A 144,179-nucleotide genomic window follows, 5' to 3' on the forward strand; every position below is an offset into this window, starting at 1 on the left:
CTGCCTCAGTTTCATAATTTCAATGTGTTCAGTTTTGGGACTAAGAATTTGCAGAAATTTTGCATGAGGCAAGAATTTTTCTTAGAACTTACTGAATTAGGTCATTATTTCCTTAGTTTATTACTGAAAAATATTATCATATTTAAAATAAATTTTGATATTTAATTATGGCATCTACAATCTCTTAGCTTAGTGGTCCCTACTTGTTCATTTTGAGTGTTATTTTTTAAATTAATTAATTTATTTTTGGCTGGGTTGGGTCTTCGTTGCTTCGTGCAGGCTTTCTCTAGTTGTGGTGAGCAGGGGTTACTCTTCATTGTAGTGTGCAGGCCTCTCATTGCAGTGGCTTCTCTTGTTGTGGAGCACGGGCTCTAGGCATGCAGGCTTCAGTAGTTGTGGCACGTGGGCTAGTAGTTGTGGCTCACAGGCTCTAGAGTGCAGACTCAGTAGTTGTGGTGCACGGGCTTAGTTCCTCCACAGTATGTGGGATCTTCCTGGACCAGGGCTTGAACCCGTGTCCCCTGCATTGGCAGGTGGATTCTTAACCACTGTGCCACCAGGGAAGTCCTTGAGTGCTATTTTAAAACAATAAAAAGAAGAAGCATTTGGTGAATTTACTATGCCTGAGCTGTGAGTTGATTTATTCCATCTCAGGGTTACCGGCACCATGTCTCTTGACTTAATTGAAAAAAAAAAAAAAAAACTCAGTGAAAAATGAAGGAGTCTTTAAATGTTGCTGAACATATAGGCATACTATATAAGGTATATCTGACAGTTATTGAGCTTCTATTACAACAAAAATAAAATTAATGGTGGAAGTGCTACTCAAAATGAAAACTAGTGCTGTGATCCAGTAAAAATAATTTTACAGTTCTTGTGACTATTATTTGAAACATTTTCAGTAGTCTTTTCTACAGAACAATGAATAGCAATAGTGTGATCATCAGTTGATATCACTATAGCTGAGTTATTTGCTCTTGAGTGATATATCTCTTTGAGTTTCTGATGTAAGATTTCTGACACACTGATTTACAGGTTTTGAGGATGTAGTTTTTTTTTCTTCTTCTTCTTTTTCCAGCATAGGAATTTCTGCACAAATGTCACACATAATTCCAACCTATACCCCTTTACTTTTTTAGGATTAAAAAAAATCTTTAAAAATTCAGGTCAGCAGCATTTAGACTAACATTTTAACTAACTAGTACTGAAGACTGAGCCAGACAAAGACCAAACGGACCTCTGAAGGGGAATATTGGTGTATCCCATTACCAAGCAAGGCTGAAAAAATGTAAAATAAAGCCAACAGGAAAAATGAAGAATAAACTGAAATAGGACATTGCTAAGGCAGTTTTCTGTCTATCACACCTATCTTGGAGTGGAATCCAGATAAATATCCTTTCTGTGGAAGGGCCCTCCACTAGAATTACCTCTTAGAACCTACCAGATATTGGATTTCCCCACTGATAAATTAAAATTATATTAAATATAATCTTTCTCCTCTTCCTTTGCCTGTATCTGGAGAACTAGACCAGAAACCCCCACCTATTTCTGCCAAAATTAATTTCAACATTTATATCACATAACACTGTGTTAGACCTCTGGAAAGTTAATTCATCTGAAAGGATGAATTATCTTTCCATAAGTAAAGCTAGCCTGCTTTTGAAATTCTGCTAGTGCAGAAATAAAAGAAAATTTTAGAGTATTTATAAACATAAAATTTATTTTTGAAAGATCAAAGGGATAGTTATACTTATGCAATTGCAACAATGAATTATAAAGAGAGCATAAGTTGAAATAAGAAAAACTATATGAGATGCAAAAAATTATAAAATTTAATAAAAATAATTGTGGTAATAAAAATAATGGATTAGTTACAGAAGACAAATCTGGGAGGAAGAGCAAACACCAGAAGGAAATTTTCCCAAATCAGAGTATTTCTAAGGAAAGGAATAAAGAAAAATTAAAGCGAGGGTAAAGGGGGACAGATTCAGGTAATTTGACTCATGTATAACAGTACTATGGGAGGCGAGAATGGAGCAGACAGAGCAGAAACCACAGAAAGATATATACATGAGAACTTTCACCAAATAAAGATGTATATTAACTGGCAGATTGAAAATAGCTTTGAAATCCTAGGAAAAATTATGTTAGATAAATAATACTTAGATATATCTTGGTGAAATTTTATTTTATGTATTAGTTTCTTATGGCTACTGTAATACAGTAAAACAAACTTAATGGTTTAAACAGTGGTAATTTATTCTTTCACAGTTCTGGAGATTAGAAATTTTAAATGGGTTTCATTGTGTCAAAACCAAGGTGTCAGCAGGGCCACCTTCCCTCCATAGGCTCCAGGGAAGAATTTGTTCTTTGTCCCTTCTACTTTTGGTGGTCACTGGCATTCCTTGGCTTGTGGCTGCATAACTTTAAACTCTGACTCTGTGGTTACATTGCCTTCTCTGCTGTGTGTCAAATCTCCCTCTGCCTCTCTCTTATAAGGATACATGTTATTGCATTTACTGCTCACCTAGATAATCCAATATTATCTACTTCTCTCAAGATCTTCAACTTAATCACTTCTACAAAATTATTTTATGCAATATAAGGCAACTGTTACAAGTTCCAAGGATTAGAAAATGGCTGTCTTTGGGGCTTTCATTATTTAGTCTGTGAGATATAAGTATGTTTGCATGTATGTGGTAATTCTAGCAAGCACCCAAACAAAAGATATAGATTATATGCATAAAAACAAAACTCTAGTTGCTCGTAGACTTTCATTCTGTAGAGAATTCTATGGAGTTGAGAAAAATATTTTTAAATGGTGATATTATAAATTCAATTAAATAATCATTTACTTGTGAGGACACCAAAAGATTTTCTCAACTATAAAAAAGCTTGGTTTACTTCTCCTGAGGAAAAAAATTTGTTGAATTACAGATGAATGGGAGATGAATCAAGGTTAGAAACTTAAGGATAGGGAAGTCATTTTATAAAGGTCTGGCAATAAGCACAGACCTTTATAAAATTGACAGACTTAAACGTCAAATTATGTCTCAGGGCTGGAGTGCTGGCTTGGCTCAGTCCAGATTAACACACACTCTCTAGGTAATCTTCAGTCCTATGGCTTTATATACTATCTTTATGCTGGAAACAACTTAATTCATATCTCTAATTTAGACACCTCCCCACTACTCTACTCTCATTTAACAAAGTGTTTTCTTGGTTTCTTTCTTAGAGACCACATAGGCATCTGAAACCTAGCATGCCCTGAACCAAACTCTTGTTTCTCTGTTTAGATCTGTTTCTCTATTTAGACCTACAGCTTTCCCTGTCTCAGAATATGATAAATCCATTTAACCAGTTAGTTAAGCATAAAATCTTGTAAAAATAATTGTTTACTCCTCTCTATCTTTTGGCAAGTCTTGTTGGCTATGGCTTAGAAATATAATAAATATAATACCTCTTACTTCTCGACAGGTACTAACTAAGCTCCGGCCATTCTTTTCTCTTAACTGGTATAATTAAACAGCTTTCTTTGTGCCAATTCTTGCCTTTGTATAGTCTAGCCTCCAAGGAACTAGAGTACTCCTGCTAAAATAAAGGATGATCATGATTATGTTACTCATCTGCTCAAAGACCTGCAATGGCTTCCTATCTGCCCTTCTCCTCACTTCCCACCCCATTTCCTACCACTTTCCTCTATTTCCTTCAGCAGTTTAGACTTCTTGCCTGTTCCCTAAACACAGTAAGTGAGACGATCTCCCAAGGGCCTTCTCATTTGTTCCCTCTGCCTGAACTTAAGTGGGACAGTGTCCCCAAACATCCCAATACTCAATTTCTTTAGGTAGGATCCAAGCCAGACTCAATTTACTAAAACTGACATGCCTTGGAGGGATAAAGTAATGTGATAAATCAAATACTTTTCATTAAGACATTAGCATAGGATAGTTGGAATTTTTGTTCTTCCAAGGGATAGTGAGTCAAAAAGAGGTTGAAAAGATGATTAAAAGACACCCTAGAAAAAGTTAGAATGTTTTTCAGGCATTGAAAAATATACATGAAAAAGTAGAATTCCATATAGCAGTGCCAATGAATGATCAAGAACCTTAGGTGCTCTGGAATTTGAGGCATTCCTCTGTAGCCTTCAATCTACTCTAAGATAAGAAAATTGCTGCTTCTCTAACTGGCTGTAACATGAGGTGACCTGAGAGGAAGGACATGGTATTCACTCTCTGTCTTTGAAAACTTCAAAAATCTTAAAAGAAGGACTAGTGTTCTGTTAGAATTCTCACTTAATATTTTGCACATGACTTAAAAGAGACAACTCCAAAGGAGATTATTAAAACTTTATCTTTCATGGTTATGTGAAAATGTGAATTCACTTACCAAAGAGAATATTATACACATATTTGGTTTAAAATTGAAATGTCACAGCAGATGTTAGCATTTGAGTTTTTTGCTCACTTATTACCTTGCACAAAGATAGTAACTTCAAAATTAGCATATTACAATGTTGTAATACAACGATAGCACATTTCAACTAAAGAAAACCAGTAGACTATCTTTAAAGGCAGTGGGGGGAGGAAGAGTCCTCTTAGACTAAAAATGTCATTTTGTGCCTGGGACTATAGACTAAAGACTCATTTCCACTTATGTGGTGAAAAATAACAACTAATCCAAGTTTTGTTCCTCCTGTGGAAACTGTCTTTAAGAAAAATAATATAAAATTACCTAGAGTGCCTTCAAAGGGGTCCTTCCAAGTAGGATTCCTGAAGTTTAAGCTATTCTTCATGATAATTTTTTTTCTGAGAAAATGCTATTTTTTTTGTTCCCAAAGGCCTAACAGCATAATGAAATTTGCATTATAGATGTATATGCAATCTTTTATATCACCAGTGACTCCTAGACCACTGTACAAGAATCTGTATCTAATTTTCTTCTTTTCTTTTTTTTTTTTTTTTGCATTCATGAAAAAGAAAAGGAAAGAGGAGAGGAAAGAAGAGAAAAAAAGAAAAAAAAAACACCCTACACGTAAAATGGGGGAATCCATTTGTTTACAGCCATTCTATCAGGGAAAGAGTATGCCCATGGAAATTTAAATTTGATGTGGAAGGGAAGAAAAAAAAAATACTATGGAACATTAAGAAATGTTAAAAATGAAAAATTCTAAAAACTTGAGATTAACATGAGAATGAAAATTACCATCTGCTTAAAGTGTAAAAGATATTAGAAAAAAATACTAAAAAATAGATAGTCAACACCTCATAAATTCAAGTTTTACTGCCCTCTTCACTAGGGAATCACTCTTTCAAAGGGATATCTGCTGCAAGAAAACATTTGTATTTTCCTGATATGATATTGATAGTAGAATATTAATATAAATGTGAATGTGCCCTAGGCACTTTAAGAAGTGTTGAATTTTGGTTTAGGCTGTGAAAGTAAATATTGCACTGAACAAAGTTCAACAGTCAAGAAGGACTTTATATAAGACTACTGCAATAGGGGAGAGAGAGTGAACTCAACTCCCCTGAAATAAAAGATGTGAATGTTTCTAAGTGTTGAGATGAGCTAGTGAAAAAGTACTGGAGGACTTTGGGGGAAGGTTGACCAGTGAGCTGTGTCGAGCTTGTAGAGTTATCCTACAGTTTGAAATGTTTTCTCCTGGGATTAAGCCATCTGTGGCTGGTAACTGGCTCCCAAAGTAGTTAGGCTCCTACCTTCCCATTGAGACGGAGAGATGGAGACACTATCTCTTATAATATTTAATTTCAAAGTAATATTTAATTTCAAAGTAATAGATCCTTGAGAAAGACATTTCCTGGGTAGTAAAACTGGCAAGAGGTCAAGAGGCTGGGAGATTTATATACATTTCAAAGGGACAGAGAAATAATTTATAATTGTAATATTTCTGAAGCAAATTCTCTAAGAACTGGAGGTCAGAGGCCCACAGCTGGGAAGAAATCTGTCTAAAAGTTAGTCAAGCTGAGGGGAACAGTAAGGCTATCTTGGTCAAGGCAATGGCTTTGAATTTATATTCCAGGTTGTATTAGGTAAACTAGTAACCCTCCCTTTGGTTAAAATTGAGAGTGGCTAACCTAGATAGATGATAAATAGACAGACAGATGATGATAGATAGATAGATAGATAGATAGATAGATAGATAGATAGATGATAGATCATTCTCTTCATATATTCACTTCAATGATTATAGAATGCTTAACACTGTTACATACACTTTTATAGTTTATTATCCAGAGACTTCTTTGATAAGTTCCCCCCCCTTTTCTCCCTGAACAATTGAAGGAAATCAAAAACAATTGAAACAGAATGGAAGGCCTCACTTCAGAAAAACAAGGTAATACAGTAATTACCTCAAGCAAAAGACTTCTGCAAATTCTTCTGAGGAGAAAAAAAAAAACCTCTTAGTACTCATCTACCTAGTTTAATAATCATTAAGTAATTAATCCCTAACAACATCTTTTTTTGAGCCTGGCAAGAATGATTATTTATCCATATTTTTGAGAGTGCACAAGACAGTCAATACTCTTTACATGAAAAGTGCAATGGAAAACGGGAATTAAAGTTCTGATTCCTTATCTTGAATCTGAATTACTATTATTAACTATTGTCAAGTAAAAAAATTCTGTTTTCTCTCAAACCAAATGATGAACTTCTGTAATAACTGCAGCTACATAAAACACTGTAAAATATTGTATGTATTTTATGTACTCTTTCTAATTTTTCAAACATACCTCTTAAAGCATATATTTATGGTAAAAATGACATCCTGAAAAGATAACTTTCTGGTGTGGAGGTCATAGAAAAAAAGTGCGCATGCCAAATTTATTTTACACGTTCAGTAATATCTGTTACAGTTCTTTGTTCAGAGAAAAACAATTAGGTCCTCAGATATCAATATCAAGTACATTTCTTTCTCATGCCAAACTGCAAGTTTTATAGATATCTGCTTGTGAGTAAAAAATGGTATGAATATTCCCCCACTTGCTGAAATTAGAATCACCTGGGAAACTTAAAAATACTGATGTCTAGGTTCTACTCCCAGAGATTCTAATGTGTAGTCAAGGTTGAAAGTTAAGAATCACTGAGTTAAATACCCAAACACCAATGTGAAATTATCTACTATACAGATCTGCAATTCCCTTTCTCATCACCTCTTCTGCCCTGAAATTCTCAAGTATTTAGGATGGCCCATTTGATGGTTCTCCTCCTCCTCCACCCTTGCCCCCAACTTTTTTCTTCTACTTATTTAATGCTTCTTCCTGGCTCTCTGAGGATTCACAGTGCAATTTTCCTGCTACACAGAGGAACTGAACTTGGCTGTATCTCATCCTTCCATCCATTCACTCAATCAGCAAGCACCTACACAGTGTGATGGCACTTTGCAAGTAGTTCCCAGCTGAGAATCTAGAGATGAATCTCACAATATAAAGGCACTGACAATTAATTGCCTTGGAAATTTGTTTTTTTTCACTTTTCAGAGTAACCATAAAGGATTAAATCAGGCTAAGAAAATGGGCAATGTCTGGAGAAGAAAACAGCCTTTTATTTTTGGTGAGATAAATGAGTTTTTGTGTTGTGTGGGCATGGTTATTTGTGTTAACATTCACTTCTAAAATCACTTGTCACTCCTACTGCTTTATTATCATCTCATCAATTGATAACTCTAATGATGAGATTTCAGACCAGGGATAAGACAGAGTAAAGCAAAATAAACTCATGGATAAAAGCTTCAGAGTAAGTCAAGAGGTGTTCTAGTTAAAATTCAAGAATGAAGCAATTGGTTGTCCAAGGTAGGACAAAGTGGTCCATGGGATCTTTTCATATGACTGGATTTGTCATATGAAGGAAGTTACAGGTATTCTACAAACATTAGTTATGTTTTCCTCATTATTGCTCTCATTAAGAGAACTTTTAAAGGGTCTTTAATGCTGTTGAACAGGCATCATCCAGTTATTTCATATGTAAGAGGGTTCTACATAAAAAGGAGGCTCAAGTGATTCAGAAAACATAATAGATCCTACAAGAATGGTACCTGAAATGAAGATGGTTGTGTAGAATGGAAAGCCAGATAATTTGTCTATCCTTTGTGTGATTTTTTTCTTCATCTCAGGATGAGGGAATAAATATAAAGCGAAATGTCCATTTACAGCAGTACTGAAATGAACTAACTTGGCTTGTATAACAACTCTTTTTAATCAGCTGAATTTTATAAAATGCCATGATCTTTGAGTGACAATATGATGAGGATGGCAGACCTATATTGGATCTAGCTATAGACATACTTATGACCAATGAATAATGAGACTGCATTAACCAACAATCTACAGACCAATAGACTCACTTTATCCTATCCTGAGTGCTAGTTTTCAATGCTTAATTAGCATAATCAACAGTATTGCCCTTTCCTGGGATTTAAAATCCCCTGACTTCTCCCCTTTAGTGAAAGACAATGAATTTATTCATGGGATGTGTTCTCTTGCCATTCAAGTTAGCAAATGCAACTTTGTAATTTTTTAAATTATTAAAACAATATAGTTTGCAGAAAGTGTAATCATTTCTTTTTTGGAATTGAACAATTTCTCTACTAAAATCCTGACATTTCTGGGTCCAGCCAAGGGTTCCCTTATTCCAGATGGTACATGACTTCTGAAATTGTTCATTTAGACTTCTGCTCATCCACATTTTTTAATTTTTGAGTTACCGGAAGAGTAATTTACATGTGGGTATGTTTGAGGAGAGTTGGAGAGTGGGGAGGTTAGGAAAAAAAGAGTTGAAAGAATGAGGAATATAATTTGAGGACTCCAAGCATACATATTTTTAAAAATACAAAATATAAATAATTATATCTTTTACATTTTGTCTCTTGGTAGTAACATTTTGTTTCTATCATAAGGTGTTTCCAAGGGACCAAGTCTGTTATTTTAAGATTTTTTAAAATAAATAAATTATCTTGCCTTTATATAAAAAAAATCAAAGCAACCAATTATTTTCTGTTTGCTTTAATATATCATATTAACATTAAATGCATAAATTAATTAAAGGAAGTAATATTGTAAATTATAGTATCTAATGTTTCAAGACCTTATCCTTTTTTTTTTTTTTTGTGGTATGTGGGCCTCTCACTGTTGTGGCCTCTCCCGTTGCAGAGCACAGGCTCCAGACGCGCAGGCTCAGCGGCCATGGCTCACGGGCCCAGCTGCTCTGCAGCATGTGGGATCTTCCCGGACCGGGGCACGAACCCATGTCCCCTGCATCGGCAGGCGGACTCTCAACCACTGCACCACCAGGGAAGCCCCCTTATCCATTTTTAAAAGATACCTTTTATGAGTAGTAATAAAAATAAAGTTGAGACTGGAAAAAGAACACAGATACTTCTTAGGGAAAAAAAAACATCTTAAAGTTATTCAGGAAAGAGAGAGTTAGAAGCTGCAAATTGTTTTAATATGCATATAATTAATTGTGAAACTTTATAATTAATGTTAAATTTAATTAAACTTGTTCTAGCCATTTGGGTTTTGAAATGCTAGGTACAATACTAAGTGAAAGATGTGAGAAATCGATACTATTCTTCTGGCATTTTTGTTTCAGCTATATAATAGCTTTCTTACCAGGTGTGTAAGAGAGACACAGTTATTTTTGCCTTGATCTACAGGAAGAAGAATGTTCTATAAAGGGTAAATCTATTAATTAGAGACCTGCACAGCTTTCTTTCCTGCTAGTGTAGTCATTAAATTGATTTTTCCAGTCCATCATGTAATTGTTCCACCGATGGAATCCTGCTTTCCATTCTCGTTCTGCTTCATCAATATTTCCTGTAAAACATGGAATGAGCTGTATTAATCTAAATTTTAATCTTTGTTTACGTTCATTGAAAAATAATTTTGATTTCAGATGCCATTTTCTCCAAGTACACTGTACAACGAAGTTGTTTTTTTGTTTTTTTTTTTTTGTGATACGTGAGCCTCTCCCGTTGTGGAGCACAGGCTCTGGACGCGCAGGCTCAGCGGCCGTGGCTCATGGGTCCAGCTGCTCTGCGGCATATGGGATCTTCCCGGACCGGGGCACGAACCCGTGTCCCCAGCATCGGCAGGCAGACTCTCAACCACTGCACTACCAGGGAAGTTTACAGTGATGTTTTATTCATTATTTATTATCAACTTCTCTCACTACCTGAAAAGATTTCAATATATATGTACAAAATATATATAACATAAATGCAAAAAAATCAGTTCATGTACTATGTCAAATTATGTTACATTACATATATTTGCTTTAGTTTCTGAGAATATGTATAAATATTATTCTTCTCTTGACTCTTAGGCATAGCAAAAATCTAATTTAATGCATCTCAATTACATATATAATTATATAGTGGAGTATTATTTCTGAGAAAAATGTCTATATATGAATATTTATTAATGCATAAGGAGAACTTTGTAATTGGCATTCTGTATAGATTCTACACTCATCATATATCAATATATTTTTATTCCAAACAATGCCTGGTCATTGAAAGCAACTTACTGAAACTATTGTACTATATGATAGAAGTTTATTTATTGCTTTGCAAATTAGAAGGATGATTAAGAAAATCTCCAGCAATTTGTAAAGTATATGTATGTGTCAGGGGAAAGGAGTTTTTATACCAGAAATAACATGAGGCAATGAATTGAAAAGGGTTTATGTACTACAAAAACCTTGAAATCTTGATTTATTTGAAAGTGTATTATATTAAAGAATAAAGTTTGTGAACAATAGAAACTCTTAAATTACAAACTCTTAAAACCATATATTTATGTTCCTAATGTAAATTGATATAATAAAGCTAGAAGATAGTTTATTTAAATCTATAGGTATTTTATACATTTGTAGTTCTTTCACTTTTTAAACTTTTAGGATGCTGAGCTATAGTCATTGAATTAAAAACAAAATTTTAAGTGATTTCAACTATTGTGAAAATAAGAACTGACAATTTTTTAATGTATACTTTTCAGTTAGGAATTTTCTAAAATTATAACTTTGTAGGATGTTAATTTGGAGAAGAAAGTTCATGTGATCGCATACTACATTATAAAGTATATGGAAAAGTGCCTTAACTCATGTTATCACAATGGAGCACATTCGGTGATTTGTTTTTAATTTATACAAAAATCAAAATATTTAAAACATTTGTACAGCCATTAAGAGATCCCCTGTAATTTAAGATATATTTAGGTCTCAAATGTTCACAATGCTTGGACATTAGATAAATATTTAAGAATTTATACAAAAATGTCCTATTTTTATGTAAAATGCCTTTTAAAAGTCAATGGCTATAATTTTTTGTGAATAAAATAATTTTCCTAAAGAGTCAAAACCATTAAATGTGGAAGAAAGATGATAAATATCATACCAAATGATCCACTTTTATGTTCTTTTTTTATGATAATTAAATGCTGTTTTAAATGTTATTTACACAAAATAAAGACTCAATTCTGAAAAAACAAAAATTTTAATATAACAAATAAATGACGGGTAATTTAGCATTTAGACCATGAATTTGAATATTTAGAGAAAAGATGTTATATCTGATTTTCATTTCCTCTTCATGGAATGATACCAAATCCATTGATTCATATAAATATAAATTTATTTCCTTATGTGTCATAATCAAATATCTATACAATTTAGTTATTAAAATAGTTTACTTTTTAGTGCACAAATGCTCTGTAAACCTGAGTACATTTTTACTTTAGAAGTACTGGATTGAGACAATAAAGTTCAAAACATTTAATTATTTTCTAACAGTATCCAAAGGAACTGAATATACCATAATAAAAAGACAATAAAAAACCTGAGTCTTTTGTCATAAGTCAAAATCAAAATTAGAAGTTTTTCTCCTCCCCCTCCTTCTTTTCTTTCTCCAAAACTGGAACACTACTTAAGTGGCTATAGATTTGTCATCATTGGTTAGATGTAGATCTATTTGTTTTGCTGTTAACAGGTTGCTGCAGTGTGAAATAAAGAAAAGAATATCAGTATAGTCTTTGGAGTGACATGGGTTGAAATTTCAGCTTGATCAATTATGATATTAGTGACATAAAAAAAATTCTTAACTTTTCAAATTAGTTTTACAAATGTAAATGGAGTTGGTAATCCCTATTTTGCAGTGTTGCCATGAAGGATAAATGAGAGGGTGTTTACATTGTGAAATCAAGCTATATGCATCTACAGGGAGATCTGGAAATGAAATTACTGCCCTTGTTATAAAAATGTATTCCAAACTTTGCTCTTTATTGATTCAGTGCACAACTAGATCAATACCAGCAGTTCATAAACATATTGACACAACTTTTTCAGGACTTTGGTGAACTTTGTTTTGTCCACATTGTGTCTCATTTGGGGGAAAATTAGGCTCTCTTCCCTACAAAAAGAGGGATAATAATGAAACTGTTTTTTGTCTTGTCAATTAAAAAAGGGTGAGCAATATTTCACCAGAGCTGAGTATATTTAGCCAAGTCTGAGGAGTTAGGACAGAACATAAGAGAGGTGAGTCAACCCCAAATAGTTATTGGAGATGAAGTTAGAAGACATTACATTGATATTTAATGGTGCTGAACATTTTGATAAAAAAATAACATATATCCTGTACTTTGAGAGTTCATTAAAAATATCTTCTGTCCTCTTTACTTGTTTATTTTCCTGTTTGTCAACCAATTATTAAAATTGCAAAGGAATTCATAATTATTTATGGAGTAGATCACAAACTTACTAGTTGTCCTTTTATAACTTGGGGTGTATGGTGAGACAGTAGAGTGAACTACGATAAACTCAGGCTGGGCTTTCTGAAGACTTCATGTACTTTTACAGTGAAACAAATAGATCATTTAATTTGATTATCAAGTTACCCAAAGCTTTTGTTTATTTGTTCATTTTGTTTTGCTTTTAACAAAGAATGGAAAATTCAAATATGAAATCAGCAAAACTAGCTTGATTTTTTTTCTTCAAACCACCTTTGCACTATCTCATTTTTGTTTGCCATTCTTGCTAAATGATTAGCAAATAGCAGTATATGAGGGTCCAAAGTGACCAATCCAATCAGCTCTTAAATTTATATGTGGTCTTCTTTTGTTGTAGCAAGCAACAACTAAAGAACACTTTAGTTCGTGATTTATTCAACACTTTGATTCATGATATATTCAAAGGTCAAAGGAGGAACCACTGGATCTGATACTTTTTTTTTACTGGGAAGATGTGAAGGTTAAATATTTTTTCCTTTAAATAAATTTACTTTCTCAATTTTAATGAAAAATATTGACATTTTATTGACATTGAATGCCTCATTTCTCTACTTCCTTTTCTTTTTTCAAATGATTATGAGATATTGTGGAGTTATATTCTTAGTGAAAAATCTGAATTTGATAACAGTTGAAACAAATATTGTATTTTATTTCTTGCAGATATATGCAATAATAGCCTAGGTGTGTGCTGAAATATAGTCTGAAAGTTAAGTGCTAGAATTTGTGTGTTTAAACAAGTCTTAAGGATCATTTTATTTGAGAATGTTTATTGCTCAGATGTAAATAAACAACTGCTCAAATGGTAATTATAAGGTCTATTGGGCTTCTATCATGAGTGAGGTAAACATTTCTTTTAAGAAATCCAGTCTCTAGTTATTTTTTGAAATTTTCCTTTACTTGTAAAGTTATCTTTTTTTTTTTAAAAAGTGATATTTCTATAAAAACTTCAGCCAAGGTCATCTGAATAACTCCAATTTTCAGAACATTGAAAATTAAAATGTTTGAAGTTTTGTGACCTGAAAAATATAAGGTATGGTAAGAACATTTTTTTTTTTTTTTTGCCGTACACGGGCCTCTCATTGTTGTGGCCTCTCCTGTTGCGAAGCACAGGCTCCGGATGCACAGGTTCAGCAGCCATGGCTCATGGGCCCAGCCGCTCCGCGGCATGTGGGATCTTCCTGGACTGGGGCACGAACCTGTGTCCCCTGAATCGGCAGGCAGACTCTCAACCACTGCACCACCAGGGAAGCCCAGAACATATTTTCTTAATCTTTTAGTCCCTTTATATCATTTGTTTATAAAACCTAAAAACATGGCATTTCAAACTGGTTCTGTTTAAATGTAAACATTTTTATTATTAATGAATGCATTGTTGATGTTATAACAATTATATCATGCATTTACTTTAAATTTTATTAAATATATTTCATATAACTCCTTTGGGGGAATTATCTGAAAAAATAGTGCTAAAATATGAAATTATGTTTTCAAGACACACTGGAAGTATCCCGGAGCAAGGTATGGTATTTCCATACAGCTCAGTGTTGCCTACACTAGAAAGTTGTTCAGCCTTGTGTAGGATGGAGCAGAATCTAGCCAAAAATTTAGGAGTTTGTTTATTCAACCTGCTTTATAGTAGTTGAGTATTTAGAGATAGAGATTTTGAAGTACATTTCCAAAAATTGCTGATATTGAAATTTTATTTTACCAACAAATACATCACAGTAAACCATATTTGCTTGAAGAAGAATGACTCAGTTTGGTTTATAATAAATTAGTCATTTAAAATTTGCCCTTACCCCACCTTATTTCCCTTCAAATTATGACCCTTTCATTTAAAAATATTTTAAGTAACGATTGAGAATATGTAGTCTGTGATTTGTTAAATGGTACCTCTTCTGGTCTCTAGGCAGATTAGATGCATTACCTCATTGCTATTCACACCCAGAGGACACAAGGGCAGCACTGTAGTTCTGCCAAGGGATGCAGAATCCCATCTCTGATATATATTGTGCCACAGAGCATTTAATGATACACAGAGAACTGGTCTATCAGTAATGTTTCCCAAACAGATGAGTCCATAATTATAATTTTGGTGAGTAAAATCTGAGAATCAAAAGGCATATTAAACAATCCAATACAACTCTGAGATGTCCATATTTGCCTGAAACTAACCCCTAACTGCTCTAAAGAAGAAACTAAAAACATCTACTGTATTGTGATATCTAGTATGTAGCCTGAAAATTGCAGAATGTTCTGATGAACAGAATGGTAAAGTATAAAGGAAGTAGTTAGCAATGTGTCTAGTGATTGAAAGTCAGTTACTTTTATTGAAAATAGACCTGAGGAGCCACAGCAGTTATAAATAGCTGACATAAAAAAAAAACAGGCATTGAATTGTATATGTATGTCATTTTTCTCACAGAAAATGTGATCATTCATGTTGGTCATTCAAGTTTAGCCAAATATCTTCTTTCCAATGAATTCTGAAATAGTAGGATAATCTGAGCAATTTTCCTAGTATTTCCTTATACAAATCTAAGTAATCACTTCCTGAAGAGTAGTTAACTAAATTACTACTTTTTTATTGTATTATATAATGTATGTAGGTGGTCTTAAATATCTCCAAGCTTAGAATATTTAGAAATATTTGGATTGTGTTTTTAAATACGTAAAATTTAGACATTTTTCCCCCTTAGAAATCAAGGGTTCTACTATTTATCACTATTTTTTTCTTATGAGTTATCTATTCTATACATATTAGTGTATATATGTCAATCCCAGCCTCCCAATTCATCCCACCACCACCACCACCCCTGCCACTTTCCCCCCATACGTTTGTTCTCTACATCTGTATCACTAAATTTGTTTTGCCTCTTTTTGAGTATAAATATATAAAATAAACAATTATACATTGTTTATTTTATACATTTATTTTTTTCATTTATCCATTAGTTAATTCCACAAACATTGGCTGAATAGCGAGAGTGCCCAATTTCAGTTCCACTGCTAGGTTTCATGTTCCTCTAGGGAAACATTCCAGTTTTGCTTTCTTTATTTAACAGCTAAGGTGCTGCTTACATAGTAAGCCCTCAAAACATATCTAAACTCGATGGAAGAAGGTTGTTAAAATAATGTACACATTGGAATCAATTAATTGTAAAGTCACAGATGAACATTATCACTGTGTCATGAATAGTCTACCTTTTCCCCCTTTTACATAATCCATAACGAATTATTTAACCAAATACTAAAACAAAACAAAAAACCACACACACCTGTCATTTCCAAGACTTTGGGAAAAAATAGTGTCCAGAATCGGCATTGTTGAGCACGTAGTTTAGTGTATACTCTTGGTGACTCTGTATTCAAGGTTAAATACTTTTGTTCATTGCTTTTGAAGACAGGCCATCTTGTACTATTGTTTTGGGTCCCATTTGGATTTCTAAAAAATTAAAGATAGGTATTATAGTTCTACTGAAATCAATTTTATATATATATATATATATATATATATAGTTCTCAAAAACCAATAAGAGCTTTTAAAAAGTCAGAAAAATTGTGGATTTGTTTGATGATGTCAAGCATAAATTAACTGGGTTGAATGTTTTCAGCACCTTGAAGCACTATGTTAGTTAAAATTGTAGGAATTAAAATTTAAAGAACTTCTTATTACACACATTTCTGCTTAACATACAGGGAGAAAAATATATTCTATTCTAGAATGCTTATATTTTCTTCACACTTAAACATGTGTTTAAATTTGGGACTGATTACACATTTCCTTAGTATGTAATAACCTCATTACCCTAGGGAACTGCCCTCAGTCTCATTATTAAGTTGATCTTACATTCTTATAGATCTGTTCACTGATTAAAAATCTTTCAATAATTCCCCAGTGAGTTAGTTCAATAAAGGTTAGTGAACATGCTGCCACCCACATTTCCAAACTTACTTTCAGGTATTCTCTTCATGCACCAACCAACATGAGTTAGGGACAGTTCCTTAGTGATTCCCTCCTCTATTTTACCTCCTGTCTTTGCTTAGCTATTACTTGTGCTTGGAATTCCTTCATTTTCTAACATCAGGAGTCTAGAACCTTCAGATTCTCTTTTTGTGCTGGTGTTTCCCATATCTTTGGGATTTTTAAATCAGTAACACTTGGCTCTATTTTTCAGAAATTTATGATTTTTGGTTCTTTTGTACCTTGTAGGACTCAATAATATATTATTGCCTAGGTCACACAAACAGAAACTCAAAGAGTAAACATTCTGGAAGTGACTCTGTCTAGATAGTCACTGGTGATTCTAAAGATTTTTCTTTAATATATTTGTATGCTATTATTATGAGTCAGACCCTGCCTGGGCTCTAGAAATCCAAATAAATATGGAAAACATAGTTTCTCTCAGGGAATTTACAATCAAGGACATCCATGCAAACAAAGAACCAACAATATATGGTAGACTAAATCAAGCATAAACAAAGGGACAAAAAATTGTCAGAAGAGGGAATTACCTAAAGAAATGCGATTTTAGCTGAAGTAAGGAGAAAAAATAAGGAACTGAACTAGAAAGAGAAGTTTGGAGTGCTAGAGAAAGGGAACAGAATTAACATAGTGTAAATAATAAGTGTTCTCTTAGTTCAAATAACAATGAAAAAAACAGTTTTCTTGGATTCTAAGATAGACGAGATCCTTTTAGAATTATAGCTTTAGGATATAAGTGTTATAGCAGTAAGATCTGACAGCCTAGGAAAATGGCTTAGACTAGCTTGTAGGCATTTACAATTCTTGAGGGATTCTTTGCTAGATGGTTTACTGTGTACATAACATTTTAGAAATATTGACCCAGAGGTGGTATCTAGAATAATCAAGAAACATAGAAATTAGTCACAGATACTTGTATCATAAAAGGAAGACTAAAGTGATAGGGATAAGTAATTCATTCCTTTCTTTTAGATTCGTCTAACTTAAGCAAAGTCATATAAGAAAAACTCCAGTTGAACTTTTCTAAAAGTTTAGCACACAGAATTATTCATCATTCAAATACCTTCTGTATATTATTAATGGATAAGAAGTTGGGAGTAGTGATAGCAGATACACATTTTTTTTTTGGCCAAAAGCCTGTGAACCCCTAGAATTTGGAAAGCAAAGCAGGCATTCATCCAGCTTGGTTAACTAGAGGCAGATTTTGCCAACAAGAACTTGTGTTGAATAAGTACCATAAATTCCTAATTTATCACAGATGCACGAATATTCAACCATGATTCAGGGGCTGTAGAGATAAACAGCTTCTTGATGAACTAGTTGATTTTATGTAGGAGTTGGATGATTTAATAAGAATTTTTAATAACCAGAGCTATTCAAGCTAAGCCAATATCATAACAGGATTGAAACCTCTTGCTTTAGGGTTTTATTTGAAAGAGGTCAGGAAGGAAATTTATCCAGATCACAGATGGCACACTTGTCTAGGTGAATTATGTAGTCTTTCTCTTTTCTTTTAAAGCTTTAGAAAAGAACAAGTACAGCTGCTGGAGGCTGGATATTAAACCAGGAGAACTATTGGTCTGATTCAGTACAGTAATTCTTATGTTCCTAAATTGCCCACTTTCCTTCTAATTCCATTCTAATTAACTTATGGCACTATTTTAACTGCACATTTATTTCTGGCTTCTGCAAATGGTGACTTAGACAGAGCTGACTTGTACTTGAGTTCAAGAGTGAAACACTCATGACACTGCCAGTGTTCATTTAACAAACTTTGTTCTATGAAATAACTCATGACATTCCAAATTGTAATTCAGAGATAATAAAATTCCTTTGCCTATGGATGCAGATATAGTTTTCAAAAAGTGATTGAAATAGCTCTTGAAGTGATGAAGCATTTTACTCTATAATTGAAGAAACCTCCAAAGACTCTAAAACTTAAGCAGAGATATAATTCTCTTCCTATTTGTATCAATTAAACACTTTGTGAAATACAGTAGTATAATTCCCACATACAGAATTCTGAAACACTATATAATTTTAATTCCAAAATTATAAGATAAATTTAAACATCTTGACTTTATTATTTTTCAAAAATATTTTCTATTCTGGTTATAAAATAAAGACTTCAAAGTGATAATATTTAACACTTTCCATGAGATAAAGAAACCTCTTCTCTTTTTGTTACCAGGTTCTTTTCCCAATTTGTGGTATACAAAAGTGGTCTAACGGTCATTCATTTCACTTTTCCTCTGATGTAGGATAGAATAAAATTAAGACATGGCTTATTTAACTAAAAAAGCAAAGTACCTTTCAAACTGTATTACAGGAAATTACCTGCTTGGCATTGGTATTTGAGCACAGATTTGATCATTCATTTTATGAAGAAATTCTTTAAAAAGACATTAATTTACTCAGGATGCCTAGTATGAAGAAGTAGAATGCACTCAACTTCATGCCTCAAGTTTTCTTTGAATTACAAATTCCAATATTGCCAACTCAATCCTAATACAGGACTTAAGATTCCCTTTAAGAATTCAGGGACAGTTATTTCTCTCTCTCTCTCTCTCTCTTTTTTCTCATTTGAAGAACTTGTCTTTATTTTTATGGGATTTAAGCAAATATCATAATTGTTAAAGGTGTGCTCCATTTGTTTCTTTAGTTTTTTAAAATTTCCCTGGACCACAGACATCATTTGTTCTTTCTTTCTGGCACAGGCAGCTCACTTTACCTGTCATCTATTCAGTCCCTCTAATGTGGTCAAGTGTAGGCACTGACAATTTTATTTATTTATTTATTTTTGGCTGCATTGGGTCTTCGTTGCTGTGCACGGGCTTTCTCTAGTTATGGTGACTGGGGGTTACTCTTTCTTACAGTGTGTGGGCTTTTCATTGTGGCAGCTTCTCTTGTTGTGGAGCATGGGCTCTAGGCTGGCAGGCTTCAATAGTTGTGGCACATGGGTTCTGTAGTTGTGGCTCGTAGAGCAAAGGCTCATTAGTTTTTGTGCATGGGTTTAGTTGCTCTGCATCAGGTGGGATCTTTCCGGACCAGGGCTTGAACCCATGTCCCCTGCATTGGAAGGTAGATTTTTAACCACTGGGCCACCAGGGAAGCCCAGCACTGACATTTTTAGAAGGTGAAACTTCTAACTATATTTTGTGTTTCCAAACAGTTGCCTTTGGGTCTACCTTCTTCTACTTTGAGATGTGTCCTCCAGAGCTAGGGGTTTCCCTGGGGCTGATTGCCACACTGCAGGTCTAAGACATAGGTGTCCAGTTGGCTTTATGAATGACGAAAGTGGTTTTGATCTCCTCTTTTAGACACCTGTGTCTCTCTCCCAGCTCCAAATCACATGCCGCCTCTGGGAAGCCTGCCCGACTCTCATTTCCCACCCCATGAGGTGACAGCTCCTGTCCTAGGAAGTCCTGGGGAAGCAAACACTGTGTCCTTACATTGGCGTATCCTGGTAATGTAGCCTGACACTTAGGCAGCGCAGGCAAGCTCTGCTGTGACGTCAGATAAGGAATTTCTTTCTGTGTGCCTCGGTTTCCTCATCTGGACCCTGAGACGGGGCCTGACGCTGTGTGTGTTCTGTGGGAGCAGGTGAACCACCTCTTCAGGGTGGGCATTTTCAGCTATTTTGACTATGTATTCACTTGTCCTGTTATTTTGGAGGCTCCTTTAGTCCAGAGCTGTCAGTAAATTCCACTTAATCCTCTTATCTTCCTTGATTTCGTTTAAACAGGCATCCTGGGCCCTCTGGTAAGGAGCCAGGCCATAAGAACTGAAGCATTTGGTTGCTTGGGCTTCTGCAAACAAAAACCTCAACAAAGAGTAGCTTAAAAATCAAGATTTCTTTTTTCCTGACACTAAAAGGACAAAAGGAGAACAATTCCTGGTTTGCTCGGGTCAGTGACTTAGAAGCATTTGTTACCCAGGATCCAGGTCTTCCCCTCTCCCCACTTGCTTGTTCTCAGTGTGTCTGGGGTCCTTGGGTGGCTTCAGGAATTCTGGGTGTCCTTACTGTATTCATTTCTGTATTGTTTCAGTTATCAATCTCTGCAACTAGTTTTTTTGTTTTGTTTTTTTGTTTGTTTTTTTTGTGGTACGCAGGCCTCTCACTGTTGTGGCCTCTGCCGTTGCGGAGCACAGGCTCCGGACATGCAGGCTCAGTGGCCATGGCTCACGGGCCTAGCCACTCTGTGGCATGTGGGATCTTCCCAGACAGGGGCATGAACGCGTGTCCCCTGCATCGGCAGGTGGACTCTCAAAAACTGCGCCACCAGTGAAGCTCTGCAACTAGTTTTTAGGATGTGTGACTACATCTAACTTTAGTAAGATTCTTGATCCCTAGCTTCAGGGCAGGGTGGCCCAGTGATTCACTGAGTTTATGGATCGTGGGTTTTTCCTTGCAGCTCGAGTCACATTTAACCAAAGCAAATCTGTTTGTGTTACTGTCAAATTCCTATTTTGTACTTGTTAGCAGTTGCTTTATGTATTGAGGTGATCCTATGTTGGGTGTATATATATTTATAATTGGTATATCTTCTTCTTGGATCGATTCCTTGATCATTATGTAATGTCCTTCCTTGTCTCTTGTAACATTATTCATTTTAAAGTCAATTTCATCTGATATGAGTATTGCTACCCCAGCTTTCTTTTGATGTCCATTTGCATGGAATACCTTTCTCCAACCCCTCACTTTCAGTCTGTATGTGTCCCTAGGTCTGAAGTGGGTCTCCTGTAGATAGCATATATATGGGTCTTGTTTTTGTATCCATTCACTGAGCCTGTGTCTTTTGGTTGGAGCATTTAATCCACTCACGTTTAAGGTAATTATTGATATGTATGTTCCTATTCCCATTTTCTTAATTGTTATGGGTTTGTTTTTTGTAGGTCCTTTTCTTCTCTTGTGTTTCCTACTTAGAGAAGTTCCTTTAGCATTTGTTGTAAAGCTGGTTTGGTGGTGCTGAATTCTCTTATCTTTTGCTTGTCTGTAAAGCTTTTGATTTATCTGTCGAATCTAAATGAGATTCTTGCTGAGTAGAGTAATCTTGGTTGTAGTTTCTTCCCTATCATTACTTTAAATATATCATTCCACTCTTTTCTGGTTTGTAGAGTTTCTGCTGAGAAATCAGCTGTTAACCTTCTGGGAGTTCCCTTGTATGTTATTTGTCATTTTTCGCTCATTGTTCTCAGTAATTTTTCTTTGTCTTTAACTTTTGTCAATTTGATTACTATGTGTCTTGGTGTGTTTCTCCTGCCTGGGACTCTGCCTTTCCCTGGCTTGGGTGGCTATTTCCTTTCCCATGTTAGGGAAGTTTTCAACTCCAATTTCTTCAAAAATGTTCTCAGGTCCTTTCTCTCTCTCTTCTCCTTCTGGGACCCTTATAGTGCTAATGTTGTTGTGTTTAATGTTGTCCTGAGGTTTCTTAGGCTGTCTTCATTTATTTTCATTATTTTTTCTTTATTCTGTTCCGCAGCAATGAATTCCACCATTTTGTCTTCCAGGTCACTTATCTGTTCTTCTGCCTCAGTTATTCTGCTATTGATTCCTTCTAGTGTGTTTTTCGTTTCAGTTATTGTATTGTTCATCTCTTTTTGTTTGTTCTTTAATTCTTCTAGGCCTTTGTTAATCATTTCTTGCATCTTCTCAATCTTTGCCTCCATTCTTTTTCCAGGGTCCTGGATCATCTTCACTATCATTTTTCTGAATTCTTTTTCTGGAATGTTGCCTATTTCCACTTCGTTTAGTTGTTTTTCTGGGGTTTTATCTTATTCCTTCATCTGGTACAAAGTACTCTGCCTTTTTTATTTTGTCTATCCCTCTGTGAATGTGGTTTTCCTTCCACAGTCTTCAGAATTATAATTCTTCTTGCTTCTGCTGTCTGCCCTCTGGTGGATGTGGCTATCTAAGAGGCTTGTCACACATTGCCACAATTGATACCATGAAGGTAATGTATCTCTGAGGACATCAAAAGTTTCTGTTTGGAACCTTGTCAGTCATAGATTTTGCTCTATGTATCTATTCCTTTCATTCTGAACTATATCTTTTTGCTATATTAAAACTGTTCATTGTAATTATAGCATTTTTCTCAGTTCTGTGAATAATTCTAGTGAATTATCAAATCTGAGGGCATCTGTGGGGACTCTGAACTTGCAAGTGTTGTCAGAAATCTTGGGCCAAACCTGACAGTCTGAAGGATGTGTCTTCACCTTGACTTTGGTTACCTCTGGGTAGTGAAACTCTGCAATATTTGATAGGAAAGAAACTTTTAAGCGAAGAGTTGACAGAGGGCAAGAGTAAGCATGCAATTTTTTTTAAGGGAAGAATATTTTAACAAAAGCAAAAGAAGACCTTCAAGATGGCAGAGGAGCAAGATGTGGAGATCAGCTTCCTCCCCATAAATACATGAAAAACACATTCTTGTGGAACAACTCTTACATAACACCTATTGAACGCTGGTGGAAGACCTCAGACATCCCAAAAGGCAAGAAAATCTCCAAGTAAATGGGTAGATAAAAAGAAAAAAATAAAGAATAGGGATGGGACCTGCACCTCTGGGAAGGAGTTGTGAAGGAGCAAATGTTTCCAGACACTATATAGCCCCTTCATTGGTGGGATGGGGGATGCATGAGGGGAATCTTTGGAGCCATGAAGGGGAGCACAGCAACAAGGGTGCAGACGGCAAAGCAGAGAGATTCCTGCACAAAGGATATGTGCCAACAAGCACTCACCAACCTGAGAGGCTTGTCTGCTCACCCGCTGGGGTGGGTGGGGGCTGGGACCTGAAGTTAGGGCTTTAGAGGTCAGACCCCAGGGAGAGAACTGGGGTTGGTGGTATGAAGACAGTTTGAAGGGGGTTAGTGCACCACAGCTAGCTGGGAGGGAGTACAGGAAAATGTCTGGAGCTGCCAAAGAGATGAGACCTTTATTCCAGGGTGCACGAGGAGAAGGTTCTCCTTCCCCATGTGCTCACAGAAGCAAAGCACCACCTAAGTGAGCTCTAGGTACAGGTGTGAGCTGTGGCTATCAGCTCAGACTACAGAGATGGGCATGAACTGCTAATGATCCTGCTGCTATAACAGCAGAATACTATGTGAAAGTGGAGGTAACTACCCCAACACCCCCCCACACACTGGGAGCCTCTGCAGCACACACTGCCAGGGTCCCATGATACAGGGACAATTTCCCCAGGAGAACACACGGTGTGCCTCAGGCTGTTGCAATGACACACCAGCTGCTGTCGCTGCAGGCTCACCCCACATTCTAATTATGACTACCGTACCCCTGTTCCCCAGCCTGAGTGAGGAAGAGAGCCCTAATCAGCTGCTGCTTTAACCCGCTCCTCTCTGGGTGAAGAACAGACTCCTGAGAGAGGCCAGCACACAGAGGCAGGGCCAAAACCAAAGCTGAACCTCTTTGTGAGCTGTGAAAACAAAGAAGAGAAAGGGAAATTTGTCCATGCAGCCTCAGGAGCAGCAGAAAAGATCCCAACAATCAACTTGATACACTCTGCGTCTGAAGAATACCTCAATTGACAATGAATGGTAACAAAATTGAGGCAGTGGAATTTGGGAGCAACTGTAGATTTGAGGTTTGCTTTTTGTGTCTAATTTCTTTTTGGTTTTATGTTTATCTTAGTTTAGTTTTTAGTGCTTATTATCATTGGTAGAGTTGTTTATTGGTTTGGTTGCTCTCTTCTTTTTGTTTTGTTTGTTTTTTTTCTTTTTCCCATTTTGTTTTAGTGTGTATACATATGCTTCTTTGTGTGATTTTGTCTGTTTAGGTTTGCTTTTACCTTTTTTCCTAGGGTTCAGTCTGTTCACTTTTTTCTTTCTTTCTTCCTTTACTTCTGAACCACATGGGTGGCAGGGTCTTGGTGCTCTGAACAGATGTCGGGCTTGAGCCTTTGAGGTGGGAGGGCCGAGTCCAGGACATTGGACACCAGAAACCTCCCTGCCCCACATAATATCAGTCGGTGAGAGCTCTGCTAGAGATCTTTGTTTCAACACTAAGACCCAGCTCCAGCCAACGGCCAGCAAGCTCCAGTGCTGGATGCCCCATGCCAAACAACTAGCAAGACAGGAACACAAACCCACCCTTTATCAGACAGGCTGCCTAAAGTCATACTAAGTTCACAGACACTCCAAAACTCACAACCAGACACATTCATTCTCACTAGTAGGACAAGATACAGCCCCACCCACCAGAACAAATGCACCAACACTTCCACCAGGAAGTCTATACAAGCCACTGAACCAACTTCACCCACTGGGAGCAGACACCAAAAATAAAAGAAACTAAGAACCTACAAACTGTGTAAAGGAGACCCCAAACACAGTAAGTTAAACAAAATGAGAAGACAGAGAAATATGCAGCAGATAAAGGAGGAAGGTAAAAACCTACCAGCCCAAAAAAAGGAAGAGGAAATAAGCAGTATACCTGAAAAAGAATTCATAATAATGATAGTAAATATATCAAAAATCTCAGAAATAGAATGGAGAAAATACAAGAAACTTTTAACAGAGAGCTAGAAGAACTAAACAGCAAACAACCAATGATGGACTACACAATAAATGAAATTTAAAATACTCTGGAAGGAATCAATAGCAGAAAAACTGAGGCAGAAGTATAGGTAAGTGACCTGGAATATAAAATAGTGGAAATAACTGATACAGAGCAAAATAAAGAAAAATGAATGAAAAGAATTGAGGACAGTCTCAGACACCTCTGGGAGAACATTAAATACACCAATATTCGAATTATTGGGATCTCAGAAGAAGAAGAAGAGAAAAAGAGAGGGTCTGAGAAAATATTTGAAGAGATTATAGTTGAAAACTTCCCTAAAGTGGGAAAGGAAATAGTCAATCAAGTCTAGGAAGTGTAGAGAGTCCCATACAGTAGAAATCCAAGGAGACACATACAGACATATATTAATCAAACTATTAAAAATTAAATTCAAAGAAAAAATATTAAAAGCAGCAAGGGAAAATCAACAAATAACATTCACAGGAAACCCCATAAGGTTAACAGCTGAACTCTGCAGAAAGCATTGGCAAGACATATTTAAAGTGATGAAAGGGAAGAAACTACAACCAAGATTACTCTACCCAGCAAGGATCTCCTTCAGATTCAATGGAGAACTTAAAAGCTTTACAGATGAGAAAAAGTTAAGAGATTTCAGCACCACCAAACCAGCTTTACAACAAATGGTAAAGGAACTTTTTTAGGCAGGAAACACAAAAGAAGGAAAAGATGTACAACAACAAACCCAAAACAATTAAGAAAATGGTAATAGGAAAATATATATCGATAATTACCTTAAATATAAATGGATTAAATGCTCCAACCAAAAGACGTAGACTGGCTGAATGGATACAAAGACAAGACCCATATATATGGTGTCTTCAAGAGACCCGCTTCAGACCTAGGAACACCTAGAGACTGAAAGTGAGGGGATAGAAAAAGGTATTCCATGAAAATGGAAATCAAAAGAAAACTGGAGTAGCAATTCTCATATAAGACAAAATGGACTTAAAAATAAAGACTATTACAAGAGACAAAGAAGGACACTACAAATGATCATTCCAAGAAGAAGATATAACAATTGCAAATATTTAGGTACCCAACATAGGAGCACCTCAAAACATAAGGAAAATGCTAACAGCTATAAGAGGGGAAATCGACAGTAAAACAATAATAGTAGGGAATGTTAACACTCCACTTTCACCAACAGACAGATCATCCAAAATGAAAATAAATAAGGAAACACAAGCTTTAAATGACACATTAGAACAGATAGAATTAATTGAAATTTATAGGACATTCCATCCAAAAACAACAGCGTACATTTTCTTCTCAAGTGCTCATGGAACATTCTCAAGAATAGATCATATTGTGGATCACAAATTAAGCCTTGTTACATTTAAGAAAATTGACATCATATCAAGTATCTTTTCCAACCACAGAGCTATGAGACAAGATGTCAGTTACAGGACAAAAACTGAAAAATACAAACACATGGACGCTAAACAGTACGCTAATAAATAACCAAGAGATCACTGAAAAAAATCAAAAAGAAAATAAAAAAATACCTAGAAACAAATGACAATAAAAACATGATGACTCAAAACCTATGAAATGCAGCAAAACAGCCCTAAGAGAAAAGTATATAGCAATACAATCTTACCTCAAGAAACAAGAAATATCTCAAATAAACAACATAACGTTACATCTAAAGCAATTAGAGAAATAAAAACAAACAAAAAAACCCAAAGTAAGAAGAAGGAAAGAAATCATAAAGATCAGATCAGAAAAAAATGAAAAAGAAATGAAGGAAACAATAGCAATCATCAATAAAACTAAAAGCTGGTTCTTTGAGAAGATAAACAAAATTGATAAACCATTAGGCAGACTCATCAAGGAAAAAAAAGGAGAAGACTCATATCAATAGAATTAGAAATGAAAAAGAAGTAACAACTGACACTGCAGAAATACAAAGGATCATGAGAGACTACTACAAGAAACGATATGCCAATAAAATGGACAATCTGTAAGAAATGGACAAATTCTTAGAAAAGTACAACCTTCCAAGACTGAACCAGGAAGAAACAAAAAATATGAACAGACAAATCACAAGCACTGAAGTTGAAACTGTGATAAAAAATTTTCCAACAGACAAAAGTCCAGGACCAGATGCCTTCACAGGAGAAGTCTATCAAACATTTAGAGAAGAGCTAACACCTATCCTTCTCAAACTCTTCCAAATATAGCAGAGGGAAGAAAACTCCTATACTCATTCTACGAGGCCACCATCACCCTGATACCAAAACCAGACAAAGGTGTTACAAAAAATGAAAACTACAGGCCAGTATCACTGGTGAACATAGATGCAAAAATCCTCAACAAAATACTAGCAAACAGAACCAATAGCACATTTAAAGGATTATATACCATGACCAAGTGAGGTTTATCCCAGGAATGCAAGGATTCTTCAATATATGCAAATCTATCAATGTGATAAACCATATTATCAAATTAAAGAATAAAAACCATATGATAATCTCAATAGATGCAGAAAAAGCTTTTGACAAAATTCACCACCAATTTATGAAAAAAAAAAACTCTCCAGAAAGTGGGCACAGAGGGAACCTACCTCAACTTAATAAAGGCCATATATGACAAACCCACAGCCAACATCATTCTCAATGGTGAAAGAGTGAAACCATTTCCCCTAAGATCAGGGGAAAGACAAGGTTGCCCACTCTCACCACTATTATTCAACATAGTTTTGGAAGTTTTAGCCAAGGCAATCAGAGAAGAAAAATATATAAAAGGAATCCACATTGGAAAAGAATTAAAACTGTCACTGTTTGCAGATGACATGATATTATACATAAGGAATCCTAATGATGACACCAGAAAAATACTAGAGCTAATCACTGAATTTGGTAAAGTAGACGGATATAAAATTAATGCACAAAAATCTTTTACATTCCTGTACACTAACAACAAAAAAATCTGAAAGAGAAATTCAGGAAACACTCCCATTTACCACTGCAACAAAAAGAATAAAATACTTAGGAATAAACCTTCTTAAGGAGACAAAATTCCTGTATTCAGAAAACTATAAGACACTGATGAAAGAAATTAAAGAAGATACAAACAGATGGAGAGATACACTATTTTCTTTCATTGGAAGAATCAACATTGTGAAAATGAATATATGACCCAAAGCAATATACAGATTCAGTGCAAACCCTATCAAACTACCAATGGCATTTTTTACAGAACTAGAACAACAAATTTCACAATTTGTATGGAAACACATAAGACCCTGATTGCCCAAAGAAGTCTTGAGAAAGAAATATGGAGCAGGAGGAATTAGACTCCCTGACTTCAGTCTATACTGCAAAGCTACAGTAGTCAAGACACTATGGTACTGGCACAAAAACAGAACTATAGATCAATGGAAAAGGATAGAAAGCCCAGAGATAAGTCTATGCACCTCCGGTCACCTTATCTTTGATAAAGGACCAAGAGTATACAATGGGGAAAAGACAGCCTCTTCAATAAGTGGTGCTGGGAAAACTGGACAGCCACATGTAAAAAATGAAATTACAACACTTCCTAACACCATTCACAAAAATAAACTCAAAATTGATTAAAGACCTAAATGTAAGGTTAAACACTAGAAGACTCTTAGAGGAAATATTAGCCAGAACACTCTTTGCCATAAATCACAGCAAGACCCTTTTTGACCTACCTCCTAGAGTAATGTTAATAAAAACAAATGTAAACAAATGTGACCTAATGAATCTTAAAAGCTTTTAAAAAGCTACTGTACAGCAAAGGAAACCATAAACAAGATGAAAAGACAATCCTCAGAATGGGAGAAAATATTTGCAAATGAAGCAACTGACAAAGGATTAATATCCAAAATATACAAGCAGCTCATGCAGCTCAATATATATAAAAAAAAAAAAAAACCACAAACAACCGAGTCCATATATGCACGGAAGACCTAAATAGACATTTCTCCAAAGAAGAGATACAGATTGCCAATAAACACATGAAAGGATGCTCAACGTCACTAATCATTAGAGAAATGCAAATCAAAACCACAATGAGGTATCACCTCACACTGGTTAGAATGGCCATCATCAAAAAATCTACAAACAATAAATGCTGGAGAGGGTGTGGGGAAAAGGGAACCCTCTTGCACTGTTGGTGGGAATGTAAATTGATACAGCCACTATGGAGAAAACTATGGAGGTTCCTTATAATACTAAAAATAGAACTACCATATGACCCAGCAATTTCACTAATGGGCAAATACCCTGAGAAAACCATAATTCAAAAAGAGACATGTGGGACTTCCCTGGTGGCACAGTGGTTAAGAATACGCCAGCCAATTCAGGGGCACGGGTTTGAGCCCTGGTCCAAGAAGATCTCACATGCCATGGAACAACTAAGCCCGTGTGCCACAACTACTGAGCCCACGTGCCACAACTACTGAACCTGCATGCCACAACTGCTGTGGCCTGCATGCCTGGAGCCTGTTCTGTGAACAAAGAGAAGCCACCACAATGAGAAGCCTGCACACCACAACAAATAGTAGCCCCTGCTCGCCACAACTAGAGAAAGCCCATGCACAGCAATGAAGAGCCAACACAGCCAAATAAATAAATAAATAAATAAATAAATAAATAAATAAATAAATAAATAAATAAATTTATTTTAAAAAAAGAGAGACATGTACCACAATATTCATTGCATCACTATTTACAATAGCCAGGACATGGAAGCAACCTAAGTGTCCATCAACAGATGAATGGATAAGGAAGATGTGGCACATATATACAATGGAATATTACTCGGCCATAAAAAGTAATGAAACTGAGTTATTTGTAGGCAGGTGGCTGGACTTTGAGTCTGTCATACAGAGTGAGGTAAGTCAGAAAGACAAAAACAAATACTGTATGCTAACACATATATGTATATAGAATCTTAAAAAAGTGGTTCTGGGCCTCCCTGGTGGCGCAAGTGGTTGAGAGTCCGCCTGCCGATGCAGGGGATACGGGTTCGTGCCCCGGTCTGGGAGGATCCCATATGCCGCGGAGCGGCTGGGCCCGTGAGCCATGGCCGCTGAGCCTGCGCGTCCGGAGCCTGCACGTCTGGAGCCTGTGCTCCGCAACGGGGGAGGCCACAACAGTGAGAGGCCCGCATACCGCAAAAAAAAAAAAAAGCGGTTCTTTTGAATCTAGGGTCAGGACAGGAATAAATAAACAGACGTAGAAAATGAACTTGAAGACACATGGATGGGGAAGGGTAAGATGGGATGAATTGAGACAGTAACATGGACATATATGCACTATCAAATGTAAAATAGATAATTGGAAGCAGCTACATAGCACAGGGAGATCAGATCTTTGTTTTGTAACCACCTAGAGGTGTGGAATAGGGAGGGTGGGAGGATATGCAAGAGGGAGGGGATATGGGGTATGTGTATACATATAGCTTGTTCACTTTATTATACAACAGAAACTAACACAACATTGTAAAGCAATTATACTCCAATAAAGATGTTAAAAGAACAAAAAGAAAAAGGAGGAAGCAAAGGCTGGTGAGGCAGGTGTGTGCCTGGAGTTTTCCAAGAATAATAAGTAGGAGAGTGTGGCTCGAATGAAGCCAGCCAAGGAGGGAGTATTGAGAGTTAATATTACTTAGTGACCTGTAGGACCTTATGATTTTTTACATCTACTCTGAATGAGAAAAGAAGCAATTGGAGGGTTTGCACAAAGAAGGATAAGATCTCATTTGTATTTTTTAAAAGATTATTTCTGAGAATTGACTGCAGAGAATCCAAGAGCAGAAGCAAGGCGATTAGTAAGGAGACCACAGGAATAATTTAGGTGAGAGATGATGATTGCTTGATCCAGGGAAGTAGTAGCAGAAAATGTGAGAAGTGCTCAGAGCTTGCAAATATTTAGAAGGTAGAGCTCTCGCAATTAGCCAATGGATTAGATGTGGAGAGAAGGAGAGCAGTCAAAGATGACTCCAAGGATTCCGGTCTGAGGAATTGGAAGGATTAACGGAGTTACCATTATTCAGATAGGAAATGTTGCAAGAAGAGCATATTTGGAGGAAAATATCATGAGTCAGCTCTTCCAATGTCTTTTAGGAGAAACGTCAGCTTTTTTCCTTCCTATGCAGGGAAAACCTCATTTCTTCCCTACTGTGTATATCTTCCCTGTGTGTCTCCTTTCCTATCATGTAGAACACTTCACTTCTGACACTTCTGGTCATCAACTGTGTGAAGGCTTTTCTCACAACAATAAGCAAGTCTTTGACAACAGCTTGGTGTCCTACAATTTAACTAAATTCTGACATTATCTACCTCGACAGAGCATCAGATCTCACAGGAAAGGACTCAGTCCCACAAGACTGCCCCACCCTCTTGACACAATTTAGATGCCAGTAGCAAGTTCAGGTTATCACCTGTGCTTCTGACCAACCAAATATAGACTGGAGGTTCCAAGGACCCCTTTCTCAGGTTTGATTAATTTGCAAGAACAGTTCACAGACTCAGAGAAACGCTTATTTACAATTAACAGTTTTTTAAAGGATATGATAAAGGATACAGATGAACAACCTGAGGAAGACATACATGGAGTGAGCTCTGGGAGGGTCCAGAGCACAGGAGCTTCAGTCCCCATGGAGTTGGGGTGTGTCACCCTTCCAGTGTGGATGTGTTCTTCAGCCGAGAAGCTCTCCAACCCCACATTTCTGAGATTTTATGAAGGCTTCTTCACGTATTTATGATCAATTATTAACTTTCTTTCTAGCCCCTCTCCCCTCTCTGGAGGATGAAGGATAGAGCTGAAAATTCTAAGCTTCTACTCATGGCTTGTTCTTTCTGGTGACCAGTCCGCATCCAGAAACCCATCCAGAGTCACCTCATCAGAACAAAAGATGCTCCTGGTGCTCGTACCACTTAAGAATTTACAAGGGTTTTAGGAGCCTTGTGTTAGGGACAGGGTTAAAGACAAAATAATAGAACCAGAGATTCTCCTAATGTTCTTACCACTTAGGAATTTATAAGGTGTTAGGATCTCTGTGCCAGGAACCAGGCACAGCGACCAACATATATATATATTTCTTATCATTTCACAACAAGTTAAATTTGAGATCCAAAGGGAAATGGTAAGTAAGCAGTTGGAATTTAGTGGTTAGTCTTTATTTTACTGAGGGTAACTCTGCATTTCAAATGGATTCACAAAATCTTTAATGTAGTGTTCCCCCAGGAGCACTAAAAATGTGACTAAGTTTACAAATTTCAATACATAAATGATATTTTAAAGTATATATATTACAATAAATTAATTCATAGGAGATACAGCACCTGCCCTCTCCCAGATCCTTGTCCCATGTTTGTTCTACCATCTCCTCAGACAGGCCTTCCTTCAACTATAGAAATTTTCACATTTAAAAATTACCACTGCATAGAAAATTATATTTCACAGATGGTAATTACTCTAATTTCAGAAAAATTAATACTCTGAGCTAAATAATTTGAAACTCTGCACCAAATAAAATTTTACTATGACTATAAGACACCATGGGGCAGTTTTAACATGTGCCTTACATGTAAACTATTTTTTACCATGATAGTTCAACATTTAAATAAAAATAATTGATAACATAGCATATAGCCTGTGTCTAAAGTGTCCACATTTTAGAAGCGAGATGTGCAGATTTAGTACCCTTAGAAAAAGTCAGAAACCAACTGAGCAAAATTGAGAAAAAGAAAATACAAAGGAGACATTCAGTTAGTGTCACGATTACTAGTGGGAGCAGCTAATGAAACATTTCACAAGTTGCTTCTATTACTTTGACATATTTACATGAAGAACAGGCAAAGCAATATTCATAGAGTGAACAAATTTACTCTTCACATTTAAGCATATAAAGATGAACATGAATTCCTAACAGAATCTGTTTTAGAAAAATATGGAGACACAGGTGAAACAGCAAAGGACAATAAACAGCAAAGGATAAATACAATCTTGTTTCTCCCAAGATCATACTCTCTGCTTTGTCTTGTATACAGGAAACTTCTTAGGATAAATATGGGCATTAAATATATTTTGAATTCCTTCTAGAAGACTGTAATATATTTGTATATTTTTTAATTAAAAATTTATTGGAGTATAGGTGATTTACAATGTTGTGTTAGTTAATATATTTATAAAATTGATCGAGTTCCATTACTAATTATGTTTGTGTTCTAAAATCTGAACAGTCTTTGAAACTAACCCAAAGATAGCTTTTTTAAATTAAATAAGTAAATTATAACATTTATTCTTAATTATATAGACAAATGAGTTTAATACCCACTGAATTCTATTAAAATAACTGAATACTAATTCATAAATTAATTACCAGTAATTCAATGATACTGGTTCCATTTTCATCTATAAGGCTGTATCCTAGGCTGATTAGTTTTATAAAACTTCTTATACTGAATCTCATGGTTTTCTACAAGCTTCCAAGATGAATCTTCAACAACGAATGGAATGATTAAACAATTTTTCTTCACAAATATATACACTTATACACACAAACGTATACATTCCTGTTTATCTGGCTCCTGACTTCTGTATATTATCTATATACATATGTGTGTGTGTATTACACAACTTAAATATTAGGAATACCAAAAACAATTAAGCAAATATCATTTACATAAAAATTTAATCTATATCATAATATCATACTATTGCAATACACTGTAACAGTGCCAAATTATATAAATAACAATGATGTTTTGAGATTTGGAACAAATCACCTTATTTGTTTTTGCATGTTCAGTACCTGTCATAAGCCTGAGCAGAAAGTATATGCTCAGTGAATGCTTGTTGAAATAACTAAGTGAATAGCCTTCAGAACTTTGGATATATTTTGAATTAATTCAGTATCAATTATAAAATATTTTTCACAGTAGTATAAGAAGAGAGTAATTCCCTTTATTCTCATGTGTTAAGGTGAATTAAAATGTCTGGTAAATATTACTATTCTAAGATTAAAAACTTGAAAATGCACATTGATTCTTCAAGTCCTAAAGCAATAATATATTTGACTTCAGAGTCCTACATGAGCTGATGGAGGGTCACAATGTGCATGAGTTTCTCTTAAACGTGTTCACAAATTGAATCTCAACTCTTTTCCAAGTCTTCTGTCCTCCATCTAGATGCTCTGTATATTTTTAGGAAGGTTTTTATGACTGTACTATTTTCCCCCTGGATGTAATAAGGGCAAAAAAAAATAGTTATTAAAACAATATGGAGTGTATAATAATGTAGTTGTGCATAGAAAAATTTTTATAGGTGGATTGTTTGTAATTTAGATTATATTTAATGCAAACGTCTAAATCTAGGTCACTTTTGTTATTTGTTTCCTCCCATCTCCTGACATTTCCATTGCAAACTGTGGAAATGAGAGAAGTAATTATTGAAGAACAATTCCTTAGCTTCGTGAGCTTAAGTTTCCTCCTTACTTCAACAGGTTTGTTTTTCTAGGCAGGAATCTGGGTACCCAGGGGGGCAGGATTGTACTAGTACACTGTAGAAGTTTGAAATAATTCAGAAATTCTCTAGCAATGATTTCTTCTATCTAAATATACTGTATAAGTAGGATCCATGGTCAATTGGTTATTAAATTTTTATTATATCATCATTCCTAACTAGTGGACTGGGATACATTTTCAACTTCACAGAGAAATAGGAATACAGACTTTTATGAGAGAAAGAAGAGAAAAGAGAAGGCAAGGGAAGGGAGAGAATTGAAGAGAAGACTCCCAAAGAAATACATAAATTGTATAATCCTGTTACCAAATTTGTTCAAAAGGCAAAACACATCAAGGATCCAACTTTCTGGGGGGAAGGAAAAAAAGGGAGGAAGATTTATTTTCACTCAGCACAAATAAAAAGGAACAAATTACATTTTGGTTATATAAATACCATTAGGAAGATGAGATATATTTAGCTGCACATCATCCTCTAACTTTAAAAATAATTAACAACTGTAGTAACTGGAGGCATGTGGAATATGGAATGAGGTTTCAGTGCTAGTAATAAGCAAAGGCCAATTATGATATAGTGCAGATAGATATGTGCTGTGAAAATGGATGCCTGGGAAATAAGAACAAAACATCCGGTCTAAAGGATGATTAATAAAAGTAAAGCTGAACATTTCATATAAGGTGAGATTTCCTGAATGTCCCCTGGTGTCAGTACTTCTCTAATCATTTTTATTTTTTACTAACACTTAATGAAGAAACTGGCACAGATTATCAGTGTTGTTGAACTTGATAATATTTAAGGGGAATAAAAAGGAGTTAAAAATGTCTTAAACACACACAAGGATGCTTCTCCTTTTAATCCAAATCTAAATGTTCCAACACATTACCACCTTTGCTGAGATGTAGTTTCTTTTTTATCTAAATATATAATTAAAAATCAGGTGCCCACTTTAAAGCACATTTTCTATTATTTTGTAGGAACATTTAAATTGTAATTAGTATTTAAAAGAGGTTTTTGTACTTAACCCAGTCTCCTAAATACTTCACTAAAGTGGTTGGATAGAATCATGCAAATAAATTGATTCCCAGGGCACAGTTTGCATTTAGCAATTAGGTTGCACTGCACATCTTCAGTTGTTCATCAGCTGAAAGGGCAAAAGGTTGCCAGACAAAAGATCTCTAAGATCTACACTAGGTGGTTGGTATGATGGATGAACAAAGCTTTCATGGGCTGCAAGATAATTCTTTCTTCTTTCCTCTGCATTGTTTGGACAGAAGGTTTGGCTTAATTAGCTGGAGCGTTAAAGAGGAATACCAGGCAATGTTTAGCCTCCTCCAGCTCTCTAGAAAAATGAACTGGGCTGAATACTTGATTGATTTAAAGAGAAGCAGAAATGTTTCCTCTCTTCCTTCCTTCCTTCTTCCTTCTTTCTTTACCTTATTAGCTTGGCAAGTGCATCCAGATATCCTACCTAATTTCTAAATGTGAAAATGCATTATATTTGTACCTGTTTCTGTCTTCTAGTGACACTAGAGTAGTTGCTATCATTTGGATGCAAACATAACAATCCCGGAGGGGCTACAGCCCAACAGTCTGTAGAAAGTTCGAATGCACTTTTACATAATGGCACCAGAGCACTTATTTTAATAAGGGTGCAGACTTAATATTAATTATGGATAAGAAAATAATCCCAAACTTAAAACAAATTGGCTTGTCTTTTGAGTCTTCCAAATTCTACCAGTTTTGTTCTTCTTCATGTCGGTTTGCTCTAGTCTCTGCCATAAAGTTGATGGCAGCAAGCCCACAGTTTCAAGAATAAGCCTAGGAAATGCCAAGGAAAAGTCCTGGAAACTTAGTTTTGTAGTAGCTTATGAAAGTCTTAAAATAGCTTGATTCTAAGGGAACACTTGAACATTAGAAGGGACTTGGGAAAGCAAATGCTCTGAGAAAATTACATAAAACATTAATTATTGCAGGTTTTTTTCTTTACTGGAGAGTTTGAGTATATCAAATAATTCTTCCTGAATTCAAACTTATTGTTCTTTATATCACAGTTCACTGGGAGTTCCTTTATTTGAATAATCAACTCTATTAGGCTGGAAAGCTCCATGAGAGTAGATAACATGCCTGTTTGATTCATTCCTGAAGCCTAGCACAGTCTGTACTCAATAAAATCTGCTTGCTAAAGGTTTTTCCTATCAGAGGGCTTGCTTAAGTAAGTAAATGATTAGACTGATTGTACTGAAACTGATTGTAATCTCCAATGTGCAAAGAAAAGATTTAGGTAATATGATGAATATATTGCAAACTAAAATTATAAAAATATTCACATATATTTGATTTTATTTTACAGGACATTGATTCTAGGGAAAGTAAGGTGAAGGAAACAAATATATCCATGTTAAGGTGCAGAGACAGCAGTGACATTATTTTTGGAGAAACAACTATTTTAAGTAAGTTTTGTTGCAATACACATATGTACAGAATAGAGCACCAAATCATGCTTAATGAATTTTCCAAAGTGAGTACCCAAGCATATTGAATTTCTATCATTAAAATGGTTATACACATAAAATAATCTTATTTCGTTTAAGATCAATTTTGTGTAATTTAACTAATCAGTGAAATTCTTTGGCCCCAGTGATATTAAATCTATATTAACATTAGAGAGATAATAACAAATACGTTTTTATCTGCCATATAAGATACCATGCCTTTTTCAACAATTCTTCTATCATATTAATTATTTGACCAAAACCCAGTAAATTAAAAACAATATTTTACATTATTTAAACTGTTTTTACCGCTGGCCTCTCACTGTTGTGGCCTCTCCCGTTGGGGAACACAGGCTCCGGACGTGCAAGCTCAGCGGCTATGACTCACGGGCCCAGCCACTCCGCAGCATGTGGGATCTTCCCGGACCAGAGCATGAACCCGTGTCCCCTGCATCGGCAGGTGGACTCTCAACCACTGCACCACCAGCGAAGCCCTAAAACTTTTATGATGTGCCATATAAGATTTCAATTATTTCTCATGAAAACATTGTATTTTATTAACAGGTAGTTGGATATATTTTATAATCACAGATTTTCTATTCTTAAATTGTTTCAGTTAACTTTTTTCTGGATACTTTTCCTAGCTTTTCAATTAAATAATTTTTATTTTTTTTACTCAGAGGTAAATATTATGACCTTTAAATAAAGTTGAATTTGAGATAATGTTGTTTAATGTCCTATTTAGTCTTTCATTGTCTCTAGAATATCTGCTTAAAGCTCTTCTAGCTTGTTTGTTCACTTTCTATAATGGGATGTGTTCCACATTCTGGACAAGGTCATTCCAATTCCTGACAACCTTATTCATCATTCACTCTAGTTGATCAAACAGATCTGTATTCAGACTCTACTAGAATTCCAGGCACTAGAGCTATTGTTTACTTTTTCTCAAAGATAAATAGTTTTGAGGTTTTTTTATACTAAGCTAAAATGATCTCTATGAATTTTACCTAAATATTCTCTGCTTTGTGCCCACATAAAATATATTAAAACTCTCTTTATGACAAATTTTTTGTTTTACTTGAAGCCAGATACCTCAACCCCTCACTCAAACACCTCTTTTGGTCTACCAGACTAAAGATAACCTCTTGGTTCATGAGAAAATCAGGTTATTCTTATTTGGAGATGTATCATATGATAGCCAGGATTCTGTTAATTTTTTTTAAATCCACAATAAAATATCAAACATGTTTTTTTCAGGAAGTTGTTTGTTACTCACTTATTGAATTTTATTGCCTTGTGTGTGCCAGGAACTCCATGGACAGAGCAGTGACAGAGCTGATAAGGGCCCTGGTCACAGACTTCCGTCAATTTAATGAGTGGAGATAGACAACAAATAAAGTAATATCATTAAAAATTCAGGTAGTTATTTTATCTATGAAGACAAGACAAGCAATATAACCAAATATCTTTCAAGAACATGTGATAATTCAGAGCTGGCTATTGAGTCATAGAAAGGAATTATGAGAGGAACTAAGGAAGGATAATGAAAGTGAACCTTACTTCCTGCACTGGTTCTTGGTTACAGCTTTCTGGCTTTTATCAAGAAAGAGAAATGCGAGAAGGAGTGGACTTTGCAGCTCTCATAGATACTAAATACAGCCCAAGCAATTCCTTCTGGACTCTTCTTTAGTGACAATGATGAATGTGACTTCTAAATGACTTGTGAATTGCAGCTAAGTCAGTCACAGGACTCTACTTCTTATGTCTAAGGCAGATGGACCATAATAAAAACTAAAGAGATAGTTATTTTACCCTGAGAAATGTGATTTAATAACTTGTGAATTTAAAAGAAGTGTTCCTTGGACACTATTTCATGAATTTTATGCAAAAATATTGAGGTAATGAAAAATTAATCTTTTTTATTAAATTGTATTCTGTCTTATGATTAGGGCTATAGATATATTTATCTTGTTATGATCAGATATATTTTCAACATTTTATGACTATAGAATTATGAAATGAAATATAAATTATGAAATATAATATAAATATGATTTTTGGAATTAGAAATATTAAAATGTCCTTAATCTGAGAGGTGGGATAAACATTTATTTTCTACATAGAGAATGGTAGATTTTTAAAGAAGATAAGGAGTATTTCTGCCAACAATATATTCCTCTTATGTTTCAAAGGTTTGTTTTATTTTTGGTTTTTTTGATACGACGGGTTCTAAAGTGTTATTGCAGGTGTCATAATTTAAAAATAGCTTTAATATCATAAAATGAAGCAGAATAAGTATTTGTTATAAATGTTATTGGTTGTGTGACCTTGGGCAATTTGCCTAAATTCTCCAATCATTAGTTGATTTGTAATATAGGAATATTAATGCATTTTACATAGAGTGATTGTAAACTAAATATGAAATATCTATACAGAATGTTTAGAGCCATTCCTGGATATGAATAAAATATTTAGCAAATGGAAGCTATGATGATGAAGAGGAAGATAGTGATAGTGGTGACAACACTGTCCTGTAATCACTGGAGCTATTCTAGCAGCTGTTTGCTGACTTCCCACAGTAGGATCCACATTACTCACTGCACAAAGTTTGCCAATAAAGATGTGAGATAGATTTTATTTGGGAAATAGAGACAAAGAAGAATTAATTACCTTGGCAACTCTGTGGTAAACATGGGCTTCAAAAATCAAGTATGTGTTTGTCTAAAGGCCATGCTATTTCTGATGCATCACTGTTTGTTAGAAGTTTAATAAAAAAGCAAGGCTTTGTGTGTGTGTGTGTGTGGAGGTGAAAGAAAAACGAAGAAATCCATACTAAAGTGTGTGTTTAGATTTTTAACCTTTAACATCATTTATTTCAATATTTTCAGGATTAAAAACTAATTAAAATAAAAGTATTGCATCTTTTAAATGTGTTCGTACTTTTAAACATTATCATCCCAATTCTTTTTTGGAAAATACATTCTTTTGGACATTCATGTACCAGTAATTTATATTATCCATACAAAGATGACAGTGTTATACATGAGATAGCTTTTAATTTAAATGTATATTTATTTTATGCTGTGTCTCTTTTGCTACTACCATCATTTTCTCTTACATTTTTAGCGTTTTTTGTTGGTATAGTTTGAAAAGAAGTATTTTAGGTGTTTCTGCTTCCTATGCTGTAAATCAGTGATTCTCAATAGGAAGGGAAATAAGAGTAAAAGAAAATGGTGATGATTAGGGGACGTGTCCATTTATGGGTCTACCAAACTTATTTGCAGGACTTTTTAAAATTGCACATACTTACCTAGAAACTTTGATGAAGATGTATGTCTTATTCTCTACCTTTAAAATCACTGTCATTGTGACTCAATATTCCAAAGGCAAGTAAGACCTTGTTATTCAAAGGTTTGTAATTAGTAAAAAAAAAAAAAAAAAAAAAAACGAAATTGTCATTCAGATTCTGGGTTCTCCGAGTGAAACTTTTTGTAAGGTTCATTCCCCAGGCTCAAATTTTCTTTGTGACTCTCTCCACTCCCTTAACGAACTTATCCACTCTCATTTTAATTATTCTTGTCTATGGTGAACTTGACTGCCTCTCTCCACATTCTTATCCACAGCACCTTGCTGGACCCTAGAGATGAAATACCAGCCACTTGTATATATACCTATGTTTAGCATTCTGCTTCCCTGTTCAGCTCAGTGAGACCACACTATATTTAACCTCCACAAAAGTGCACACTTCTGTGTTCTCCCATTCAATGGATACCCTCAACCTGCTCCCAGTATCACATTACATCCTAAGGGATGCATGATATTTGATTTATAATCACAGGCCTTGTGCTCAGACTCTACTACTAAAAATAGGGTAAACTTGCATGAAGTTATTCAACTTCTTAGGGACTATTTATCCATACATTTTTAATCGATTGTATCAAGGAGACCAAAGTGACTGGAGTATAGTGAGCAAGGAGAGAATTTTAACAGAAATAGGCAAAGAACATGCCATATAGGTTTTTTAGATAATGATAAAATTTGGATTTTATTCTAGATTAAGAAATCACTGGAGAGTTATTATCTCGGCAGTGATCAGATCTGGCTTACATCTTGAAAAATTAATTGCAACCATGGTGCAGAGAATAAACTACAGAGAGACAATCGTGGAACCAGGGAGACTGGCTATTGTAGTAAACTAGAAGATACCTTCCTGGCATAGATTAGGTTTGTAACTGAGGATAGTAAGATCTGTTATTTTTTGAAATATTTTGAAGATTGAGCTACTAGAATTTGCTGATATGATATGGAGGGAGTAAGAATTCAAATATAGCAAAAGTTTGGGTTTTGAGAAACTTGTAAATATAGGAGACATTTACAGAGATTAAAAAAAAATTCATGAGTGGGCTTCCCTGGTGGTGCAGTGGTTGAGAGTCCGCCTGCCGATGCAGGGGACATGGGTTCGTGCCCCGGTCTGGGAAGATCCCACATTCGCGGCTGGGCCCGTGAGCCATGGCTGCTGAGCCTGTGTGTCTGGAGCCTGTGCTCTGCAACAGGGGAGGCCACAGCAGTGAGAGGCCCGCATACCGCAAAAAAATAATAATAATAATAAAAATTCATGAGTATATATATATGGTGTTTAACATCATAGAAATAAGATGAGATTACTTAGGGAAGCATATAGGAAAACAGAAGGGAAGAGATCTAAAACTTAAGCTCTGGAAAGCTTTAGATGTAGGGAAGATAAGAATAATTCATTTAATTATTTAACTATTCACTTTACTGAGTAATTATTCATTGACTATCTATTATGTGCCCAACAATGTTGTAGGTACTGGATAATACAGTTCTGAACAAGATAAACAAAACCCCTTTTTCTTCTGGAGCTTATATTTTGGTGAGAGAGAGAGAGAGAGAGAGAGAGAGAGAGAGAGAGGGAGAGATGATGTATAATATCAACCAGTTAAATAATACATGCTTAGGGGACAAAAGAAGCAGAGAAGGAAAATGTTTAGCATGTAGAAAGCTGAAAATGTAATAAGGTGACCAGGAAACTCTTTACCAAGAAGGTGATTTTGGATCAACCTGAAGAAAATGATAGATATATTCATGTACTAATCTAGAGAAGGAGGCAAAGAAACCAGTGAAAGAGACTCAGTGCAAAAGTTCTGACTATACATAGTGTAGGAGTGTGCCAGTAAGTTCAAGAAACAGCAGGGACACCAGTGTGGCTGGTGTGGAATGGAGGTGGTTAAGGCAGAGGAGATGAAGTCAGAGAAGAGATTGTTTAAGGGGCCTATAAATCATTGTACAAGATTTCATTTTACTCCGAGTGAGATGAAAGCAAATGAAGGATTTTTAACAAAGAAATGACACGACCTGACAAACTTAATAGGTCCTTTTGGCTGCTGTGTTGAGAACAGATGGAAGTTGAACAAACACAGAAAATAGACACCAGACAGGAGCCTAGTACAAAAATACATGCGGGAGATGATGTTGGTTGGAACCTAAGAAGTCACAGTGGAAGTGGCCAAAACTGGTTAAATTCTGGGTATTTTCCAACTTATTCTATTTATTTGTTTGTTTTATGCTATAGTGCAGGCATCACATTTTTCACCTAAGGAATTCAGTATGTATATTCCTCCCCTCAAATAAAGCATATTCCTAATTATCCAAAATAACATCATACTTAACAAATTAAACAATGATTTCTTAATATAACCTAATGCCCAGACTATATTTATGATTATTTTAGATTAAAAGATACATAATGGATATTAACAATTGTAAGCAATGTGTACTCTTGAAGAGATTTCTTTTTTTAATTTAATTTTATTTTTTTATACAGCAGGTTCTTATTAGTTATCCATTTTATACATATCAGTGTGTACATGTCAATCCCAATCTCCCAATTCATTACACCACCACCCCCCATTGCCGCTTTCCCCCTTTGGTGTCCATACGTTTGTTCTCTACATCTGTGTCTCAATTTCTGTCTTACAAAACGGTTCATCTGAATCATTTTTCTAGGTTCCACATATATGCGTTATTATATGATATTGTTTTTTCTCTTTCTGACTTACTTCACTCTGTATGACAGTCTCTACATCCATCCACGTCTCTACAAATGACCCAATTTCCTTCCTTCTTATGAGTGAGTAATATCTATTGTATATATGTACCACATCTTCTTTATCTATTCATCTGTCGATGGGCATTTAGGTTGCTTCCATGACCTGGATATTGTAAATAGTGCCACAATGAACATTGGGGTGCATATGTCTTTTTGAATTATGGTTTTCTCTGGGTATATGCCAAGTAGTGGGACTGATGGATCACATGGCAATTCTATTTTTAGTTTTTTAAGGAACCTCCATTCTGTTCTCCATAGTGGCTATATCAATTTACGTTCCCATGAACAGTGCAAGAGGGTTCCATTTTCTCCACACCCTCTCCAGCATTTGTTGTTTTTAGATTTCCTGATGATGCCCATTCTAACTGGTGTGAGGTGATACCTCATGGTAGTTTTGATTGGCATTTCACTAATAATTAGTGATGTTGAGCAGGTTTTCATGTGCTTTTTGGCGATTTGGTATGTCTTCTTTTGAGAAATGTCAATTTAGGTCTTCTACCCATTTTAGATTGGGTTGTTTGTTTTTTTTTTGATATTGAGCTGCATGAGCTGTTTATATATTTTTTAGATTAATGCTTTGTCTCTTGATTCGTTTGCAAATATTTTCTTCCATTCTGAGGGTGTCTTTTGGTCTTGTTTGTAGATTCCTTTCCTTTGCAAAAGCTTTTAAGTTTCATTAGGTCCCATTTGTTTATTTTAGTTTTTATTTCCATTACTCTAGGAGGTGGATCAAAAAAGATCTTGCTGTGATTTGTGTCAAATAGTATTCTTCCTATGTTTTCCTCTAAGAGTTTTATGGTGTCCGGTCTTATATTTAGGTCTCTAATCCATTTTGAGCTTATTTTTGTGTATGGTGCTAGGGAGTGTTATAATTTCATTCTTTTACATGTAGCTGTCCAGTTTTCCCAGCACAACTTATTGAACAGGCTGTCTTTTCTCCATTGTATATCCTTACTTTCTTTGTCATAGATTAGGTGACCAAACGTGTGTGGGTTTACCTCTGGGCTATATATCCTGTTATTTTGATCTATATCTCTGTTTTTGTGTCAGTACCATATTGCCTTGATTACTGTAGCTTTGCAGTATAGTCTGAAGTCAGGGAGTCTGATTCCTCCAGCTCCGTTTTTTTTCCCCTCAAGACTGCTTTGGCTACTTGGGGTCTTTTGTGTCTCCATACAAATTTTAATATTTTTTGTTCCAGTTCTGTAAAAAACGCCATTGGTAATTTGAGAAGGATTGCATTGAATATGTAGATTGCTTTGTGTAGTACAGTCATTTTCACAATGTTCATTCTTCCAATCAAAGAACATGGTATATCTCTCCATCAGTTTGTGTCATCTTTAATTTATTTCATTAGTGTCTTATAGTTTTTGCATACAGGTCTTTTGTTTCCCTAGGTAGATTTATTCTTAAGTATTTTATTCTTTTTGTTTCAGTGATAACTGGGAGTGTTTCCTTCATTTCTCTTTCAGATTTTTCATCATTAGTATATAGGAATGCAAGAGATTTCTGTGCATTAATTTTGTATTCTGAAACTTTACCAAATTCATTGATTAGCTCTAGTAGTTTTCTGGTGGCATCTTTAGGATTCTCTATGTATAGGCATCATGTCTTCTGCAAACAGTGACAGCTTTACTTCTTCTTTTCCAATTTGTATTCCTTTTATTACTTTTTCTTCTCTGATTGCCATGGCTAGGACTTCCAAAACTATGCTGAATAATAGTGGTGAGTGTGGGCAACCTTGTCTTATTCCTGATCTTAGAGGAAATGCTTTCAGTTTTTCAACATTGAGAATGATGTTGGCTGTGGGTTTGTCATGTATGGCCTTTATTATGTTGAGGTAAGTTCCTTCTATGCTCACTTTCTGGGGAGTTTTTATCATAAATGGGTGTTGAATTTTGTCAAAAGATATTTCTGAATCTGTTGAGATGATCATATGTTTTTTCTTCTACAATTTGTTAATATGCTGTATCACATTGATTCATTTGCATATATTGAAGAATCCTTGGATCCCTGGGATAAATCCCACTTGATCATGGTGTATGATCCTTTTAATGTGTTGTTGGATTCAGTTTGCTAGTATTTGGATGAGGATATTTGCATCTATATTCATTAGTGATATTGGTCTGTAATTTTCTCTTTTTGCAGTATCTTTGTCTGGAATTGGTATCAGGGTGATGGTGTCCTCATAGAATGAGTTGGGGAGTGTTCCTTCCTTTGCAATTTATTGGAAGAGATTGAGCAGGATGGGTGGTAGCTCTTCTCTAAATGTTTGATAGAATTCACCTGTGAAGCCATCTGGTCCTGGACTTTTGTTTGTTGGAAGATGTTTAATGACAGCTTCAATTTCATTACTTGTGATTTGTCTGTTCATATTTTCTATGTCTTCCTGGTTCAGTCTTGGAAGTTTATACCTTTCTAAGAATTTGTCCATTTCTTCCAGGTTGTCCATTTTATTGGTATAGATTTGCTTGTAGTAGTCTCTTAGGATGCTTGGTATTTCTGTGGTGTCTGCTGTAACTTCCTGTTTTTCTTTTGTAGTTTTATTGATTTCAGTCCTCTCCCTCTTTTTCTTGATGAGTGTGGCTAATGGTTTATCAATTTTATCATTTCAAAGAACTGGCTTTTAGTTTTATTGATGTTTGCTATTGTTTCCTTTGTTTCTGTTTCATTTATTTCTGCCCTGATCTTTATGATTTCTTTCCTTCTACTAACTTTCGGTTTTGTTTGTTCTTCTTTCTCTAGTTCCTTTATGTGTAATGTTAAATTGTTTATTTGAGAGTTTTCATGTTTCTTGAGGTAGGATTGTATTGTTATAAACTTCCCTCTTAGAACTGCTTTTGCTGCATCCCATAGGTTTTGGATTGTTGTGTTTTCATTATTTGTCTCTAGATATTTTTTGATTTCCTCTTTGATTTCTTCTGTGATATCTTGGTTATTTAGTAACGTATTGGTTAGCCACCATGTGTTTGTGTTTTTTACATTTTTCCCTTTAATTTATTTCTAATCTCATAGCATTGTGGTTAGAAAAGATGCTTGATATGATTTCAATTTTCTTAAATTTACTGAGGCTTGATTTGTGAGCTAAGATGTGATCTATCCTGGAGAATGTTCTGTGTGCACTTGAGAAGAAAGTTTAATCTGCTGTTTTTGGATGGAATGTCCTATAAATATCAATTAAATCTATCTGGTCTATTGTGTCATTTAAAGCTTGTGTTTCCTTAATAATTTTCTGTTTGGATGATCCATCCATTGGTGTAAGTGAGGTGTTAAAGTCCCCTGCTAGTATTGTGTTACTGTTGATTTCCTCTTTTATAGCTGTTAGCAGTTGCCTTATGTATTGAGGTGCTCCTATGTTGGGAGCATATATATTTATAATTGTTATATCTTCTTCTTGGATTGATCTCTTGATGATTATGTAGTGTCCTTCCTTGTCTCTTGTAACATTCTTCATCTTAAAGTCTATTTAATCTGATATGAGTATTGCTACTCCAGCTTTCTTTTGATTTCCTTTTTCATGGAATATCTTTTTCCATCCGCTCCTCTCTGAAGTGGGTCTCTTGTAGACAACATATATATGGGTCTTGTTTTGTTCAGTGAGCCTGTTTCTTTTGGTTGGAGCATTTAATCCATTCACGTTTAAGGTACTTATCGATATGTATGTTCCTATTACCATTTTCTTAATTGTTTTGGGTTTGTTTTTGTAGGTCTTTTTCTTCTCTTTTGTTTCCCACTTAGAGAAGTTCCTTTAGCATTTGTTGTAGAGCTGGTTTGGTGGTGCTGATTTCTCTTAGCTTTTGCTCGTCTGTAAAGCTTTTGATTTCTCCATCAAATCTGAATGAGATTCTTGATGGGTAGAGTAAAGTTGGTTGTAGGTTCTTCCCTTTCTTCACTTTAAATATGTCATGCCATTCCTTCTGGCTTGTAGAGCTTCTGCTGCGAAATCAGCTGTTAACCTTAGGCGAGTTCCCGTATATGTTATTTGTCATTTTTCCCTTGCTGCTTTCAGTAGTTTTTCTTTTTCTTTAATTTTTGCCAATTTGATTACTATGTGTCTCAGCGTGTTTCTCCTTGGATTTATCCTCCCTGGGATTCTCTGTGCTTTCTCGACTTTGGTGGCTATTCTTTTCCCATGTTAAGGAAGTTTTCTACTATAATCTCTTCAAATATTTTCTCGGGTCCTTTCTCTCTCTCTTCTCCTTCTGAGACCCCTAAAATGTGAATATTGTTACATTTAATGTTTTCCCAGAAGTCTCTTAGGCTGTCTTCATTTCTTTTCATTATTTTTTCTTTATTCTGTTCCGCAGCAGTGAATTCCACCATTCTGTCTTCCAGGTCACTTATCCGTTCTTCTGCCTCAGTTATTCTGCTATTGATTCCTTCTAGTGTATTATTCATTTCAATTATTGTATTGTTCATCTTTGTTTATTTGTTCTTTAATTCTTCTTGGTCTTTGTTGAACATTTCTTGCATCTACTCAATGATGCCTCCATTCTTTTTCTGAGGTCCTGGATCATCTTCACTATCATTATTCTGAACTCTTTTTCTGGAAGGTTGCTTATCTCCACTTCTTCTGATTGTTTTTCTGGGGTTTTATCTTGTTCCTTCATCTTGTACATAGCCCTCTGCCTTTTCATCTTGTCTGTCTTTCTGTGAATGTGGTTTTTGTCCACAGGCTGCAGGATTGTAGTTATTCTTGCTTTTGCTGTCTGTCCTCTGGTGGATGAGGCTATCTAAGAGTCTTGAGCAAGTTTCCTAATGGGAGGGACTGGTGGTGGGTAGAGCCAGCTGTTGCTGTGGTGGGCAGAGCTCAGTAAAACTTTTTTGCATTTGTCTGCTGATGGGTGGGGCTGGTTTCCTTCCCTGTTAGCTTTTTGGCCTGAGGTGACCCAACACTGCAGCCTACCTGGGCTCTTTAGTGGGAGGGCTCATGCCAAGGAGTACGTCCCAAAATTTCTGCTGCCTGTGTCCTTGTCCTCACGGTGAGATACAGCTACCTTCCATCTCTGCAGGAGATCATCCAACACTAGCAGGTAGGTCTGGTTCAGTCTCCTATGGGGTCACTTCTCCTTTTCCTGGGTTGTAGTGTGCACACTACTTTGTGTGTGCCCTCCAAGAGTGGAGTCTCCATTTCCCTCAATCCTGTTGAATCTTGCAATCACATCCCACTAGCCTTCAAACTTTGATTCTCTAGGAATTCTTCCTCCTGTTGCCAGAACCCCAGGTTGGGAAGCCTGATGTGGGGCTCAGAACCTTCACCCCACTGGGTAGACTTCTGTGGTATAAGTGTTCTCCAGTTTGTGAGTCACCCACCCAGCAGTTATATGATTTGATTTAATTGTGATTGCACCCCTCCTACTGTCTCATTGTGGCTTCTCCTTTGTCTTTGGATGTGGGGTATCTTTTTTGGTGTGTTCCAGTGTCTTCCTGTCGATGATTTTTCAGCAGTTAGCTTTGATTCGGTGTTCTTGCAAAAGGGAGTGAGAGCACATCCTTCTACTCTGCCATCTTGAACCAATCTTCTTGAAGAGAATTCTGATTTGTTACTTTTTTGAAGGTCAAGTTGACAGAATTTACTGATGAACTGGATGTGAGGAATGATAAAAAGGGAGATAGCAACACTGATGTTGAAGTTTGGAGCATAAGCAAGTGGAAGAATGGAGTTGTTTTTAACTGAAATGGGAAAGAAAGCTTGTGAGGAATATATTAAACCCAATTATGGCTATAAATGTTTGTGACAGTAGATATCTAAGTGGATGTGTACATTAAGTCCAGGGTTTCAGGGAGAGGTCTGGGCTGCAGATATAACTTTGGAAGTCATCAGCATGTTGATGGTAGTTAAAATTGTGAAACTAAGTTGGATCCCCTATGGAATAAATATGTAGAGAAAAGAGAACATGTCCAAGAACTGAGTTTTGGAACACTGCAACATTTAGAGGTGAGAAGAGAAAATACCAAAGGAGGCTAAAATAGCAGTTTTGGAAAGGTTAGACAAAACCTGGTGATTTCTGGGTTTCCAAGACCTAACTGAAGATGTTTCAAGGAAGAGAGGATGCAAAATATGTTGAACATTGATGACAGGTTAAATAAGAAGATTGAGAAATGACTATATGACTTAGAAATATGGAAGTAACTGCCAACCGTTATGAGAGTAATCAACATGAGGTGACTGGGATACTGAAATAGTGTAAATATAGAATGAGAGGATAGAAGTAAGCAATTGGTAGTGTAACTCATTTAGAGGGTTTTGTTGTCCAAGAGAATAGGAATGTGAGGAAGTAGCTATTGAACAATGTGTGGTCTTTTTAAAGATTAGATGTACTACTATATATTAGTAAACTAATGGGAATGATTCAGTAGAGAGGAAAAAATGATGATGAAGGAGAAAAGAAAAATAAATTTAAAAGCTAAGTTCTTGCATAGTCATGCGTGGGGTCTGCATAACCCCACCCATGGTTAGAGATGAGAGATAAAATATACACTGTAGAAGGAGGAAGGTAAAGTAGTTAGGTGTGGGTTTTGATAGGTTGATTGGTGAGCTGATTGAGTCTGGGCTTTTTTTTTTTCAATGTAAAATGAAAGTTTATAACAGAAAGTGGGTCTGGAGGAGGAATTTTTAAGCTTTGAAGACAGAGAAGATATAAATGTTATTTAGAATATTTGGGGAAATGAATTGGTGAGGGACACAACACTGGGCAACATTAAAGACCTTGAGGTTAAGGTCTTGAATTCATTAGTAAGGTGTGTGTGTGTGTGTGTGTGTGTGTGTGTGTGTGAGAGAGAGAGAGAGAGATAAAGATTCAGGGAGAGAAGTCAAAGCATTGGATAGATTATTAGTATGGACACTAAAATAATTAAAAGTGCTTACATGATTTATAGTAGAGAGAAGAAAAGTAAGCTAGATGCTAAAAATTTCTATAAAATTTCTATAAAATTCATTTCATTGAATGAATAGGATTCACCAGGATTTAAGCAGATGACTATAGCAAAAATGGTGAGTGCATAGTATAGTCTGATGTAGTCTGACAGCATCTGTTTCATGTGACCTGGAATATTCTGAGGGAGAAGGGAGGAACAATGTTTTGAAAATGGTAACCACTACTCAATATATATATATATATATATATATATATATATATATATATATATATATATATATATATATATATATACAAATCTATGGTACAAGAATAGTGAAATAAAAACAGCCATCAATTGAATGGACTGAAGGTGAAATAGAATCTTTAGGATCAGCCATACATCATTTAAAGTAAGAGTTAAGGAAGTATTCAGAAGTTGAAACTGTTGTGGTTAGATTTGAATCCCAGAAGGAACAGTTGATGGGTTTTTGAGGTTTGAAAAAGGTAGTAATATGATTAGTATTTTTTTCAGTATAGATATTATCAAAACTTTAGACAAACTATGATCTATCATATTTTTCTAAAGAAGTTATTACTTTTTTTTTGGTTGGTGGAGTGGAGATAGTAACTCAACTAGTACATAATTTTCATTTTTTCATATTTTTGAGGTAAATATTACTGACAAACAAAAAAAATGTTATATTAGGTTCCTCACATTAATTTATTAAGATTTTCCAGCATCTGTTTCTTTGAAAAAATAAGTTTAGAACAAAAATCCTGCAGATTAAGGTAAATTATAGTTGAATTACAATGTTTGTCTACCTTTCTGACATCATACAAGATTCTTTTTTTTAAGAATTTTGTTCCAGTTTCTCATGATAAAAGCCATTTTTAAAGTAAAGCAACTTTTTTTTTTTTTTTTTTTTTTTTTTTTTGCGGTACACGGGTCTTTCACTGTTGTGGCCTCTCCCATTACGGAGCACAGGCTCCGGATGTGCAGGCTCAGCGGCCATGACTAACGGGGCTAGCTGCTCCACAGCATGTGGGATCTTCCCAGACTGGGGCACGAACCCATGTCCGCTGCATAGGCAGGTGGACTATCAACCACTGTGCCACCAGGGAAGCCCCAAAGTAAAGTAACATTTTTTAGAAGCTTGTTTGTCCAATAACTTTCTTTATTGGAAAGAAAATAGAGTTGAAATTCTCCCTACATGGAGCACAATATTATTTTAATACACTTAAAATAGTTACAGTTGTTTTTAATAACCAGTTAACACTGTAGTGGACACTGAGATATTCATTTTAAAAATGATTGAGATCAAAATAGAGAAATTTGATTAGAATTTGAAAAATAAAATGTATTTTCCTCACATTGAAATTTGTATGATTAAGGTTTTGTTGAGTTGGATTTCATTAAGAAAAACTGACCACCGAGTAGTATAGTCTTGCTTATTTTAAATAATATTAAGTATTCTGACACCAGCTATTGAGAAAGCAATGATAGATATGTCAGATGACATTTATGAATTCATAAACACTGATGAAAAATAGATTTTAAGGAATTTTTTTGGACTTGTCAAATACATATCTAATCTTTGTATACTAGTTACATACATTATAAGGAAACAATGAAAAAAGTTTGCTATTTTTTAAAGTAATTTTTGGTATGTTTAATTTCTAATACTCCAGTGACATTTTATGAAAAATTGCTGCATAATCAATCCACTGTGATAAGATTGTCTTTAGGAAATATCTTCTATTTGAATTACATACCAATTTTGTCTTCTATAAACATAATAAATAAATACTTAATTTTAAAGCCTATGACTATATTGTTGTTACTTTATTTCTGCTATAACTTAAGAAGGCCAGTTTTGAAAGCATTTAGCTTGCTATGAATATTCTTCCAAAATGCCATTTATATCTACAAAACAGAGGTATATACTACAGAAAAATGCTGAGTATAATCTTATCTGTGAGTAAGTTAAGAAAGTGAAATGTAGGGGAAAAAATCATCAATTATGGAGTGGCATATTACAGTTATTTATTCCTTTTGACCTTACATATATTATTTCATCACTAAGAAAGTCAAAGACTATTTTTACCTTTTATATTTAAGAGTAGACAATCCATAAGTATTTCTCAAGATATTTTGAAATTATTTCCTTTTATGATAAATGGGTGTCCATAATATTATATAGTACTTAGCTTATGGAAGACAAAACTGTTATGAACTTTCATTTTTCTATATTTTCAGTAAAAATGTTTATCCTTTATTTTCTGTGGACTATTTTGAAGCTTGGATGGACAACATTAAGCCAATATACATTAAAATATTGAAGTTAAGGTACAAAAAAAAACTAAACCCCATTTCCATGTAGTTTCTATTTAAAAATTTTATGAGTTTTTCAACTTTTATGATAATACATCAAACTTCTGCCAAATTTGAATGTTTGTAGGTCTCCTGTGTGACATAGCAGCTTAAATACAGGATACTTTTATTTTATTGTTATATGATAACAATTTAGAATGAATGAGTATAGTTAAAGAATTTTTGGCATTCAAGATGCATTAAAATATGTTACTTGCCATTATATATGTCTATATAATTGTACATGCTTAACTGTTTAGATCCATTGCTCATATTTAGCATAAATTTATTAGTGATACCTTAAAACAAGTATGTGTTGGGTATATTCCCCTCTAACTAATCTCACTCATATTGCTATGCATTTTTATAATCTGAGAGTAGCATATTTTCATATTTACAGTACCTTCCAAAGTAGAGTACATAATATAATAATGTACACAAGTTACCTAAGAGAAGTGACACGGTTTTTATGATTAACTTGTAATATTTAGTAAAAGTTGACTTTAGCATGTTTAGTAAAGCCTGGCCCTTAATTAAATTTCCTTCACTGTCAAAATTTCAAAAACACTGTGTTGTCTAGATAAGAATTATATTATTATCATAATTTATTGGAAAATGCCCCTATTTCTTCAGTATTTTATAGAGGTCAGTAGAGTTTTACTCATTCTTAGGAGGATTTTTAATGTTTATGATTATTACTAATATTAAAAATTGTCATTCTTAATCATGCCTACTATGTGATAAACATTGTAATAGGTAATTTAAATTCATTCTCTATTTTCACACTAATTATAGAATTTGAGATTTATTTTGGTGACAAAAGTAACAAGTTTTAGGTAGGCTGTATTCTTGCTAACTGAATTTTTTAAAAATGTATATTCATTAATGGATGGATAAAGAAGTTTTGGTATATATATATATATATATATATATATATATATATATATATATATATATACAATGGGATATTATTCAACAATAAAATAAGAGAAAATACTACCATTTGCAATGATATGGGCAGACCTTTAAGGCATTATGCTCAGTGAAATAACTTAGAGAAAGAAAAATACTGTATATGATCTCATTTATACGTGGAATCCAAAAACAAAAACATACCAAACTCATAGAAAAAGACAACAGATTTGTGGTTACCAGAGGTGGAGGGTGGGAAGGGGGAATTGGAGGAAGGTGGTCAAAAGGAACAAACTAGATTAGTACAAGGGATGTAATGCACAACATGATGGCCGCTGTATAATATGTAGGAAAGTTCTTAAGAGAACAGATACAAAGAGTTATCATTACAAGGAGAATTTTTCCTTTTCTTTTTATTATATCTATATGAGATAATGGATGTTAACTAAATCTATTGTGGTAAAAATTTCACAATATATATAAATCAAACCATAATGCTGTATACCTTAAACTTACACAGTTATGTATGTCAATTATTTCTCAATAAAACTGGGAAAAGTAATTAGGTTTGTTTTCTATAGTTACGCTCAGTATGAGCTAGGGATAATATTTTTCTGTTTAATTTGTGATTTTCAAGTAGCAGGTTCAAATTCATAGACAAGATGTTTATGACAGTTTTCCATATTGTCTCTACAAGGAAGATTATATCCACATAAAATATCTTGATATACACTATATATAGTGTCCTGGAAGAGTGCAGATTCTGGGACATACACTTCCTTTATTTAGTGTACTAATGTATTTTAAAGGATTCACTGAATACTTTACATAGCTTTATCACTTTATAACATTTCTTCTTATTTTGTCCTTGGGTGTATTATTTTGTTACCAGCTTTCCACTCAGAGGCTAGGCTGTGATATTGGGACAAACACCACTAGTCACAATGCCACTGGAAATAAGGATGCTTATTAAGGAATAAGGATGTGCATCAGCTGTGCTTTGAAGACAATCTGGAGAATCAAGTTCCTCCATTTGAAATTAATAACAAGTTATTTGACATTGGTTTCCTTAGCAGTCCTTGAGGTAAGCTGTTATCTCTTAAAAAAAATTTTTATTTTTGTTCTTCAGTATAACATTAAATGAAGAATTGGTGTGGTGCTTTCAACTCAAAGATCAAACTGTGGCAAGATCAGAACATAAGACTGAGGGGAAACTTCTGCACAAACAGAAACATCTGATTCAGGACAAATACATTTAAAACTCTGATTAAAACATGTGGTTGAATGAATTATCCTTTTTTTTTTTTACATTTTACTTGAGTTATATATTAAATTGACCAAAGTTTATTTCATAATGATGATAAAAATGAAGCTGCAGTACACAATTGATAGCTGAAGTAGACACAATAAATCTTTAATTTTTTAAATCAGCCATGAAAACAGCAGCAATGTTAAATTTTAACTAGTAGAATATGACAACCTGAGAAATGAAACAATCTGGCTCAAAAGTGGAAGCCTCAAACTGCAAAATAATCTGAAGTGGAGGGATTTAGATCTCCATTTAAGAGGCAGTTACAAACCTCACAGAAGAGGTGAAATTAGAAATGATTCTTCACATGCAGGTGGAGGTCTAGTTCTTCTTCTAACTAAATTTCCATTTAATACCAAAGGACAAGAGTCTGAAATAAAAGTGAAGGCACACCTACCTATATATTCATGAATAGGAGCCCCACCTGTGTGCAAATGTGCTTGACAGAGGGATGTAAATGTGAAGAGAAATTCAAGAATGAAGGATAAATTGAAAAGTAATAAAATTATTTTAAACATGAGAGGCTTTTGTATGAATAGACAATGGTAATGTTCTGGGGATAAATGAATTATCTGCATCTACCAAAAAACACAAAACTCAACTGACAGTAGAAATTAATTTGATTTGCTCTTCAAAAATTCTATTTTTGGATTTCTATTTTCAGCATTAAAATTTTAATTTCTAAATTTGAAATAGAGACAATTTAGTCTGATAATGTAGACTTCTTGTTTCCTCAATGAGATGGTAGGACACATGGATAGCCATTGTTACCTTCCTAGTGCATAGAGTTTCAGCTTAAGCACAGAATTTTCTGTGAGTAAGTACTGGATATAGTAGGGATTAAAAATAATAGTAAACATAGTAAAATCTAGAGTGGCAAGGTGGCTACGTGATCTAGTGGGGAAAAAAATGGGCTTTGGCGTCAGAAAGACTTGGATCAGAAGCCCATTACAAACCATGTCTAACCTTCGATTTTGCCCAATTTTATTTACCCTATCTCTTCATCTAACTAGGAGAGATAATACCTTCTAAGCAAATTTGTTGTCAAAATTAAATTAAATGCATTAATATACATAAGCACACTTAGTCCAAAGCTAGAAACTTGATAAATATCTTTTCTATTTTTTTTCTTTCTTTTCTCTCCTCATCCATCATTCTCTAGAGATTCTTTTTATTTAGATCAGTTCAAGAGTTCAAAATATCTGCAGTACAGACAGATTCTGTGAGTACAGACTTTCTGCAGGTTCTGTGAGTACAGACTTTCAAGAACAGATAAGGGACCAACTAATTCTATCAGGAACAAACAGAAAATTATATAAGTAAATATTTTTAGTCTTTATCCGTTCTTAACACTTTGGTACTAACTCTGAAATACATAATTTTATCAATAGTTAAACAGTTTGATGAGATAAAAATATACTGTAACATCCTTGTTCAAAGTTTTCTTAGATATAAATCCATAACTGGATAAAAATTGTACCTCATAAGTCTTTTATATTTTTGTGGATCTACCACAAGATTTAAAAGACAAAAGTATTATATTTATCACTGTTTATACTCTATGTTTAGGTTTAAGGCATTAAATATGCTCTTGGTGGCATGATAACCTAACCATTTGTTTCACATGCTAGACATAAGAAAACTATAAAACCACAGTATTATGGTTTCAAATAAATGGAAAGTTCAATTTTTAAACTGTGCTTAAAATTGACATTTCTAATTTAGTGAATTTTTAAATTCAACTCTTGCATTCTAGTTATAACTTAACTGTTGTAAGGTGCCGGAGAAGTAAAATGAAAATGAAATATTTTACATACATTTTTCATGTTTTTTGCTAGTTACTAATGATGTCATTAATATTTATTTGAGCTATCCTTAATGTGGTATCTTCCCATGGTGAAAAATGTTTAAATAATATTCTATAGAAAGAGACGTAATACTGTGGCTAGGCATACACCCTGATAGTGTATGGGTGTGAAGGGGGAAACTTACTTAATATACCTTCTTTAATATGGAAGTATGTATATTCTAGATATTAAGGGATATGCTCCAAAGCATTGTACATTGGCATTAGTTCTTCTCAGTTTTTTCTAACCCCTTTCTCTGTTGTTTATCATTTCAAGCTAGTAAAAATGTTTAGTATGCCCTTCATAATGTCATAGGGTTTCCACAATTCTCTAGTTGCTCAACCATCTTTACTTTCATTCCATAATGGTCTTCTGCATACATTTTTTTTTTTTTTTTTTTTTGGTCAGGATTATGGTTCAAAACTTTTTAACCCAGGGAAAAATGGTATACAGAGAAGCTACTGTGGATTAAACCACACAAACTGCAGAATTATAATAAATCAATGTTCTGTGGCATGTTGTTAAACAAGAAATAAGTTCACTTTAACTATTTACTAATATTTTTTTAAATACTTTTAAAAATTAAATAAAATACTTCAATATGTAGCTGGAATCTTTTTGATGTTGAACTAATTTTTATATTATTTTCAATATTAAATTATCAAATATTTTTGTTGATTTTCTTACAATCATCTTTTATTCTCTTGTTTTTCTTCTTTACTGAATAATTTTCAGTTCTTTAATCACTAAAGATTGAAGATCAATTTTGACTTTTCATCACCTTATTATCTTCCACTTGTGGATATCTGATTATGTTTATATCTAGAGCAGGTTTACAATGGGAGAATTTACATATGATGTACCAATATCTTATAAAGTCAAAACTACTTTACAAGATAAAGGTTATTGATCCTTAACTACGTTGAAAAGTTGGTTGAGCATATTCTGTTAAAACCTTAATTGATCCACCATTTAGATTCACTTATTGACACCAAAATCTTTCTCTAGTCCAAAAACTGGAGACAAATGTTAAAAGACAATGTTGAGGGGCTTCCCTGGTGGCGCAGTGGTTGAGAGTCCGCCTGCCGATGCAGGGGACACGGGTTCGTGCCCCGATCCCGGAAGATCCCACATGCCGCGGAGCGGCTGGGCCCGCGAGCCATGGCCGCGGAGCCTGTGTGTCCGGAGCCTGTGCTCCGCAACGGGAGAGGCCACAGCAGTGAGAGGCCCGCGTACAGCAAAAAAAAAAAAAAAAAAAAGACAATGTTGAAATAATTTCTAGGCCTAAGATGGAACTGCTCCTGCCTGAGGTGTTATATCAGCAAACCCAAATTTGAAAACTTTTGTACTCCTTTTGTACTTTTGTAAATGTTCTGTTTTACCAGAAAAGTAGTACAGTTGACCCTTAAACAGCATGGATTTGAACTGCTTAGGTCCACTTATATGCATATTTTTCTCAATAATAAATACTACAGTACTACACGATCCTCCGTTGTTTGAATCTGAGGCCATGGAATATGTATACGGAGGCCAACTATAAATTATACTGGATTTTCAACTTCACAGGAGTGTGGGTGTCCCTAATCCCAGCATTGTTCAAGGATCAACTGTACATCCAGTCAGTCAATCCCCAAACATCAAGTCAACGCTGGGTTCTATACTTATTTCCTTATCCTTGATCTTTAATTAGGTCACACATGCAACGCCAGCAAGTCCTGTCCTGTCTCTTCTTACTGCTTCTAAAGTCTATAAAACTTGCTCCTGTCCAAACATGCCTCAGGAAGAGTGCTATGCTGCTTGTGAAACACTGTATTCCCCCAGTCCATAGACTGTTTTCCCTTGAATAGAACACCAAACACGATACTAAGTTGTTTTATTTTTGTTGTTTGACAACAATGAATATAAATTTATGTTTTAAGCAAATTTTCTGTAAAAGTTTCCACATAAGAAAGAGCAATTGTAAAGATGAGGTTCAATTTCATATTTAGAAGTTAATAATTTTTCTCACTTTAAAATTACTTATTCATTACATATAAATGATCTCCATTATACTCATGGTAGAAAAAGAATGTAATTAATTAAAGATATAAACCATCCAATGTGGCTCTATATTATAATTTAGGTAGAGATTAAAAAACCTCTATTAATTTACACTTAGTTCATTAGAAGCCCAAGTAACTAATAGAATGTCTGAACCTCAAGTTGATGGAGAAGACAAGATTAGGACTTGTACATCTTTGAATTTTAATTATTTTTATAGTTGTTAGGTTTCTTTAACTTCCACAGTGGTTACTTTGTAATAACCCCCCTTATATTACAAGGTCTGAGTAATTTATTTTCTAATAACTCAAATTGATAAGTAGATAGAACATTGTAAATAATTTTGGGGAGTAATAACTTAAAAATGAAATCTGAGATTGCAGTCTAGTGTTATAAATAGAATTAGTTTGAAGAATCTACAAATAACATATTTTCTGGTTTATGTTATTTTTCCCTCATTCTTTATTTCACGGTTTATTAATATGATTCAAAAGTCTTTATGGACACATTTTATGAAACATTCATTTCCCAGAGGTTAACTTTTCTTAAGCAGAAAAGAAAACAAAACAAAAATCCAAAAATAAACAATGAAATAAACTCAAATGCATATTCAGAGCTTTAGAGATTTAGGCTGAGGGAGAAGGAAACCTTATTTCTATTATAATGCTAATATTTAGACCAACTTTTGGCATTATGATGTTGAGCTTTACTTTCCTCAGCTCACTTAACACTTAATGGAAACCCTAAATATGCAGACTGAGTCATGCAGTAAACCCAGAGCCAACCTTGAGAAATGCAGTCAGGAAAGTAGAAATGCAGTGAGTCCTTTTGAAACTGGAGGGAATGGGGCAGTGCACAACATTTAAAAGAATGACATAGCTGGAAGAGCACAACATAAACTGGTTAGAACCAACTAGGTCCAAGATGACAGACAAATGACTTCCACTAGACCTTGAGCATGGTAAATGACACACCCACAGGCACCATGACAGCTCCAAGGCCGACCACAAAAGGTCAAAAAGTGGGCAGTGACCTAACTCCTGGAAATCCCCACCCCTTCCCCCAAATAGCTGGAATACTCCTCCTACTCATTAGCCTATGAAATTAACCACCCCTATAAAAACTGACAACCCCCATACCCTGGTGCCTCTCCTGCCTTTTGAGATGGTCCATACTCAGTCTGTGGAGTGTTTCTTTCTAAATAAATCCACTTCTTGCCTATCACTTTGCCTCTCGCTGAATACATTCTGTGCTGAGACACAAAGAACATGAGCCTCAGTAAGTCCAGACACCAAGTGAGTGAATGTAATTAAAAGACTGTGGGTTCAAGTCCCAGTCTGGGTTTTGGCTGGGTTCGAGTCCAGGCATGTGGATTCAAGTCCCAATCTCAGTTGCATGGTTTCACCTTGATAGCCTCATTCTCCAGTCCCTGGTGGCCTGATCCAGTTGTGAGAAGGAGTTCTCACTTCAGTGTCCGTTTTTTATTCTATTCTTCTTCCTACCAATCTGTGGGCCTGATACTGAGAGGGACCCTGTGGGGCTCCTGGGCACAAAAGCCTTTCTGTTTCCCCCATTTCTTGGTTACAGGAAATAGGCTTCATTCAGACACTATGACCTTCCCTGAGTTCCAATGAGCAGGTTCAAACAGTTGCTAAATAGGGAAGGGAGGGGATATGGAGACAATGGAGGAACAGTCAAAAGAAACAATGGTGCAGCCTTGGGGCAAAGTCCTGGTTCTCCTTCAAGGGATATACATAACATACATATACTTTGAGCTGTTTTGCAGATACTGAAACTCCCATCAGGTGGGAGAAGATAATGGTATGCTGCCCACAGGCATGTAGACCCCAGACCAGTTGAAACCAAGAGATTGATGATGCGTACTCCCATTTACTTCACCAGCAACCAGTCAGAAGAATGTCCACGAGCTTATCACACCCTTTTTGAACCATTGCTATAAGACTTCTTACTGCCTCTCCAAGTTGGGACACACGGTTTTGAGGGCATTAGCCCACTGTGGCCCCCTTTTCCTGGCAAAGCAATAAAGCTATTCTTTTCTACTTCCTCCAAAACTGTGTCTCCAAGATTTAATTTGTTGTCTGCATACAGAGGCCGGATTCGGCTTCAGGCCCTTCACTGAACTTCCCTCCAATACTTTTTCAGCTTTTGCCAAACTTTGTTCCTTGAGGCTACTTCACATTTGCTGTAGGCCGTCTGACTTCAAGTTAGGGTTACCAGATTTAGTACAAACAAAACTAAACTAAACAGAACCCCATGTTAATAGTGAATTTTAGCTAAACAAGTAATTTATCGATTTATTTTTTGTTTAAGCATGTCCCATGCAGACTTATGAGACATACTTATACTAAAAAAAAAAAAAAAAAAAAAAAAAAAAAATCTGTTTAGCTGACCTAAACAATATGTAACTAATCAACTAGGTATCCTGTTCTTTATCCATCAACCCTCCTTGCAGTATGTGTCTGGAAATATGTCAGATATTTTACATGCGGTTTCTCAAATTTTCATGATAGCCAGGAGACAGGTATTAGCATTCCCATATTAAAGATAAGGAAACTAAGGGCAGAAAAGATTCAATTATTTGCTCTTTCCCTTTGCCATTGGTATACAAAAATTCTAATAGAGAGGGGACAAAGTACGGGAAAGAAGTACCTGGGTTCTTCCATCAGAACACAGGGCTCAAGCTGGAGCTCTGGTTTTTACTAATACATGTGGAATTTTGAGCAGCTTAAGTTCTTTAAATACCCTCAGTATCCGTGTCACCACATGTTGATGATGATCATACTTCCTTAGAAAGTTGTCTGTCCTAATGAAAGTGAAGTCCTGAGCAGAGAACAAGCACATGTTAGCAGTTAATACATTTTAACTGATGTTATTATTAATATGAATTGTTAATCCAAATGCTACCTGGTCAGTACTTTCTTAAGAATATTCAAACCACAACAGTAGCCTAAATTATTATATATAGGTCATGTGTGAGTCATATTCCTTAAGGGCTCAGTTATTTTTATTGTAACCACATTAATTTTATTTTAACAAATTAATTTTCCTAACAGATATTGCATAATACTTCCTTGAATCTTAAAAGATATATGGAAGACACTACATACCATGTTTTGTGGACTCAGGGTCAATATTTTGTCACTATTTAACAGGAGGTTGTGCATCAGAGGGTACTGCCCCTCCCCCACCCACAGCTGCTTGTCTGGCTGTTAGTCTGTGACCTCTCAGTTCTGTTGTAAAGTTGCTTGCTTCCTGCCCTAGCTCTCAGAAATCTGCTGCTTCTGATTGTGTCTCATCTTAAAAAAATAGAGAAATAATTCTTTCAGAATTTAGGGCACATTATAAGTCCATAGGTTCCAAAGGATGAAATACAACCTTTTCTGTGGAATGAATATCAAATAAATATTTCATGACAGACTTTTTTTGACGTTCAGAATATTTGGGTGGTGGTTTTATTTTCCCTTTGCTTCCCATCTCTTGATTCCCTTAGTTTGTGCTCTTCAAAATCCAAGTTACTGACAGCCTGATTTCTAACCAAAGGGTTTGCATTGTATTTAGATGAATTGTATTCTAAAAAGAAAATAAATAAATGAATAAAGTTAGGTAGATGATTATGATGCTGACACAAAACCATTATTAGTCACATTAATCACTATACCATTCCCATCAGCACACAAACCTGTTGCAACATCTCCCATGAAAAAGAAAAAAACAATCAAAAAAACCTCCTGCTCTCCTGTTCCCATATCCCCTGGGGTTCAAGTCCCCTGTTCCACTTAAAAGTAATGCTCTCTGAAAAAGATGATTCAAATTGCAATTTCTAATTATTTTCCTCTCATTCTCCTTTGAATTGCCATTAAGGTTTTAGTTCCTATCACTCCATCAAAATATCAGGTATCTTTGCCACCAATAGCCTCCACAGTTCCAAACCCACGAACCTTTATATACAGTTTTCCTTATACTTATCCTATATTTGATACAGATAATCACTCCCTCCTTGAAATGCTTTCTTCATTTGGTCTTGGGAGATATTTTGTTCTCCTAGTTGGCCTTCTAACTCATTGGCTAAACATTCTATTCTCTCTGCTGGTTACCCTTCCTTCTCCAAATCTCTAACCTTGAAGAATTCAGACATCTGCCTCCATAAATGATATAGTCCTTTCTCACGACTTTTAAATACCATTTTCATGTTGTTAGATACCAAATTTATATCTCCAGCTTCTACCTCTCCCTTGAATTTCAGACTTCAGTATTAGAATAGCTATTGTATTGCTCCAAGTGTCTACAGAATAGGCAGCTTAAATTTAAAATGTTTAAATCAGCACTTTTGATTACACAGTCACAACCATTATCCTACCGTAGTCATCCCTATCCCATAAGTTGGCACCTCTATTCTTCTGGTTGCTCAGGTCAAAAAGCTTGGTGCATCCTCTTCTCCACTTGCTCTCTCATATCCCACATCCAATCTATCAGCAAATCCTGTCAGATCTTCTTTCAAAGTATATCCTGACCATTCCTTTCCAGTTATACTTAATTCAAGACACCACCTGGATTGCTATAATAGCCTCCTTTCTCTGACTCACTCTTATTTACTTACCAGTCAGAGAGTTGAGATGCTTATAAAGTTTGAGTCAAATTATTGCCACTCGATTGCCCCAAATGTTCCACGGCTTACTGTTTCACTCAGAGTAGATTCCAGAAAACGTATCTAAGCCCCAAATCTTATATAGCTTGACCCTCTGTGTTTCTCTGACTTTGCCTTTTACCACTTACCTCTCACATACACTCGCTGTCTTGCTGTTCCTGCAAAATCCTAAATATTTCAGTCTTAGGGCACGTCCTTGCTGCTTTCTCTCCTGAGAAAACTTTTTCCCAAGATATCGACACAACATTTTTCTCTGGATAGCCACATGATTAACTCTGTCATTTCGCTCTAATATAACTCTGTGAGAGGCTTTTCACGGCAACCCTACAAATAGTGTCACATTCCACTCACTTCAGGCTCTATATCCCTAAACATGCTTAATATTTTTTTCAGGGCTCTGACCACTATAAGACATATTATACATTTGTTTATTGTTTTTTTTTCCATCTATAAATTGTAAGGCCCCTGAAGGTAGAAACTTTCTCTGGGATTTTATTTTTCCCCCTCCAATGTTTTCCTTTTCGTTTTTTTTTTTTTTCTTTCTTTCCCTCGGTATATTTTGATTACTGCTGTATTCACATCACCTAAGTAATACTTGGTGCATACAGGCTTTCAAATATATTTGTTGAGTGACTAAATGGAAGAATGAATAAACAAATCATCATATTCCATGACCCATCTAAAGAAACATTATTAATTTGTGATTAGCAAGTGCTTTATAAAAGATGTGAGTTTTAATTACAAGGAGCTTCATAAAATGTGTAATTTTTCCTATTTCCAGAAACATTATCAAATCAGCAAGAGCCTGATTGGCATTGTGGCTTTTAAGAAAAACATAAATTCTAACACTTGTGATATCATTGGGTTATTATTTGGTTTATAATGGTTTATCAGATAAAATATATTTTGTAATTAATAATTCTAGTCATAAAACAAATATTATTTATATATCAATCCTTAGAGAATGATACACCAAAAGTAATTCAATTTAATTTGTAAGATAAAGATTCACTTGCTTTTACATAACAGAGGTCTGTGGACAAGTGAATATTAACATTTCATGTATAATAAATCAATAGATTATCCTATCAGGTTAATAGTACCTATCATTCTCATGTGAAGATGTCCAGGAGAGATACTAACATACAGAAAAGTTTAAAAATTGGAGTTATGCTTTTTAGCTCTGATCTTGAGTGTTATTGATTGGGAAGGAAAATTGGAACAAAAACAATTTCTTGGAACTTAATGTAACCAACCACATTTTAATCATATCTGATTGTGGAACAGTCAGAAAAATACAGTATTTTAAACAGAAAAAAATATTTAAAGTCACATTTTGGTTACTGCATTTTGTTATTTTGAGGTTATTATTTTGTATCTGGCAAGTCTTTTGAAGTATTGCATTTATGTGTATATTCCTGAAAATATGATGCTGACTTTTAAAATATAATTGATGATTAATTCTAATTTCAGATTTAACTTAAGATTTACAGGTAGACTGGGTGTTATAATTTTTCCAAATACAGAAAAAACTTTGGGCAAACATAGAGAACAAATCACATTAAGCTATTTCCAAGTAAATTGATGCTATAAATACGATTTTCTATGTTTTACTGAGATCCCTTATATCCCAAAAACATTAGTTTTCCCCTACTTCACTGTGAAGAGTATTTCAAAACACTTAGTCAAATATATTTTAGTATAGCTATCTTTGTAAAGGTAGTAGACTTTTGGGGAATCTGGTTTCTCCTCATTCCACTGTCACTGATGGTAAGATATTGCTGCACTCTTATATGGTTTTGCAAGTAATCTTATGTAATTTTAAATTGTCCTGTAACATAATTCTTTTTTTTCATATAAGTTACACTGATGCATATGTATTTTTTTCACTTACATTTATATTCTATTTGTTAAACTAAGGTATTTTACAGGAACACTGCAGCCAACATTTATTGTTTTATTCCTTACTAAATCCTCACCTAATTCCTAAGGGGGAAAAAAGAATTTGAAGCAATAGAACATTGATGCATTGGTGCAGTCGTGATAACAATAAAATAAATCGCAGGGGATTTGAACCCTAACCCTTTTGTGAAGTCATCAAAATGTTCCAGTTAGGTTAATTATGATAATGTACCACAAATAATTATAGAATCAGAGAGTAAGGACTTTTTCCCTCACTCTGGAAACCACATGAACTATTATCTGTCAAAAAATCTAATTATAAGCCTGATAATAATTGGACTAGATGGCCAGATGACAGTCTTTAATAAACTTAAATTTGTCTCTGTATGTCATGATGTCTAATTTTAGTCTATGCTCTGCCCTTACCTCTGTAACATTAACCAGGCAGGTATCAGTATGCTAACATGTTAAAATTATAAGTTTGCAACCAAATGCATTTCCTAAGCATATTTAATGACTGCTTTCATAATAATTCATGGTGAAGACAGCCTAGAGAATGGATAATAGAAGGAAATGAAAGTTAATCGTCTTGAGTCATAGCTAATCTTTGTTCTTCCCCTATTAGCTCCAATTCACTTTTCCTCTATAGACCACACTCTTCTCATCAGAAAATGTTAAATAGTGTCATCATTTCAGCAAATTTTCATTCTAATTATAGCATCCATATACTTCATACCTTGTCAGTATAATGGTACTGTTCTCTTTAAAACTATCTTTAACTGCTACCCTTTTGGTATATTTAAGACATCTCTTATTAAAAGGTATGTTGTAATTAAGTCCTAGAATATTTATTTTTAGTTGAAAAACATAATAAAAATAAATTCAAGTGTAATTTGAAAATTAATTTATTGGTGAAGGGATACAAACTCTATAAAATGAGAACAGACACATGCTAAGTTCCTATACAGAAATTTATAATAAAGGGGCACCAGTTCTCCACTAATATTTTCTTTAACTTTTCTTCAGTTTTTCTATTACCTTTTAAAAACATAAAATGATTCCAGGAGATGAAAATAAAAGAACACACAAAGAAAATATACTTGTTTGAAAATTAAGTGGGGTTGAAATGTTATTTCAATCACTTTATTTTTTCTGTCATATATAAGTAAACACAATAGAAATATAGCTATTAAACACTATATATTAAATAAAGTTCACATTATAAATATTAGAAAATACATTATTATTAAGTTCACTCCTACTAGTAAAATGAAGTTATAGCAATACATATGAAACACCCATCATATATATATCTGGAATATAGCAATAATGTTCATTATTTTAGAAATCTGGCAAATCTGTAATTTCTAATTATTGCAATTATAATTAATTACACAGAAGCAGGCCTATTTTAAATTCTCCCAATTATTCAAAGTAATCTTGTGCACTAAGGAATAATGACTTAGCATTTCATTTAATGTCACTTACTTTCCAGTACAAATGTCAAGAACTGTTCATATTTATTTTTTACAGATCAGTGAACCAAGGGACTGAAAGTTTAGTAATATATTTTTGTTCCTATTTAATAAGTTGTTCCTCACACTGTAAGGGAATAAATAATAAATAAATAAAACAAACAAGGATAGCAGCAGGTATACTGATATGAAGTTACTAAAAATACTTTGTTAAGTAACTTTTTGGTTTCATGACATCAAAATAGGACAAAATAAAAGTGCCTTGTGTTATATCATTTATTTCTGGCAAAAAAAGTATTAGGAAACAGTAACAAATTCAGAGCTGTTCTGAATAAATGAATTCGCACCAAAAAGACAGAAGCAAGTAAATTGCCTCAATTTTGCAGTTTACCTTTATTTCTTTGAAAATTTGATTAATGTTGAGTCAGGAAGTTAAACAATTGTACATTCTTGGGAGGAAGCCAAGTTTAATTTTAGATAAGAATAAATTGAAGTAGTTTATGCCTGGTAGGGGCAAAACTGAATTTGTTTAATGGAAAGGAGGAATGCAGTTTCCTGTCAATGATAAGGTTTATTTCAACGTGTCAATAGGGTTGTATATTTATAGTCCCATTTTTCAGATAAGGAAAAACTAAGGAATTTTAAGTAACTTGCCTAAGGTTATATTATATACAAAGGATCTGTAGAAAGATTAACACTGGACACATCAGGGCTATCACTTATGATGGGGAAGACTGTGTAACTGCACTGTGAATAACTCTCCTTGAGGTTGTGCCCTGGAGGAGCTCTGAAAATAGCACCCAGAGAGGACATAGCAAACCAAAGATGCTCTGCAACAGCAGGAGGTAACTGGAGTTGTCCTGGAATAATGATCCTCTATCTGACGTTATGCTACTAATTGTATTTTGGCTTATTTTCCTGCTTTAGCTGTTCTGCTCTATCTGACAAATCAAGTTTGATTTCACCAATTTCCTGTATCACTGAGGTAGTGCTGAAAATATGTCATTAAGTGCTGGTTAATTTAATCTATTGGTCATCAAGCTATTGACTGGATGAATAATTGATGGATATATATGTTATATTGATATTTCAACAACTCCTATTATAGGATATTGGATATAATGCACATATGGACCTGTCTGCTATTTGGATATGGGTTTCATTCATTTTTAGAGATGGGACTGAGGGAAAAGCAGAAGCAAGCAAAGTACAAATAGGTGGAAATTCCAACTAACAAAGGCATAAATACATTGTGGCTTCTACTTTACAAGGACTCTCAAAGACTGCAACTAAAGACACTAAATTTGAATACCATTTAGTGCTTTCACAGAATAATGTTTTCTTTATTTTTGCAAGAAGTCAAATTAAAAAGGTTTTTTTTTCTAATATATCTTGGAAATTGACAAGATCTTTTAAAGTAACTGAAAAAAATGAATTTCATGGAACTGAATGAGAAATGTAAGGTTAAGATTCTCTTAAAATACAAATGGGAGAGAGGTTGGGCTTTCATCTTCATCCATGATGGAGTGATTGATAGAAACTGGATTAACTCTCCTACCCAAAACAATTATATACTAGACCAAAAACAAACAAACCAAAACAAAAAGACAATGAGTTTCAGGAAATGGATAACAGACAGCATAAGTCTATGATGTTTGAGAAAAGGGGAAGTTCAAGGTGAGTCCACATTTACTGTGGTTACTCACATAAGGATAAATTATTGTCCAAGATACAGGGAGCTTGAGACTAAGCAGAGTACAGTAGGTTCACTGAGGTTAAAAGAGAGAAATAAGAGTTCTAGGATACAGAAGAAATTAGAATCTGTGGGACAGGTCTCCCTGCAGATCTTTGGCTGAGTCTTGGGCTAAATATGTGCAAGATGAGAGTATGAGAGGTTAAACAGAAAGAAGATGCTGCAGGGCTGAGAGCAGAAAAGAGATGGAAAAACCAGAGAGAGAAATACTATTATAATGTTGTCAACATTTTTGTTTTCATCTCATTAATACCTCATTAATACTCAGTCTAGCTGAGTGGAAAGTTATAACTTGGGAGTAAAGAGACTCAGTCTATCCCCATCCTAATAGATACTTAAACCAAGTAACTGTAATATCCTCAGTGACAACGGACATTGGAGTTTAAGTCCTGCCAAGTTAGAGGGACTATAAAATATCTTGGGCTTTTCATGGATTCACTCTAACAAAATATAAAACCAAGCCTATACACATTTGAGAAAAATTCAAGTCTATACACATCCTTTAATTGAACTGCTTAGTAAAATTAAAAACAAACAAGCAAACATTATTCCATGGAAGCATACATTATTCAGAGGAGGCTAAAATAATATAGAATTTCTACTCATATTATCCACAAAGTCTAGTACAAATTTGAAAATTTCTAGACATGCAAAGAAATAGGAAAATAGAAAATGAACCCATGAAACAGATATTGGATGAGCAAACAAAACCTTAAGGCAGCTATTTTAAGTATGTTCAAGAACTTAAAGAATAATATTTTTAAATAGAAAACAGGGAGGAACTCAGAAAAATAATGAAACTACTGGAAAAAATTAGATCTGAACATTAATGAGTGAAATAAAAAAATCATTGGGTAAGTTCAACCACAGATTGAAGAAGATAGAAGAGTCACTGAGCTTGCAGAGAAACCAATTTAAAAATGTACCTAATGTGAAAAACAGAAGCAAAACTGAAGAAAAGGGAAGAAAAGAAATGAAACTGAGTTATTTATAGTGAGGTGGATGGACCTAGAGTCTGTCATACAAGTGAAGTAAGTCAGAAAGAGAAAAACAAATACCGTATGCTAATGCATATATACGGAATATAAAAAAAAAACGGTACTGATGAACCTAGTGGCAGGACAGGAATAAAGACACAGACATAGAGAATGGACTTGAGGACATGTAGGGGGAAGGGGAAAAGATGGAATGAAGTGAGAGAGTAGCATTGACATGTATACACTACCAAATGCAAAATGGATGGCTAGTGGGAAATTACTGCATAGCACAGGGAGATCAGCTCAATGTTTTGTGAGGACCTAAAGAGGTAGCATAGGGAGGATGGGAGGAAGGCTCAAGAAGGAGGGGATATAGGGATATATGTATGTATATGGTTGATTCACTTTGTTGTACAACAGAAACTAACACAGTATTGTGAAACAATTATACTCCAATAAAGATATATTAAAAATAAATAAATAAAATAAATAGAAAACAAAATGTATCTAATTTGAAAAACAGAAGCAAAACTGCAGAAAAGGGAACAGAGCCTTAGAGACCTGTGGAACAAAATTCAATAGTCTAGTGCATGTATATTGGGAGTTTGTGAAGGAGATAAGAGTGAGAATGGGGCAGAAAGAATATTTGATGGAATACTGACACAAAATTTCTCAAATGTGACATTGAAAATCACCAGGAAGAATCTTAGTAAACACCAGGCCAAAACAAAACAAAATGCTTAACCAAAGAAATCGCACTTGGAAACATGATGAACAATTGAAACCAAAGGTAAACAGAAAATTTTGAAATCAACCAGAGGAAATATTGTTTTTTAATTGTATACAGGGGACAATCATATGAATAAAGGCTCACTTTACATCAGAACTGAAGAGATAAGAAGAAAATGAAACACATCTTTAAACTGATAAAAGAAAAAAAGATCAAACCAGAATTCTATCTTCTTAAAAAATATATCATTCAATTGAAGCAAAATAAAGGTATTTCCAGATTTTAAAAAGCTGAGGAAATTTGTAACTAGCCAAGCTGCCAATGAGAAATCCTAAAGGATATTCTTCAGCACAAAGGGAAATGATGTCAGATGAGAGCTAGAATCCACAAGAAAGAGTAAAGAACACTGGAAATTGTATATACATGAGTAAACATAAAATAATATTTTTTTTCTTTTCTTTTATGAATTTATCTTAATATAATTGATCATTTAAAGCAAATAAAATTTTATGAGGGATTTTATATTATACATTTTATAAACATATGACAGCAATATAAAAAAATGGAGTACAATAAATGAGACTATACTGTTAGTTTCTTACATTTGTGAAGTAGTAAGAGTGAAATGGAAAATAGGAAGCATGCATTGTTTAGAAAGTGGGAAATGTCAATGGCAAAGTGCTAAGTGGTTCAGTATTAACTCTAAGTATTTAGTTATAAGTTAAAGAAACAATTGTTAGCATTAAGACAAATACTGGTGAAAAAATTAAAGGCAAACTAAAACATCTGTTTAAAAATAAAATCAGGGCTTCCCTGGTGGCGCAGTGGTTGAGAGTCCGCCTGCCGATGCAGGGGACACAGGTTCGTGCCCCGGTCCGGGAAGATCCCACATGCCGTGAAGCAGTTGAGACCATGAGCCATGGCCGATTAGCCTGCATGTCTGGAGCCTGTGCTCCACAATGGGAGAGGCCACAACAGTGAGAGGCCCGCATACCACACACAAAAAAATAATAATAAAAATAAATAAATAGATACATAAAAATAAAATCAAATAAAGCATTAAACTAATGCAGAAAAAAGCTGAAAAGGAGCAATAAGAAGGATGGATTAAAAATAGCAACTTGGGGGCTTCCCTGGTGGCACAGTGGTTGAGAGTCTGCCTGCTGATGCAGGGGACATGGGTTCGTGCCCCAGTCTGGGAGGGTCCGACATGCCGCGGAGCGGCTGGGCCCGTGAGCCATGGCTGCTGGGCCTGTGCATCCAGAGCCTGTGCTCCACAATGGGAGAGGCCACAGCAGTGAGAGGCCCACGTATTGCAAAAAAAAAAATATATATATATATATATATATATATATATATATATATATATATATATATATAGCAAGGTGGTACCAGAAAACTACTAGAGCTAATCAATGAATTTTGTAAAGTTGCAGGATACAAAATTAATGCACAGAAATCTCTTACATTCCTATACACTAATGATGAAAATTCTGAAAATGAAATTAAGGAAACACTCCCATTTACCATTGCAACAAAAAGAATAAAATACCTAGGAATAAGCTTACCTAGGGAGACAAAAGACCTGTATGCAGAAAATTATAAGACACTGATGAAGGAAATTAAAGATGATACCAACAGATGGAGAGATATACTATGTTCTTGGATTGGAAGAAACAATATTGTGAAAAATGACTATACTATCCAAAGCAATCTACAGATTCAATGTAATCCCTATCAAATTACAAATGTCATTTTTTATGGAACTAGAACAAAAAATCTTAAAATTTGTATGGAGACACAAAAGACCTTGAATAGCCAAAGCAGTCTTGAGGGAAAAGAATGGAACTGGAGGAATCAGACTCCCTGACTTCAGAATATACTACAAACCTATAGTAATCAAGACAATATGGTACTGGCACAAAAACAGAAACATAGATCAATAGAACAAGATACAAAGCCCAGAGATAAACCCACGTACCTATGGTCAACTAATCTATGACTAAGGAGGCAAGGATATACAATGGAGAAAAGACAGTCTCTTCAATAAGTGGTGCTGGGAAAACTGGACAGTTACATGTAAAAGGATGAAATTATAACACTCCCTAACACCATACACAAAAATAAACTCAAAATGGATTTGAGACCTAAATGTAAGGCCAGACATTATCAAACTCTTAGAGGAAAACATAGGAAGAACCCTCTTTGACATAAATCACAGCAAGATCTTTTTTCATCCACCTCCTAGAGAAATGGAAATAAGAACCAAAATAAACAAATGGGACCTAATGAAACTTCAAAGCTTTTGCACAGCAAAGGAAATCATAAACAAGACAAAAAGACAACCCTCAGAATGGGACAAAATATTTGCAAATGAAGCAATGGACAAAGGATTAATCCCCAAAATACAGAAACAGCTCATGCAGCTCAATATTAAAAAAAACAAACAACCCAATCCAAAAATGGGCAGAAGACCTAAACAGATATTTCTCCAAAGAAGACATAAAGATGACCAAGAAGCACATGAAAAGCTGCTCCACATCACTAATTATTAGAGAAATGCAAATCACAACTACAATGAGGTATCACCTCACACCAGATAGAATGGGCATCAACAGAAAATCTACAAACAACAGATTCTGGAGAGGGTGTGGAGAAAAGGGAACCGTCTTGCACTGCTTGTGGGAATGTAAATTGATACGGCCATTATGAAGAACAGTATGGAAGCTCCTTAAAAATCTAAAAGTAGAATTACCATATGATCCAGCAATCCTACTACTGAGCATATACCCAGAGAAAAACATAATTCAAAAAGACACATGCATCCCAATGTTCATTGCAGCACTATTTACAATAGCCAGGTCATGGAAACAATCTAAATGCCCATTGACAGATGAATGGATAAAGAAGATGTGGTGTATATATACAATGGAATATTACTCGGCCATAAAAAGGAACAAAATTGGGTCATTTGTTGAGACGTGGATGGATCTAGAGACTGTCATACAGAGTGAAGTAAGTCAGAAAGAGAAAAACAAATATTGTATATTAATTCATATATGTGGAACCTAGAAAAATGGTACAGATGAACCAGTTTGCAGGGCAGAAATTGAGACACAGATGTAGAAGAACAAACGTATGGACACCAAGTGGAGAAAGCGGAAGGGGGTGGGAATGGTGGTGTGATGAATTAGGCGATTGGGATTGACATGTATACACTGATGTGTATAAAATTGATGACTAATAAGAACCTGCTGTATAAAAATATAAATAAAATAAAATTCAACAATTCAACAAAAAAGAAAAAAATAATAGCAAGGTGTTAGATTTAAACAAAAACATATTGACAATTACATTAAATATCAAATGGGTTAATCACACCAACTGTAAGAAGGGTTTTATTTATTTATTTATTTAATAGGTGGGTTGGAGTAAAAGGATGGTACAAAATATATTATGCAAATGTAAGCATGGGAAACTTGATGTATCTATCTTAATATTAGGCAAAGTCAAGCTCAGGACAGAGACATTTCATAATGATAAACAGTCAATTAATCAGGCCTACATAATCCTAAAAGTACATGGAATTAATAGTATAGATTTAAAATATTAAAAGGAAAGTTAGCAGAACTAAATGGAGAAATAAATAATACCATAGTTATAGTCCAAGTTGTTAATACCCTTCTCTCAGTATTTAAAACAAGTAGGCAAAAAATATTAGTAAGACTATTAGAAGACCTGAGCAACCATGAACTAATTAATTTACAGAACACACCATACCAAATAATTGAAGAACACACATTCTTTTCAAGAGCACATACAATAATCACCTATAAGGATCATATGCTGGGTCATAAAATAATTCTCAATATATTTCAAAGGGAAAAATCTTACAGAGTATAATCTCTTACTAGAACTGAATTCAATTAGAAATCCACAAGATATCTAGAAATTACCCAAATAGCTGGAAGGTAAACAATAGACTACTAAACAACCCATTGGCAAAATAAAATATCACAAAGGAAAATTCAAAATTATTTTGAACTTAATCCTAATGAGAAATACAATATATACTAAACTTATTACTTAAGGAGAAAAATCCATTAAAACATTTTATGAACCACGAACTGTAAAACTCATTTTCCTGGATGATTATTACAATGCTCAGTTCTACTTTTTTACTTTCTTGATGTGTCATTTTGGGGTTATATGGAAGTAAAATCCTGCAGTTTCCCAGTCTTGGCATTACTGACCTTTGGAATGAATAATTCGCTGTTGTGGGTGGCTGTCATGTGCATTTTAAGATGTTTAGCAGCACCCCTGGCCTCTACCTTGCTAGTAGTACCCCAAATCCAGACATTGTTAAATGTCCCCAGTATGGGGAATAGAGGGGAAATAAGGGGGAGAATCTCCCTGGAATGAGAACATCAAACATCATGTTTGTGGTCAAATAAATATGGGTGGATTTCCAAACCTAACGCTTAAACCAACTTTGTTTCCATGGAGTTTATTTAATCATTCTAAACTTCTGTATTTATTCATAGGTATACTTTGAAAACAGATAGTGTACACCAGGAGATTAAAATTATGTTTGCCATCAAGTCAAATCTCAATGCATATTACATGTTATTATCTGCTCAACTGTGCAAACATGGACTCTAAAGAAACTCACCGACTGAAATGACATCTTGTTATAGCTGAACTTCTTTAAAAAGTTTAGTTTTTATGGTTTATAATCTTGTTTATATGAATTTATCATTATAATTAAAATGTGTCAACCTTTATTTATTTCCCATTAAAATATGCTAATCATAGAAGATTGGGATTAAACAATCTATTATTCTATTAATTGTCAAATATTCTCTTCTTTGACCTGTTGCTATCTGTGTACCATAAATATGACCTTTACCACATCTGGTTCTCAGTGTTCCTAATTGTGAAATAAGAAAATATAAATTACTTGATTATTTAAACATGCAAAGTATGAAGTCCTTTAAAAATTTACAGGCATCAATAATTTGAAGAAATATTGATATTTCCCTTAAATTCCCTTAATATTCCCCTTAAGTTATTTATAATCTCTAGAATTGCCAGAAAGAATTAAAAATATATTCAGATGATTTAATATGGATAGAGCCTTGAGGGAGAGAACAGAATGAAATATACATAATTCTAATGCAACTCTAGAAATAAGATGATCCTTCTTAAGCAGAAATTTAGACTGATATTGAGAAGGTGTAAGATAATGCACAGCTACAGATAATATAATAACAGATAATATAATAGCCTACATATCTTTTTTTTTTTTTTTTTTTTTTTTTTTTGCGATATGCGGGCCTCTCACTGTTGTGGCCTCCCCCGTTGCGGAGCACAGGCTCCGGACGCGCAGGCTCCGCGGCCATGGCTCACGGGCCCAGCCGCTCCGCGGCACATGGGATCCTCCCAGACCGGGGCACGAACCCGCATCCCCTGCATGGGCAGGCGGACTCTCAACCACTTGCGCCACCAGGGAGGCCCACCTACATATCTTGAAAAAAAAATTTTTTTACCCATACTAGCTTTTACCTGCTTTTATTGAGTCATTAACCACATATTTGCAAAATGTGACATATACTAACGTCAGTACTTTAATGAGTATCTAATAAAACCACAGGTTCTCTTTCAAGAAGCTAGTTCTTAGTCTGGTTTAGGAGGCTCAGAATACAATGAAAGATAGGATTTAGACACGTGACAGTCAATGGCTTCTGTGAGAGTGAAAAAGAGGTCTGAAGGAATTACAACTCTAGGAATTAAATATACATTGTATGAAACATGTAGTCAGTCAAAACTTTAACAAAATAGTAGGACTTGTGTCATTAAAAAGGAGAAAGGTAAATGTTCTAAGCAGGGCACATAGCAAGAACAAGGCTCTAAGGCATAGTTAAGCTTGAAATCTTTGGTATTCATGAGATAACTCATCTACCAAGCAACAAGGTGTTGGGGAGTATGGGTTGCAAAGAGATTATAGAAGCCTCTTAATGCCACATGGAAGAGTTTTAGCTTTATACACAGTAAATAAGTATCAAAAAATTTGAGATAAATTATATCATACAAGTACTTTGTAGAAAGATACATACAGTAACATGGAGTACAATGAATTCCAAATGGAGGTTGGGAAAGAAAACCAGAAAGCAAAATTATTCTCAACATTCTTTTCAATTGTAAAACACAGGATGACAAATTGGATTAATGCATCAATCAATTTGTGAGTTTCTGTAAGCACTTTTCAAAAAAAGAGATGCCCAAATTTCTATTCTTTTATTATTCTCATTGATACAAATTATTCCAATGTATAAAATTCAATTTGGGGTTACAAACAGTAAAAAAAAAAAAAAAAAAAAAAAAAAAACCTTATTTTTTACACACACAAAATATTTTTAAAAATAGAATATATATTCAAAGAGATTATTTTGTTCTGACTATTGAAGACATACTATCACAATATTTATAATATATGAGGGAAAATATGTTCTTCTGTAACATCTCTGATTATGTAATGTCATCTATATGACTACTCAAGTGTAAGACAGCTTAGCTGAACAAGATGACTCTTGTAGCTCTCATTCAACACAGGTTACCTAAAGTCTCTGAACAAACATATTAGGGAATAAAAAACGTTGATAAAATGGCAAATTCTGTATTTTGAATAATCTGAGGGCCAACCTTATCACCATCTTGCCCTTTGATTTTCTTAAGCAGGGATGTATTTCTTTGTGTATCAGGTAACAATGTACTACTGCTTAAGAGCATGAGAAAAAGAGAGATATTCCTAATCTTTCTTAAACCTGTGAACACTATAAACTTTCAGGCTTAATAACATGTCACAGTAATTTTAGTTCTCAAGGTAAACATCTATTTCCGTACAAACTTTGGTGAATATTGTTAAAGTACTTTGAAGTACTTTGGAAATGAAATCAGAAAATATTTTTCATAAAAGTTATTTATTTCTCTTAAGCACTCTGATGCAAGGAACTGAAATGCAGTACATAATATAAAACAAAACCAGGGCTTCCCTGGTGGTTCAGTGGTTAAGAATCCACCTGCCAATGAAGGAGACACAGGTTCAAACCCTGGTCCGGGAAGATCCCACATGCTGCAGAGCAGCTAGGCCCGGGGGCTACAACTACTGAGCCTGCGTTCTAGGGCCCGCAAGCCACAACTACTGAGCCCATGCAGCACAACTACTGAAGTCTGCATGCCTAGAGGCTGTGCTCCACAACAAGAGAAGCCACTGCAATGAGGAGCCTGTCAACACAACTAGAGAAAGCCCACACGCAGCAATGAAGACCCAACACAGCCAAAAATAAATAAAATAAATAAAATTTAAAAAACAAACAAACAAAAAAAAACCCAGCTTAAGGTATGAAGAGAATAAATAATCAAAATGTTTCTGTACCTTTAATGAAGTCTACACTGGAGACCAAGCAAAGTTAAGCAAAACAAAGCAAAGCCAAAGAAGAAGAACAACAAAAATTGGCACTTACCCATATTTTGCAAAATTTGCCCAGCGTTTCATAATGGATCGACTCAAAATTTCCTCAGCTTTTGTGTAATTAACTCTTCTTTCCAGAGGTAAACCAAAGACAAATTCAATCTCATAACCATGCATCACTCCCATCCATTCTGGCCAAGGGAGTTTGGAGGATCGGTGTTCAAAATAGTAGAAAAAGGCATTGTTTCCCATATCTGAGAACTTTTTGGTGAACTCCAAGGCAGGGCATATGATATTATAATCCCCAACAACATCATCCAAGGCCTCACGGTAGTTTTCAGCTCTCTGATCATCTAACCGGTCCATGTAGTGGAAGAGGATCGATTCCTTTCCAAATTCACTCAATCCCGGAAAAAATATTTTTAAACCTTCTTGAAATTCTTTTCTAGTTATAATACTATTGTTATCTTTGCTGAAACCAGGAGCACCATATACTAAAAATGCTGTCCCTTCATCTTTGTTAACACCCACCAAGATCTGGGTTTTCTTGAACTGTCCAAGTTGGAGTAGTGTGTCTGGCATGTCAGTGAGAAAATCACCATCCACAGTTGGACCAAAGTTTACTGACAAGAGCGTACCATAAGGGACAACAAATACTTCATTCAGAAGAATTTCCTGGGGATCTTTATTTCGAAGACATTTGATTATCTCAGTCTCATTTTCCCTAGAGCAACCAATAAATTTAGCTAAAGTCAATGTTCTGTTCCTAGCTTCATGAAGAGATGTCACTACCCAAGGGGAATTAGAGGATCCACTTTGCAGAATGGCTCTGGTAAACAATGGGTGGCTTCTAGGAGAAAGTAAATGAAGGCTGACTGAAGCTGCTCCTGCACTTTCTCCAAAGAGAGTTACACTCTTAGGATTTCCACCAAAGGCTGCTATATTTTTTTGGACCCACTGAAGGGCCAACTGTTGATCAAATAAGCCTGTGTTTCCTGGCGCCTCAGGATTTCCCGGTAAAGCTAAGAATCCTAGGGCACCCACCCTATAGTTCATTGAAACCACAATAACTCTTTCAGCCCGTGCCAGAAACTTGCCATCATAAACATGCAAAGATGATGTCCCAGTCTGAAAGCCACCACCATAGATCCATATCATTACAGTAGCATTTTTTGGTTTAGGTGCTGGAATCCACACATTCAGATATAAACAGTCTTCACTGAGGTCAGTGTTTGGGTTCCACATCTCTGATCCAAGGAAGCCTGGGAAACTTTGATCTGTGTTCTGATAGCAAGAATTTGCATATTTTGTGGCATTCCAAATATTGGACCACTTGGTCAAGGACTGTGGCTTTTTGAATCGAAGTCTACCAACAGGTGGCTGTGCATAGGGGATTCCAAGAAAGGCTGTTACTGTGCCACCAAGAACTGGCAAGTTCATCCCTCTGACTTTTCCATTCTTGGTGGTAATTATGATGTCTTCTTCAGTGTGTGACTTCCCAAAGAGTACCCAGAGCAGAAGAAACCGCAAGAGAAATCTAATGTATATGATTGTACCCTTGCTCTGCATATTGGTTTCTGCAAGAGAGATAAGTGGGAAGTTTTAACAGCCTCATGCATCTAGTATTATATTTTATTGATGAAAATTAACTAAAATTTAGTAGTTCTTATCAATCTTATAAATTATGAAAACTAATAAATCTGTTACTGCTATAAAGACACATAAAAAAAACATAGAAAATGGTTGGAGATATTTCAGTTTTCAATTTAGAAATAAATGAGTGAAATGGAAAAGGAGAAATTATTTCAATTTTGAAAGATCTGTTTTCAAATCTCTGTAGGAAAGATGTAGTTTTTTAAGGAGGAAATTTGTCCAAGGCATTAGTGTATATATATATATATATATACTTCTTTACCATACACAGCACCACCAAAGGTGGCATTAAGTGGTAGTCTACTTAATGATAGATGCAATAGATTAAATTTTTACCCTAGTTAGAAGAGAAAATACAAGCTTATATATTCTCTGAAATATATACAGTTCTAATCATGGCTGGCTGGCTCTTGACAGTAGGTTAAGAACCTTTAAGGATCCTCAGACTTCTATAACTGCTTTTTTCTGTTTCCATGGTCCCTTCTGTGGTCCTTTTTGCCTAGTGGTTTCTTCCTCTGTATAATTGTAGCCTGTGGTCAGAAGAGAATTTGGACAAGCAATTCACAGAATGTGAAGTAACAAAAAAATACAGAAGTTGTCATTTTTCCTACAAATTGTGAAAACTAACAAATCTGCTACCACTATAAAGGCCTACGGGGAAAACTGGAAAGGGAAGACTGGATATATACCAATTCCTCTGAAACCGAATAACCACGAAGGGCTTTTGTACCTGAATTATATTTTCAATGGAGATAACGTTAGATGTGGGAGAAGAAACTGACTTAGAAGAAATTTTACACTCAGGGATTACTCAACGCGTGTCTGTTAATTTGTTAATTGATTAAAGCATGTGCAACTAGGGAGGTTAAATGTATTAGCATGGTCAGATTTACTTGTATTTTGATAGTGGACACGATGAGTGAAATAAGAGGATTAAAACAGAAAGTACTGGGAAAAGTTGGGGAAGCAAAAGTAATCTTTGAGACCTATAAAATCATAACTATTTGGCATTTTATTAAATAATATTTATTAATGATATGAAGAGAACATTTGGGGAAATCAAATTTTCATTAAAAATTCATAATGCATACTTGAGTTTCTTTTAAATAAAAAAAAAATTAAATCAGATTCTGAAACTCCAAGTGGCAAAGAGGGACAGAAAAATGTAATGCAGATATCATTTGAAAGAACTAACATCTTTATATAACTGAAAGAAAAAAGAAAATCTGATTAAAACTGTCAAATACAAACACTGATTCTCATCCACATAACAATAGCAAAGGTCCATACATGTACAAAATATTTTTATTATGTTTTGATAGTGTAATAATAAGTCCAACCTATGTGTCCAAGAAGCGAATCCTGTGAGCATTGAGAACTTGTATTAGTCTTTTTATTCTACTTTTTAAATTACATTGTCTTAGAAGGCAGAGATTAAGGCACTATCTATGGTGATAAGTGTCTCAGATCTATGATCCTCACTGTGATCAGCCTCATTCACCACTGCTCATAGGACAGCTAGTGATCAACAAGTATTTTTGATCCCCCCAAATATCTGAATAAACTAGTCCATTGTGTATACTATTTTGTTCAATGTCTAATATTTATAGATATATCTCCATCTATACCTCTATCTCTGTCTCTATTTCTGCCTCTATCTTTGTCTGTGTTTATGGCTGTGTCTATATCTATATATTTATATCTAACTCTACTGACGTCCATGTTTATGCATATATATATATACATATATATTTATACATAATGATTGTTATAAGGTTTAAAAAAATCAAGCCATGAGATTAATTTTTATGCTCTCAATTTTGATACAACTGAATTTGTGCTAATACCAATAAAATATATTATTGAAGTATATAATATTTTAACACTATGTATATACTATTATAAAATTTAGTCATTATTATAATCATAACAAAAATGCAATTTATCTTCTAAAAATAATAAGTAAATAAAAGTCATAATAATATAAAGTTTCCTTGTAAAGTTGACACTAATAAAATTTTATATTTCTGAGAGTTAGGAGTTTTAGAGACACTGCTACCACATACCACAGTTATGTGGTTTTTTTTTTTTTCTTCCTTCTGATAATTCCTAAGACATTTCTTCTAAATAAATGGAAGAGGGCATTTGGAAGAAAGAAAAGTGCTGTGATAGATTTTTTTTTTCATTTTTAAAAACTTGTTTTAGAAAGGAAAAGGAATTAAGATACAAAGCTGGTTTATTCTAAGTTGCATTTCAACAGATAGATTGCAGCATCTTTGGATGGACTCATTCTTGCCTTTGGCCTAGCTCAATCAATGTCTTCTGAGTCTAATAAAGGCAATCATTTTTTGGGGGGTTTTATATAAATCTTATTTTGTCTTTTAAACCATAAAACAAATCCTAATAATTTTTGCTGTCTGACAATTTTCAAACTTTCATTCTATTATTTATTAATTTTATTGCATAGCAAATATAAAATTACTATCAAAATTTTGGTTTTGTATGTAATTAACAAATATAATAATTTTCATTGCATGTGTTATGAAAGGCTGCTATAACATCTAAGAGTTTGTACTATCATCCCCATGTCATTTAGTTTGATTTATACTACTACATCTTGTATGTTTTTATTTATATTTTGTGCTGAGTAGAACTTAATGTTATATAATATGATTTATATGAATATAATCTTGCTTTTTCAACAATGATATCTGTGAGTCATCACCTTGATATTAGTAATACAAGTACTTACACCTTATAATTGTAAATAATGTAATTAGTAACATCCAAAAAATCATTGTAAGCCTGTGTTTATTGCAAGGATGGCAATATAATTCCAATTCACTTTCATGGTGAATTATTATTAATATTATTAAATCTAGGTTTTAATAAGAAAATTTGCTTATGTTCACATACTCATTGTTAGCATACTCATTGTTAGCATAGGCTATTATATATATATATATATATATGTGTGTGTGTGTGTGTATATATATATATATATATATATATATATATATTTTAGCTGCAGTACTTTATTTAAGTAAGCATTATTTTGTTCTTTTCATAACCTGGTATTCTCTAGTCTCATGTTGCACTGTGGTTTTACCATTAAGAGATGTTTATGTTTTTAATATATGTTATCACATGATTAAACAATCAAAAGAGAGACAAATAAAGGAAACTAAGAAATGTTATTACTCTATATCTTTAAGTCTTTACTAATAATTAAAATATTCAATAAAATTTCATTTATTTCCTCCTATACTTTCTGGTGCAAATTGACTACTGGCACATTAAATAATTTAAACTCTGAGAACACATAACATGTTTATCATAAAGAATGGGGTAAAGTTTTATAACAAGGACAACTAAATATCTGGATTTAGATCAATTAACTTATTGTAATAATCTTTAATATTTGATTAAAAGAAGGAGGTTTTGTTTGGAATTGAAAAAGAGAATGGATGGGAGTGGGAAGAGAGAAAAACCTGAAAGACAATTGATACTATAGTGTTCCAAGTTTATTAAATGCTCCAGAATATCAAAATCTCCTGGCAATTTTGGGAAAATATTCTAAACTTAAAAATAATTAAAAATTTTAAAAAAGGTAAAAAATAATTTCCTTCTTTTTGCATTCTTAATTCAATTTTGAAAGTATTGAAATTCCTTGACTGATTTTTAAAACATATAAAGTTATGCTATAGATATGGGTGCAAGCAAGTTATTGATATAAAGAACTATTTATTTGCCATATATTTGCCATAGTTGGATATCAATCAAATTTTGAAAATAATTGGCCAGTCAAGGACTTCTTAAAAGATGGTCATGCAAAAATTGATAATAGTTTTCTCTGAATGTAATTTTCCTGTCTTTTAAAAAGTTTTATTAGAATATATATTTCTATATAAAAATGGACTGTTAAAATGGTGGGGAAAGAGCCATCTAGAAAATATGATCTAGAACAAGTGCCACTAAAATGTATTTAGTTCAATTAAAACAACTGAGCCTTTATACCAAACTTAAAGAGCTTGTTTTGTTGTAGGCTAAGTGAAGTGGGGAACTGAGGAAGTCTGTTTATAAATAGACTATACCACTGTCTTTCAGGGATCCTTCAGATACCCAGTAGGCACTAAAAGGATGTGTATACATAGAAGACACTATATTAGGTATGAGAAACAGATCTGTAACTGTCCTCAATCAGGAAGAACATCCACAAACTTTTCATTGTGTGAACAATTTGAGCAATTAATATTACAGAGATATCTTGGATCTCCTTTGAAAGTTCAATCTGTTCTTAGGTTGACATCTATTCAATTATAATTCTCCAACGTTTGAAACAGTTTAGTTTTGATAAGAATGAGCAGATTTTGGCATGAAAGCATTAAAATGAAGACAGCATACAATTTAAGTATATATTATTAATTGTTACCAAGAAATAAATCAAAGCACAAACTAAATTTTTAACTAAGATATCATTTGCTAAGACATTATTAGCTTATTATTATTAGCTTATATATTATTATTATTATATTATATTATTAGCTTGTATTCTAAAAACTGAAATGTGGAGTAGATCCCAAATATTTTCTTACAATTAAAGAAACAGGACATTAAAAATGAACAACAACAGGTCTAGGAGAATAAAACAGAACTTTGCAAATCCAATTAGAAATTTAATTTGCTTCCAAAACGTCACGTTATTTCAAATACACAGAGAATTCTAAACATGTCATTTAAAGTAAAAGTCACTCTTTAAAAGCGCATGCTTATCCTTAAACAAAGTAACTATTTATATAAGTGAAATGTAATATTTATCATAGGTATGAGATAGCTTATATTATGGAAGCATTACACAGCCTAGTGACAGTAACTCCTAATTGAGTTTATTATCATGCAATATCTTCATAAAAATTTGGAAGAGATAACTTTAATTTTTTAAATTACAAATAGAAATCATAAATAATGAAATAATTTTGCTCACATTTCAGTTTACTTTTAATCATGCATATATTTTATACTCAATGCTTAATCCTCTGGTTAAACAAGAACTGACATCAAAATAAAGGTAGAGTTACAAAATCATAGGATGAGCAGAAAGTCTATATTAGCTTATTATTTCCATAATAATAAAATAATAGCAAATGTAAAATATTTTGCTATAAACACACATATTAAAAGAAAGAGAACAAACAGGGCAAATGGGACAAAAGTTTGTAAATCAAATTGGGAAATAGCTTTTTCCTTTCACAGAAAAGAAACTTAGACTTTTCCTTTGTCAATTGATATTGTTAAAGTTTCAGATGGCAAAATGTTAAGTACCCTGTAGAGCCAGACAATAACTATTCATTTCAAACCACTTTAAAAAAAGAAAAAACTAGAGAGTAAGACTGGTCAAAAAAATACACTTTTGTTACTCTTTTAAAGAGAAATTCACTAAACAGTGCACTTAAGGGTAAAACACAGCATAAAGTGTTTTCCCTTAGAAGGTGCATTGGGAACATATATTACAGTGATTCCACAAGTGCTACGGTCCTTTATACAAAGTTGAATAAATTCATTATTTCCTTAGCAGTTAAATGGCCGCAGTCTGCGTTCCCTGAATAATCAATCGGAAGATTTGATGTATGTGGCTGCTTCCTTACTTCATGTGTCCCATTTGCAATGACTTTCTCCCACAGAGCACCAAAGGGGCACAGCAAACATGTGAAGGGATCCATTCCTCCCACAGAACGAGCTTCACAGTAACTTGCATCTCTAACAGGAAGATGTAAATTCAGAGCAACTTACCCGACTCACTGCAATGAAGATGATAAAGTTTGCAAGGAATGGAAATCGTATAATACTTCAGGGAAATGCAGTAAGCAGCTTCTGCTCCAGCCTGTAAATTGGACTGCACTGACATTACAATCAACTGTTACTGACAAAGCTCGCGAGAGTTGGCAGCGGCAACTTGATCTAGAGGGAGCCAATCTTTACTTTCTGACATCTGTTCAGAGGCTAATTGTATGAATGCAATAGTGATTCATTTACAGAAGTATTACAGGAGTCATGCTTTACGATTGCAGCCGCTCATCTAACAGTGAAGAAAAAAAAAAGACACAGAGCTTCATTAACAGACGCTGAAATTGAACAGCAAACACACAGGTTATTTTTGTTTGTTTGTTTTCTTAAACAGTACCAGAACTTTTAAGATTTTTTTTCTCCTTTAAGGAGTATACATGTTTCTTATGCTTGTTTTGATTTAAAGATATACATGTTGCTTTAAAGAAATGTTGTTATTGAAATCTTTGTACCTTCAATCCGTGGCAATCATGGAGCTATAAAGGACTGTAAAAGATTAAATAGGAAACTAATTACTCTGTAGATAAAGCTATGAGAATCAAAAGACTAGTTATATAAATGAATGAATGTCTCTGATATGTACGTCCTTCCAGCTCCCACACCCCAACACTCATTTAAGTCATGCAGATCTTAGCGTTGGTAATGTTCTAATCGGGGACCCTGCAAGCAGTCAAGTGTAATGAGAAGCCCCAGATTTTCTGGTTGAGACAAGGAAAATAAAATGCAATAAACAATCAGCACTAAACTTTATAGAAAAACACATTTGTCAGCTGAAAGGATGTATTTATGTCTTTCAACCTTATCTTCTTTGACTTAGATATTTGGGAAAATGAAAAGACAAAATACAAAAAAAACTTATAAACTGCTTAATGCCTGACTTCTCAATGCAGTTATATTCTTTATCTCCCTCAAATGATCACTTTCACTTTTAAATCTCTCATTTTGGAGCTTACTATGGACTAATCAGTAGGCACGTAATTGTGGATAAGCCCATTTTTTTTTTTTAAAAAAAAACATGGTGTTTAAAATTTCAAACATGCAGATGTAAGAACTGTCATTTTTTATTAACACTACTCTGTGCCAGTCATTATAATTGACAGTTTACGTAAATTATTTTATTTTATTCCAACAAAATATATGAATTAATATATGAATTAATATGAATTCCAGTGTATGAATAAATATTATTAATCACATTTTCAGATGAGGACACTAAGGCTCTTAAAGATCAGAAACTTGGCTATATATATCCTACCACTAGTAGGGGTTGGAATCAGAATTTTAACCTAGATTTTTCTGATGTAGTTCCATGTCAACTGTTTCCAAGAAAATAACCACTTTGGTCTTTTAAAATTATCTTTTCTGGGAAAATTTCTGCTTAGGAGGTATTTATTAGACAACGAATTTCACAATCTCAATGATTTATATTGCATTTAGAATATAATTTATGTAATGACAGCCTAGCAACACAAAAGTTACAGAGTATATGGTCTATCTAAAAGGAGAAAAAGATTTTTTCGAAGATGGTACACTGACAATCATGCAGTGGATAGTAACGTGATGGTGTTTCTGTTTGAAATGTAGTCATTCTGGTGGCCCATGGGGAAGAGAGTTCATTGGTTTAATATGTGATTTTTTTTAATCCAAATGTCAAAATTCTTCTCTCCAACACAGCTCCACTGCACTGTTCTCTGCGCTGGCATATGGTTGGTCTTATTCTCAAATCCTGCAATTATACCATAATTTGTTGCACCATTTGTTACTTATATGATGGGAATAATAATTTGCATACACTACTATTTGTAAACACTGTTCTAAGCCTTTGAATACATTAATTCTTTTAAAACTCAAAATCATTTTTAAGTAAGTACTATTATTATCCCTATGTTATGGTTGAGGAAATTTATCCACAAAGTGTTTTAGTAACTTACTAAAAATCATACAGGTAATAAAAGTATTTTCTAATTTTTTAAATGTAAACACTTGCAATTGGAATTTTTGCAACTTTTGCTTGTTTTCTTAATTTATTTTCCCAGAAGTGGAATAACTGAACTTAACTAGTAGAATGTGGATTTTTTGTTTGTTTTTGCAATTTTATGAGGTTCTCAATAGACTGTGGAATGAGAAGAGTTTTCCAACAGTTCTGGCAAAAGGGAAAATGTTCTTAATAGCAATAAATCTGAACAAGTCTCTGGAGCCAAGAGACTAGACATTCATACCTGGATGTGGAAGGTGAGGTATTTAAAGGTAGATTTCTTGACAAATTTTAAAAGTGCCCAGCCCTGCAAGCAAAAAGAATTCTTTAAGAGTATGGCAACACTTAATATTGGAAGTGCCTGCAGGCAGTAGCCATCAGTAAATGATAACACAAAGATCTCTTGGAGTTAAGGGAGAGTGAATGACATGGAGTGTGAAGTAGCCCTGTGTAATTTAGACCAGGATATAGGTATTTTGTGTAAAAAGTTCTGGAAAGAGGTTTATAAGCCCAAACAATTTGGTTACAGTCTAGATCACTAGACTCTAAGCAGATAATTAAAATCAATAACAAGGTACATCTTCTGAGGAAATATGGTACCAAGCCCAATTTTCAAAGACAAAAGAATCAAAGTAAGGAAATAAACTCTGAAACTAAATTACTCAGGGCTTGAGAAAAGAAGGAAGGAGAAACTCACTTTTTAAACATGAAAAAAGAGACAGAGAAGAGCCCTTCTTTGTTTAAAATCTAATTTATTGAATAAGCTTAAATTTACTCTTACCAAGCACTTGATTAATCTTGGAATTCTACTCTCAGAAAAAAAGTCTACATTAGCATGCCACCAAATCAATCTTGGGGCTCTTTAAAAATCCTGGAGTGGGATATTTAAACTAGCCTCCTATGTTAGACTGATTTGGGAAGTTCACAGGCCACACTGAGAGGCAGAGTCCTGGGGACTGGCTCATCAGGAAATTGTTATCGTATCATGTTTATGGTTTATCTTTTTTCTCCTATTTACTCATGTGCAATTTTGCCCTCTACTTTAGCTAATTTGGAAATGCATCAAATATAATATTTTGTAGTCTACTTTCATATAACTAATGCTATCAAATGTTTTTCTTCAACTTAATTTCATTACCTGTATATTAATCATTTTTTATGGATGTACTATAATTTATCTAACTCTTTTTTTTGTTGTTGTTGTAAAGGTAGATGGCTTTAAACTGATCATGGAAATAGTAATACAAAAATGGGTGTAACAATTGTAGATATTTTTACACATTTCTGATCTTTTTATGGAATAATTAAATCAAAATTGTTCAAAAGTTATGTACACTTTTATAGCTAAGACACATACCACCAACTACTTCCACAAAATATTATCAATTTGTATTCTCACTGTCAATCTAATGTGTCTCCTTTATGCTCAAAAGACAGTTGACTATCATATATTTTCCTATTTTTCCATTTTGCTTGATAAAATATGACTTTATGTTTAATTTATTTGCTATTATTGTGATCAACCATATTTTCATGTGTTTATCAGTTTCCTGAAATATAACATTTTAATTTAGATATAATTTCAAATTATGGAAAACTTTCAAAACACTGTAAAGAACTCTCATTGACCCAGATTCACCACATGTTAATATTTTGACCCATTTTTAATATCATGTTCTCTTTCTTCATGAAAATGTGTATGATAATATATGTATGTACATATATGTGACCATTATTTTTTCTGAGTTATTTCGGTGTTATTTGCAGGCATCATGCTCCTGTATCCTTAACCATTCCTTTAAGATCTATGGAAATCCACCTGCTATAGATATAAGTGAATTTACTCAGCAGTCTGATACTAGACTACAAAACTTAACAGCCCTGTTACTGAGGGATAATTCTAATTTAGAGAAGAAGGACAGCAAATATATGTAGAAGGAATAATATGTTAGAAGTGAAAATTTAACAAACCGTGATGAAAATTGGATTGGGCAAGAATAAACAACTGGTATTAAAATCATTAAGTGTATGATTGATGGAGAACTAGGTATTTGATATTCCTCAGAAATCACACATATTACATTCAGAACTTCAGAACTTAAGTGGACAGTCAAATTTGTATCATGTATGGTGTGGTCTATGGAATATTAGGCATACAACAGGACCTATACCATCTGAAATTTTTTAAATTGAATTACATTTTTTATCAGCAAACTTTAAAATTTGACTTACACTTTATGTGAAATAAAGAAAATAAATGAACAAAATAAATTTTATCACAATAAAGTAATCAGACAGCTCCTGAAATTGGGACATTCTGGCCTGGTCATTTCAACAAAACAGTGAAGAAAGTTTTTATACAAGACTGGACAAGAGGTAAGGGACATTATCAGATTCAGTGCATGGTGCAGATTAGGAATGGGTTTGTATATCAGAAAGGATATTTTGGAGGTCAGTTTGGAAATCTGAATAATTTCTGGCTATTAGATTAGATGAGAATAACTGTGGTGAAAACTCATGATTAAAAGAATTACGTAGCAGGACACTATGAAAAACGTGAATCCATTGTGGTGTGTGTGCATGCACACACACACAGAGAAAGATTTGGAAGGGTATGCATTAGAATATTAATGGTGGTTATTACTGCATAGTGAGTGTATAGAATATTTTTAAATGTTTCATCTCTATTTTCCAATTTTCTGTAATGCAAATGTACTGTTCCTATCATCGTAATTTATATATATCAAAATAGAAAGTCAAATTTAAATAAATAACAGTCAAAATTTTCACTCTGCACTTCATTTCCAGGTGATCTAACGAGATTTTTATCTTGTGTTAATTGTTTCAGAGTATTGGGAAGCAGCAGAGCCCCCCACTTGATAATACTGAAATGATATACACTTCATGGCAAAACAAGTTAAGGACAATTAAAAAAAAAAAAAGACAAGTTGCAGTTTGAAGGAGCTGGAGCAAAGAGATTTTAGGTTGAGGTGAGGTAAATAAGATGAGAGGCAGACACAAGATAAAGGAAAGGGAGTGAGTTGGGGAGCCACCATAAAGTGTAGAAATGTGGAGGAGTTATATGCATAGGAAAGACTTTGAGGAAGGTAGATATTTGTGGTGAGGTGTAAATCCCTCCTGTGAATCCTCAAATTTTTGGTAGAGACTAACATTGTTTTTTAATGGTTCTGGAGCAAGTTGTGTGTGTGTATGTGTGTGTGTGTGTGTGTAGAACTAGAGATTATGCTAGCTCGGACTTAGGAAGAAAGACAGATATATATATATAGAATATAAAATAAAATAGTTATGCTATGATATTTGTTAGGTGGGAAATTGTAACATTTTGCTTTCTTCCTCTATTTCTATAATTTGAAAAACTTCCTAAGCTGCATGTAACATATTTAAGTTTAAAAATAAGCTTTTTATTAAACAATTTTGATCATTCTAAGAGCACATTTTGGAGTCATCCATGACTTCTGAGACAAGAGTTGAAAAAGAGCAACAGGTGGCACCTTCCCCAGAATGGTCTTGCCTTCATTCCCAAGGTAACCTCATCTCAGTTTTCTTTTTCCTGACAATCTTGTTCTATGTCTTCTTTCCCTTTATCCCCCTTTGCAATATTTCCAGATAACTCTCTTTCTGCTTTTTCTTTGAAACTTTATTTCTCTAGGATGATGTTGCAAATGCCAAAATTCAAATCTTGTTTTTAGAGAGAGTAGGGAGAAATAGTGTCAAAACCCACAAGGCCGGGTTTCCCTGGTGGTGCAGTGGTTAAGAATCCGCCTGCCAATGCAGGGGACACGGGTTCGAGCCTTTGTCCGGGAAGATCCCACATGCCACGGAGTGGCTGGGTCTGTGAGCCATGGCCACTGAGCCTGCACATCCGGAGCCTGTGCTCCGCAGCGGGAGAGGCCACAACAGTGAGAGGCCCGCGTACTGCAAAAAAAAAAAAAAAAAAAAAAAAAAAAAAACAAAGCCACAAGGCAGAAACTCTGAACTGCTGACATTCACCTCTGTTTTGCAAGTGGATTACGAATGTAATGCCAAATATTCTGACTAATTAGCTAAGCACTGGATTGCCAGTACATTACTGCAGTTACTAAATATAATCAGGAAACTAATAATTAATCTTGCTATGTCAGTATAATCTGTATCTTAATATTGTTTTTGAGTCTGTTCATATTTGGTGACCATATTCACAGAATGATTTTATCATACAAAGGAATTTTATTTGGAGTATATTCCTAAGTATGGAGAGGTTTGTTTTGCTGGCCAGGAGAACACTTATATCAAAATAATTTGCTGCCTCCAAGTAATGATTCTACCATTGATTTCCTCCTTAAACACATCAGATGGTACTTTAGTTCTCTGTATAATCATTCTGATGTCAGATTTCTGGCTCTGTTTAAAAGATCAACATGACATAAGTAGATAAGTGCTACAAATCCCAAGAAACATGACTTTTAAGCACAACCTATTTGTAGACCTTGCAAAGTATTCTTCTACAAATAGATATACATATCTAAATTAATTTTATCCAGTAATTCTTAAAATTATGGATGTATAAGCTTATGTAAGCCATATAGGTGGACACAGAAAAGACATTAGGAGCCTTCAAGAGAGAATATGTATTTTTGTCTTGCGTATTTCATTAAATTTGGGGAAAAAATCACATGAAGTAATGTCTGGAAAAGCATGTAATAAATTATAATATTATTGCATAGCTCTATTGTATAGTTTATAAATATAAATAACCAGAAAATATTTTGATTTCTATTGTTAATCATTCTCTGTTTCCCAAAGCACAATAAAATTGTATCACCAACAATGATTAGGCTCCAGCTCTTCTTACTTGGTCTTAGAGAAATAAGAAATGCCCCTAGGTCTGTTATCATAGCCTATCAGTGGAGGATTTTCAAAAGCATCAACGTCAAAGTATAAAAGCAAACATAAGTACATTTAAGGGCAGCCACAACAATCTTAAAGAAGGATGGCCATATCCCAAGAATACATTACTTTTGAAGCAAAAATGTGAAAATAAAAGGATAGATGTTTAGTCCTATTTCTATTTCTCCTACTTTTGATCTCAACACTCAAATAAATAGTCATTTTTAAGTGAATGTTATACTCTGATTACTTCAGTTAAATTCAACTGAATAGGCCAGGGTAAATGGTCTGAGAAAAAAGAGAGGGGATGTTTTTTCAAGTAAATACCTTACTGTAGTTCTTTAAGTGTTAATTTTCTCACATCACCCTCCTATATTTGTTTATAACGTGGACAATCATTTGTATATCTTTGTATTGACAGCACCTTGCAAATTGCTTGGCACATAGTAGATTATAAAAGTTTGGCAGTTGTTTGAATATATAAATAAATGTACAAAACATGTAGATTGTTTTTCTCAAATACTGTTTTATTAATACAGTGTGCCTATTCCTCTAAGAGTTTCATTGTTAGACACAGGAAGTACATTTTTTTTTTTTTTTCTTTTTGCGGTATGCGGGCCTCTCACTGTTGTGGCCTCTCCCGTTGCGGAGCACAGGCTCCGGATGCGCAGGCCCAGCGGCCATGGCTCACGGGCACAGCCGCTCCGTGGCATATGGGATCCTCCCAGACCGGGGCACGAACCCATATCCCCTGCATCGGCAGGCGGACTCTTAACCACTGCGCCACCAGGGAGGCCCGGAAGTACACTTTTTTATATAAATTTATTTTATGTATTTATTTTTGGCTGTGTTGGGTCTTTGTTGCTGTGTGCGGGCTTTCTCTAGTTGCGGCGAGCGGGGACTACTCTTCATTGCGGTGCACGGGCTTCTCATTTCAGTGGCTTTTCTCCTTGCGGAGCACAGGCTCTAGGCACGCAGGCTTCAGTAGTTGTGGTGCATGGGCTCAGTAGTTGTGGTTTGCGGGCTCTAGAGCACAGGCTCAGTAGCTGTGGCACATGGGCTTAGTTGCTCCACGGCATGTGGGATCTTCCCGGACCAGGGATCGAACCTGTGTCCCCTGCACTGGCAGGCGGATTCTTAACCACTGTATCACCAGGTAAGTCCCTACACTTAAAAAAAAATGTTTCTTATCATTGGGGATATTTTTTGAAGCCATTCATTTATTATAGGTGGTTACCTACTACAGGGATTTGCCAGTATCTTTCCCCATGGTATTTTCTGAACCAGTTCTATTCCAGCTGGATACACCCAATGAAGCAATTTATATGAAAGTTAGACATGTCTCTTTTGTCTAAGGAATACAATAGAAGGTCTGAAATATCAAATCCAGGAAGATGTTCTTGAACTAGTCACACACATTCCTAAGGTGGGTTATGCTGGTTGTTGTAGTCATGAAATACAATGACAAAGACACTTCCTGGGATGTATAGGTACACCATGATTATAGTTCATATGGATTAGTGATTATAATTGAAATCAACACCTTAGTATTCTTTCATCAAGGAAGATTTGTGTAAAATTTCACCACAGCCATGGTTAACAACAGCCAATTATTTAGGATATTTTGAAAGAAAACCATTAGCAGTATTTTGAGAACATTTTGATAGGAACTTAAGTTTTTACTTGAATTTTACAATATTTAATGGGACTCAGCTTTCTCAAATTGCAGACCTGTACTTCCTTTGTCTGGGACACTCCTGTTATATGCTTGTTTTCTCTGCATGATTATTAATAGTGCTGCCATTATGCTCAGAAATTTAAAGACAAATTATAGAGGCCCCTACTGACAGACGAAAATGGGTCCATGAGAAACGTTGTACATATACCAAAGTAATAAAGGACATATATTAATTCAGAGTTTTCAGTACATTGTTTTATGTAATGACATAGCTGGTAATGACATATATATTCCATCCAACTAAAGAATGGTATCCTTTCTTATGAGGTCCCTCTATAAACAAAGCAAGATCTTCGAAGTTTTATTGGAGTAATTACTATTCATCTTGTTTTCTTTGATGCATTGCCAAGGCATTTCTTCACCATTAGGATAAGCCTGGCATACGAAAGATTTATTGACTGTATAGTCTAGACTGTGACACCATGATGAACACAAACCCTGCTTCTTGCCACTCACACTTCGCCTTACAGTGTTACTGCTGTGCTTAGCAACAGAATGCCAGATGGCACAGAGACATCAATTGATTAGTGCTCAAGAACAATGTCACCTACAGAACAGACTACAGACAAATTGACAAAGACAGTGCTGTGTTTGCAGGCCTAAATGAAGAAGCCCTTTAAATAGATTTATGGCTGCATTTTAACAACGTGTGCTGTTTGGAAGCTTTTGTTTGTAGGATAAGGCTACAATCTTAATTATATAATTATGCATGTTTTGCTGGAGTCTGTTCTTTAGTGCTTCATCCTTTTAAATTGTCTAGAAAGATAATATAACATATAAAAGCTCTTTGTTGTCTGCCATTGAAAATCCAAAATAATCCAAACTCTCTTTTTTAATGCATCCTTAGTCCCCTTTTTGTGATAATCAGTTAACATTTTAAACTCAGGCCAGAGAGAATGCCCAAAGAAGAATTGCCTGAAGAATTCTGGAATTCACAATCTGTCACCATGAGTGCTCTGGTCCCAAAAAATGTCTTTTATGAGCATGTTTTTTGTTTGTTTGTTTTAAATAAATTACTTTTATGTTTTTAATTTTATTTTTTAACATCTTTATTGGAATATAATTGCTTTACAAAGTTAGTTTCTGCTTTTCTAACAAAGTGAATCAGCTATATGTATACATATAACCCCATATCCCCTCCCTCTCGTGCCTTCTTTGCACCATCACTATCCCACACCTCTAGGTGGTCACAGAGCACCAAGCCGATCTCCCTGTGCTATGTAGCTGCTTCCCACTAACTATCTATTTTACATTTGGTAGTGTGTATAAGTCCATGCCACTATCATTTCGTCCCAGCTTACCCTTCCCCCTCCCCATGTCCTCAAGTCCATTCTCTACATCTGCGTCTTTATTTGTGTCCTGCCCTAGGTTGATCAGAACAATTTTTATTTTTATATTCCATATATATTTGTTAGCATATGGTATTTATTTTTCTCTTTCTGACTTGCTTCACTTTGTATGAGACTCTAGGTCCATCCACCTCACTACAAATAACTCAATTTCATTTCTTTTTATGGCTGAGTAATATTCCATTGTATATATGTGCCACATCTTCTTTATCCATTCATCTGTCAATGGACATCTAGGTAGCTTCCATGTCCTGGCTATTGAAATAATGCTGCAATAAACATTGTGGTACATATCTCTTTTTGAATTATGGTTTTCTCAGGGTATATGTCCAGTAATGGGATTGCTGGGTCATATGATAGTTCTATTTTTAATACTTTAAGGAACGTCCATGCTGTTCTCTATAGTGGCTGTATTAATCTACATTCCCACCAACAGTGCAAGAGGATTCCCTTTTCTCCAAACCCTCTCCAGCATTTATTGTTTGTAGATATTTTGATGACGACCGTTCTAACTGGTGGGAAGGGATACATCATTGTGGTTTTGATTTGCATTTCTCTAATGATTAGTGATGTGGAGCATCCTTTCATGCATTTGTTGGCAATCTGTAAATCTTCTTTGGAGAAACGTCTATTTAGGTCTTCTGCCCATTTTTGGATTGGGTTGTTTGTTTATTTGATATTGAGCTGAATGAGCTGCTTGTATATTTTTGAGATTAATCCTTTGTCAGCTGCTTTGTTTGCAAATATTTTCTCCCATTCTGAGGATTGTCTTTTCTACTTGTTGATGGTTTTCTTTGCTATGTAAAAGCTTTTAAGTTTTGTTAGGTACCACATGTTAATTTTTGTTTTTATTTCCATTTTTCTAGGAGGTGGGTCAAAAAAGGATCTTGCTGTGATTTATGACATAGAGTGTTCTGCCTATGTTTTCCTCTAAGAGTTTTATAGTGTCTGGCCTTATATTTAGGTCTTTAATCAATTTGGAGTAGATTTTTGTGTATGGTGTTAGAAAGTGTTCTAATTGCATTCGTTTGCATGTAGCTGTCCAGTTCTCACAGTACCACTTATTGAAGTTCTCCATTATATATTCTTGCTACCTTTATCAAAGATAAGGTGTTACCATATGTGCATGGGTTTATCCTTGGGCTTTCTTTCCTGTTCCATTGATCAATATTTCTGGTTTTGTGCCAGTACCATAGTGTCTTGATTACTATAGCTTTGTAGTATAGTCTGAGGTTAGGGAGCCTCATTCCTCCAGGTCTGTTTTTCTTTCTCAAGATTTATTTGACTATACGGGGTCTTTTGTGTTTCCATACAAATTGTGAAATTTTTGTTCTAGCTCTGTGAAAAATGTCAATGGTAGTTTAGTAGGGATTTTATTGAATTTGTAGATTGCTTTGAGTCATATAATCATTTTCATAATGTGTATTCTTCCAGTCCAGAACATGGTAAATCTCTCCATCTGTTTGTATCATCTTTAATTTCTTCATCACTGTCTTATAGTTTTCTGCATACAGGTCTTTTGTCTCCTTAGGTAGGTTTATTCCTAGGTATTTTATTCTTCTTGTTGCAATGGTAAGTGAGAGTGTTTCCTTAATTTCTCTTTAATAATTTTTGTCATTAGTGTATAGGAATGCAAGAGATTTCTGTGCATTAATTTTGTATCCTGCTACTTTACCAAATTCATTGATTAGCTCTAATAGTTTTCTCGTAACATCTTTAGGATTCTCTATGTATGGTATCATGTCATTGGCAAACAGTGACAGTTTTTCTTCTTCTTTTCCAATTTGGATTCCTTTTATTTCTTTTTCTTCTCTGATTGTCATGGCTAAAACTTCCAAAATTATGTTGGATAATAGTGGTGAGAGTGGTCAACCTTGTGTTATTCCTGATCTTAGAGGAAATGGTTTCAATTTTTCACCATTGAGAATGATGTTAGCTGTGCGTTTGTCATATATGGCCTTTATTATGTTGAGGTAGGTTCCCTTTGTGCCTACTTTCTGGAGAGTTTTTATCATGAATGGAGTTGAATTTTGTCAAAAGATTTTTCTGTATCTATTGAGATTATCATATGGTTTTCATCCTTCAGTTTGTCAATATTGTCTATCACACTGATTGATTTGCATATATTGAAGAATCCTTGCATTCCTTGGATAAACCCTACTTGATCATGGTGTATGATCCTTTTAATGTGCTGTTTGGTTCTGTTTGCTATTATTTTGTTGAGGATTTTTGCATCTATGTTCATCAGTGATATTGGTCTGTAGTTTTCTTTTTTTGTGACATCTTTGTTTGGTTTTAGTATCAGAGTGATGGTGACCTCGTAGAATGGGTTTTAGAGTGTTCCTCCCTCTGCTATATTTTGGAAGAGTTTGAGAAGGATAGGTGTTAGCTCTTCTCTAAATGTTTGATAGAATTCACCTGTGAAGCCATCTGGTCCTGGGCTTTTGTTTTTTGGAAGAGTTTTAATCACAGTTTCAATTTCAGTGCTTGTGATTGTTCTGTTCATATTTTCTTTTTCTTCCTGGTTCAGTCTTGGAAGGTTGTGGTTTTCTAAGAATTTGTCCATTTCTCCCAGTTTGTCCATTTTATTGGCATAGAGCTGCTTGTAGTAATCTCTCATGATCTTTTGTATTTCTGCAGTGTCAGTTGTTATTTCTCCTTTTTCATTTCTAATTCTATTGATTTGAGTCTTCTCACTATTTTCTTGATGAGCCTGGCTAATGGTTTATCAACTTGGTTTATTTTCTCAAAGAACCATCTTTTATTTAATTGATCATTGTTATCATTTCCTTCATTTCTTTTTCATTTATTCCTCATCTGTTCTTTATGATTTCTTTCCTTCTATTAACATTGGGTTTTTTTGTGTTGTTTTTGTTCTTCTTCTTTCTCTAATTGCTTTAAGTGTAAGGTTAGGTTGTTATTTGAGACTTTTCTTGTTTCTTGAGGTAAGATTGTATTGCTATAAGCTTCCCTCTTTAAACTGCTTTTGCTGCATTTCATAGGTTTTGGGTCATCGTCTTTTCATTGTCATTTGTTTCTAGGTATTTTTTTTGATTTCCTCTTTGATTTCTTCAGTGATCTCTTGGTTCTTTAGTAGTGTATTGCTTAGCCTCCATGTGTTTGTATTTTTACATTATTTTCATGTAACTTATGGTTAGTCTCATAGTGTGGTGTTCAGAAAAAATACTTGATACAATTTCAATTTTCTCAAATTTACGAGGCTTGATTTGTGACCCAAGATATGATCTATCCTGGAGAATCTTCCATGAGCACTTGAGAAGAAAGTGTATTGTGTTGTTTTTGAATGGAATGTCCTATAAATATCAATTATGTCCATCTTGTCTAATGTGTCATTTAAAGCTTGTGTTTCCTTATTTATTTTCATTTTGGATGACGTGTCCATTGGTGAAAGTGGGGTGTTAAAAGTCCCCTACTATTATTGTGTTACAGTCGATTTCTCCTTGTATGGCTGTTAACATTTGCTTTTTTATTGAGGTGCTCCTATGTTGTGTGCATAATATTTACAATGTTACATCTTCTTCTTGGATTGATCCCTTGATCATTATGTAGTGTCCTACTTTGTCTCTTTAATAGTCTTTATTTTAATGTCTATTTTGTCTGATATGAGAATTGCTACTCCAGCTTTCTTTTGATTTCTGTTTGCATGGAATATCTTTTTCCATCCCCTCACTGTTAGTCTGTATGTGTCCCTAGGTCTACAGTGGGTCTCTTGTAGACAGTAGATATATGGGTCTTGTTTTTGTATCCATTCAGCCAGTCTATGTCTTTTGACTGCAGCATTTAATCCATTTACATTTAAGGTAATTATCATTATGTATGTTCCTATTACCATTTTCTTAATAGTTTTGGGTTTGTTTTTGTAGGTCTTTTCCTTCTCTTGTGTTTCTTGCCTAGAGAAGTTCCTTTAGCATTTGTTAGAGAGGTAGTTTGGTGGTGCTGAATTCTCTTAACTTCTGCTTTTCTGTAAAGGTTTTAATTTCTCCATGTAATCTGAATGACATACTTGCTGCGTAGAATAATCTTCGTTGTCGATTTCTCACTTTCATCACTTTAAATATGTCCTACCACTCCCTTCTGGCTTTCAGAGTTTCTGCTGAAAGATGAGCTGTTAACCTTATGGGGATTCCCTTGTATATAATTTGTTGTTTTTCCCTTGCTGCTTTTAATATTTTTTCTTTGTATTTAATTTTTGATAATTTGATTAATATGTGTCTTGGTGTTTTTCTCCTTGGATTTATCCTGTATGGGATTCTCTGTGCTTCCTGGGCTTGATTGAGTATATCTTTTCCCATGTTAAGGAAGTTTTCAACTACAATGTCTGCAAATGTTTACTCAGACCCTTTCTTTTTCTCTTTTTCTTCTGGGACCCCTATAATTCCAATGTTCATGTTTTTAATGTTGTCCCAGAGGTCTCTGAGGCTGTCCTCAATTATTTTCATTATTTTATCTTTATTCTGCTCTGTGGCAGTTATTTCCACTATTTTATCTTCCAGGTCACTTATCCATTCTTCTGCCTCATTTATTTTGCTATTGATTCATTTAAAAGAATTTTTAACTTCATTTATTGTGTTGTTCATCATTGGTTTTTGCTCTTCAGTTCTTTATGTCCTTGTTAAACGTTTCATCTATTTTCTCCATTCTATTTACAAGATTTTGGATCATCTTTACTATCATTACCCTGAATTTGTTTTCACTTAGACTGCTTATTTTCTCTTCATTTGTTTGGTCTGGTGGGTTTTTACATTGCTCCTTCATCTGATGCATTTTTCTCTGTCTTCTCATTTTGTTTAACTTACTGTGATTGGGGTCTCCTTTTTGCAGGCTGCAGGTTCATAGTTTCCATTGATTTGGGTGTCTTCCCCCAGTAGGTGAGGTTGGTTCAGTGGCTTGTGTAGACTTCCTGGTGGAGGGGACTGGTGTCTGTTTCCTGGTGGATGAGGCTGAATCTTTTCTTTCTGGTGGGCAGGGCCACATCCGGTGGTGTATTGTGGAGTGTCTGTGAACTTGGTATGACTTTAGGCAGCCTCTCTGCTAATGAGTGGGTTTGTGTTCCTGTCTTGCTAGCTGTTTGGCATGGGGCATACAGCACTGGAGCTTGCTGGCCATTGAGTGGAAGTGGGCCTTTGTGTTGAGGTGGAGATCTCTGGGAAAGCTCTCGCTGTTTGATATTACACGGGATTGTGAGGTCTTTGGCAGTCCAATATCCTGGACTTGGCTCTCCCACCTCAGAGGCTCAGGTTCGACATCTGGCTGGAGCACTAATACCCTGTCAGCCACTCGTCTCTGCCCTGCTCCCCCACAAGTGTTTTCACAATGTGGGGACCAACTCGGCCTCCAACTTCCATTTCCTCAGGACTGGGGTTCTTCCAGGAGCTCCAGCATCTCAGCAGCACAGCCCTCACACCTGCTGCCACTCATGCCTAGTAATTTTGCTTTTATAGAAGCATTTATTATCTAATTTAGCATCATTTTATGTAGCATGTCTTGAACCATTTGCACTCAGTCCTTGGCTATAAGCTGTTTTGTTCTTAGAAGTGGATGCCAATATTTGAAACACACACATGCCAGTTTACTCAGGTTAGTTTTGGTAAATAACTCATACTGATTTATCAAAAATATTCCTGGAAATTTCTTGACTGCAATAGCTTCCTCTCAAATTTATCTGAAGTGATACTAGTATGATAGTGAAAATCTTACTTCAACAAATGCAGTTTATTGCTGCTTTTATACATGCACGGATTGCCTGTAACTGTTGTTTCAGATAAAGTTTGCATTTACTTAAGTGTCAGTATAATATTTCTTTGGACACAGAATTGATCTACTTATCTAAGATGTTACCAAAGTGCCTCACTTGCTGTAGAGAAGGCTTTACTTGGATGATCTAAGATTTTTGGAAAAGAGAATCCCATAGATTCTGACTCCTTCTGTGTTTAGTTACATATTTTAACTCTGACAATATAACTTGATTATCTATAGCTGATCTCATTGTCACTTGGAGCATATATTCCTGCTGATGGTAGTGACATGGCAGTGGACTCTGCATTTGTTTATTAAATTTGATATCTTCTGCTTGAAAATAGTTCCTTTCACTTAATTACTCTGTCAGTATAAAGTTTGAGCATATTATCAGGGTTACATCTGCTTCAAAATTTCTTACCATGACTTTCTAGTTTGATCCCTTGGTTCAAAGTGAAGCTTTCTAATCTCAGTGGAAGGCATTGTCCATAAGCATCTCACTATTAATTGTCCTCACTGAACTCTTCCCTGAAAGTCATTCCTGAAGTGTTGTAGACTCAGGAGCACCTGGTTCAGCCTGGTTTTAGACAATCAGGATGGTAATCACTCTTGGTGACTGGGTGCTCCCACTGCCTCAGGTTCCCAGATTCTGTTGCTCCCTTATTCTAAGTTTCGGTGCTTTGCAGATCACAGGTCCTCAGCATGGCTACATGCTCTAAGAGTGATGAAGAGCTTCTGTAGCTCATGTCTTCTTCAGGCAAGGTCTCAGTTAGGTCCCTGTGCACCATCTTCAACTCTCCTGCCTATGCATGTCCAGTTGCTACTTCTCCTCTTCTGTGGTTATAAAGTGCCTCAGAGACCAGTTCTTTTCTTTCAGTTTGCTCTTTCCCATGTCTTGCAATTATTTTATTTTTCCCCACCCCAAGGTGTCCCTTATCTGATACCTACTCAATATCTTTAATTTTCTTTTTTTGTAGTATCTGTGTCTGGTTTTGATATCAGGGTGATGGTGGCCTCATAGAATGAGTTTAGGAGTGTTCCTTATTCTGAAATATTTTGGAAGAGTTTGAGAAGAATGGGTGTTAGCTGTTCTCTAAATGTTTGATAGAATTCACCTGTGAAGCCATCTGGTCCTGTGCTTTTCTTTGTTGGAAGATTTTTAATCACAGTTTCAATTTCAGTACTTGTGATTGGTCTGTTTATATTTTCTATTTCTTCCTGGTTCAGTCTTGGAAGGTTATACCTTTCTAAGAATTTGTCCATTTCTTCCAGGTTGTCCATTTTAATGGCATAGATTTGCTTGTAGTAGTCTCTTATGATGCTTTGTATTTCTGTGATGTCCATTGTAACGTCTCTTTTTCATTTCTAATTTTACTGATTTGAGTCCTCTCCCTCTTTTTCTTGATGAGTCTGGCTAAAGGTTTATAAATTTTGTTTATATTCTCAAAGAACCAGCTTTTAGTTTTATTAATCTTTGCTATTGTTTTCTTTGCTTCTATTTCATTTATTTCTGATCTGAGCTTTATGATTTCTTTCCTTCTACTAACTTTTGGTTTTGTTTGTTCTTCTTTCTCTAGTTCTTTTAGGTATAGTGTTAGATTGTTTATTTGACATTTTTCTTGTTCCTTGAGGTAGGACTGTATTGCTATAAACTTCCCTCTTAGAACAGCTTTTGCTGCATCCCACAGGTTTTGGATGGTTGTGTTTTCATTGTCATTTGCCTCTAAGTATTTTTTTGATTTCCTCTTTGATTTCTTCAGTGATCTCTTGGTTATTTAGTAATGTATTCCTTGGCCTCCATGTGTTTGTGTTTTTTACGTTTTTTTCCATGTAATTTATTTCTAATCTCATAGCTTTGTGGTCAGAAAAGATGATTGATATGATTTCAGTTTTCTTAAATTTACTAAGGCTTGATTTGTGATCCAAGATGTGATCTACCCTGGAGAATGTTCCATGTGCATTTGAGAAGAATGTGTAATCTGCTGTTTTTGGATGGAATGTCATATAAATATCAATTAAATCTATCTGGTCTATTGTGTCATTTAAAGCTTGTGTTTCCTTATTAATCTTCTGTTTGGATGATCTGTCCATTGGTGTAAGTGTGGTGTTAAAGTCCCCCACTATTATTGTGTTACTGTCAATTTCCTCTTTTATAGCTGTTAGCAGTTGCCTTATGTATTGAGGTGCTCCTATGTTGGATGCATATATATTTATAATTGTTATATCTTCTTCTTGGATTGGTCCCTTGATAATTATGTAGTCTCCTTCCTTGTCTCTTGTAATATTTTTTATTTTAAAGTCCATTTTATCTGATATGAGTATTGCCACTCCAGCTTTCTTCTGATTTCTATTTGCATGGAATATCTTTTTCCATCCTCTCACTTTCAGTCTGTATGTGTCCTTAGGTCTGAAGTGGGTATCTTGTAGGCAGCATATATATACGTCTTGTTTTTGTATCCATTCTGTGAGCCTGTATCTTTTGGTTGGAGCATTTATTCCATTCACATTTAAGGTAATTTTCAATATACATGTTCCTATTACGATTTTCTTAATTGTTTTGGGTTTGTCTTGTAAGTCCTTTTCTTCTCCTGTGTTTCCCACCTAGATAAGTTCCTTTAGCATTTACTGTAGAGCTGGTTAGGTGGTGTTGAATTCTCTTAGCTTTTGCTTGTCTGTAAAGCTTTTGATTTCTCTGTCGAATCTGAATGAGATCCTTGCTGGGTAGAGTCATCTTTGTTGTAGGTTCTTCCCTTTCATCACTTTAAATATATCTTACCACTCCCTTCTGACTTGTAGAATTTCTGCTGAGAAATCAGCTGCTAACCTTATGGGAGTTCCTTTATATATTCTTTGTAATTTTTCCTTTGTTGCTTTTAATAATTTTTCTTTGTCTTTAATTTTTGTCAGTTTGATTACTCTGTGTCTTGGCCTGTTTCCCCTTGTGTTTATCCTCCCTGGGACTCTCTGTGCTTCCTGGACTTGGGTGGCTATTTCCTTTCCCATGTTAGGGAAGTTTTTGACTATAATCTCTTCAAATATTTTTTCAGGTCCTTTCCCTCTCTCTTCTCCTTCTGGGACCCATATATTGCGAATGTTGTTGTGTTTAATGTTGTCCTAGAGGTCTCTTAAGCTGTTTTCATTTCCTCATTTCTTTTTTTTCATTTTTCTTTATTCTCTTCTACAGCAGTGAATTCCACCATTCTGTATTCCATTGCACTTATCTGTTCTTCTGCCTCACTTATTCTGCTATTGCTTCCTTCTAGTGTATTTTTCATTTCAGTTATTGTATTGTTCATCTATGTCTATTTGTTCTTTAATTCTTCTAGGTGTTTGTTCTTTGATTCTTCAGGTCTTTGTTAAACATTTCTTGCATCTTCTCAAGCTCTACCTTCATTTTTTGTCCATGGTCCTGTATCATCTTCACTATCATTATTCTGAATTCTTTTTCTGACAGTTTGCTTATCTCCACTTCATTTATTCATTTCTCTGGGGGTTTATCTTGTTCCTTCATCTGGTACAAAGTCCTCTGCCTTCTTATTTTGTCTGTGGTTTTCATTCCACAGGCTACAGGATTGTAGTTCTTCTTGCTTCTGTTGTCTGCCCTCTCTCAATATCTTAACAAGTCTTTTATTCTCTATATTTATGTTCCTGTCACTGCTCACACGTTTGTTTCCTTTCTGAGTCACAATAAACTGTCCTCATATCGTTTATATACTATGCCTGGTCTAGACTTGGCTTTGGCAAAAACCTGCTCAGACTGCTAAATTTTATCTTGATATATATTTTTTAAAGTTTCTAAAATGTAGAAAAAATTATTAAAAAGTCTATTACCTTCCATTAGACTAAAAGACTGTTTAATTTGAAACCCAAAATTGATCAATAAATACTTTATTTAAGCTGTATTTTACTTCCTCTGATGCAATGTATTCCATTATTTCAATGGGTATGGGAGCCAGTGTATAGCTGAGATTATCAGGAATAGAAGTCTTTAGCTTTCATCTACAAAAATATTATCTCAGTTTCATCCTACCTAAGTAAAACATTGATTCCTGAAAAAGACACTTATTCTTAGGCAAGGATGCCATTTCTTCCTAGAATTTGAAAGCCAAATAGTCTCAGACTTGATTTTTCTGTCATTTGTCATCTCTCTAACATCTGAGTACTAGAGGACACTATGTCTTACCCTAGAACAGTGGTTCTCAAAATAACTGTGCATCACAATTACCAGAAGGGCTTGTTGAAGAACTACACCCAGTTTTCAACTCAGAAGGTCTGCGGTGGTTCCAAGAATGTTCATGTCCTCCACTAGTAGCTTTGCCACCGGCATAGGCAAAACTTTCTTTGAGCAGTCATGCACCACTCTCCATCTAAGTCACAATTGCATCTAATTCAAAAGAGATGCAGGTGTCCTCACCCCCTAAATAATGGTAAGACCCTTTTCTGGCTGCTCAAGACATCTCCAAAGTGACTTAGTGTTCTCATTACCAGCTGCACATTTTCCTTCTGGCCTGGATATAAAGACCAGTCTTTTTCTACAAAGTCCAAGCTCTTCAAATATTCTCTCAGCCACAACATTTAGGGATTTTGTTGTGGAAATTTGTATTCTGTACCTGAAAAGAGACTCTATATTTTGAAAGTTTAAAACCCAGGAAAGAAGTTTAAAGGTTATTTTCTATGTCCTCCCTTCTTTCTTTATTTTTTTTTGAAAAACCTATTTCTTCCTTGGTATGATATATTTTCCCTAAAGTGTTGGTCATGACCTTTGGTTCAAATGACTAGAATTCTCTTTATTTTATTTTATTTTTCTAAAGATTAGTAATGACTCTGTGGTATGGATATAAATCCCCATGAGTAACAGGTCTGGTTTATACCTCTGTAGTCTAGTAGCTAAGGTCTATGTCTTATGTATCATTCTAATTTTGTAAATTATCTGGTGTTATTCAAAAGGCTTACAAGAGGACTTGATGTAAATATTGGAACACCCACATTGGTCATTTTGACTGGAGCTCTGCAAAATCTTACAGCATTGGTGAGAATCCTTCTTTGTGATGATTCATGAGCAACCCATAGGAAATTGTTGAGGAAGGCCCTTGCCAGAAATGATGAGAAGCATGACCTACATGACTACTCAGACCAGCAATGTGAGGCACATGATCATGTGGGGACTGATGTGACTCAAACATTGGCCTGGATCCCACATAGCTCTGTGATGGTGTGACCCTTGCTAGCCAGACTTGTGATGTTGTGTTTGCTTCTCCATACACCACCTCCATAAGTCTCACCTCTGATTACAGTTTTCAGTATCTTCTTCTAAACCCCATTCCATGCCAGATGAACTACATCTTCCCTGGGCCAAGTCATATGTTTTCCTCTATCATTTATCTAATTCTTGTTGTGACATAAGCTTATATTCTGCCATAAGAGCCTTCAACTTTTGCTCTTCAAGTATATTTTATTCTCTCATTTTATTAAAGCTCAACTTTAATAAAACAAAAAACTTGACTTTAAAATAGACTCTCAAAATCTATATTGTAAGGATATTTTTCTTTTTTTTTCTTTTTATATTCCTCTCATATAAACTTAAAAAAGTTTTGAGACAGTGTGCATAACCCAGGTGTACTTTGGACCTTGTGTAAGAAAGGCACCATGACCTTAGGCATAGGCTGCAGGCACCTTGATTCATTGCTATAATTTCAGATAAAGAATAGATAAGGCATAATAATTAGTATAAAAATGCAAAAAGCGGTATTCAGTAAACAGTGCTCCATATCAGATACAGTGTACAATCTCCCTAGCAGATACCACCCTCACAGTTGTAAGAACTTGATAGTCCAGAACACTGCCTCCTTCTGTGATAGATGCAGGGGCTCATTGATCATTCTAGTCCCAATGCTTAACACAGTGATTTGAATATGAAATATCTTAGTTTGTTTTAGCTGAATAGGTTAACAGAAGATGGAGGTGTATATACTAGGGCATTCTGGTGGTCACTTTAGGTTTTTACATTTATATGGAAACTGGCCATAATCTCAGGTGTTGTGGGTTAATTTATGTCAGATAATCTTAAAGTTTTTTAACTTTGGTTTCTTTACACACTTAAAAATTACTGAAGATTCCAAATAGCTTTTTTTAAAATAGATTTTATGTATTTATGTATTTATTTATTTATTGGCTGTGTTGGATCCTCGTTGCTGTGTGCAGGCTTTCTCAGGTTGTGGTGAGTGCGGGCTACTCTCCATTGTGGTGTGAGGGCTTCTCATTGTGGTGGCTTTTCTTGTTGTGGAGCACAGGCTCTAGGCATGCAGGCTTCAGTAGTTGTGGCTCACGGGCTCTAGAGCGCAGTCTCAGTAGTTGTGGCACACAGACTTAGTTGCTCCACGACATGTGGGATCTTCCTGGACCAGGGCTCGAACCCATGTCTCCTGCATTGGCAGGTGGATTCTTAACTACTGTGCCACCTAGGAAGCCCCCCAAATAGCTTTTTAATTAGTTATATGTATTAATATTTACAGTGTTAGAAGTTAAAACAGAGGATTTTAAAAATATTTAAACACTACATGTTAACTTAAATATATTTTTTAAGCAAAATAACTTGATTTTTGAAATCACAAAACAATTTAGTCAGAAGAGTAGCATTAGCAATAAAAAAACTTTTAAATGTCTCTCTTAATAGCAGACAATTGGATTCTCATATCTGCTTCCACATTCAATCTGTTGTGATATCACATGTCATGTAGGCTCTGGAAAACTCCACTGTACACTTGTGAGAAAATGAGTGTGAAAAATATGCATGAGGTCTCAGTGTTATGAAAATAATTTTAACTTTACAGATCCCCCTAAAGGGACTCACAGAAATGAAGGGATCCCTAATCCATATTTTGAAAACTTGGCTTGAGTATTTCTTGATAGTTTCCTTGTTTTGTTGTAGCCATTAAACACAACACCTCAACATAAGAAAAATAAGTAAAAGTAAAGAGTAAAGAGAGAAAAATGTTTTAAAATACAGGGAAAAACGGATCTGTCTCTTTATGTCTACTTAATTCATCTCATAAATTTTTATTTATATTTAAAATTTATTTCTTAACCAAAGCATAATTAACTTGATGTATAAACTCAAGGAAGAAAATAAAATAGCTTCCACATTTTCTATTGACTCAGTAAGGGATTACAATATTGCTCTTAATCAGAAAATAACAATTTCTATAGTTCACATAAGAAAAATCAAAATATTGTAGAATTTCTAAGTTCCAGTTTTAATACTATCAGTTTGTTTCAGTGAAAGTCCCTGATAATATTTAAACTTTTTATCATAGAAACATAAAATTTACTGTACATCAACCAAATTTAGACCTTGTTTAAGCAACTCTCAAATGTGCTTAGGCAAAAAGTGAAAGACATGTGTCACATAATCGGGCTTGTACTTTGTCATCATTGGTTTATAGATTTAAAGTTCAATAATGACTGCCAATATAATAAATATGTGGATAGATGAGAATTTCTTTTGGATAATTTAGAAAAAGCAATCCAAAATGAAGTTAAAATAATTAGTACTATATGTGCATATTCCTTGAATTTTTAGAAAGTGTGTTTATATTTTCATGGTGGTGTGTGTAAGAGAGGCACACACAAAACCAGAAAGACACAGGACAGAAAGTAAAAATAGGTGAATTAGGTCCTCGAATATGCTAGGACCTTGTGTTTTTCTCCATGTATAAATCAGTGAAACTCAGAATTTGTGTTTGGAGCTGAGACTCAGACATCCGACTCTTAGAGACTTACATATTTCATATTAGAGAACCAAGAAAGAGATTGTTATGACCCATGTTTCTGCCAGTTATTTGTACTAATATTATGTCAAGTGATTTATCTGCCTTCCTTGGGAATCATCACTCAACATTTCAAATCACTAGCTCTATTAATATCATCTTAGAGTCCTTTACAACTCAAGTTAATTAGCTTTGTGCCTTTGGAATAAAAGATTTGTTTTTCCTGAATGGTCCATTTTACCTGCTATTCTGTAACCTGCATTTCAAGGAGAATTAATATAGAATCATAATTCATATATCTTGATATCAGCATTTTATTTTTCACTTGAAACAATATTTTCTCTGTATAACAAAATGAAGTTTTTCTACTGACAGCCTGGAGAGCTCTGTGGTTGAAAATAAAAATCATATTTAGATCTGGAAATCTAGTTTTGTAAATACCTTTAAGCCCAGAGTATTTTCAACTCCTTTTATTAAAATGAATAAACTCTAAATCAATCTTTCCCATCCAAAGTTTTCTTAGAAATATTTTACCTTAAGTAAATATAAATAAATAAATTGATTTCATAGGAAATACATCACCCTTAAAGCAAAACAGCATCACTAAATTTTACTACAAGCAACCTCACCGTGAAAACGTCTTTACAACAGAAGGCTCTGTCATTCTCTGAATGTGCAAGTAGTATGTGACCATGAACATCTTATAATAAGCATCTGTGCAAAGTTTCCAGATTCATGCAATGATTCCTACATATTGGATAATTTATCATAGTGCCATCTGTTTAAAAAAACATATTTGCCAATGTGGATGGATGATCAAGAAAATAAATTATTTTGTGTCTTCATGTAAATTATTTTGATGATATATTCATGTGAATTCTGCATAGATCATTAGCTTTTAAAGGCAAAATAACATGCAAAGGTGGACTAACCATTGAAAATAAATATAATTTCAATCAAACAATACCTCTTAACTATAATAATAAAGTATTAGTTGTTCTGGTCAGTTCATGAAAAAAATAACAAATTGGTAATTTGATGGGAAAAAAATCTGTGTTTCTAGATTTTTTTCTCTCCACCATTTTTGCTGGTATCATATGGACTTAAAACTTATTTCCTTAGAAACAGAGTTTGTATATATGGTTATTAATTTCTATATAATTACAACTATTTCCTCTTAGTACTTACGAAAGATTATATTGTAAGTGATCAACAATGGAAGTAGAATGAAGCTCATTCAAGCTCTTATACCTCTGAGAAAATGACCTTAAATTGTAGCTCATAGAAATCCTGTCTACAAAGGATTTTGAAGTCATGTGATCCAGTTCCTTCAATTTGTGGCTGGGAAAATTGCTATTCAGCGTGGCTTAAGTATTCATTGTGACAGAGTGTTGTTATTATTAAGGTTTTCCAGAGAAACAGAACCATTAAGAGATATACACATATATGGAGAGAGAGAGAGAGAGAGAGAGAGAGAGAATTTATTTTAAGGACTGGGTTCGTATGATTGTGGAAATGCAAGTCTAAAATCCACAGGAGAGGCGGGCAGGCTGGAGACCCAGGGAAGAATTGAAATCCGACTTCAAAAGCTGTCTGCTGACAGAATTCCTTCTTGCTTAGGGGTCAGTCTTTGTTCTTCTAAGGTCTTCGGCTGATTGAATGAGGGTTACTCACATTATAAGGATAATCTGCTTTTCTTAATTCCAATGATTTATATGTTAATCTAATCCAAAAAACGTTTTCACAGAAAACTCTAGAATAATATTTGGCCAAATATCTGGGCACCACGGCCAAACCAAGTTGACACATAATAACTAACCATCACACTATTGTAGATGCTGCACCTTCAATGTTCTATTAACAGTGTTTGGAGAACTGTTTGGATTTTTACATATTTCCTCTCACAAGTATTCATTACACATCACCCTCTCTTTAAGGAATTTGGTATGAAATTGCATTACAAAGTATGTTTCTAAAAATATAATAAGTATATGATGTCACTATCAACTGAATTAAGATGGTTATTTAAGTTAAACAGCCAGTTAAAAAAATGTTATGTAAATACTAAATAATACATTTGTCTAGAATTTTTACACTGCTTATAAAACTTATATGTGATCTTAACTCTAGATCTATTTTGAAAGAGAAAAAACTTAGTTTACTAGAGTAAGAATATTACTAAAACATTTGCAAAACAAATCACAAAGGTTGAAAGGACACTTCTTCAATAGACTTGACAATAAAATATTTTAATTAAAGGTACATGTCAGCCCTTAACATGCTATTCTTTTGTATCCAGGAGTCTTTATTTCTGCCATCTCTTTTCTGCTTTTCAACTAATGCTTATTCTCTAAAATAAAACTTAACCGTCTCCTGCTCTTCTTATTTTCTGGTGGCTCCTTCCCCCATACCCAGAGCAACTTGTGTGCATTTCAATCTTGCCAATCTCCTGTGACATAGTTTGCAAGTTTAAGTGAATCAGTATTTACTTTCTACAACAAATATTCTAACTGGAATTCTAACTGGAAATATGAAATAAAACCTTTCAACATTTTAGGATGATCCTTGAAAATTTTATTAACTGAAGTAGATATAATTCAATTTTCTGATAAGAATAAGTATAGATTTCACTATGACAATTATATTTGTTAACGTTTCTTTTCTTTCTTCAATAAAAAAGTAATGTCTATCCAATGTTACATTTTAAGATTTAATATAAAAATTTCTTTTAAGGTTTTCTCATTAACTAATAGTTGAAGCATGTGGCTAATGATCTCAACATTAATTTTTATCAAGAATGAATAAAACTTATTTGTGCTACATAATATTTATTCCTCTAGTTATGAAATATTTGATGAAAGGTATTGTGTCTTATTCATCTCTTTATCAGGGGTACATGTCATATCTTATCACAGGTATTACCCAATACTTGTTATTTTAAAAACACTAAATAAATCATATACACTATTTGACTTATATTAAGGAAACTTGATTTTGGATTTCTACCAAGGATAATTATAATAAAATTGCAAATTTATTTTTCTATGCCCTTAACACCATTTTTAAACACCCATTTGTTACTAACACATTTTTATATTCCACCAAATTCAGAGACTTTATGCTGTCTTTATTTCTTCCCATTAGAAAGAGTTCTGATTTAAATATCTTTCATTAGAGAATGTTATATAACATAAATGGATACATCACCAAAGTTTTTTTTTTTTAAGTATAAGTAACATAGAAATATCAACACAACTTGGTAGGAGTAAATGTAGTAAGTTCATATTGATTGTAAACTGCTACATTTGACATTTAGGTACCATTTATTTTGAAATTATAATGTTAATAAAATATTAATACTGTATATGTTGATAAAGTTGAATATTATAGTAAACACATCCATTTATGCTCTCGAACTTGATCATTTTCCCCCAAATTTTGAGGCATTTAGGGCACTACTTAGTGTTAACTGTATGAAAAAAATCTAATTGTCTCAATTCAATTTTCAAGCAGGATCACCAAGGTCACAACATCTCTTAGTTTAGGAACTGGCAGTTGTCTAATCCTGGCATAGGAAAATGTGGCTGAGAAAGTAGGGGAAATACCGCCATTTGGTAAAAGTCATGGGTGGGGCTGTAGGCATGACAGCATCCTTTGTGTTTCTGCATGGGGAAACTACCAAGGGTTGCAAATTCAGTGTATTTATGAGTTATCTATTGTTGTATAGGAAAACACTACAAACTTAGAGGCTTAAAATAACACAAAGTTATTATCTCAAAGTTTCTGTAGGTCAGGAGTCTGGGCCCAGTTTAGCTGCCATATTTGCTTATAATTGTATAATAATTAAATATTGCAGACTCTAAAAATAGAGCTACCATATGATCCAACAATCCCACTCCTGGGCATATATCTGGAGAAAACCATAATTTGAAAAGATACATGCACCCTAATGTTCACTGCAGCACTATTTAAATAGCCAGGACATGGAAGCAACCTAAATGTCCATTGACAGAGGATTGGATAAAGAAGATATGGTACATATATACAATGGAATATTAAAAAGAACAAAATAATGCCATTTGCAGCAACTTGGATGGACATGGAGATTGTCATACTGAGTGACATAAGTCAGAGAAGGACAAATATCATATGATATCGTTTATATGTGGAGTCTAAAAACATGATACAAATGAACTTATCTACAAAACAGAAATAGAGTTACAGATATAGAAAACAATCTTATGGTTACCAGGGGGGAAGCAGGGGAGGGATAAACTGGGAGATTGAGATTGACATATACACACTACTATATAAAAAATAGGTAACTATTAAGGACCTACTGTATAGCACAGGGAACTCTACTCAATACTCTGTAATGACCTGTATGGGAAAAGAATCATCTAAAAAATAGTGGATATATGTATATGTATAACTGATCCACTTTGCTGTACAGCAGAAAGTAACACAACATTGGAAATCAACTACACTCCAATAGAAATTAATATATATATATATATATATATATATATATATATATATATATATATATATATATATATATATATAGCAGTCCCACAAAGCTACAGTAAAAGTCACCTGGGGCTGTGTTCTTATCTGGAGGCTTGACTGGGAAATAATCTGTTTTCAAGTTCATTCAGGCTTTTGACAGAATTCATTTCTTTGCAGCTGGGAGATTGAGAGCCCCAGATTCTGGCTGGCTAGAAGGTGGGGTTCATTCTCAGCTGCTAAAGGCTGCCGCTGTTCCTAGAGACTGTTAAAATTCCTAGTCGTGTTAGCTTTCCCAACATGTCACTGTACTTCATAATGACAAAGCCTGCAAAGGGTCTCTAGAACAAGTCTTCCAGCAAGATGGAGATTTATTTAATGTAGCATAACCACAGGAGTGACATCCATCACCTACTTTTGCCAAATTCTATTGATTAGAAGCAAGTCACAGGTCCTGTCCACACACTCGGGAAAGTCCTACACAAAAACATGAACCTCAATTTGCTGGGATCATGACACAAGAGCAGAGGGACCTTAGAGTCTGTCAGCTCTATTCAATATAGACAGGTTTTATCAGCCACAGATGAAAACAGCAGAAGTAAAAGTTTCTCTCAAGTCACCACTAGCAAATTATGACACTAAGACTTAAAAATAAATCTTTCTTATTCCCAGAATTAAAACCTCAATATTATGAAATGTTTATATCTGGCGGTTTTTGTTTTCTGTTTTGTTTGTTTTTGTTTTTGTTTGGCTCTGTGACTTTTATTCCACTTCTCGGCATTACCAGCCACTTCAACCCTGGTTCCTGTCCCCATACCAGCTTTATCCCTAGCCTCCACTCAGTATTCACCATGGTACCTTATTGGCAGATGATGTGTTTCAGATGCCTGCACCCCACACTCACTTCTGAAATGTAACATGCAAAGAGATCAGGCATGAGAAATAGGTCCCTAGGATGCAGTCTAGAAAGAGACACCCCAAAACAAGCAGAAAATAAAATAACTCAATAGAGACTAGAGAAAATAACGTGATTAAAATGAAGAAAAATGAAAGAAAAAATACTCTCCTCCTTACATTCTGCATGTTATATCTGGAATACTTTAAATTGCAGGCATAGCTATATGTACAAATTGTAGGTGGCAAATGACTACCCTGAAGGCTTCATATTTTAATAATGTAAAAGAGAAGCAGGCAGCTATTTCCTTTCCTTTGGGCAGGTTGACGCAGGTGATCTTGGATGGATGGTGAGCAAGGATGTAACATAGAGACTTGGAGGGAAGGGTAAGAAGTCCAGCTGAAGCCCAAAGCTCTCATCAACATGAAGGGATCAGAAACTGAAGTATAGGCTTGAGGTATAAAGCCAGGGACCACAGAGACAGGATCAGAGTGACAGCTAAGCAGGAAGGTCTTCGGAGTGTTGTCCTGGGAAAACATCTAACAACTAGGCTGTACTTGAGGATGATTCCTTGTTACTTAATTAGTTGAATGCCTGTGTCAGGAGGATATCAGACTGTGGCAGACAGAAGGTGTGTATCTTGCAGCATCAGGAAATCCTGAACACCCTTTGCTTTAGTCATCCTCTGTGAGGCTACTCATTCATTCATCAGATACAGTGGGGAATAAAAGAGACAAAAATATGCTCTCTCATAGACTTTATATTCCAGTCAGGGAAATCAAACTCTAACATAATAAATATGCATATTATACAGTGATAGGTGATAAGCCCCATAGAAAACAAGAAACAGGGCAAGGGGTCCAAAAGAGATAATTATTGGATAGTCTTTACTGAGACAAGGTGACATTTTAAAAACTCTTGAAGGAAGTAAAGGTATGAACAGATAGAGTCTGAAATAGGGTCCTGTGTGTTGTGCCTGAGGAATAACAAAGAGGAAAGTACATCTGGAGTGGACTGAACAAAGGGGTAAGTAGTTGTAGATTAGGATAGAAAGGTTATGGGATTTCTTATCACATAGAACCTTGTAAGCCTTTAACAGGGTCAGGGTTTTACCCTGAGTGAATAGAGAAGCCACTGGTGAGTTTAGACAGGCACCAGGAAGCCCAGAGGTTTCATTAGTTTGATTTTGCCCCTACAAGCAGGCTTCTGTGTCCTCCCTTGTGGCTGATGTTTATATCTACTCTTTTCTACTTCCAAGTAATAACAATCCTATCAGACTTATGGAAGTCTCCTGACCTTGCATTTGCCCCTAATTCCAGCAGTAGGTAGTCACTTGTATTCTTTTAACATGGTTTGGGAAATAATATACAGGGATTGACAAATACCCTTTTAACCAAGCACTACCTGATGGATGTGCTTTATAATTTTATTTATTTTTCATGTTGATGCTTTGGTATTGTAATAACATTAAAAAATCTGTCTACGTCTACAAAGAATTCTTTTGACAAATTTGTGAATCACCAGAATCTAATGAGAGTGATCTGCATTACATCAGGTCCAGGACTGAGGCCAATAATGCCTATAATTCATATTCTGATTTCTCATATTTTCCATATGTCTTTAGACTCTGTTAAATAGGGAATGACCCTCCTTCACACTTCTGATTTTAATATTCCCTAAACAATTCTTTCCTCTTCCTTCACCCCTTACTTTTACTCTCACAGGTGTAGCCAGTTATCTGGTTGCTGGGTAAAAGCCATGTTATGCATTTTTCTGTTTGACTTAGCTAATCTACCAAAAGATATAAACAACCATGGAGATATTGTTTCTTCTTTCATCTCCATTTCAAACCAGTGTTAAGACTGAGAAGAAATGAAAGTTTGCTGTTTGGGCTTTCCCAGGTTCGGACTGGGGGTCAGTCCATTTGACTATTATTTAAGCTCTATCCACCAAGGTAGTCTTGGAAGGCTGACATTTTGGCCTTTCTTGTTTTTTTCTCAATTTTTTAGGGATCTTGAGAGTGGTGAGAGATACTTCAACTCCTAGATACCCTTCATAGATTAAAATCCTACATTTGTCTCAAGACTCAACAAATTTGGAGCTATTGTAACTAAAAGGAGGGGTATCATTGAGAAGCCATGATTTTCCACTGTTTTCAACTATGTGTGCAGTTTTCCTTGTCAATTTCATTCTTGCAATGGTAATATGCTGCTACTAGGTGACAATGTTGCCACACATTCTAGACTTTAAGGCTTAGTTCCTTTTGATTGAGCTAGAAGTAGGCATATAATTTATGTTTCTGTGTTAACTTATGCATAGATTTTAAGTCTATAATTAAGTAAATTTTGTCCAATGCATACACCCATATAAGGAAATACCTCAATTGAAATTGGGAACACTTTCATCACCTTAGGAAGTTTCAGATCACTTTCACAGAATAGGATTCTCGAGAGAATGGGGGAGGGACAGAAGTGGGGAAAGACCCAATTTAGAAAATATCAGAATATCCAAGGTTAATCATGGTTCAAAAAGCATCCTTTCTCACAAATCACATAGTGGGGGAGGGGGTGTTAGTCTGTGTCCTACTTCTGCCTTTAGAGTGTTACCTATGAGAGCACGTTGTGCAAGTGAATGTTCTCAGAGTGGAAAAAATGGGTAAAAATCCTCGAATACTTAATGCAATAAGCCCCCAGAAACAATATAGCACTTACTTCAGTGTTTCTCAATCAATATCCCCTTGTTGAAGCATTAATCTTAAACACAGCTTCATCCATTTGCTGACTTGAAGGCAGAAATCTTCCTCAGGACATTTAATCTTATTGGTAGACCAAACTGCTGGACAGATGCAGTTTTGCCAAGTGATCGGGGCATTTCTCCATATTATCAGTTGCCTTTCATGTGTGGCATCATGATTAAAGAGCTATCTATGTGAGTCTTCACTGTAGAAGAGCCTCCACCACTCTCGGAACACTTGGGATGTTTGCTCTTTTTCCCCCAGCTTTATTGAGATATAATTGACATACAACATTAAGTTTAAGCTGTACACCATGATTTGATACAAGTGTATATTGTGAAATGATTACCACAAAATTAGTTAACACATTCTGTCATCTCACATAATTATCATTTTTGTATATGTATGGTGAGAACAGTTAAGATCTATATTCTAAGTAACTTTCAAGTATATAATAAAGTATTGTTAACTATAGTTGCCACACTGTACCTAAAATCCCTGGAATTTATTCATTTTAGAATCAGAAGTTTGTAGCTTTTGACCAACATCTCCCCATTTTCCCCATCCCCAGCCACCATTCTACTCTCTGTTTCTATGAGTTTGTTTTCTTAGATTCCACATACAAAGTGAGATCATATAGTATTTGTCTTTTTCTTGTCTGACTTACGTCACTTAGCATAGTGTTGGAATGTTTGCTTTTATCATTAGAAAGGAAATATAAATTCACTTTTGAAAATTAACAAATTACTCACTCTTTCTAGACATTATTTGGATTTTTCCAGCTAAGTATATTTTGATATTTTATTTTTTGCCCACCTAAAATGGCTTAGCAATTTTATTTTTGGAAAAAAATTTGTAAAAAACGTTTACAAAAATGAAAATTGCTTTAGTAAAATAGCTGTAAAGATTTTATGTCTTTGGAAAATGAAACAATCAACCAAAACCAAAATAAAACTCAAAAAAACATGAAAGTAAATAAAATGGCATTTTAAATATTATATTATCAAAAGATAGTAAGCAATAAAGGAAGCTTCCTCTAAGTTCTTTAATACAGAGTGCTACACTATGTCTGTGAGATGATGATGATGATGAAGGCAGCAGCAGAACTTAATTGCTCTCTCCTAGTGTCAGCCTCTGAGCTAAATGCTTTGCATGTGTCACCTCCTTGCATCTTTAAGAAATAGACATCATTATTATCGCTCGTTTGCAGGTAAGTAAACGGAGACTCAGCTACATTAATGTCTGAGGTGGCCTAACTGAAAAGTGGCAAATCTACGGGTCAAAATTATACTGTATGACTCTGAAGACCTTGAACTCAACTCCCATGGCAATGTCTCTCCAAGTATGAGCTATGAACCGTTTATGTCAGTGTCAGTGGAAAATTCAGGGTCTTTGGCCTCACACAAAACCCTCTATGTTTATGTCCAACACTAATAATTAAAATTGACCAAGCTCAGAGTAATTCTTAAAACACAGTTTCAGTGCATGTCCTCTCCTTACAGCCAACATATCTGCAAAGACAAAAGATTAATACAAAAAGGCATTTTTTGTATAAAATCACTTCTTGGAATAAGGTAGAAACAATTTTTGTCTACTTTCATTATCTATGAAAATTGCTTAAATATCATGGCATCAAAAAAGAATGACTTGCTTTTACTGAATAGGAAATTCTTTTTAATGTATTACAGTTAAATGTTTCTCAACTATTTGGCTGTCCCTCCACACACCTAAGTAATCAAATGTGCTCCTGTTACTAAGAGTGGTGACTAAAGCAGTGTTTGAAAAGGGGGAAGGAATAGGGTGTGTGTGAAAAAAAGAAACACTGTTGATGGGGAAGTATTTAATTACAATGATCTCCCTAGATCATTCTGATATAACCTCTAGTTTTTATTTTTTATTTTTTGTTGAATATAGTTGACATAAAATATTGGCTTAAGGTGTACAACACGGTGGCTTGACATTTATATACATTCAGAAACAATCACCGCAATGAGTCTGGCAATCATCTGTCACATAAAAACTATTACAATATTGTTGACTATATTTTTTATACTGTATGTTACATCCCCATGACTTATTTATTTTATGACTGGAAGGTATAACTCCTAATTTTAGTTGAGAATCCTTGATGTCATTTTTGTCAACCACTTCTACATCTAATTTCAGTAATGTGCTATTTGAAATCTTGGTGAAAAAAAATCACAGAACATATCACTGGAAATATTCAAAAAAATATTTGTAGATCAAACATCACATGTTATAGTAACTGAACCACAAAACTTTCAGAAACTAGCCAAAAGGAGTTTTCACTTTATCTTGTTTCATTAAATGGGGATCAAAAAATTACTTGTTATTCAATGACGGGAAACGTATATTCTTTCAACAAGACATTCTGGTTAATATATTTTATTCTGTAGTCAATATTTATAAGAAAAATAAGTTTATAATATATTATCCATGCTGACATAACATATTCTTTTTGATATGAATATAGAATTTACAGAAAATGGCTCAATTATTTCAGAGACTATTTATATTCCATTGCTGTAAGTTCTAAATATTTTGATGCTGAAAAATCAATGATCAGATCTAGTTTAGACTGACAGATATCCCCAAATTAAGACGTCAGATATTTGAGTTATTCATTCTGAATAAAACCATAATGCCAAATGTTACTGCTGAGTGTAAAGGAAATTGTCATATCAATTAAGATGAAATCAGTAATGATCCATATGTTAAAAAATCATAATTGTGAAGGAAGGCTGAGCCATTACTTAGGAACTTGAGTTTTATATGTTCATAAATACATCATTGATGTAGTAAATCTTTTCCTCTTTTTGAATCTATAGAAAATAGTGATCTAAAAGATATAAAACCCACTATTTTTGTCACCAACTTTCAAGAATGTTTTGAATTTAAAAAAAGAAAATTTATTGCAAATGGAGACACTCTACACGTCTCCTTAATCATAGCTCTACATCTCCACAGGGGTGCAAGACTGTCACAATAGAGTGTTGGAAACCATCAATTCCTTTGTAATTTTTATACAATTTATCACCTTTTGAAATTTTGCCTGTATTGCAGCTCTCTGTGAGCATCTTTCATCAACCATACAGAACTATAAGCTCTTTGAAGGTAGAGACATAGTATTCATCTTTGTTTCCACACTTGTAGCCTAGAGACTCGACAGTGGTAGACTCTGAGTAAAAAGTTGTACTTTTCTGTGTCTGCTCTTCTCATGAATGACCTGAGCAGAGAGGTTATGAAAACAGGTATTCTTGTTTTCCCATGATATAAACCATGGGAGAGCCAGGACCTGTGGTTTCTACAAGCCTTTATCACAGAACTAGGTTATTATAGTTGTCAGAAACATTTATCTCAACAACAGAAAAAAATTTTAAAATTGTTTTATCATGTGGATATAACTGCATTAAGATTTTCCAAGTTTCTTCTCTCCAATAATTTGTGAGGATTATTTAACATAATTATTAATCATCTACGACATACAAGGCACTGAAGAAACAGAAGAGGAAAATATAAGCATGTCTCCAGCAGCACTCACAGACTTTACTGAGTGAACATCTCAGAACTAAAGCAATCAGGATTCAGCCTTAGGTTACCAAGTGAGGAAGGGAGCATTGTAATTTAAGGTAAAGGGAGAAAGAGGTGGAGTCAGGAATGTTAGACATTATTCTGTGTGTCCCATCAGGGCAGTGCTAGAATTAGGCTATAGCACAGAGTTCTAAGTTCATTGTGTTAAATTATGTTGCCAACATAAGACTGTGGGTCATGCATTTTGATATGATGTCATCTCTCCTTCTTGAACATTTTCAAACAAAGCCTGAATGGGCTTTATTAAAATTAAGGAGCTTGTAGTGGAGATTTTATGATAAAATACTAATGTTTATGTTGGGGGTATGTGGAATGGGAAGGGAGAGGAAGCTGAAGTAGTAAACATTCTGACATCTCACCTGGCCATACTTCTTTGTGTCTGGAATCAGGTTACCAAGCCAAAGTCAGGAAATCTGGAGACGATTCAAATCTCGAAACCTAGGTCAGAGACAAAGGACATAGACTTACAAAGATGGACTCACTAAATAACCAAAATTAACTAAATACCTTCAAATATTATCAATTTAACTTTATTAGTTCATTTATCAAACCCAAATAAAACTATTACCTTATATATTAGTGATCTCAAATTATACTTCTATCTATGGAAATAATTGATAACACACAAGTAATATCTTCTTATATAAACTGAAAATTGTGAATCAAATTATATCTTACATTTCTGTTAGCATTAATATTTTGAATTATTAAACCCCCAAAACTAGACCTTTTAGTCAAATAACATTTTCTTTCTTTTACCAAAAAAGAGCTGCCAAGGAAACTAATTTTTAATTCCAAACTACAGAATATTTTTGCATTTAACCACTCTACAAAACAATACAGAGTGTGATCCTTAACAGTTGTTCAGAAATGTGAACCTAAGACACTTATATAACAAATTATAATATACAAATAAATTTTATTAACTTTTAGCTACAAAGATAGAAATATAGTTTGATATAATTTAGAAATATGTTTAGTGAATGCTGAAACAACAAAGAAAAATTCTATTTAAACATAATGTTTCCAGAGAAAAAAGCAGAGATTATTTCTTTTATTAAGAGGAACTGAAGTGAGAGAATTTTCTAGTGCTGGTCCTTAGGCAGACACTCATCTTATTTGTACCAGTAGTTTTCTGTATCATTTATCATACACGTTCTTTCTGAATACAAGACATACTAAGGAATTGTTAAATAAAATAATCACTGTTAAAGTTTCCCATACACCTTAACTATAATTTACCTTTTTTTGCTCACATTTATGCAGTCAACACTTTAATACTTTCTGCCTTTTACTGCAATAAGCTGTCCTCATATGCCTCCCTTTTCTGTCAATATTAGCATCTAAGTATAACAATTGATATAGCATATAAAAGTCAGACTTGAGAATCTGTCTTATTCCCTCATATTTCCTATATAACTTACTTTGGGCTCACAAAGACGATATAATTGTTAACACTAATTGAATGAATTCCCAATAGTTGGCTAGTGTGGGGACGAGTGTAAGAGATACAGAAAATAATATTCTCGGGCATTGAATAATGTCATTATCTGAAATGATCCTCAATTTTCAAAGAATTAAGAATAAAATGGTTACCAATAAAAAGAAATTGAATATAATTTTCTCTTTATTCAGAAACAGAACCTTAGAATGAACGATACAGAACCTCCTGATTCTTTTAATCTTGGGTTAATCAGCAAGGTTACATTAGGGAAAAGTCACTGTGACTCCAGTGGTGAATTAGGCAATTTTACCAATAAAGATTTAATCATGCTTTGGGCTATTTTAAAGTATTTGTATTGTAGATATATTTATTCATTGCAAGAGTGAAGAAAATGTATTCAAGATTTTAGTCACATTCAAAAAGGCCACTTTAAAATTAGGATGATAGAATCAGCCTGCATTAGTTATCTACTTTCCAAATGACTGGTATGGCTGTTCTCCTAAATCTGGATGTTGAGTACAAAATTATCTTCTATAGTAAAGTGGTAGATTCTAAATATATGAAATCAAAGCAGAAGTATGCCGAGTCATCTTAGAAGGGATAGTTGTGTCAAGGTCTGGTTGACCAGATTATGCTCCTTTAAAGAATGCAGTGGGGGCCTCCCTGGTGGCGCAGTGGTTGAGAGTCTGCCTGCCGATGCATGGGACATGGGTTCGTGCCCTGGTCTGGGAAGATCCCACATGCCGTGGAGTGGCTGGGCCCGTGAGCCATGGCTGCTGAGCCTGCACATCCAGAACCTGTGCTCCGCATAGGGAGAGGCCACAGCAGTGAAAGGCCCATGTACCGCAAAAAAAAAAAAAAAAAAAAAAAAAAAAAAAAAAATTGCTTATACCAACTAAATTGTTCTCTTTGATTATGTTAAAATGACCCCTTATAAAATTTTGCTTTGGCATAGCTTGTATTAGCAAAATATGTCCAAATGTTTCATACCACTTGTAATTTTGTGTTGCAAAATGTACCTGAGAGGAAGGTCTTTTATAAAAGAAGGAGCAGAAAAAGAATTAATAGGCAGAGAATCTCAGGAGTTCTAATTTAATTCATTAGGGACTATAGCCTCCACCTCCTCCCAACCACCATTTCTGATATTTAAAAAAAGATATGGTTACCAAAGTGGAAATGTGTAGAGGAGGGATAAATTAGGAAGTTGGGACTAACATGTACACACTACTATATATAAAATAATCAACAAGGACCTACTGTATAGCACAGGAAAATCTACAGTACTCTGTAATAAACTATATGGGAAAAGAATCTGAAAAAGAATAGATATATTTATATGTATAATTAAATCACTTTGCTGTATACCTGAAACTAACACAACATTGTAAATCAACTATATTCCAATATAAAATAAAAATTAAAAAAAAATAAGACAGCAGAATACACTCATTCTAGACCTTGGAGATAAATATAGAAAATTCTTTGTACAGATATGCATGCCAACATGTGTGCATGCTAGCCCTTTTTTTTTTTTTTTTTGCAGTATGCGGACCTCTCACCACTGTGGCCTCTCCTGTTGTGGAGCACAGGCTCCAGACACGCAGGCTCAGTGGACATAGCTCATGGGCCCAGCTGCTCCACGGCATGTGGGACCTTCCCGGACTGGGGCACGAACCCGTGTCCCCTGCATCAGCAGGTGGACTCTCAACCACTGCGCAACCAGGGAACCCCCCCTTTCTTGTATATTTCACAAATATTGTATTTAGTTCATGTGGTGTGAAGCAAGAAAAAATTACTAGCTCAGAAAAAAATTCCAGAGAACAAAAATTTAAGAGATTTCTGTATTTCTGAATTTTTCTTGACCCTATTCAAAATGTGGACTTGAAATTATTAAATGTTAGTTCATTTTACAACTATAGAGATTAATACCCTCCTGTGGGGTGTATATGTGTGTGTGTGTGTGTGTTTACTTGTTTTCTGCTGTGTTTCAGAATGGAGTTAACCAGGATTAGTTTCATAGTAATAAAAGACCGTATTTTTAGGGAAAAAAATAGAGCACCATGAGATTACTGGTGTCATGGTTTTATGATGTATCCAGAGAGACTCAGCTGAGCCCTGGAACTGAAGTCTAGTGCCTTACCCAGACAAATACAAAGGGATAAGGTGATTAAGGATGGTGCTGAGAAAAGTTTATTTCATTTCATCCACTATTTTGTTTCTGAATTTAGCATCTCCAAAAGTTTGCTCAGGAAATAACGCTATTCCAAGAATGACATGATAAAAAAAATAACTTTTGTAATAATAAAGAGTTGTAACTATTTCTTACCAGTGTTCACTCATCTTTGAATGAATGAATATCATTTTCAAAAGCCTGATGATCAAGATAGTGTAATTGGGCTGATTTAGTATTAAAGAATGGAATTAGAAATTGTAGAATATGCCAGAGGCTATACATTTCATTGGTGATTGGGCTTTGTCTGGGATTACCTATGGTAAATTTACAGTGTCTAAAATAGTGATGCTTATAAATGAGGTACTCAGTAAGTGTTTGTTACATGAATTTGTGAATGCATATTTGAGATTATGCAAAAGAAGTTATAGCAATGTATATCTCAGGGAGTACTTGCCAGTAATACTTTGCAGAAGCCAAGTTATTTAACTTTCATGATGAGAAAGGGAGTAGGTGACTTAAAAATGTGCATAGTTAATTATTATCCTCTTTTCTATGAGCTAAGTTCATTTTATACCTGAGTGGAACCTGGGTTTGGGAAACAGGATTCTGCTCAATGGATGTCTGTCTGTACTAAGTACATTCAGAAGGAGACTCAAGTAGAAATTCAGCTCATTAGAAAGACTCCTAAGGTCAGTGGTTCCCAAAGTTGGAGTATGCATATTCTAATTTCTATTAAAATATGCTATTACAAGTTCTTTCTTAAATGGGCTGCCATTTGTCAGTGTAGTATATAAAGTATCTTCAAGTAACTCTGAAGAGTACCCACATTCACTCCTTCCCTTTTAGTGTATTCTAACTTGGTAGATAGTTCACTATTACCCAAAACCATGAACAGTAAATTTCATATGAACATGTTTTCTAATGGTAGAATATTTATAATAGAGTGGAAGGAATGCAGAAGTACCAAAACAATTTCTTTTAAATCACCCAGAAATTTACATGTTTTCTCATAATGAAATACCCAAAAAGGAGATTTCAAATCACATAATTTTAGTAACAGAAACCCAAATGTTCCAAATTTTATGACAATTTCCTTGATATCACAAAGCTAAAATGTTGTCTATAGTAGTTTACCAGGAAGATATTAAGAAATAACCAAATACTTTTTAAGACAAAAGATTAATTTCAAAGTGACAAAACTTTTTGAAAATAGATGTCTGGAAATATTCTCATTACTGAGATAGCTCAGTAGCTGAGTAGCTTCTTATGGCTGAGCAAAGAAAGTGTTTCTTGAGGTGGAATCTACTCCTGATGAAGATTGTTGAAATGACAACAAAGAACCTAGAATATTATATAAACTTAGTTAAATAGATAAAGCAGCAGCAGCTTTTGAGAGGACTGACTCCAATTTTGAAGAAGTTCTAGTATGGGTAAAGTGCTTTGCTAGAGAGAAATCCAGTGCAAAAGGAAGAGTCAATCAATGTGGCAAACTTCATTGCTGTCTTCTTTTAAAAAAAGGCCACAGCCATCCCAGCCTTCAACAACCACCACCCTGATCAATCAGCAGCCATCATGGAGGCAAGACCCTCCACCAGCAAAAAGATTACAACTTTCTGAAGGCTCAGTTGATAGTTCGTATTTTTTAGCAGTGAAGTATTTTTTAATTAATGTATGTATGATGTGTTGTAGACATAATGTTATTTCACACTTAATAGACTACACTATAGTGTAAGTGTAACTTTTTTTTTTTTTTTTTTTTTTTTTTTTTTTTTTTTGGTACGCGGGCCTCTCACTGTTGTGGCCTCTCCCGTTGCAGAGCACAGGCTCCGGACGCTCAGGCTCAGCAGCCATGGCTCACGGGCCCAGCCGCTCTGCAGCATGTGGGATATTCCCGGACAGGGGCACGAACCAGTGTCCCCTGCATCGGCAGGTGGACTCTCAACCACTGTGCCACCAGGGAAGCCCCTAAGTGTAACTTTTATATGCACTGAGAAACCAAAGATATCTGTGTGACTTGCTTTATTGCTGAGGTCTGGAACTGAACCCTCAGTATCAAAGAGGTATGCCTGTAAAACCTCTTAAATGTTTATTTCATATATTTTTCTTTGTGAAAATTTTGTTTTTGTGTTGTTTAATACAATAATACATAGATAAACTTTTCAAAAAAATGCACACACTTTTATTAGGAGACACATTCAAGTCTTTAAGTGATAGGAATACATGTCAGAAATGTTTGAAGAACCTTATATTGATTGTCCTACCCCAAGCTTACCTCAAGTACATGGATCTCTAAAGCAGTGAGAACAGTCAGCTCACATAATAAACATTTCTGGGACCAAGAGATTGAGAAAAATTGCAGCAGGCATTCACCAGGCAAATTGAAACATCAACTTGACATTTTTTTCTGTTATCCTCCTCATCCCCTTCCCTCTGTGTGTGCAAATATTTATGTCTTTCAAAACATAAATGTCACATATTTTTAACCAGTATTTGATGAGATAAAGCAGAAGTTAGGATTCTAATATAGAAAATATGACTCTAGAGCCAGTGTTTTAATGACTACTCTTTTTTTTTCTTCTTTGTTTCTAACACTTAAAACTTCTATTTCACACTCTTGTCAAAATTTGTTGTTGAAATGTCAAGAGCCATATTAAGTAACATGGAGTTAGAGCATTACACTCCTGCTCTTGTTTTTATTGTGAATGTCTTCATTGTTTTTCATTGTTTATAGAGGATGATGTTAGCTGCTAATTTGGATTGATGTTGATATATTACATAATGATATGTATATAGATATTATCATAGGAACAAATATTACTTGTTTTATTAGATATTTAGAGAAGGTATAAAAAATTCAGTGTTGATACATATCTGTCATTTAATCTTTTATTATATAGATTATAAGCTTTCTCCCCCATATATCTATTACATTATCAATTTCCTAAGTGTACTGTGATGTACCCATGAATTCCCAGTGTAATGCTTACTTGGTAATGGTATATTATTAGATCAAATTTAATAATACTTTATAATTTGTGCACTACTCATAAATGAATTTTTGTTTATTCTATATTCATCACCTTTTTGCTGTTGTTTTGCTTGCTTTGTTCATCTTGCTTATCTTCTTTCCCTATGTAGTAGAATATTTTGAATAGCATGTGTATTTATTAATTTTTCAATCTGAAATATGCTCATTTTACTCAGATGTTATTGGATTCTTCAGTTTTCCTAAATTTTCTAAAGTCCATTTTGGAATTTTGTATTTTCTTAGAAAGCTAACATTTCATCTAAACATACAAATTTATTTTGTAATATTGTATGAAATTATATCTGTCTGAGTTCTTTTATTTAATTTTTTGTGCATTTGAATTTTAATCCTTTAACAGCTTGATTGACATATAATTCACATAGCATACAGTTCTTCCATTTAAAGAGTAATTCAATGGTTTTTAGTATATTCACAAAGTTGTACAACCACCACCGCAATTTCATTTTATAACATTTTCATCACTCCAAAAGAAAACCCAGTACAAAATCAGCAGTCACTCTCCATTCCTCTCCCACCACCAGGCCGAGTCAACCTCTAATCTCTACTTTTTATCTCTATAGATTTGCTTCTTCTGGATATTTCATATAAATGGAATAATATAATTTATGGCTTTCTGCCCCTGCCTTTTTACATTTAGTATCATATTTTCAAGGTTTATTTTTATTGTAGCATGCATCAATACCTATTACTTTTTTGGCTGAATAATATTCTGTTGTATGGATATATCAAATATTTTTCAGCCATTCATCTAATGGACATTTGAGCTGTTTCCACTTTTTGGACTTTATGAATAATATTGCTATGGATACTTATGTACAAGTTTTTGTGTGGATGCATGTTTTCATTCCTCTTGTATTTATACATATACCTAGGAGTGGAATTGTTGGATCAAGTGTAATTTTTTATAAGATAATAGTAATGATTTTGGTTTAGAAATTCAGCAGAAATAGATCTTAAAACACTTATTGGATTCTTATTCCTTCATATTTAAAAATAAATAAATTCCTTTTGTTTTTCATGGAGAGTTCTGAAATTTGAAGAAAAAATGGGCATTAATGTATATTTCAGAGAGACATTTTTAACTTTACTCATCTATGAGAGAGTCATATGGATTTGTTATGGGAAAATAAGCTATTGTTTTTTTTTCTTATTTGTCTCAAAGATATGCCGTGCAAGATATGAATTGGAACCATACAGAGAATTAAGAGTTGAATGGGAAATTGCTAAAATCTCCACGTGGAAGGTATACAGCATCAAACAAAAATTATTCAATTATCTGTGTGCCAAGTTGCAACTGATTTTATAGTTTTCATCAAGGTAAATGATATATGCTAGAATGTTGTGATCTTACTGTTGAATTCTTTTTTAAATAATTATTTTTAGATTCTGTTATTCATTAGGATGTATGCATATGCATACGTGTTTATATCTGTAGGTCTACACACACCATACACACAGGTACCCACACTTAATCTCTAAAGCCTAACAGGTTAAAAATAAAACAAATTAGTTTTTTTCTCCACACAATGTCTTCACCCTTATTAGCAATTTTATTAAAAGTCACCAATGTGCTTAGTCGTATAAAATAGAGAACTCTGAATCATCTTGGCTCTTTCCTATCCTACAGGGTGCTTCATGGTCTGAATTCTGCTTATTACTTCAGAATCACTCCATTTTAATTCCCAAACACCAGCTCTCTGTAATCAATCCATATAGGCCTTGTCTCAAATCCTACAGTACCATTCTTATCCTGTTGCCTAGAAAGCTTGATTGGTTTCTTCTTGTTCTCCAAGAATCGGATAGATTCCCTCCTTGATCACTAAGATTTCTAGGATAGAAACCTCATTCTGAATCCTGTTTATTTCCTTTGGAGCACTCCTTAGCATGAAGAATAATTTTTATTTTATTTTTCTTCTTTCTTCTACATTAAGTGACAAGCTCCAATAAGGAAAAGATTATGACTATTATATTTGCCTTGCAGAATGATTGACATTAGAAGTCACAGACTAAATTTTTTTTTTAAGAGTAAGGACTTTTTTTTTTAATTTTTAATTAATTAATTAATTAATTTATTTTTGGCTGTGTTGAGTCTTCGTTTCTGTCTGAGGGCTTTCTCTAGTTGCGGCAAGCAGGGGGCACTCTTCATCGTGGTGCACGGACCTCTCACTATCGTGGCCTCTCGTGTTGTGGAGCACAGGCTCCAGGCGCGCAGGCTCAGTAATTGTGGCTAACGGGCCTAGTTGCTCCACGGCATGTGGGATCTTCCCAGACCAGGGCTCAAACCCGTGTCCTCTGCATTGGCAGGCAGATTCTCAACCAGTGTGCAACCAGGGAAGCCCGCACAGACTAAATATTTATGGATTGAAAACATAAAATAAAATATCCAGTGTGGGTTAATTTCCTGGGAATTCATTGGGGTTTAAGCCAGTAAGCAAACAACTAGCAAACTATCAGCTCAGACTCAAAATGAATGAAATTTATTTTTAAAATTACATATTCTTGTTTCCATATGTGAAAATTGCCAAGAAAAATATAAAGTATATATTTGTTAATTTCATGAAATTTACAAAGATAAAAATTCCTTTAAAATTAATATTAAATATAAGGCTGAAAAAATTTGCCTTTTCTAGGTAGTGATTGTGAAGGACGTGCTATAAGATTTATCCTTAAAATAATCAAACACACACATAGTAGAGAGAACAGTGAATAGTGACAATGCAAGACCATACATTTTCCTAAATATGCTGACATTGTTCAAAGTATTTCTGGATCTTCTCTTGGGATTGTTCTTGGAGGCTACAGTGAATTCCTTCATACTCTCTCTGTCAAGGAAAATGTTTACCATTTAAAGGTGGATTCAGTTTTTGGTAACCACACAACCAATTTTGAGCCAAGTTTGTTGAATAAGAGAGTGATTAAGTTGGGAAATACTGTTTAAATGAAAGAAAAACAAAATAACTGAAGAAATAAGACTAAACTTCATGGTCAGCTCACATAACTGACCTTGAACTAACTCCCAAGAAAGAAATTCCAACGGTTTTCAGAAAAATAGCAAAAAACTGGAATAACTTTATTGCCTCATAAATGTGACCTATAAAGTTCTAATAGCTCTGTCTAAAAATGAGCTTTTCCCTATTAACAATATTCTGTTGATTTTTGTTATTGTTGAAGTGTAGTTGATTTACAGCTTGTGTTAGATTCAGGTGTACAGCAAAGTGATTTGGTTACGTATACATTATATATATATGTATATATATATATATATACACACATATATATATATATATACACACATATATATATATTTATTTATTTATATGTTGATATATATACTTTTCAAAAACTCTTTTCCATTATAAGTTATTATAAGATATTGAATGTAGTTCTCTGTGCTATGGTAGGTCCTTGTTGTTTATCTATTTTATATATAGTAGTTTGTAACTGTTAATTTCATACTCCTAATTTATCCTTCCCTCTGCTTCCCCTTTGGTAACTATAAGTTTGTTTTCTATGTGAGTCATTTTCTGTTTTGATATCTTGAACTACCTTGTTAATTCATTTAAAACTCCTAAGGTAATTACTTGTATGATTCAATACAATTTGAGTGTACTTAATGGGAGATTATAATGCATATATTTTTTTGTAAATTACTCATAGAGAAAGAGTAAAATTGAAAATTGTTGACAGAGTGTTTGATGGCTATGTAAATGTGAGTATGGCTACTTCAAATTGGTGAGTTGTTATTTTATTTTTCTTTAAAATTTTAAATTACTAAATAACAATGAATATATAATACAATAAAAATAATCAGTATAAATAATAATTCTGACTAATTCAGTTTCTTATTGTATCAAAATTTAATGTATTTAATTATCAAAATGCTAAAATAAGTCATTATTTTTCTTTACCAAAAATTAATAATCATCAGAATTGTTCAAGTTAATAGCTTAAATTATGCTTAATGTAGGAATTAATGTAGAGAGATTGCATAATAAAATTTATTTGCTATTCATAGATCAAACAACCATGATTTTATAAATAAAATACTTTAAGAATAATATACTAGTCCAGGGATTTAGCTGCCAGAATAAGAAACCACTTCTCTTTAATGTAATAGAAATGGAATTTATTAAAAGATAGGTAAACAAGAAATCAGCCCATTTCACCAGAAAACTGTTTTTAATGTTTCCCTGGTGCTGACTCTAATTGAAATTGAATTCATGGGACACCCAGAAAGTGACCTCAACTGCTCTCCTGCTTTGTATTACATTTTTTCCCAAACTCAGATACTTTTTTTAACACCTTTATTAATGTATAATTGTTTTACAATAGTGCGTTAGTTTCTTCTTTATAACAAAGTGAATCAGCTATACATATACATATATCCCCATATCTCCTCCCTCTTGTGTCTCCCTCTCACCCTCCCTATCCCACCCTTCTATGTGGTCACAAAGCACAGAGCTGATCTATCAGTGCTATATAGGTGCTTCCTGCTAGCTATCTATTTTACATTTGGTAGTATAAGTCCATGCCACTCTCTCACTTCATCCAGCTTACCCTTCCCCTTCCCCGTGTCCTCAAGTCCATTCTCTACATCTGTGTCTTTATTCCTGTCCTGCCCCTAGGGTCTTCAGAACCTTATTATTATTATTATTTTAGATTCCATATATATGTGTTAGCATAAGGTATTTATTTTTCTCTTTCTGACTTGCTTCACTCTGTATGACAGGCTCTAGGTCCATCCACCTCACTACAAAAAAACTCAATTTCATTTCTTTTTATGGCTGAGTAATATTCCATCATATATATGTGTCACATCTTCTTTACCCATTCATCTGTCAATGGACACTTAGGTTGCTTCCATGTCCTGGCTATTGTAAATAGAGCTGCAATGAACATTGTGGTACATGACTCTTTTTGAATTATGGTTTTCTCAGGGTATATGTCCAGTAGTGGGATTGCTGGATCATATGGTAGTTCTATTTTTAGTTTTCTAAGGAGCATCCATACTGTTCTCCATAGAGGCTGTATCAATTTATATTCCCACCAACAGTGAAGGAGGATTCCCTTTTCTCCACAACCTCTCCAGCATTTATTGTTTGTAGATTTTTTAGTGATGGCCATTCTGACTGGTGGGAGGTGATACCTCATTGTAGTTGTGATTTGCATTTCTCTAATGGTTAGTGGTGAGAATTCTTTCATGTGTTTTTTGACAATCTGTATATCTTCTTTGGAGAATTGTCTATTTAGGTCTCCTGACCATTTTTGGATTGAGTTGTTTGGTTTTTTTATATTGAGCTGCATGAGCTGCTTGTAAATTTTGGAGTAATCCTTTTTCAATTGCTTCATTTGCAAATATTCTATCCAATTCTGAGGGTGGTCTTTTGGTCTTATTTATGGTTTCCTTTGTTGTGAAAAAGCTTTTAAGTTTCATTAGGTCCCATTTGTTTATTTTTGTTTTTACTTCCATTTCTATAGGAAGTGGGTTAGAAAAGGATCTTCCTGTGACTTATGTCATAGAGTGTTCTGCCTATATTTTCCTCTAAGAGTTTTATAGTGTTTGGCCTTACATTTAGGTCTTTAAACCATTTTAAGTTTATTATTGTGCATGGTGTTAGGGAGTGTTCTAATTTCATTCTTTTACATGTAGCTGTCCAGTTTTCCCAGCACCACTTATTGAAGAGTCTGTCTTTTCTCCATTGTATATTCTTGCCTCCTTTATCAAAAATAAGGTGACTATATGTGTGTGGGTTTATCTCTGGGCTTTCTATCCTGTTCCATTGATCTATATTTCTGTTTTTGTGCCAGTACCATACTGTCTTGATTACTATAGCTTTGTAGTATAGTCTGAAGTCCAGGAGCCTGATTCCTCCAGCTCCATTATTCTTTCTCAAGATTGCTTTAGCTATTTGGGGTCTTTTGTGTTTCCATACAAATTGTGATTTTTTGTTTGGTTCTAGTTCTGTGGAAAATGCCATTTTTAGTTTGATAAGAATTGCTAATATTCTGTTCAGGATTTTTGCATCTATGTTCATCAGATATATTGGCCTGTAGTTTTCTTTCTTTGTGACATCATTGTCTGGTTTTGGTATCAGGGTGATGGTGGCCTCATAGAATGAGTTTGGGAGTGTTCCTCCCTCTGCTATATTTTGGAAGAGTTTGCAAAGGATAGGTATTAACTCTTCTCTAAATGTTTGGTAAAAGTCACCTGTGAAGACATCTGTTCCTGGGCTTTTGTTTGCTGGAAGATTTTTATTCACAGTCTAAATTTCAGTGCTTGTGATTGGTCTGTTTATATTTTCTATTTCTTCGTGGTTCAGTCTTGGAAGGTTGTGCTTTTCTAAGAATTTGTCCATTTCTTCCAGGTTGTCCATTTTATTGGCATAGAGTTGCTTGTAGTAATCTCTCATGATCCTTTGTATTTCTGCAGTGTCAGTTGTTACTTCTCCTTTTCATGTCTAATTCTATTGATTTGAGTCTTCTCCCTTTTTTTCTTGATGAGTCTGGCTAATGTTTTATCACTTTTGTTTATATTCTCAAAGAACCAGCTTTTAGTTTAATTGACCTTTGCTATGGCTTCCTTTATTTCTTTTTCATTTATTTCTGATGTGATCTTTATGATGTTTTTCCTTCTGCTAGCTTTGTTTTTTTTTGTTGTTGTTCTTTCTCTAAGTGATTGAGGTGTAAGGTTAGCTTGTTTATTTGAGATGTTTCTTGTTTCTTGAGGTAGGATTGTATTGCTATAAACTTCTCTCTTAGAACTGTTTTTGCTGCATCCCATAGGTTTTGGGTCATCGTGTTTTCTTGTCATTTGTTTCTAATTATTTTTTTGATTTCCTGTTTGATTTCTTCAGTGATCTCTTGGTTATTTAGTAGCATATTGCTTGGCCTCCCTGTGTTTGTATTTTTTACAGATTTTTCCTGTAATTGATATCTAGTCTCATAGCATTGTGGTCAGAAAAGATACCTGATACATTTTCAATTTTCTTAAATTTACTTAAAACCAGGTTTGTGAACCAAGATATGATCTATCCTGGAGAAAGTTCCATGAGCACTTGAGAAGAAAGTGTATTCTGTTGTTTTTGGATGGAATGTCCTATAATTATCAATTAAGTCCATGTTGTTTAATGTATCATTTAAAGCTTGTGTTTCCTTATCTATTTTAATTTTGGATGATCTGTCCATTGGTGAAAGTGGGGTGTTAAAATCCCCTACTCTGATTGTGTTACTGTTGATTTCTCCTTTTATGGCTCTTAGCATTTGTCTTATGTATTGAGGTGCTCCTATGTTGGGTGCATAAATATTTACAATTGTTATATCTTTTTGGATTGATCCCTTGATCATTATGTAGTGTCCTTCTTTGTCTCTTGTTATAGTCTTTATTTTAAAGTCTATTTTTTCTGATATGAGAATTGCCACTCCAGCTTTCTTTTGATTTCTGTTTGCATGAAATATATTTTTCCATCCCCTCACTTTCAGTCTGTATGTGTCCCTAGGTCTGAAATGGGTCTCTTGTAGACAGCATATACACAGGTTTTGTTTTTGTACCCATTCTGCCAGTTTATGTCTTTTGGTGGGAGCAATTAAACCATTTACTTTTAAGGTAATTATTGATATGTATGTTCCTATTACTATTTTCTTTATTGCTTTGGATTTGTTATTGTAGGGTTTTTCCTCCTCTTGTGTTTCCTGCCTAAAGAAGTTCCTTTACCATTTGTTGTAAAGCTGGTTTAGTAGTGCTGAATTCTCTTAGCTTTTGCTTGTCTGTAAAGATTTTAATTTCTTCTTCGAATCTGAATGAGATCCTTGCTAGGTAGAGTAATATTGATTGTAGGTTTTCCCCTTTCATCAGTTTAAATATGTCTTGCCACTCCCTTCTGCCTTGCAGAGTTTCTGCTGAAAAGTAAGCTGTTAACCTTATGGGGATTTCCTTGTATAGTATTTGTTGCTTTTCCCTTGCTGCTTTTAATATTTTTTTTCTTTGTATTTAAGTTTTGATAGTTTGAGTAATATGTGTCTTGGCATGTTTCTCTTTGGATTTATACTGTATGGGACTCTCTGTGCTTCCTGGACTTTATTGAGTATTTCCTATCCCATACTAGGGTAGTTTTCAACTATAGTCTCCACAAATATTTTCTCAGTCCCTGTCTTTTTCTCATCTTCTTCTGGGACCCCTATAATTCGAATGTTGGTGCATTTAATGTTGTCCTGGAGACTGTCCTCAATTATTTTCATCCTTTTTTATTTATTCTGCTCTGTGGTAGTTATTTCTACTATTTTATCTTCCAGGTCACTTATCAGTTCTTCTATCTCAGTTATTCTGCTATTGATTCCTTCTAGAAAATTTTTAATTTAATTTATTGTGTTGTTCATCATTGTTTGCTCTTTAGTTCTTCTAGGTCCTTGTTAAATGTTTCTTGCATTTTGTCTATTCTATTTCCAAGATTTTGGATCATCTTTACTATCACTACTCTGAATTCTTTTTCAGGTAGACTGCCGATTACCTCTTCATTTGTTTGGTCTGGTGGGTTTTTACGTTGCTCCTTCATCTGCTGTGTGTTTCTCTCTTTTCTCATTTTGCTTAACATACTGTGTTTGGGGTCTCTTTTTTGCAGGTGGCAGGTTCATAGTTCCCATTGTTTTTGGTGTCAACCCCTAGTGGCTAAGGTTGGTTCAATGGTTTGTATAGGCTTCCTGGTGAAGGGGGCTAGTGCCTGTGTTCTGGTGGGTGAGGCTGGATCTTGTCTTTCTGTTGGGCAGGACCACATCCATTCTTAATTTTGGGGGTATCTTTGACCTTATTATGTTTTTAGGCAGCGTCTCTGCTAATGGGTGGAGTTGTGCTCCTGTCTTGCTAGTTGCTTGGTGTAGGGTATACAGCTCTGTAACTTGCTGGTCATTGAGTGGAGCTGGGTCTTAGCATTGAGATGGAGATTGCTGGGAGAACTTTTGCCATTTGATATTACATATTGCTGGGATGTCTCTGGTGGACCAATGTCCTGATCTCAGCTCTCCCCCCTCAGAAGCACACGTCTGACACCTGGCTTGAGCACCAAGGCCCTGTCAGCCACACAGGTCAGAAGAAGAGGGAGAAGAAAAGAAGGAAAGAGAAAGAAAGAAAGAAAGAAAGAAAGAAAGAAAGAAAGAAAGAAAGAAAAAGGAATTAAAGTTATTAAATGTACTTTCAACTACATAAAATGGCTTTAAAATTTCTGTATTCTGATCCATCAGCTCACTGACCAACTAAAATGAGGTTTAATTGCTCTTAAGGGATCCAAAACTTTCAGGGTATCTGTATCATCATTACAGCAGTTAAGTTTACAATGGGCTTATATTCTAAATACAGATAATCCTTAATTAAAACCAAGTCTGCCTAGTTATAGTTGCAAACTCTTTAACTCAGTGAAATCCCCTCCTTAAAGTTTCTTCATTTCACACATACAGGGCACAGACACACACAGATATTTTCTTTATTTTATGAAAGAGAACAAGGAATAATTTAGTTTTTCTGTTATGAAGATTATAAATCAGTATATTACTAATCACAGTGGTCTTAATATTTCCCTCAGCTTGACTAAACTTTAGACCAATTTATTCTTGTCTATAGTACCACCACTTCCCTTTTCTTATAGATTTACTTTAGAAAACTTGTAATTACAAATTCTTTCTCTGCCCTGTTTGAAATGTACATAAATCCCCTTAAAAGTCTCTTGACAGTTTTATGACTCAGGGAATGTCTTCCTCAAGGACCTGGGAGCCATCCTTTTGAAACATAATCATCAAGGAAGATAGCTCTCTTATCTCCCAGTCTCTGTGTCTGAGTGTGTGTGTGGGGGGAGGGTAGAAACCTAATTTTAGTGGGTACATCTTATACCTCCTGTCCTAAGAATATGAGAAAGTTTAATTTTCCTATGAGTAAGGCCAATCAGCAAACACAGGTGACCTAAGATTTCCCCCATCTCAACTGGTAAGAGTCTCTAGCCCTTTGTTTCACTGGGGTCGAAGAGTAGTCTCTTTTCCCCACTACAATAGTCTTAGACAAAGTCCTCCTTGACTGTTTAACTTCACTCAGTGAAATTTTTCTTTGACATTATTCAAAATACTTTTCTGTGGAGACCCATAATTTTTCATTTATTTTAGAGGGTTTCTGCATTCATGTATGAAATATGTAAATATTTATGATATATACCAAATTAAATCTTGTGACTTGGGTTAAAGAAAGTCAGTGGGCAAAAAGACTTTGAAGACTTCAATATCTCCAAACCTCACTCTTGAATTATGTTTTATTATTTTTAGTTTATTTATTTTCTTCCCAAAGAAAATGACAAGAAAATCAACAATTGAAGGCAGCTGAAAAATAACAGAGACTCATCAAAATTTAAATTCTATAATTCAGTAATTGAATGACTAGCCTATAAACTATTATACCAAATGTCTTTTTGCTAGTTATCTTTAAACATGCCTTTACAGATTACACTCCATTTAAAGCTATTATAAACTAATGGACAAAATTCCCTGTGCTGTAGAATATATCCTTGTTGCTTATTTATTTTATACATAGAAGTTTGTACCTCTTAATCCTATACCCCTATCTCGCCCATCCCCACTTCCCTCTCCTCACTGGTCACTAGTTCGCTTTCTATATCTGTGAATCTGTTTCTGTTTTGTTCTACACATTAATTTTGTTTTTTAGATTCCACATGTAAGTGATAAAATAGAGTATTCGTCTTTCTCTGTCTGACTTATTTCACTAAGCATAATACTCTCTAGGTCCATCTATGTTGTTGTGTATAGCAGAATTTCATATTTTTATGGCTGAGCAATATTCCATTTTATACATATGCCATATCTTCTTTATCCATTCGTTGGTTGGTGGGCATTTGGGTTGCATCCATATCTTGGTTATTGTAAATAATGCAGCTATGAACATTAGGATGCATGTATCTTTGCAAATAAATGTTTTTGTTTTCTTTGGATATAAGCCCAGGAGTGGAATTGCTGGACCTGATGGTAGTTCCATTTTTCATTTTTTTGAGGAACCTCTATGCTGTTTTCTATAGTGGTTGCACCAATTTACAATCTCACCAACAGTGTACAAGAGTTCCCTTTTCTCCACATGCTGGCCAACATAAGTTATTTGAAGACACTTTGTTGATAGCCATTCTGACACGTGTGAGGTGATATTTCATTGTGGTTTTGATTTGCATTTCTCTGATGACTAATGATGTTGAGCATTTTTTCATATGCCTGTTTGTCATCTGTATATCTTCTTTGGAAAAATGTATATTCAGATTTTCTGCTCATTTTTAAAATCAGATTGTTTATATTTTTTGATATTGAGTTGTACAAGCTATTTATATATTTTGGATATTTACCCCATATGTTGAGACATGTTCTCTCTATGTCAATTTTGATGCGAATTTTTATCATAAATGGATGTTGAATTTTGCCAAATGTTTTTTCTGCATCTATTGAGTTAAACATGTGATTTTTATCCTTCCTTTTGTTAATATGCTGTATCATATTGATTGACTTGCAAATATTGAAACATTTTATCATCCCTGGAACAAATCCCACTTGATCATGGTGTATGACCCTTTTTATATATTGTTGAATTTGATTTGCTAATATTTTGTTGAGGATTTTTGTGCTAACATATCAACTCTAGTACTTTGTACTAGAGTCAGGAGTTTTCTATACAAAGAAAACTATAGCAAGTAAAGGAGAATATTATATTATGAAAAACAAGAGTGCAGGATTCTGGGGTTTTTTGCAAGATGGAGAGTAGAAACCACTTATGCCTCATTTTCCATTCTTTTGCATGTTCTTCCTTACTCTTTCCCAACACTTTCCTTCTGCTGGTTAAAGAGCTGTGGAAGTACATCAGCAGAATGTGTGGTTTCAACACTTATCGAGACTTGGGGATAGAGGACAAATAAATCATCTAAATGCATTTGGCACCATTACTAGACATCTTCTTGCCCATTATTCACTGACTGTTGTTTTGTAAAGGGCAGAGTTAAAAGCATGATATGTAGTGAAGCTCCCCAAGTTCAAACACTGAGTCTTCTGCTCTTAGGTAAAATGGAGAAATTATAGTGCTAAACATTTAAGAGGGTTGAAAAGGACAAACCATGTAACCTTGTAAAGCACTTAACACAGTGTCTCATCCTACTAAATGTTAGTTTTTGTTTTGTTTATCAGTTATGATATAACAAACTCTCACAAACTTATGAGCTTAAAACCATCATTCTTGTTGTTCATGATTTTCTGTATTAGGAATTTGGGAAGGTCTCAGTTGCGTGGGATGGCCTCATTCCACACGGCATCAGCTGGAGTAGATGAGGCCAGAGGGTGCCCTAAATTTTCTTCTTCACTCACATGTCTGGCACCTTGACATCCTTTCTCCCTTTTTTCATGTGCCATCCCATCCTTGGTCCTTTCTCTGGAGCTTTTTCTCCTAGGCTGGTGATCCCATGGTAGTCTCACTTCTAACATGGTTGTTAGCTTCCAAGAAACTTTCTGTGGAAACTTTCAGGCCAGTTTAAAAGTTAAGCCTGCATCTGACCAGCAATCACAGGACTCAATCAGATTTGATGGGATTCAGAAATAGGCTGAGTTTCTTGGTGAGGCTTGGAAAGGTCACCCTGCAGAGGTGCCTGGGAGATCTTTTGTTACCACCACCTTTGGGAAATGCACTCTTCAGTAATTAGTCTATTTATGGTTATTACTACTTCAGTGATTTTCTCCACATTATGTAACCTAAATGAGATACTTTCATTTTTGACTAAGTTGTGTTGATCTTAGTTTATTAGTTCTGTCATTCAGCTTTTAAATAAATACTTACTGAATAACTATCATGTGTGGGACACTGCTCAAGGAAATGTGGCTACAGAAGTAAACATTGCAGGTAAGCTCCTTGTTCATATGTTATCATAAAAATAATTCCTCAGGATATGATAGAAAATGACTGACATCACAGATGGGGGATATGGAGAGCTTATTATTTGCTGGAGATCAACCCATTTTTGAAAAAGTGACATTTGAGCTAAGATCAGATTGACAAGAACCCCTATGAAAATATTGAAGAAGAATATTCCAGGTAGAAGGAATGGTAAGTATCAAAGCCCTGAGGTTTTGACTAAATCATCAGCCACAGAAACTTAAAGCTCAAAGGGATTTTTAAGGCTGTGATGAGTGTTGGGAAGAGATTTACCTGTCCTAGTAACTCTTCTCTATCTGCAATTGTGCCTAATTCAGAGAATCTTCTCTGGCACTTATGAGAGAGGAAAGTAAGTACTGTTAATTCAGATGTGGAAAAAAATCAGTATATTTATTTGATCCTAAGGTCCCACCTATGACACCAGATTAGCAGCCCATTTCCTCTATAAATGTAAATACTGCCCCAAACTCCATTAACTAAATCCAACACCTTTTCCTTCCACAGGGTCTGTGTAGGATAGTGGCTTGGACAGCTTTACCAACAGAGCAGTAGTTTCAGTTTCCTCCTTCTCCAGAGTTCTAGGACATTTTCAGATGGGTAAGTATAGCCTTCAGTTTCCCTTGGGGATGGAGAAACCTTGGCTCCACCTCCAATTTTCCTTCTCCTCAAAGTAACTGTGGTTGGGGGAGAGAGCTATAGGGATGGGGGAATGGGGCATGGATTGAAAGAGTAGCTCCATACCATCAAGCAAGTCTTCACCTTTATTTTCTGCTGCAAGTGCCATGGCAATGTCATGTGTCTCAACCAAATGAACTTCTAATATTTTCAGCTTACCCAATGTTCCATATCATCTCTGATGCCATCTTTTATTACAGTCCCTTGACTGAACAGCCTTAGTTGCTTTGTTTTCCAGGTGGGACTATGAGGTTTGAGCCCTCTGTCTGGCTCAGGCTTGGCTTGTACAGCAGAAAAATGCTTTGAACAATCCATTTTAATCTGGGGCATCTGCTGCTTTTGGCCTGGTTTAATGTAAGAGCTAAGGGAATTTTCTAAGGGGGCAAGGCTGTCTGAAAATATTTATGCAGATTTTTTGAGTCAGTTTCTCCAATAGGTTACCTGCATCAGAATTAAAAGACAAATCTAGGAAATAAGAGCTCAAATTCAAGTCAATGCTTTATGCTTGATTTACCACAGGAGTTTCTTTGTTTGTTTTTCACATAGAGAGCCAAAACCCCTTATAGTAGCCCAGGAATCACTGAAAAAAACTAAAAAAACAAGGAGACATTTTATTGTCATGTCCAAATGGATCTAATGTTGGCTTGATGGGCTGCAGAAATGGCTGAGCTATAAGATTGTCCAGCTATTGACATTCTTCCTTAAGGAGCCTTGAGCATCTTGCCACCTCCTCTCTCAATTGAATCAGACATTTCCTAACGATTCTCCTAGTTTCTGCCTATAGCAATTGTCACTTGTTCTCCTTTTACATGCAGTGTAGATATACATCTCTGTTATCTGAGAAAGGTTAGAACCCTCTGTCAACTGAAGACAAATCTCAGTACTAGTTATTACAATGGAGCAAACCAAGGTTGACTGCTGGCTTGACGAGGAAGTCCCGCTGCCCAGAAGAGAGTGAGAAACAACCAGGGAGGTTATTTTTGAACCTATCCTAATACTCAGCCTATAAGCACCTGCTCCTTATAAAGTAAAGAAAATGCATTGCTCAGAAAGCCATAAAGTTTGGTCATCATTTTCATTGCTAGTTAGATTGACTCCTCTCAAGTAATTCCAATTGGCTTATGAGGCCTTCATTTATTCTCTTCTAGAAAATCATGTATGTCATATCCCATCTTCATTACTAAAACTATCAAGAAGTGTTCAGGATCTGAGATTTTAGCCCACTTTCAAGCTAAATTAGCATGTCACAATTATATGTATATGTACATATACACATACAGATACATATTAGGATCATAAAAATGTGCAAGCTGAAACTGCACTAAACATACTTAATATTCAATGTGTAAAACTGCATTGTTCCTTGACCTTTAAAATGTTTTGTCAAAATACTAAAAACTCTCTTGTTGTTGATTATAAATATACAGAGAAGGGAAAAAAATAAAATCATTATTTTTTTAAGAAACATAGAGATTAGTGTCTTATTTCTTTGTAAAATCTTATCAAATATTTGAAAAGTACTTGCTTTCTTCTGGTCTTACAATATTATAATATGTTATTGTAATATGCAATAAAATATGGAGTGAGCACTTTTATTATGTTGAGAAATTTCATACTCCTTTCTAAATGTGGATCAGCTTCCAACATTTTTTCTTTGTATTTTCAACATTGTGAAATATTTCCAGGAGTTACTCTAATGTGAAATTACTTGGTATTGACACTTCCTCTAAGATATCTATATCCTTTTAAACACAGTCACTATCTTTTTTTATGGTGATAGGTTTGTCTTCACTAAAGTCCTCTGGCTGGATATTGAGTCTCTCAAACAGTAGCCTTGTCAACATTCCCACAGGCATTTATCTTCTAACCATATCCAATTTCATATTCAACCCCTTCACTGTTTATTTCTTTGTTAGACTTTCATCTTTGTTGGCTAGCTACCTCTTTTGATTATCCATTTTTGAAAATGTCAAGTTGGCTTATTACTGGTAAGCCAGGAAGCAACATAATTGCTCACTTTGCTGTCTATGCATGAACTATATATAAAAGATGTACAGTAACCAATCACCAGCAGACTTTGAGAGAAGTGACCTGATTGGTCACTGATTATGATATACATCTGTTATTTACATAGTGATTATGGAATGAAGGCCTAGTAGTAAAATTTGTGCTTTATACAAATAATAATATTTAATATTCCATCATAAGCTGAATTCAGCTGTCTTAGTCAGTTACAGCTGCTATAACAAATACCATAAACTGAAAGGCTAAAACAATAAACATTTATTTCTCACAGTTCTGGAGTCTGGAAAAACCAAAATCAAGGTTCCAGCACACTTGGTGTCTGGTTAAAGCCCTCTTCCTGGTTTGCAGACATCTGGCCTTCTTACTGAATCCTCACATGGTAGAGAGACATCTTTCCCACATCTTTTCTTACAAGGGCACTAATCCCATAATGAGGGGCTCTATCCTCATGACCCTAATTACCTCCCAAAGGTTCCATCTCCAAATGCCATCATTTTGGAGATTAGGGCTTCAACATATGCATTTGGGAGAACACAAACATTCAGACCGTAACACATGCTCTTGGAGGATTGTTGTTATGTAACTAAATCATAGTAACTGAAATTTGTGAATATTACACCATGCAAAGTAAAGACTGCCTGTGTGTATATATAAAGAGAGAAAAAGAGAGAGAGGAGAGAACAAATGGGGCAAAATATAAACAATTGGTGAAGCTGATTATACAGTATATAGGCATTTCTTATACCATTCTTGCAATTTTTCTTTATTTCTTTAACAATTTAGAATGTATTTTTCTCTCTTTTTTAGCTTTATTGAGATATAATTGACATGTAACATTGTGTAAGTTCAAGGTGTATAATGTAATGACTTGATATATGTATACTGCAAAATTACTACCTCAGTAAGGTTAACACATCCATGACTTCATATTTCCATTTTCTTTATTTATTCATCCATTGACAAACACTCCTGTTGTTTCCATATTTTAGCTATTGTAAATAATGCTGCAATGAACATGGGGGTACAGATATCTCTTTGAGATAGTGACTTCATTTTCTTTGGATATGTAACCAGAAGTAGAATTGCTGCACCATATGGTAGTTCTATTTTTAGATGTTCCTTTTTTTTTTTTTTCTTTTTGCCCCACCTCACGGCATGTGGAACATCTCCGATTGAGGATGAAACCTGCGTTCCCTGCAATGGAAACACAGAGTCTTAACCACTGGACAATCAGGGAAGCGCATGGTAGTTCTATTTTTAACTTTATGAGGAACCTCCATACTGTTCCTTGTGATTTTCTATTATAGACTCTTGTAGGAAGGGCTATCTCACTTCTGATTTTGT

The 144,179-nt window shown here is 34.6% G+C and overlaps 1 protein-coding gene across 1 annotated transcript; it reads right to left on the minus strand.

The window, feature by feature from the left end:
• Nucleotides 1-9,520: 9,520 nt before the first annotated feature.
• On the minus strand, nt 9,521-85,341 carry BCHE (butyrylcholinesterase). The gene is made up of 4 exons (XM_060100017.1): nt 85,254-85,341; nt 77,863-79,387; nt 16,079-16,245; nt 9,521-9,833 (listed from the first exon to the last, which is right to left on the minus strand). The coding sequence occupies exons 2-4, from the start codon at nt 79,377-79,379 to the stop codon at nt 9,709-9,711; spliced, it is 1,809 nt and encodes a 602-aa protein (XP_059956000.1). The 5' UTR covers nt 79,380-79,387; nt 85,254-85,341; the 3' UTR covers nt 9,521-9,708.
• Between the last annotated feature and the right edge of the window lie 58,838 nt (nt 85,342-144,179).

The sequence above is a fragment of the Mesoplodon densirostris genome, chromosome 5 (assembly GCF_025265405.1).
Source record: "Mesoplodon densirostris isolate mMesDen1 chromosome 5, mMesDen1 primary haplotype, whole genome shotgun sequence".
NCBI lineage: Eukaryota > Metazoa > Chordata > Mammalia > Artiodactyla > Ziphiidae > Mesoplodon > Mesoplodon densirostris.

Excerpts from the sequence above, each read along its gene's own strand:
- BCHE (XM_060100017.1), bottom strand. The coding sequence starts at position 79,379 with ATGCAGAGCAAGGGTACAATCATATACATTAGATTTCTCTTGCGGTTT. Across the intron at positions 16,246-77,862 it reads GCAAATTTTGCAAAATATGG|AAATCCAAATGGGACCCAAA; the intron begins GTAAGTGCCAAT and ends TTAATTTTTTAG. Across the intron at positions 9,834-16,078 it reads CAAAGTCTTGGAAATGACAG|GAAATATTGATGAAGCAGAA; the intron begins GTGTGTGTGGTT and ends CATGTTTTACAG.